Source organism: Chiloscyllium punctatum, chromosome 36 (assembly GCF_047496795.1).
Source record: "Chiloscyllium punctatum isolate Juve2018m chromosome 36, sChiPun1.3, whole genome shotgun sequence".
Classification (NCBI taxonomy): domain Eukaryota; kingdom Metazoa; phylum Chordata; class Chondrichthyes; order Orectolobiformes; family Hemiscylliidae; genus Chiloscyllium; species Chiloscyllium punctatum.
The window spans coordinates 39,900,618-40,039,607 of NC_092774.1; the positions used below are offsets into that span (position 1 = coordinate 39,900,618).

At 45.9% G+C, this 138,990-nt stretch overlaps 2 long non-coding RNA genes and 13 other non-coding genes across 15 annotated transcripts; 4 read left to right on the plus strand and 11 right to left on the minus strand.

Annotated features, from left to right (window-relative positions):
- Window positions 1–14,742: 14,742 nt before the first annotated feature.
- Window positions 14,743–31,525, minus strand: LOC140460446 (uncharacterized). The gene is made up of 2 exons (XR_011954099.1): window positions 31,428–31,525; window positions 14,743–18,591 (listed from the first exon to the last, which is right to left on the minus strand). It is a non-coding gene; the product is annotated as an uncharacterized lncRNA (long non-coding RNA).
- On the plus strand, window positions 15,108–33,096 carry LOC140460444 (uncharacterized). The gene is made up of 3 exons (XR_011954097.1): window positions 15,108–15,147; window positions 31,272–31,642; window positions 32,383–33,096. It is a non-coding gene; the product is annotated as an uncharacterized lncRNA (long non-coding RNA).
- Window positions 33,097–42,737: 9,641 nt separating this feature from the next.
- On the minus strand, window positions 42,738–42,811 carry trnan-guu (transfer RNA asparagine (anticodon GUU)). Its single transcript has one exon. It is a non-coding gene; the product is annotated as a tRNA-Asn (tRNA).
- A 3,264-nt stretch (window positions 42,812–46,075) lies between these two features.
- trnan-guu (transfer RNA asparagine (anticodon GUU)) lies at window positions 46,076–46,149 on the minus strand. Its single transcript has one exon. It is a non-coding gene; the product is annotated as a tRNA-Asn (tRNA).
- Window positions 46,150–49,413: 3,264 nt separating this feature from the next.
- On the minus strand, window positions 49,414–49,487 carry trnan-guu (transfer RNA asparagine (anticodon GUU)). The gene has a single exon. It is a non-coding gene; the product is annotated as a tRNA-Asn (tRNA).
- A 1,718-nt stretch (window positions 49,488–51,205) lies between these two features.
- On the minus strand, window positions 51,206–51,279 carry trnan-guu (transfer RNA asparagine (anticodon GUU)). Its single transcript has one exon. It is a non-coding gene; the product is annotated as a tRNA-Asn (tRNA).
- Window positions 51,280–54,543: 3,264 nt separating this feature from the next.
- On the minus strand, window positions 54,544–54,617 carry trnan-guu (transfer RNA asparagine (anticodon GUU)). The gene has a single exon. It is a non-coding gene; the product is annotated as a tRNA-Asn (tRNA).
- Window positions 54,618–57,881: 3,264 nt separating this feature from the next.
- On the minus strand, window positions 57,882–57,955 carry trnan-guu (transfer RNA asparagine (anticodon GUU)). Its single transcript has one exon. It is a non-coding gene; the product is annotated as a tRNA-Asn (tRNA).
- A 3,264-nt stretch (window positions 57,956–61,219) lies between these two features.
- trnan-guu (transfer RNA asparagine (anticodon GUU)) lies at window positions 61,220–61,293 on the minus strand. The gene has a single exon. It is a non-coding gene; the product is annotated as a tRNA-Asn (tRNA).
- A 16,483-nt stretch (window positions 61,294–77,776) lies between these two features.
- trnae-cuc (transfer RNA glutamic acid (anticodon CUC)) lies at window positions 77,777–77,848 on the plus strand. Its single transcript has one exon. It is a non-coding gene; the product is annotated as a tRNA-Glu (tRNA).
- Window positions 77,849–93,894: 16,046 nt separating this feature from the next.
- trnan-guu (transfer RNA asparagine (anticodon GUU)) lies at window positions 93,895–93,968 on the plus strand. Its single transcript has one exon. It is a non-coding gene; the product is annotated as a tRNA-Asn (tRNA).
- Window positions 93,969–96,455: 2,487 nt separating this feature from the next.
- trnae-uuc (transfer RNA glutamic acid (anticodon UUC)) lies at window positions 96,456–96,527 on the plus strand. Its single transcript has one exon. It is a non-coding gene; the product is annotated as a tRNA-Glu (tRNA).
- An 11,711-nt stretch (window positions 96,528–108,238) lies between these two features.
- trnae-uuc (transfer RNA glutamic acid (anticodon UUC)) lies at window positions 108,239–108,310 on the minus strand. Its single transcript has one exon. It is a non-coding gene; the product is annotated as a tRNA-Glu (tRNA).
- A 2,501-nt stretch (window positions 108,311–110,811) lies between these two features.
- On the minus strand, window positions 110,812–110,885 carry trnan-guu (transfer RNA asparagine (anticodon GUU)). The gene has a single exon. It is a non-coding gene; the product is annotated as a tRNA-Asn (tRNA).
- An 8,883-nt stretch (window positions 110,886–119,768) lies between these two features.
- On the minus strand, window positions 119,769–119,840 carry trnaw-cca (transfer RNA tryptophan (anticodon CCA)). The gene has a single exon. It is a non-coding gene; the product is annotated as a tRNA-Trp (tRNA).
- Window positions 119,841–138,990: the final 19,150 nt, after the last annotated feature.

The window sequence follows — 138,990 nt, forward strand, 5'->3', positions numbered from 1 at the left end:
TTTAAAGTTTCACAACATCTTTCTAACATAGGAGACCAGAACTGAATGCAGTGATCCAAAAGTGGCCTAACTAATATCATGTACAACCATAACATGACTCCCAACTCTTGTACACAATGCTCTGCTCAATAAAGGCAAGCGCCACCAAACGCTTTCTTCACTACCGTGTCTACCTGTGACTCCACTTTCACAGAACTACAAATCTGTACTCCATGGTCTCTTGATGCAGGAACACTCTCCACGGCCTTACCATTAAGTGTGTAACTCCTGCCCTGATGTGCCTTTCCAAAATGCAACATCTCACATTTATCTAAATGAAACTTTATCTGCCACTCCTCGGCCCATCAGCCCATCCATTCAATTCTAATTTAGATTGAACTTTCTTTCCTCTCTTATTTCCTAAATGCTGAAAATCTCCATCCCCACATTCTCCCTCCATTCTCACTTTGCTGAACCTAATCCGTGCTGTACCTCATTCTGAAGGGTCTGGTTTACGCTGATTTACAGCCCACGCTTGGGGGATCTAATTGAAACTTACAGAATACTGATTGGTCTGGACAGGGTGGATGTTGGGGAGATGTTTCCATTGGTCGGAGAGATTAGGTCTCAAGGGCACAGCCTTAGAGTAAAGGGAAGACCTTTTAGAATGCAGATAAAGGGGAAACCTTTGTAGCCAGAGAGTGCGAAACCTATGGAATTCATTGCCACAGAGACTGTGTTGGGCAAGTCACTGAGTATATTCAAGACAGAGATAAATAGGTTCTTGTGTATCAAGGATATTGAGTGTTATGGGGAGAAAGCAAGAGAATGGGGTTGAGAAACTTGTCAGCCATGATTGAATGGTGGAGCAGACCTGATTGGCTGAATGGCCTAATTTCTGCTCCTAGGTCTTATGGTCTCTTGTTGTCCTGGAAATAGTGAGAGAGAACTGGGAGCAGGAGTAGGCCATTTGGTCTTTCAAGCCTGCACCAACATTGACCTGGATATGAATATACCTACATGTTGGTGGATAGGCTGGGACCTTTTTCACTGGAGCATAGGAGGTTGAGAGGTGATCTTATCAAGCTTTATAAAGTCATGAGGGGTATAGATGAGGTGAATGATGGGTTTCTTTTCCTTAGAGTGGGGATTTCAAGGTTAGGGAGCAAATTTTGAAGGTGAGTGGAGAAAGATTTTAAAAAGACAGGAGGAACACCTTTGTTTTCCCATAGAGAATGGTTCGTATGTGGAATGAATGTCCAGAGGAAGCGGGGATGCAGGTACAGTTACAACGTTTAAAAGACATTTGGATAAGGACATGAATGGGAAAGGTTTGGACGTGTTAAGGACGAGGCCAGACCACTCAAAACATTCTTAAGCAGGCAGCGCAGACCGTAACTTTGCTATTTGTTTCAGTAAGTGCACAGTGAAAATTACCCAAAGTTAGCTAGGTTGACTACCAGGATTTAAAACAGATAAATGTATTCACAAGAATACAGAATGAAACACAAAGAACAGAATATAGAGTACCTACAGAACTCAAATGTACACAACAGTCCCAATAAACAAACCCCTTAAACATACAGTAAAACTGAAACAGAGGCTGACAGGTCGAAGTTAGAAGGGCAGAAGGAGAGAGAGTTTAACAACTATTCTCCACACAGTCCACTGCTGAACTCACTCAAACAAGGCCTCAGTTTTCATAACAGATCACTTGTCTTTCATTATGCAGGTCACTTCGAAAACATAAAAGCTTGGGCCTAAAGTCTCATCTGTTGACGTGTAAACAAAAAAGCCAACTAATACCCTCTTCATTTCTGTACGAAACCACCCGTTTTGGAGTCCGTGGCCACTTTCCCGCCACTCTGAAAAAAAACCAAGGACACGGTATCCTTGAGAAGAAGGACCAGCTTTTAGAAAAAGGACCAGCTTTGCGACAGAGGGATATGGGCCAAACACTGGCAGATGGGATTAGTTTAGTATGCAAACAAAGCATGGATTAGTTGGACTGAATGGTCTATTTCTGTGCTATATGATTCTGTAATGGTCTCAAAACCATTTTCTTGCCTTCCCCTATAACCATCCACTTCTTTGTTGTTCAAAAGTCAGATGACCTCAGCCTTGAATATATTCAATGACCACCTCCTCCCCCCCACGCCCCCCTCCCCATTGCAGGAAGTCAACCCCATTTTTGAACTCAATTCCTATTGCCTTGCTGACTGTTTGCTGCACCTGTCTGACAACTGGTGCAGAAGGACGCTGAGGACCCTTTGTACATCCACACATCATTCCTGATGAAGGGCTCGTGCCCAAAGCATCGACTCTCCTGCTCCTCGGATGCTGCCTGACCTGCACTTGACTCTGATCTCCAGCATCTGCAGTCCTCACTTTCTCCACATACCAGTATATTATCATTTAAACCATGCACCTCCTTTCTGCCTTTTTTAAAAGCAAGAAGCTTGAACTTTACATTGCGGTTCTGCATTTGTTGTGCGTTTGCCAATTGAGACACAGACGTGGACCAACTTTTCCAAAGTCTGTCCCCTCCCTGGATTCACTCCCTTTCCCTTCAGTTCGTGGAAATCAGCAACTGAATCCCAGAACGAAAAAGAAATGAAAAAGTGGGTGAGAAAAGAGAGTGCCGTACCCACAGATGTTGGACAGAGTTGCAGTCTGGGGTGAAGCTCAATCTTCATTCAAAGAGAGAGAGAGGAACAACCGCCTCTTGAAAAACTCACAACCCAACTTCCGCATTCAGACAGAGGCGGCTCTGAATGGCAGGAGGACGAGGCTCCTTCCGGTCCTCCGGGTCTCACCATTGGTCCTTCAGAAGGAAGCCAAGCGCCGCTTCCGCGGACAGCGACGAGCATGCTCAGTGCTTTTGCTGACACCGCAGAACATGCGCAGTTGTTGGTGACACCGCAGTACATGCGCAGTTGTCACTAACACCGAGAAGCATGCGCAGTACGATCTGTGGGGGTGCTGGCGATACTGACAGATTTTAAGCGTCCAAATGTCAATAGGAGAAAAAAAGCTGCAGCCACAATTTTATTTTTCCCTGTGGATCGACATTTTATTCCTTTTGAATTTCGTCCGGATTTGTATGTCTTTTCCCCAGGGTATACGAAGTCCAAAACTAGACGGCATAGGTTAAGGGTGAGAGGGGAAAGATTTAAAACTGTCCTAAGGGGTAACTTTCATGTAGAGTGTGGTGTGTGTATGGAATGAGCTGCCCAGAGGAAGTGGTGGAGGCTGCTACAATTAGGGGAGGGGGGGGGAGGGGGGAGGGGAGGGGGGGGGGGGGGGGAGGGGGGAGAGGGGAGGGGGGGGGGGGAAGGGGGGGGGAGAGGGGAGGAGGGGGGGGGGGGGGAGAGGGGAGGGGGGGGGGGGGGGGGGGAGGTTCAGCCATGCTAAATTACTGATAATGCCCAAGGATGTTCTTGTTAGTGTATGTTGACCATGCTAATTTACCCCCAGTGTCCAGAGATGTGCAGGTTAGAGTGGATTGGCCGAGGTAAGTGTATCCATAGTGTTCGGGGTTCTGCAGGTTAGGGTGAAGGTCTGGACCCCCTCAATCGGCTCTCGATCCGAGATCGGTCAAAAGAATCACTCGGAGTTCGGTCTATTTAAAGCAAGGTGATCAGCTTAATGACATAAGGCAGCCTAGCACAGATTTGTCCAGCAACACAGGTTAAAAGCTTCTGTTTTCCGTGGCAAAATTACACAATTACATTTGAAAATTACGCATTATTTATTTTTGTGACAGCACAGCCTGAATTACAAGACCAATAAAATGTAACAAGGTGACATGATTGACAGCAGGTTAGTCCAATGATATTTCCTGGGAAACAGATTGTTTTACGCGCAAAATCATCCCATGCTTGTTAGTTCAAGATTAGTTCGAATACCAAATTACTTATGATTCATATTATGCAAACTCCATTGTTCTCTTTTATTTCTAAATCCAACCAACTCAGCAAAGCAGCAATTCAAGTTCAATGTCAAATCATAACCTGAAGCCATTTTGTTATATTTATTTAAAAATATTATTTAAAATTGAATTTTGTGGTTAATGAAAACCTCCATACACCTGTTGCTCCTAACAGCCTAAATTCAAATTTTAAATCCTCATCTCAATAAAGCAGCAGTTGTCTCATTACCCAAAAGGTTGAGACCACAAACGATATAAGTACGGTTTTGATGACTAATAACTCCTGAAAATGCTTCTACAGAAAAAAGTCACTGAGAGCTGCATATCCCAAAGAGTGATATTACTGTTTTGTATTTGGATTCTTCCAATCTATGCAAAACTCAGGGGAGACTATGCTCCTACAGTTACAGCACGAGGAGTACTTACCTTATTCAAAATAATAACCAGGTTTAGTGTAGGTAAGGGAGGGACCTTGCCAATAAGAGGCATGCCTGTCTTTGTGACTTCCTTGAGGCTGTTCAATAGATAGGTCTTTCGGTAAGAGATGCGGTTATTGTCCCAGAACAGTTCCACCCATCCCATAACTGGGAAGACATTGGTGTCAGTCGGGTTCAGAGTCTTTTGCTGAAGTCAGCACATAACAGACCACTTCATCCCTGCCAAATATTCTATTGTGACTTTGAAGAAACAAATTGTAATCGAAAGATAACATTTCCCTACCTTCTCTTTTGCGGTGTGACCTATTTGGATGGGGCAAGGCTTACCAGGGTAGCTCATAGCACAACTGGTATAAAACTGGCACACAACACCTTGACAGGGTAAAGACCATTTAGACTTGTTCTGTAAATGAACTGTTCAATCTCTGACCACTGCAGTAGTCATTCTTGGTAATGCTCAGTCCCTCAGCAGACGAGGACATCTTCCTGGCATAGTTGGCACACAGTCTCTGGTTGCTCAGGATCGCACAGGTAAACTGTCCCTTGTGCACCAATGCTGGCAATGGCAAGTCCACACAGCAGGGCAAGTTCGATCTTTATCATCTTCCCCCTTGCAAGGGGCTTGTCTGATGAGCTTGCAATGATGGAGATGAACACAGGGGAAGATGAGAATTTAAAATTTGAATTTAGGCTGTTGTTAGGAGCAACAGGTGTATGTAGATTTTTATTAACCACAAAATGGCTTTTCAATTTAAAATTGTTTCAGGTTATGATTTGATACTGTGAACTTGAATTGCTGCTTTGCTGAGTTGGTTAGCTTTGGGGAAAAGAAAACAATGGAGTTTAATAATATGAATCATATGAATTTGGTATTCAAACTAACCTTGAACTCGCAAGCACGGGATGATTTTGAGAGTAAAACAATCTTTCCTAGAAAATATTGGACGACCCTGCTGTCAATCATGTCACCTTATTACATTTGATTGGTCTTTTAAGGCTGTGCTTTCTCTTAAATTACACATCATTTACATGTTTTTTTCGAAAGTAATTCTGCAATTTCGCCACGGAGCTCAGAAGCTTTAACTTCTGTGTTGCTGGACAGAATTGCGTCAGACTGCCTTGCTTTATTAAACTAATAACTTTGGTTTTTACAGTCCGCATCCCGTTTGTTCTTTGACAGATCTCGAGACGGAGGGGTCCTGCCTGGGATCCAGATCTTCAAGGGTGGATTGGCCATGCTAAATTCCGTCCATAGTGTCCAGGGATGTGTAAGTTCGGTGTATGACTCTGGGATAAATGTCGGGCAATAAGGGGAGTGATATGGGTGAATTACCATTCAGAACGTTGGTTTGGACTTGTTGGGCCGAGTGGCCTGCTTCCACACTGTGAGGATTCTTTGAAGGGAAGGGATTTTTGCAAACTGCTCTCCTTCCATCTGCTGCAGAATTCTCCTGTCGGCATGTCCCCGCTCCCTGCCCCATTTTTGACATCACAACACGGAAGTGGCCGTATCAGTTTCAATGTGAAACACCCTCCTCTGGGCAACTCCTCATCCTGGGAGGGAGAGAGGGAGGGGGTAATCTGTTCACTTGTAGCAACTGGAGTGAATTCAAGGAGGGAATCTACTCTGCCAACTCAGGTATGTGTCTTAATTATCTGGGTGAGGAGGGACGGATGATAGCAATTGGGGAGGGGGAGATACTTTATTTTTATTTTTAAAATGCATCTGATTCCCCCAAATAAATGCATCAGGTTCAAGTACAGCACGTGCAATGATCCACATTGCAGCTTCAAGCTGGCTGCAACAGTTTTCCATCCTCTGTTCTTGCTCCGTGTTGGCTGCGGCACATTTGGTTTCGTTCCCTCATCTTTCTGCACCCCACCCCCCGAAGTGTTGATGCTTCCAAACTGACCCTCAAAAGTTCAGGTTATACTTCCATTCTTTCCCAGTTTTCAAAACCCACAAAATACAACTTTCCCAATCCTCTGAGTATCGGAGTTGGGAGGTTATGTTGTGGCTGTACAGGACATTGGTTAGGCCACTTTTGCTCTCGCTTCTATCAAAAGGACATTGTGAGACTTGAAAGGGTTCAGAAAAGATTGACAAGGATGCTGCCAGTATTGGAGGGTTTGAGCTGAATTGTTTTGGGCTGTTTTCCCGAGTGTGGCAAAGGCGTTTGTATACATTTATAAAATCATGAAAGGCATGGATTGGGTAAATAGACAAGATATTGTCCCCTGGGTTTGGGGGTGTCCAGAACTAAAGTGTAATAGCTTTAGGGTGAGGAGGATGAGCAAAGATTTAAAAGAAACCTAAGGGCAACTTTTTAACTCAGAGGGTAGTGAGTGTAAAGAATGAGCTGCCAGAGGAAATGGTGGAGGCTGGTACAATTACAATATGTGAATGGCATCTGGATGGTTTCTGAATAGGAAGGGTTCAGAGGGGTATGGGCCATGTGGTGGCATATGGGACTAGATTAATTTAGAATATCTAGCCAACATCAATGAATTAAGACCATAAGACATAGAAGTGGAAGTAAGGCCATTCAGCCCATTGAGTCCATTCTGTCATTTAATCATGGCTGATGGACATTTCAGCTCCACTTAGCCACACTCTCCCCGTAGCCCTTAATTCCTTAATCAAGAATTTATCAATCTCTGCCTTGAAGACATTTAACGTCCTGGCCTCCACTGCGCTCCCTGGCAATGAATTCCACAGGCACACATTCTCTGGCTGAAGAAATGTCTCCTCATTTCTGTTCTAAATTGACCCCCTCTAATTATCAGGCTGTGTCCCTGCATCCTAGTCTCCTCCGCCTAATGGAAACAACTTCCCAGTATCCACCCTTTCTAAGCCAAGCATAATCTTGTAAGTTTCTATTAGATCTCTCCTCAACCTTCCGAACGCGAATGAATACAATCCCAGGATCATCAGCCATTCATCGTGTGTTAGGCGTACCATTCCAGGGATCAATCGTGTGAATCTCTGCTGGACATACTTTAGTGCCAGTATATTCTGCTGTTACTGCCACTGAGTCGCAACTTGAACCGTGTTTATTGGGTGAAGTGGGAGGGGCAAGAGGATCCTTTCTGTCGGACTTGCTGCTCTCGCACCCACTTTACTTCCAGTGCTGTCTGACAGCACCTTCCCTACGGAATTGATCTGCAGGAGCAGATGGAGGACATTTTATCCCTGGATGGAGCGTAATGTTTGTCCTACCCCTGCAGGTAGGTCTGAAATAGATACATGTGTCTCTGTCCCATTGAGTCTCCAGCACAGGGCTAGGCTGGTCGGCTTAATTGGCCTCTGTCAGTGTTTTCGCTCTGCCTGAGCCTCCACCCACCCCTCTTCTTTGCCCCTTCCCATCCCTCATCAGCAAACTGGTATCCCCCACTTATCGCACGTTTGCTTTATGCCACTTTGCTTTTACAAAAGACCCACATTAGTACCTGTTTTCGCTAATCAAAAGAAATCCAAAGAGGATTTTTGCTTTCATGAGAGGCAACGTCCCAGTGAACCTTCCCTGCACCCCCTCCCAGAGCATCCACGTCCTTCCGGTAGCATGCTGGCCAGAACTGCACGCAATGTTATAAATGTGGCCGGAATAAATAGCTGTAACATAACTCGCTAACTCTTACACTCTAGGCAAGCGTGCTGTATGCCTTCTTGACCATGTGCCTGCCTGCTTTGCCACTTTCAGGGATCTATATGCCCAGATCCCTCTGTATGCCAGATCTCCTATGCGTTCTGTAATTTAATGTACACTACTTGTATTTCCTTCTCTTCCTTTCTCCCTCATCTGTATCCAGCTTCCCCTTAATTGTATTCCTCTCTTCATCTCTTTCCCCGCGTTCCTCACCCCTCCACACATCAGTGTATCATAAGACCATAGGAGCTGAAATTAGGCCAGTCAGCCCATTGTGACTGCTCTGCGATTCAGTCATGGCTGATAAGTTTCTTAACCCCATTCTTCCAGTAACCCTTGATCCCTTTCGTACTCAAGAAACTATCATTCACAGCTTAAATGTACTCAATGACCTGGCCTCCACAGTCTTCGGTGGCAGTGAATTCCATATATTCACCACTCTAGCTGAAGAAGTTTCTCTTTACCTCCATTCTAAAGGGTCTTCCCTTTGGTCTAAGGCTGTGCCCTTGGCTCCTAGCCTTTCCTACCAAAGGAAAAATCTTCCCAACATCCAGTCTGTTCAGAATTCTGTCGGTTTCAATTAGATCCCCCGTCATCGTTCTAAATTCCATTAACTCTAGACCCAGAGTCCTCAAACATTCCTTATTTGTTCTGATGTTCATTCCTGGGACCATTCTTGTGAACCTCCTCTGAACACACGCCTAGGCCAGTACATCCTTCCTGAAATTTGGGCCCAAAACTCCGCACAATAATCCAAATATGGCCTGACCAGAGTGTTACAAAGCCTCAACTACATCCCTACTTTTACATTCAAGTCCTGTCAAATTAAATGTCATAATTGCATTTGCCTTCCGAACTACTGTCTCAACCTGTAAGTTTACCTTGAGAGAATCCTGGACTAGAACACCCAAGTCTCTTTGCACCTTAGATTTCTGTATTTTCTTTAGTTCCAAGGGTGACTGTTGGTGTCGGGGCAGCACCAGAGATTTCCTGACATGCGGATTGTATTCCGTGTACCAAGTAATCTGAGGAACTGGCAGTATTTCGGGAGAAATAGTTATTCCTGGAGGAGGTAGAGAGGAATGTGGTGTGATTCTGTAAACTCGAGGTGTCCAGAAGTGTGCAGAGGTGGTATTAGAATTTAACACCATAAATTTGAAAGCGAGGAAATTCCACCAGAATTCAATTATCAGACATGACAGGCCAATGGTGTCTATCTGTGATGTTAGAATTCTATGATGCTTGGAACTGAAACATAACTTTCAACCCCATGTATTTCATCTCCTTTGTAATAGAGGCCTCTATTTGTATTTTTCAATTGGTTTTTTTACCTGTCTGCTACTTTTGATGATTTGTGTACTTGGTCTGCAAAGTCTTTTTTTCCCTTTTATAGTGCTTAGTTTCTAATAATTTAGCAGTTCTCCAATCAGTCTTTCTTGGGTGAAAAGTAAATGGTTCTGATTTTGTCGTATTGGGTGACATTAAACATTTTTTCCACTCATTCATTTAACCCATGAATGCTGTTTAGCTTCTTCCTGCTCCTTTCTGCACAAGTTGATGCCCCTCTGCCCCTGGATAGTTGATAGTTGACCAAGAACTGGATAGGTGTCCCCTTGATCCAACCCCTTGAGCAATAAGCTATCAGTAACCAAGGACAAAGGTCTTGGACTCCAATTGTTAGTCGTAAACCTCCACTCAGGACAGATTCTTTGGACATGATCTTTGCTTTTGGCACAGAGGCAGGAAACATCTCACCTGTTTCAGATAAATCAAATTACTGACTGTCAACTCCTTTGATACTGACACTGTCATGACACTGTCAACTCCTTTGATGCTGAGCAGCGTGAATTGAGTATTTACTGGCCCAACAAGAATGGATTTCCCAAACTGCCACAGTGTTGGTGACAGTCATACACCCAAACCAGCTGCTAGTAGGGATCAGCCTTCTCTCTGAATCAGGAGGTCACAGGTTTAAATCACAGGATGTTGCTGGTAAGAGGTTCAGTGATAGAAATGTCATTCAGTGGAAAATACTAATAGCTCCCGGAAATTATGGCGAATGTTGGGGCTAGTATAAATGAAGAACTGAAGGATATTAATATGTATGAAACAAAAATGCATCAGAGAATTGAATAGGATTTAAAGTAGCTAAATTCCCTGGGCTTGGTGGTTAAGGCTAGTTCACTGGAAAGTGGTAATTGGAAAGTGGCACATGTCAACCCACTGTTTTAGAAAGCAGGGAGAGCACAGGGAATCTATAATGAAAGGTACAACAACAGGACAGTTAAAAATTAATGATAGGACTGAGCAGAATCAGCATGGGCTTATTGGAAATACATGCTAGTCAAACTCAGGTCATTATAGCTAGCAGAATATATGAATGTCCAAATTAGGAGCTGAAGTAAGCCATTCGGCTTATGATGGCTGATTACTTTGTGTTATACATTGCACATTTGCATCCGTACCCATAACATTAGACTCTTCTTAGGCAAAGGAATTAATCGACTTCTGCCTTAGAAATAGTCAATGGTCTTGGCTTCACTATCTTCTGTTACAAAGTATTTCAAAGCTGCACAACCTTCCAAAAAATTTCCCTCCTTGTTTGTCACAAATGATTGCATTTTTTGAAGAAGTAACAAAGAGGATTGATGAGGGCAGAGCAGTAGATGTGATCTATATGAACTTCAGTAAGGTGTTCGACAAGGTTCCCCATGGGAGATTGATGAGCAAGGTTTGATCTCGCGGAATTCAGGGAGAATTAGCCACTTGGATACAGAACTGGCTCAAAGGTAGAAGACAGAGGGTGGTGGTGGAGGATTGTGTTTCAGACTGGAGCCTGGGACCAGTGGAGTGCCACAAGGATCGGTGCTGGGCCCTCTACTTTTTGTCATCTACGAAAATGATTTTGATGCGAACATAAGAGGTGCAGTTAGTACATTTGCAGATTAAACCAAAATTGGAGGTGTAGTGGACAGTGAAGAGAGTTCCCTCAGATTACAACGGGATCTTGACCAGATGGGCCAATGGGCTGAGAAGTGGCAGATGGAGTTTAATTCAGATAAATGTGAGGTGCTGCATCTTGGGAAAGCCAATCTTAGCAGGACTTATGCCCTTATTGGTAATGTCCTCGGGAGTGTTGCTGAACAAAGAGACCTTGGAGTGCAGGTTCATAGCTCCTTGAAAGTGGAGTTGCAGGTAGATGGGATAGTGAAGAAGGCATTTGGTATGCTTTCCTTTATTGGTCAGAGTATTGAGTACATGAGTTGAGAGGACATGTTGCGGCTGTATTGGACATTGGTTAGCCCACTGTTGGAATATTGCGTGCAATTCTGGTCTCCTTCCTGTTAGAAAGATGTTGTGAAACTTGAAAGGGTTCAGAAACTATTTACAAGAATGTTGCCAGGGTTGGAGGATTTGAGCTGCTGGAGCATCGGAGGCTGAGGGGTGACCTTAGAGGTTTACAAAATTATGAGGGCATGGATAGGATAAATAGGCAAAGTCTTTCCCCTGGGGTCGGAGAGTCCAGAACTAGAGGGCATAGGTTTAGGGTGAGAGGGGAAAGATACAAAAGAGACCTAAAGGGCAACTTTTTCACGCAGAGGTTGGTATGTGTATGGAATGAGCTGCCAGAGGAAGTGGTGGAGGCTGGTACAATTGCAACATTGAAGAGGCATTTGGATGGGTATATGAATAGGAAGGTACTGGCAGGTGGGAATAGATTGCGTTGGCATATCTGGTCAGCATGGACGGGTTGGACCGAAGGGTCTGTTTCTATGTTGTACATCTCTATGACTCTATAAATGGGTGATCTAATTGTTCGTTCACAACAATAAGTAAACATCCTTCAACATCCATCTTTTGAAGACCATTCAGGCTCATAGAAACTTCAATCAAATCACCCCTTGCTATTTCAAACTCTGGTTGAAAGTCAGACCTGCCTGTCTAATGATTCTCCATGAGACAGTCTGTTCATTGTGGGTGTCAATCCAATTTACCTTCTGTGAATTGCCTTTATAATGCATTTTCATTCTTCCTTGGATAAGGATATAAAAGTTGAGCACGGTGTTCAAGATGTAGTCCCACCATTGCTCTGTAACTGAGGCATAATCGCCTTACATTTATGTCATTGGCCTTTCTAATCACTTGCTGTGCTTGCATTCTAACTTGTGACTTATTTGCAAGGCCCCCGGATCCCTCTGCATCTCAGAATTATGCAGTTGTTCTCCAAATAGGTAACAAATTGCATTTTACCATATTGTACACCACTTGCAAGAGTTTTGCTTATTTATTTAACCAATCTATCAATCTGCATAATTGATATGTCATCCCCACAATGTACATCTCCATCTATCTTTGTGTTGCCTGCAAATGTAACCACATACCTTTGATCCCCTCCTGTAAGTCATCTATATAATTGTAGAAAGTTGAGGAGCCAGCAGAGATGCCTGTTGGAACCCCACCATACATTGTCATATACAACCAATTTGACAAAAGAACCATTTTTGCATATTCTGTTTTCTGCCAGTCAGTTGATGTTCTATGACTATACTTTACACCATGAGCTCCTCTGTGCAATATGCTTTTTGTGAAAACATGTCAAACAGCTTTAGGATATTCAAGTTCAGTATATCCACAGGCTTCAATTTACATACTCTTTTAAATAATTCCTTTAGGACAGCATGGTGGCACGGTGGCTCCCTCTCATGGCCAGAGACACCTACTTGATTTCAGCCTTGAGTCGACGATCTGTTTGGAGTTTGCATGTTCTGTCTATGTCTTTGTGAGTTCCACTGGGGGCTCCACAGTCCAAAGATGTGTAGGTTGGGTGGATTAGCCATGCTGGATTGTGTAATGTCCTTGGATGTACAAGCTAGGTGAGTTAGCCATGCTAAATGCAGGGTTACGGGAGTAGGGTGGCGGTCTGGATCTGGGTGGGATGCACTTGAGGGTTGGTGCAGGACTTGATCGGCCAAATAGTCTCTTTCCACGCTCTCGGAATTCTCTGAATAAATTGGTGAAACAACATTTCGTTTTCATATTAGCATGCTGATTCTTTTCAATTACCATGAGATTTTTGGCATGGTGGTTATAATCTCCTTAATTGATTCAAAAACAAATGTTTAATTGCCATAGCCCCAAGGGACCACATCTTTCCCTTCGAGAACAGAAATATTAAATATGTTACTCTCCAGTCTGAGGAAAACTTGCCTGAATCTAATAAATCTTGGAAAATTAACATTAATGCAAATATGAACTCATTAGCCACCTTTTAAAATTCTATGATGAAATCCACCTGTACCCAGAGATTTGCCAGCCCATAGCACCATCAGTTCGCTCAATAGCATTTATCTAATGATTCTCATTTCACCAAACTCCTCTGTTTGTTCAACCTATGGGGTTAAAGGCAGGATTCTTGACCCTGTGGTGGAACAGAGGGATCTTGGAGTCCAAGTCCAAAGATCGCTCAAAGTTGCCACCCAGGTTGATAAGCTTGTTACGAAGGTGTACAGTGTGTTGGCTTTCATTAGCAGGGAGCTTGAGCTTAAGAGCTGCAAGGTTATGCTGCAGCTGTATGGAGTACTGGTTAGATCACACTTGGAATATTGTGTTCACTTTTAGTCACCTAATTTTAGGAAAGATGTGTTGGGAAAATGCCAGAGGAAACATCACAGAAGCGCTTCACAGGAGGCTGTCAAGCACTGAGGATGTCACCTAGACAGGGGACGAAATGTCTGCAACACAAATTCCCAGCTCGCCGAACAGAACCACAACAGGAAGCTGTGTAAGCTGAGAGAGGGTACAGAGGAGATTTACCTCGATGCTGCCTGGAATGGAGGGCATGTCTTAGGTTGGGGGAGCTAGGGCCTTTCTCATTGGAGCGAAGAAGGATGAGAGGTGACTTTATAGAGGTGTACTATATGTTGAGAGGCATAGATAGAATGAATAGCTAGAGACTTTTTCCCCAGGTCAGAAATGATAGGACATAATTTTAAGGTAATTGGAAGAAGGTTTAGGGGAGATGTCAGAGGTAGGTTTTTTACTCTGAATGGTGAGTGCATGGAATGCACTTTCAGGGTTGGAATGAGAGTCAGATACATTTAAGGACATTTAAGCGACTGCTGAACAAGCACATGGATGGCAGTAAATTGAGGGGTGTGCAGGCTAGTCTCATCTTCAAGTTGGATAAAAGGCTAATACAACATTGAGGGCTGAAGGGTCTGAACTGTGCTGTATTGTTCTACGTTCTCACTCCAGAACGATGCAGCAGCAGTATTGGAAGAACAATATTGCGTCAAACCCCTTGACCCTTCCGGGGATGGGCACTGTCGATGGAAACTCTGTTAAATTCTGCCAGCAATCAGGTGATAGCCGGGTGGGGGGAGGGTGGCAGCCGTGAGACTGAACTTGCTTACTTGAGGGTTTTTAGTTTTGGTTGCTACGTGCAATGAAGTGTGAATCATTGTTTCAGCAGTTGGTTCTGTGTGTTGTTTCTGAGTCAGTGGCCAAATTAAGGTGATTCACCCACAACCAGAGCAAGAGGCTGGGATTAATATTGACTCCACTGCATTCAGTATGACATCACGTCAATACTGTTAGAAAGGGAAAGCTGACACCAACTCCCACCCCACCAGAGATCTCAAACCGAAACACCCAAAGAGAAGCGCATCGCCCTATAATCTGTAAAATTAATGTGAAAAGTGGTGTAACCTGCTCTAATGTTTAAAAATAAATCCCTGACACTTTAAAATCAACAAAAATCCATTTATTTATCTAACAGTAACGGTGAACAGATGAACTAAACTATTAACAAACCAAATAAATCTCTTCTAACTACTGACTGTTCCAGAATAAAACAAGGTTCTCGTGATATGCTGATCCAATAAATATGATTCCCTCTTGTAACAAGAAATAGAATTTAGTCTCTCAGATTACAGCCAGGTTACGTGTCTCTTGGAATACTCTGTGCCACCTTCTGTTGAATCTTCTGTTAGGAATGCCCTTCTCAGATTTTTTTAAATGATGCATTCTCTAATACAGAGATGACTGACATCCAATTTCCCCCTCTCAATAGAATTGAGGACTCTTGGCTCTCGCGAGGGGGAGTTAGAGATCTGGGCGTTCAGTCGATTGTACCCTGAAGGTGGCAACACAGGTCAATGGAGTGGTCACAAAGGTTCCATTCGGCGGTGTGTAAATAAATTGTTTTCCTGGAAGCCAAGTGATTTGACCAGCTACATTACTCCTGAGATACCTCTGCCTAAAACAACTAAAAAAAAGTTAGGGTCTGGGCTACCTTCCCAGAATGTTTTGAGGGGATCTGGCCTGGTCCATAACACTGAACACCTGCAAATTATGTCTCCACGAAGGATGTAGTGAAACTTGAAAGGGTTCAGAAAAGATTTAAATGGATGGTTCGGAGGTTGGAGGGTTTGAGTTACAGGGAGAGATTGAATAAGTTGCAGGTATTTTTCCCTGGAACATCAGAGGCTGAGGATTGACCTGGTAGATATTAATAAAATTATGAGGGGTACAGATAGGGTAAATAGTCAAAATCCTTTCCAAAACTAGAGGTTTAGGATGAGGGGGAAAAGATTTAAAAGGGACCTGAGGGGAGACCTTTTCACGGAGAGAGTGGTGTATGTATGGAATGAGCTGCCAGAGGAAGTGGTGGAGGCTGGTACAATTTCAACATTTAAAAGGCATCTGGATTTGGAACATGAATAGGAAGAGTTTAGAGTGATACGGACTCGTGCTGGCAAATGGGATGAGATTAATTTAGGATATGCAGTTCAGCATGGACGAGTTGGACTGAAGGGTCTGTTTCCCTGCTGTGCATCTCTTTTGACTCGAAGTCTCTAAAATATACCACATTGCTTCAACCGAACTCTGAAACCCAACGTTACTGACAGATTCTGTGTGTGTGAACCCGAGAGGCCGAGTCGTAGAGATGTACAGCACTGAAACAGACCCTTCGGTACAACTCGTCCATAATGACCAGACATCCAACATTTATTCTACTCCCATTTGTCAGCATTTAGCTCATATACCCATCCAGATGCTTTTTAAATGTTGTCATTGTACCAGCCTCCACCACTTCCCCTGGCAGCTCATTCTGTACATGCACCACCCTCTGTGTGAAAACTTGTCCCTTGAGGTCCATGCTAAGTTGCCTGTAGTGTTAGTGTGGGTTACTCTTCGGAGGGTCAGTGAGGACTTGTTGGGCCGAAGGGCCTGTTTCCACGCTGTAGGGAATGTAATCAAAAGGCACCTGGATGGGTGTATGAACAGGAAGAGTTGAGAGGGGTGCTGGCAAATGGGACTAGATTAATTTAGGATATCTGGTCAGCATGAATGGGTTGGACCAAAGGGTCGGTTTCCAGCAGTTGGCCTCTCAACCATTCCTATTCATGTCCCCATCCAGATGCTATTTAAAGGCTGTCATTGTACCAGCCTCCACCACATCTTCTGGCAGCTCATTCCATCCATTAATCACCCTCTGTATGAAAAGGTTGCCCTTTAGGTCCCATTTAAATCTTTCCCCTCTCACCATAAACCCTCTGGTTCTGGACTGCCCAACCTCCAGGGAAATGACCTTGTTATTTACCCTATCCATACTCCTCATGATTTTATAAACCCATATAAGGTCACCCCTCAACCTCTGACACTCCAGGGAAAACAGCCCCAGTCTATTCAACCTCTCCCTGTAGCCCAAACTCTCGGCAACATCCTGGTAAATCATTTCTTGTCGAGAAGTCATTGATTTGGGTTAATAACTGAAACACTGACTTCACTGCTGGTGCTGCCTGGCTTGCTGTGTTCTCCCAGCCTCCTGCTTGCCTATTTTGGATTCCTGCATCTGCAATTTTTTTTTGTCTCTAACGAATGGCAGAGCAGACTCGATGGGCTGAATGGCCTAACTTCTGCTTTGATGGTCTCACAGGCTAAGGTTTGTGCAGATTGTTTCAGTGGGAATGTGCAGTCCTGTGCTCAACGAGCAGTAGCGCCCAATGGATCAAAGTTCATAGAATCACAGAATCCCTACAGTGTGGACACAGGTCCTTCAGCCCAACAAGTTCAAACTGACCCTCTGAAGAGTAACCCACACAGACCCATTTCCCTCCCCTATGACTCGACATTTCCCCCGACTAATGCACCACACCTACACATCCCTGTACACTGGGACAATTTAACTTCACCAATCCACCCTACCTGCACACCTTTGGACTGTGGGAGGAAACCGGAACACCCAGTGAAAACCCACGCAGGCACAGGAGGAGAATGTGCAAACTCCACACAGATAGTTGCCCCAATAGTGGAATCAAAGCCGGATCCCTGGCACTGTGAGACAATGCTCCTCACCACTGAGCCACCGTGGGAGTGGGTGCAGTCCAGCAGAAAACAAAACAAGCCCACCAACTCTCCCACTGTCAGACTGGACAGGAGGTTCAGTCCTGGGGGTGACCCACAGCAGCCTCACCGGCAGAATCCGATTGTTGGGAGCACTGGTGCCCCCGCTGGTGCCTCTGCAAGTTGCAGGCCTGGGTGAAGACCTTCCTGCACTCAGGGCAGCTGAAGGGCCTCTCCCCAGTGTGGATTCACTGGTGCTTCAGTAAGTCAGAGGAATTGCTGAAGGCCTTTCTGCACTCAGGACAAGCGAATGGCCTCTCCCCGGTGTGGACCCACCCGTGGATCAGCATGTGGGAGAAATTGCTGAATGCCTTCCCACACTCGGGGCAACTGAATGGCCTGTCCCTGGTATGGACCCACCGGTGGGTCAGCAGGTTGGAGGCCTGGGTGAAGGCCTTCCCACACTCAGGGCAGCTGAAAGGCCTCTCCCCTGTGTGGACCTGCGGTGGGTCAGCAAGGCGGAGGAACTGCTGAACCCCTTCCCACACTCGGGGCAAGTGAATGGCCTCTCCCCGGTGTGGACCCGTTGGTGCTTCAGTAGGTCAGAGGAATTGCTGAAGGCCTTCCTGCACTCAGGGCAGCTGAAGGGCCTCTCCCCCGTGTGGACCCGTCGGTGCCTCAGCAGGGTGGAGGAACTGCTGAATCCCTTCCTGCACTCTGGGCAGGAGAATGGCCTGACTCCAGTGTGACTGCGCTGATGAGCCTCCAGGGCAGACGGGACATGGAAGCCTTTCCCACAGTCGCCACACTTCCAAGGTTTCTCCACGGGGCGGGATTCCTCTGGTTTCTCCATGGTTGAAGCTTCAGCGGCACACAAACACGTGTACAGTCCCTCCCTGCCGTGAATTCCTCTTTTCAGGCTGGATAACTGTTTTAGGTTCCACACTCAGTACGCTGTAACAGTAGGGTCTCTCATTCAGTCCCACTGATGCTGAAAACGTACTGAAACAGGGACCAAAAAACTTTGCTCCTTCTCACAGAATCTTAGTCCAAACTCGTTCCAGTCCCAATGGACTGAATGACTGTCAGACATTGACTTGAAATTGAGGACAGCAGACGCTGGAGAGTCAGAGTCAAAAAGTGCGGAAAAGCACACCAGGTCAGGCAGCATCTGAGGAGGAGAGTCGGCGTTTTGGGCATAAGCCCTTCATCTGTTGATTTTTAAACTTCAGTTTTCAGATCAAATACTCTGTAAAAAGAGATTACAAAAGTCATCATTGCCACTGAGAAGGTCTATAGCCTTAAAACTTGTCTATAAACACTGAGACTAAATGTAAGGCTGAATTATAGAACACATTTATTGCACTAGAAAATAGACAGACAGCAAGGTTCAGAAAAGGGGGGCATCTTAAAGAATGTAAAAGATCGGGACACCTGGGCTTACCAAGTGATAACAGGATGCTGTAAGACAATTAAGAACGTTTGCCTTAGCATCGGTGAATCTGAATGAACAGGACACCAAGTGATAACATTCACAGCCGTTCCCTTGTGAAATTAATGACAGTATCGAGTTTCGTTTCAGGGTCAGAATCAAATACTATCAAAAACTTTGTAATTAACAGTCAGTTGCTGTCAATTATAATGGATTTGTATACCCCTTGCAAGCAGGGCAGTCACAGAGAAAATAAATCTTTGCTGTTACAAAACCCTGACTTGAGAGTTCAAAAGGACACTAGAGAGAGACACCATTTCAGTGCTGAGGCTGTTGAATCCAGTAGAAAATTACCTCTTAGTGCTTAGCTCGTATGGATCGAATTTAATTGCATTTTGAGAAGCCAATTCTGGTTATGAAATGCAAATTCTATAAAAGGAAATACTGATAAAGCTTTAAATTACTTGCTGTTTTTACGGACTGCCCCACTGTCAATTCTAACTAATTAGATCTTATGTCTTATTTGAATTTGAATCACAAACTTGAAAAGTAGGCATGTTTCATTCGAAGACGAATGAATCAGTTTGAATGCAATCTTGCGGTAACATCTCTGCCTCAGGTACAGAATGGTACAGAAGAGCAACAGGATTGCAGAGTGCTGGGCTAATGGTAAGACTCTTAAAAAGCAGGAGTCTGCTCCTGGCTTAGAAATTATTCAAGGTCGAATATTGAAGAGATTCTTGCACAATGTGTCGGGAAGCCATTTTATGATTGAACGTTTGCCCTCCTTACTAAGAAGCCGTTTTATAAAAGAACTGTATCTGACATGTGAGCTGTGCAAGGTTATCTTGTGAACTCTCCAATTAGCTGAGACTGGTACCTCTTTATGAGAGGAGTTTATCTCACTAGCAGGCCCCTAACTCAGCTGGTTTTCCCACCTGACGAATGGCTTAGGGCCTGTAGGTGTGATGAGTCAAGCTTCACAGATCTGGCAGTTAGCTTTTCTTCCTTATGAATTATTGTCTTTCACTATTATCTGTCTAATTCAGAACATGCAACTTCTTTTTCAAAATTTTGTACAAAGGAAGCCACTTTGTATCAATACATTGGAGTAGCCTGCTGGGCATTTGAACAGCTGGGAACCTACTCTCCTCGATTATTAGAACCAAGTTAGTTTAGCTTATAGGTATCAATGTTATGTTGTCACAGTGATGCTATTAGTGAATAAAGGGGATCACTAAAATTATACTAAACTGTCCATAACAGGTTTTTATTCCAGACTTCCAAACAGTACGATTTCCGGGACGAACCAAGAGGGAGGCTTTACAGGTCTGAGTCCACAAGAGATTCCCTGGGAGGTCTCAAATCTCCACTTTAACATCAGTCCAGGGTAGAAATTCAGAACAAGCAATTCTTTTTCTGCAGAACAATCTTTTATTTTGTTATTCCACAAAATTGAAAGCACCATCCCAATCTCTCTTCCCCCTATTCATTCTCACTCCACTCTAATTTTCCTGAAGGATGCTAATTCAGGATCTTACAGGGCCAAAAAAGTAAAAACATCTCTTTTGAAAAACTCTACCTGAAAGTTAACATTTTTCACGACATTGGGATACTGTTCAGTGGGAGCAGATCTGATTTTGGGAAGCAAAGAAAAACTGTATAAATTCAGGATAAACCTACAATACAGCGTCTTTAGAAACAACCAGACACGGGGTCAAGGCATTGACACCAACACCAGTGAGAAACTAATCATACAGACGTGGCAAACCATCAATCTTTAATCTTTTAGAATGGGTTGTAGGTATCATATTAATATGTAAATCTCAGAACTTCTTACAAATCATCTTAGAGATAACTTAAGGTATCTAACAAAAGGTGACATCTCAGCTCAGACAATGCATTAAAAGGTATGAGGTCACAGTCAGTCTGTATCCCAATTTTGAATCTGACAAGTTCTGTTTCCAAAGTGACATTTATAAAATAGTATATGCATGCACTGCCTGCATTGACTGCCAGCAGATTGTGCATTTTTTGAACAAAATCAAATTTTTGGATCAGAAATTGGCTAGCTGAAAGAAGACAGAGGGTGGTGGTTGATGGGAAATATTCATCCTGGAGTTCAGTTACTAGTGAGGGACCACAAGGATCTGTTTTGGGTCCACTGCTCTTCGTCATTTTATTAATGACCTGGATGAGGGCATAGAAGGTGGGCTTGTAAATTCGCGGATGACACTAAAGTCGGTAGAGTTGTGGATACTGAGTAAGGATGTTGTCAGTTACAGAGGGACATAGATAAGCTGCAGGGCTGGGCTGAGAGGTGGAAAATGGAGTTTAACGGGGAAAAGTGTGAGGTGATTCACTTTGGAAAGAGCAACAGGATTGCAGAGTGCTGGGCTAATGGTAAGACTCTTGGTAGTATAGATGAGCAGAGAGATCTTGGTGTCCAAGTACGTAGATCCTTGAAAGTTACCCAGGTTGATAGGGCTGTTAAGAAGGCATACGGTGTGTTAGCTTTTGGTGGCAGAGGGATTGAGTTTCAGAACCATGAGATCATGCTGCAGCTGTACAAAACTCTGGTGCGGCCAGATTTGGAGCATTGCGTACAGTTCTGGTCACCGCATTATAGAAAGGATGTGGAAGCTTTGGGATAGGTTCAGAGGAGATTCACTAGGATGTTACCTGGTATGGAGGGAAGGTCTGAGGAGGAAAGGCTGAGGGGCTTGTGGCTGTTTTCGTAAGGGAGAAGAAGGTTGAAAGATGAATTAACTGAGACATAAGATAATCAGAGAGTTAGATTGGTTGGACAGTGAATGCCTTTTTCCTTGGATGGCAATGGCTAGCACGAGGGGATGTAACTTTATATTGAGGGGTGATCGATATAGGACAGATGGTCAGAGGTAGTTTCTTTAGTCAGAGCAGTAGAGGTGTGGAACGTACTGCCTGCAATAGTAGTAGACTCGCCAACTTTAAGGGCATTTAAATGGTCATTGGATAGGCATATGGACGAGAATGGAATAGTGTCGGTCAGATGAGCTTCAGATTGGTTCCACAGGTCGGTGCAACATTGAAGGCCGAAGGGTCTGCACTGCGCTGTAATGTTCTATGTATTTATAAATGTAATTCTGCAAATACAAATTCACCCTATACACTTATATGCATGTGTGCGTGCATGAGAGAAAGCAAATGTCTATGACTGTACTGTTTATCTCTGTCTGTTTGATAACAAATGCTTTATTTCTGTAAGTGTTGTTATAAATCAGAGTTGGGGACTAATAGTTAGATGTAAGGGAAAGAGAATTCCTCAAGTTGGGTACCATAAGAATCCTGGGAGACCTTTATTTCTGGCTTACTTCCCAATGAACAAACATTAAAACACACTCACCTATTTATTTCTAATTTTGTTTCATTTTTCTTGTTTATTCCCCACTACGATGAGTCTCTCTGTCTGGGTGGTTGACAGGCTGGGACAATGTGGGTTGGGCCTTGAGTGGCTGAATGTTTTATTGTTCTGGAAGGTGGAAAAGGGGGTCAAAGCTTCAGCAAAAACCCAGCAGCGCTGAGGAGATACGACACCTTACTCTGTGGGAACAGGGAGATCAACAGAGGACAGAGAAATCAGGACCTGAAATCCGAGCTGACACCAGACTACCCTGTGATCAGTGCTTTGATTAGCAGTGCCAACCATCTACCTTTACCGAGCTTCCCATTAAACTTCTCTGTAAGGAGTCTCAGATCATAATTATTCTCTTCAATGTATGCAGCCAATTCATTTACTTTTGTTACAATGCAGCACACATTCAGCTTTTACTTTTATTTTTTGTGATATTTTGAATCCAGCTTTGATTGCTGGTACGTTTATCCTCCTTGTCCCTTTATATCGTTCTCTAACGTTCATTTTCCACATCACCACACTGCTCACCGGCCTTGATTTGGATTGGCCATGCTAAATTGCCCATTGTGTCCAGGGATGTGCAGGTTAGGTGGGTTAGCCAAGGGAAATGCACAGTTATAGTTTCACAGTAATAGAAGCAGGAGTAGGCCATTTGGCCCATCCAGCCTGCTCTGCCATTCATTAAGGTCATCATCTCAGCTCCTCCTATCTGCATTGTCCTAACTACCCTTTAATTCCCTATAATGCAATAACCCAGCCAACTGTATCCTGAATATACTTAATAAAACTGCTGCTACTGCTTCCTTGGGCAGAGAATTCCATAGATTCACCACATTCCAGGGAAAGCAGTTCTTCCTCATCTCTGTCCTAAATCTACTCTCCCTCATCCTGAGGCCATGTCCCTCGTCCTAGTCTAATTCACCAGCAGAAACGACAGGACAGGATAGGTGGGGTGGGTGTGGGTCTGGGTGGCATGGTCTTCAGAGTGATCAGCGTTGCCTTTATGGGCTGAATGGCCTGATTCCACACTGTAGGGCTTCCATGATTTACCAAGGTTGTGTGTGCTCCGGATGACTGCTCCCAGAGCCTCCCACTTTCTGCAAATCGAAAGACAAGTCCCACCCTGCCCTCTCGTATGGGTGTTCTGTAACTGCTTAATCATTTCTAGTGAATACAGCCCACACCTCCCACTGCTGCCAGTAACCTTTACAATGTTGATGAAGCAATGCAATACCTGCAGTACTGAAAATCGTAAGGCTTCTAACGATACCAGTTACTGATTCACCGCTCCTTCTGATGGACAGCGTTGGAAGTACAATGTTGAAGGCTGAATGAAATGAGCAGTTTAAAACAAAAACCCACCTAACCCTTCACTAGGTTCTCCACTCAGCACACTGTACTTACTGCCAGTAAACCTGAAAGCAGTTCATCCCCACAGTGCAATGAATTCCCGCTTTCCACCAGAATTCCAGATGTGCTCCCTCACTCAGTTGCTGTCTCACAAATGAAAGATTTCATAGTAACTTCTGCTTCCAGTCAGGGCAAAACATCTTTGAAAACTACTCTGCAAGTCTAGTCTTCACAACCACACTTCTACTTTCACTGAAGACGATTTGTGTCATACAGCACAGAAACAGACCCTTCGGCCCAATCAATGGTGCCGACCAGATATCCTAAATTAACCCAGTCCCATTTGCCAGCATTTGGCCCATATCCCTCAAAACCCTTCCTATTCAAGTACCCATCCAGACGACTTTTAATATGTTGTAATTGTACCAGCCTCCATCACTTCCTTTGGCAGCTCATTCCACAGAGACATCACCATCTTTGTAAGGAAGTTTCCCCTCAGGTTATTTTTAAATCTTCCCCCTCTCATCTCAAACCTATGCCCTATACTTTTGGACTCACATATCCTTGGGAAAAGATCTTGGCTATGCATCCTATCCATGCCACTTATGAACTTCTATAACGTCACCTCTCAGCCTCCAACACTCCAGGGAAATAGACCCAGTCTCTTCAGCCTTTCCCTGGAGCTCAAACCTTCCAACTCTGGCAACAGCCTTGTAAATTCTTTCTGAACTCTTTCAAGTATCACAACATCTTTCCTGCAGCAGGGAGATCAGAACTATGTGTGGTATTCCAAAATATGGTTTAACTCAGTGTACTGACTAATGGAGGAAAGCATACCAAACAGCTCCTTCATTATCTGATCCACTTGCGACTCCACTTTCAAGGAACTATGAACCAGCTCTCCAAGGTCTTTTTATTCTGCTTCACTTCCCAGGACCTTAGAATTTGGTGGAAAGTCCTGTCCTGATTTGCCTTACCAAAACGCAAAATCTCATACTCATCTAAATTAAACTCCATCTGCCACTCCTTGGCCCATCAGCCTATCTAATCAATTCTAATTTATATCAAACTTGCTTTCATCTTTCATTCCCAGAAAGCTGAAAATCTCCATCCCTCAGACTCTCCCCCATTCTCACTTTGCTGAACCTAATTCCTCTGTACCTCATCCTGAAGGGTCTGGTCCATGCTGATTAACAGGCCCACACTCGGGGGGGATCTAATTGAAACAGACAGAATACTGAACAGCCAGGACAGAGTGGACATGGACAAGATGTCTCCATTGGTAGGAGAAACTAGAACTTGAGGGCACAGCCTTCGAGTAAGGCGAAGACTTTTCAGAGTGGAGATAAAGAAATGTCTTCAGCCAGAGAGTGCTGAATCTATAAAATTCATTGCCACAGGAGGCTAGGTCACCGAGTATATTTAAGACTGAGATAGATATCTTCTTGAGTATCAAGGGAATCGAAGGTAATGGGGAGAAAGCAGGGGAATGAGGTTGAGAAATTTATCAGCCATGATTGAATGGTGGAGCAGACTTGATGCGTCAAACGGCCTAATTTCTGTTCTCATGTCTTATGGTCTCACACAGTGTAACAGAATTGGGAGCAGGGGTAGACCATTTGGTTTTTCGAGCCTGCACCAGCACTGAACAGATCATAACTGGATAGGAATACACTTACATCTGGGTGGATAGGTTGAGATGTTTTTCACGGGAGTGTAGGAGGTCGAGAGGAGACTTTATAGAGGATTATAAGATCATGAGGGGTATAGATGAGGTGACCAGCAGGTGTCCTTTCCCGAGGGTGGGGGTTTCAAGATGAGGGAGCAAATTTTGAAGGGGAGAGGAGAAAGATTTTTAAAAGATATGAGGAGAACCTTTTTTTAAAGAAAGTGGTTTGTGTGTGGAATCAATGTCCAGAGGAAGTGGTGGATGCAGGTACAGTAACAATGTTGAAAAGACGTTTTGATAAGTACATGAATAGGAAAGGTTCGGAGGGATATGGGCCAATCACTGGCAAATGGACCAGTTTAATTTGAGAACATAGCATGGACTCGTTGGACTGAAGGGTCTGTTTCTGTGCTGTCTGATCCTGCAGCTGTTCTCTACTGGGGTCTGAAAACCAATTTCTTGGAGATCCAAGATGGCGGTGGTCTGAGTGGTCTGCTGTGTTGGACTCTGTGCCATATCCTCCGGCAATGTGGACCTTTACCCACTCTTCCCCCCCCCCCCCCCCTCGTTAACCATCCTTAGGAGAAAAAAATACTAATATAAACTTAGTGAACATCTGGACCTGCTAAAATTGTGGTTTGACAGCTTTAAGACCAGGATGAAAGCAAATGAAGGAAAGGGGCCAAAAGGAGTGCAGCAGGCAGGGCACTCCCCTACTGCATCGGGGGGTGCCTGGAGTCATTACGCAAACTCCCAGGGCAGGCCCTTTGTATTTAATGGGGCAGCAGCAGTTAGGAGTTGGAGTCAGGCCTATTGAGTTTGGAGCGGGCCCACCGGATTGCAATGTGCAGGTCAGGACCGGACCCACGCCCCCGCACGGTCCTTGTGTGACTCCTGCATTATAAAGAAAAACAGTTAGTGATTGAAACAGCAAGAAGATTGGGAAGAGATCCACAGGCTTTGTGCATTAAAGGCACAAGAATAATATCTTTTCAGGAGCCAGACTTAAGAAGAGAAATGGATTTTGATGAAGTTCAGAGAAAATTAAGGGATCTGAACATTCAATGTTCCTTAAGGTGCCTGGCCGTGTTGGATTTTGCTCATGGGGGGACGGTATATCATTTTGATTCAGCAGAAAAGGCGAAGGACTTTGTGAAATCTCTGAATTCAAGGACTCGGGTCGGGATGGGGCCATTCATACGGACAATGATAAAGTTCTTTCTGTCCCTTCTTTTCTTTTCTCTCTCTACATTTTTTTTGTGGTTATCGGCTTCTCCGTACTGCCTTGATGTAAAACTGGAATTATTTAGTATATCGGTCAGTTGTGCATTATGTGAGGACTTTTGTTTTAACTGCTGTCCTTTTGGTTTTGGTTTGGGGGTGGCTATACCTGTGGTTAAGATGTATGGAGAAGGGGTGTGTGTGTGGTGGGGTGGGGTGGGGGGGGGGGGATGGGCATCAATTTTTAACTCTCAGAATGTAAATAACGTGTTTTTTGTTCATCTGTGACTTGCCTGGGGCTAGGGAACAGCCTCAGTTGGAAGGATCCAAAATGTTAGCTGTGGGCAAGGTGGGGTGGGGTGGTGGGGGAGTTATGATAGGGTATTCTTCTCCTTTAGTTCTAAGAGTAGAGGACTGGCTATACTGGTAAGAAGGAACCTCCCTTTCCAGGTATTTGAGAAAATTAAGGACGGACTTGGACAGTTCATCATTCTTAAAGCTCAACGACATGGAGAAGAGTATGGCGTCCTAAATGTGTATCTCTCCACCCCCCCCCCCCCCCCCCCCCCCACGTGTACCCTCTTACATTTGTAACTGATGGAGTTGCTAAACTAATGAGTCTTCGGGTGCACAGCACGATCATAGGAGGGATTTTAATCTCCTCACAGATCCTGAGGTAGACAGGGTGACAAGGGGCCTGGCATGTATGACTGTACAATCTAAGCAGTTGGTGGACATGATTAGTTTGATTAGTTTCCCTACAGTGTGGAAACGGGCCCTTTGGCCCAACAAGTCCACACTGACCCTCTGAAGAGTAATCCACCCAGACCTATTTCCCTCTGACTAATGCACCTAACACCATGGGCAATTTAGCATGGCCAATTCACCTTACCTGTACATCATTGGACTGTGTGAGGAAACCAGAGCACCCGGAGGAAACCCACGCAGACACGGGGAGAATGTGCAAACTCCACACACAGTCATCCAAGGCCGGAATCGGACCTTGGTCCCTGGTGCTGTGAGGCAGCAATGCTCACCACTGAGCCACCCTGCTGCCCCACTGTGAGGAGTTGGGGTTAGTGGATGTGTGGAGGCACCTCCACCTGAATGGAAGAGACTTTACTTTTTATTCCAAGCCACACAAGTGCCACGCACGAGTTGACTGTTTTTTATGTCATCCGATATTTTGGATAAAACACTGGCTTGTAAAATTGGGAATATAGCTGTCTCAGACCACGTGCCAGTGTATTTAGATGGTAAAATCAAGGGTGGTGGAATGGATGCACGGCACTGGCGCACGGACCCATTCCTGTTAAGGAATGGCAAATTCGTTGAGTACATCAGAAGAAAGTTCAGGGTCTTCTGGGAGATCAACTCAAGTAAGGCCAGTAATCCGACAATACTGTGGGAGGCCACTAAGGCATATTTATGGTGCCCAGTTATTTCGTATTAAACAACTAGAAGGAAGCAGAGGGAGGAGCAACAATAGATGCTGAGGAAGTAGATTATATTAGGCCTTCACTGGTCAAGCTGCAGCTCTCAGGGTTGCTGTTGACTCATTGCACACACAGGTGGCAACAAAGGGTCTCCTTTGCCAAACAAACATTGTTTGAATTTGGAGAACTTGTCCCTCCCCAGTATAAAGGCGGAACAGGTTTCCCTGTTGAATGCACCTATGACGATACAGGAGTTGCAGGAAACAATAAAGCATCTCCAGAGTAGCAACGCACCGGGGTCAGATGGGTTCCCAAGTGAATTCCAGAAGGAATTCATAAATGCCACCTCTGAGGATGTATAGCTATTCAGATACACAGGTTTGTCTTCCGCCCTCTCTTAGGGAGGCTAATATCTCCTTCATTTTAAAGAAGGAGAAAGAGCCTGAAGAATGTGCTTCATACAGACCCATTTCACTGTTGAATGTAGATTTTAAAATTCTACCCAAGATGCTGGCCCTGAGGTTGGAAAAGGTGTTGTCCTGTATTATGAAAGATGATCAGATATGTTTTAAGGGCTGTAGCTCCTCCAACAATATCAGGAGGGTACTGAACATAGTGCAGGTATGCCACAAAGATTGATCCTGGGTTCGGTGGTCTCCCTCGACGCAGAAAAGGCATTTGACCGGATAGAATGGCTGTACTTGTTTGGGGTCCCCGAGTATTTGGTCTGGGAGGATCCTTTACTAGACGGGTAGTAGTGTTGTACAATGATCCCAAGGCAGCAGTCTTCACAAACGGCACTAAGTTAGATAACTTTCATATTGGGAGAGGTAGTTGACAGGGGTGTCCTTTCACCGCTGCTATTTACCTTGGCAATTGAGCCATTAGCTGAGGCTATCAGGAGGGATCCTGAAATAGTGGGGCCAGAGGTGGGAATGGGGGAGCATAAGATCACCCTATGTGCTGATGACATCCTTTTGTTCTTGGCCAATCTGGAGGAGTCAGTTTCTCAATTTATTCAAACAATGAATTTATTTGGCTGTTTTTCGGGCTACAGGATCAACTTTACAAAATCGGAAGCCATGCCGGTGGGGGGATGAGTGGAGGTGCCTGATCTGAAGGATGGAATGTAGTTCCTGTTTAGATGGTCGTCAAAAGGAGTTTTGTATTTGAGAATTTTTATTATTCCTGCCTTCCACCAGCTTTATAAAGCTAACTATGTACAATTACTCGAGAGGATAAAGCAGGATTTGCAGCAGTGGAAGGGATTACTGTTATCATGGTTAGGCCGAATAGCCCTGATTAAAATGAATGTTCTTCATCGCCTGTTGTACCCCTTGAGAATGCTCCCGTTGTTGCTACCCAGATGAGTATTATGGAGGTTGTCTAGGTTCTTTTATTTGGTGTCGAAGGCGCACCCTAATTAAGTTTACCAAATTGCAGCTCTCACAGGGTGAGGGAGTGGGGTGAACCTTCTGGACTTGGAGACATCAAATATGCACTTTGTTCCCATATCTGGGTGGTGGGGCATGAGGGTGATTCAGGGTCAATTTGGCTTGATGTTGAAGCCTCACAGTTGCGTTGTTCCCTAATTATTTATGGATAAGATGAAATCCATGACTGAGCAGTGTAAGAGTCCAATCATTTTAAATACTGTGAAAGCCTGGAGGATAGTGAGGCAAGATGAGGGCAATTGGCTTAAGACCTCACAGTTTACCCCATTGGTGGGAGCCCAAGGATTTAAACCTGGGGCAATGGACTCTGGCTTTAGGTCATGGGAGAATAAGGGAATCTCCTATCTGGGAAATTTATTCAAGGGGGAGGTCTTGATGTCATTTAGCCAGCTAAGTCAGAAATATGGATTGTACCTATTCCAGTACTTTCACATAAGAGATTATATTCAATGGTCCCAGCTCTGCTTTCCAGGTCAGAAGTGGAGAAAAGAGTACCCGAGTGTGCTGGTGTTCTTTCAGTCAGTATTTTGTATTATTTACAAAAGGGACGTGCCTTAGGGGACGCGGAGGGAAACTGTAGGATGTGGAATAAGGAACTCTGACATGATACTTCATTGGAAGTATGGAAAAAAATATGGGAAAATGTAAGGAAAATTTCAATACGTAACAAAGCACAGGCCATGAAATTGAAGATTTTACACAGTGCTCATATGGCGCCAGAGAGTCTAGCGAAGTTCAAGAGAGGAGTATCACCAGGTTGTCCCAAATGTAAAATTATTATAGGCATTCTCACACACTGCTATTGGTCATGTTTTAATGGTCCAGACTTACTGGAGTGCTATGGTAAGGGAGCCGAAGGACATTCTCTGGATTGAAGTTAAAGTGGATCTGGCATTTCTTTTTCTGGGGTTAGCAAATTTGCCCTCTCCTGGGGAAACATGGGAAGAGACTGTAACATTCTTACCCACTATGCAAGGAAGAACATTTTAATGAAATAGACATTGGAAAAAACCCCAGGTCTTACGGGGTGGCGTTGGCTAGTGATGGAGCATCTCCCCCAAGACTACCACATGAATATGGTGCACCACAGAACAGGGCGGTTTTACAAGGCGTGGCAACCCTTTCTAAATTATATGGATGCAGACTTATCAGCAATATTGATTAGGGCCATGATATGCCATGAAAATCAGTTTGGTGCACCAGTGGGGCCCTGGGAAGGGAGGCTGGGGGAAAAGAATATGGGGCCAATAACTGGAGCTCCCAGGGATGGGAGCCTCAGTGGAGGTGTAGTGAGTGAAATAGAAAAAAATAATGTGATGTAATTTAATTTGAATTCAGTTTAATTTTTTTTTTATTTGATTGTAGTTTAGTTTAAGCTAAGTAGGTACAGTTGTTCTGGTAGAATAGTAGTTAGTTCATTATTAATAGTATCGTGATATGACATTGTTGTACTGCCTCTATCTTTCTGTATTTTGGTATTGTTCTTTTTTGTCTACAGATGTTTTGTAAAAGATTTGAAAGACTTTCTAATAAAATATTTTTTTTAAAATTTCCTTGCTTTCCCCCATAACTACTTTTAACATTCAAGAGTCAGATAAACTCAGCTTTGAATATATTCAATGACCCCCTAATTGCAGGAAGACATCTCCACTTCTGAACTCAATTCCTCTTGCTAATACACCACTTGCCTTGCTCATTGCTTGCTGCACCTGTCTGACAACTGGCATTGACTGGGATAGAAAACCTGAGTAGAAGGTAGCTGAGGCACCTTTGTACGTCCACACATCATTCCTGATGAATGTTTTTGCCCAAAACATTGACTGCCCTGCACCACGGATGCTGCCTGATCTGTTGTGCATTTCCAGCGCCACATATTTCGACTCTGATCTCTAGCATCTGCAGTTCTCACTTGTTCCACATCTCAATATATCACCATTTAAACAATGCATCTCCTTTCTGTTTTTATTTCACAGGAAAGACTATAACTTCACACTGTGTAACTGCATTTGCCATGTGTTTGCCAATTAAGACACAGACCTGAATCAACTTTGCTGCAAGTCAAGAACTGAACTCCAGAATGAAAAAATAAAATAGAAAAGGGGGGTGAGAAAAGAGTGTGTTGTACTCACAGATGTTGGACAGAGGAAAGTTGCAGTCTGAGGTGAAGCTCAATCTTCATTCAGAGAGAGAAGAACAGCAACTACAGCTTCACAAATTCATGGTCCAATATCCGCATTCAGAGAATAGGGGGGATCTCAATGGCAGGAAGACCACACTCCTTCCGGTTTTCTGGAGCTTTCTATTGGTCCATCAAAAGAATGTCGCGTGATGAGTCCGCTGTCAGGTAGGAGCATGCGCAGTATTTAGCTGACACTGGCGTACATGCGCAGTGCTTGCTGACACCGAGAAGCATGCATCGTTTGTCCTGTGGAAGTGGTGTAACCGACAGATTTTCAGTCGAAATGCTAATAGGAGAAAAAAAAGACTGGTGCCACAAATTTGTTTTCCTGGGACTCAACATTTTATTGTTTTGAATTTTGTCAGGCTGCTCAATTTTGTATGTCTTTTCCCCAGGTTAGAGGAAGTACAAAACTAGAGGGGCATCGGCTTAGGGTGAGAGGGGAAAGGTTTAAAAGGGACAAAAGGGATAAATTTTCACGCAGAGCGTGGTACGTGTATGGAATGAGCTGCCAGAGGCCGTATGTCAAGGCTGGTACATTTACAACATGTAAAAGCCTTCTGGATGGGTTCTGGAAAGGCCTCTATATGAATAGGAAGGGTTGAGAGAGATATGAGCCAAATACTGGCAAACAGACCACTAGATTAATTTAGGATATGTGGTCGGCATGGACCAAAAGGTTTGTTTCTCTGCTCTGCAATTCTATGACTCTATTTCTACATATTCTGAACCAATTTCACAAGACTAGGAATAGGTCATTCCTCCCTCACAGCCTGTTCTCAACTGTGGCTTAACTGCAAGTTTCAGAAAGATGTCTGCAGTTTTTTTTAAAGCAATTGAATATGCTTTCAGACTTTAATGATGTTTCTAAATACATCATTTTAGCTATTCTCAATGTTTTACAGATCAGCCGTTTCGCTGGTGCAGTGGTTAGCGCTGCTGCCTCACACTGCAAGTAACCGGATTCGATCCCACCGTCTGGCGACTGTCTGTGTGGGATTTGCACATTCCTTTGCCCTCCTTTCAGTGCTCCAGTTTCCGCCCATGGTCGCAAAGATGGGCAGGTTAGGGTGGATTGGCCGTGCTAAATTGCCCCACAGTGTGCAGAGATGTGTTATGGGGTGGGATGCTTTTCGGAGGGTCAGTGTGGACTCGATGGGCCGAATGGCCTGCTCCCACACTGTAGGGGTTCTTTAATTATCAGAGTTGTCAAACCAGCAATTTTAATTGGTGAAGTATAAGACTAGGAGCCAATCTTTAAACAGTTTTCCATTCATTCACAGAGTGAAATTTTAGAATTGTATCACTCTGACCTCTACTCCCACCTCAATGTCAATAAATGTCTTTTTATCTGTCCTCAAACAATCAATCTGTCCCTCCTTCACCTTGATTTTTTTAAAGTTAGCATATTTCTTCCTTTCGATAAACCTTATCAATCAAAACACAAAACAATGTTTCAAACCTAATTAAAGATTTTTTAAGTTCTATATGAATCTTCTGGGATCCCCAGTAATCACCCCCATATCAACTGTTACCTTCATCAAATAATCTGACAATTATTGACTGCTATCAACCTTTTCCGTCCCAGGAAATTTCCTTTCTCTGCAAAGTTTGGTTCATGTTGGCAAGTTCAATTCTCCTCCATTTCCCAGGAACACACTTTTTGACGTTTTACATTCTCAGTATCTGTTTAACGTTCAGTGGGAAAACTGTTTTCAGTCTCACAGTTATACAGTATTCCTCCAAAATGTTTCTGAGGAATGCACTCCTCCCACAAGAGCTGGTGGTTCCACAGTTAAAATGCTATTAACAGCTTGCTTGGTTGTCTTTGCTGTTTCCCCTCTAACTGTTCAAAATGTCTGGTTTTATACCCCAAAACATCAGATCATTTCATTGGTTTGGTGTCATTCCAAACTGTAAAATTCAAGTTCGATAGGAGTTTGGTATCAGGGGCATACTTTAAACTGATTGGACGAATTGGAATTTGGTTTTGTTCCATGGCAACACAACTCCAGCTATTTGTTTCAACCAAACGTTACATTTTTAACTTGTTCAGCACGCTTTGTGCTTTCAGTCAGTCCTTGCTCGTTTCCTCCCTGTCAAAAGGTACACTACACACCTACACCTTCATTACACCTTCCAAATGTTTTTTAAATGTTGTAACTATACTTGCGTCTATCACTTCTGGAAGTTCATTCACTCACAAACTAACGTCTGTGTAAAAACGTTATCCCTCAGGTTCCTTTTAAAATCTCTCTCCTCTCACCTTAAAAAAAGTCCCCTAGTTTTTAATTCTCCTTCACTAAGGAACAGACATTTGCGAATCACTTTACCTACAACCTTCATGATTTTGTAAATTTCTACAAGGTTACCCTCAACCTCCTCCGCTCCAGTGAAAAAGGTCCAAGCCTCTCCTTATAACCTGAACCCTCCAGTCCTGGCAACATCCTGGGAAAGCTTTTCCAAACCCTCTCCAATAGTATTCTTCCTATAACAGGGCGACCAGGACTGTACTCAGTACACTAAAGGTGGCCTCATCAACATCCTGTACAACCTCAACATGACGTCCCAACTCCAACACTCAATGGTGTGAAAAATGAAAGCATGTGTGCTAAACAACACCTTAACCACCCTGTCTACCGGTGATGAAACTTTCAAAGAACTATGTACCTGAAACTTCCCCTCCACCCCCACCCCCAAAACAGGTCTCTCTGTTCTACAACAAGACCCAGGGCCCTACCATTTACTGTACAAGTCTTGCCCTTGTTTGTTTTACCAAAATGCAACCTCTCACTTTTATCCACATGGTCTCTCTCAGGTACACACACAAATACAGCCTTTCACAAATTCACTCCATCACACTTAAACTTTACCAAGTTAAAAATCACACAACACCAGGTTATAGTCCAACAGGTTTAATTGGAAGCATTAGCGTTCGGAGCACCGCTCCTTCATCAGGTGGTTGTGGAGGACACAGTTATAAGACACAGAATTTATAACAAAAGTTTACAGTGTGATGAAGCTGAAATTATACATTGAAAAATACCTTGATTGTTTGTTGAGTCTTTCATCTGTTCGAATACCATGATAGTTTCACATTTTTCAGATGTAAATTTTAAGAAGTTTTGTGATTTACATAAGTTACTTTTCAGGTTAACTGTAACATTTGATGTTAGCTAACACCAATTGTTACAGTTAACCTGAGAACATTTAAGAGGCATTTGGATGGGTATATGAACAGGAAGGGTTTGGAAGGATATGGGCCGGGTGCTGGCAGGTGGGAGTAGATTGGGTTGGGATATCTGGTCAGCATGGACAGGTTGGACCGAAGGGTCTGTTTCCATGCTGTACATCTCTATGACACTATTTACATATGAAAGAAGTGAAAATATCATGGTTTATGAACAGATGAAAGACTCAACAAACAATCAAGGTATTTTTCTATGTACAATTTCAGTTACATCACACTTTAAATTTTTGCTATAAATTCTGTGCCTTACAATTGTGTCCTCCACAACCACCTGATGATGGAACAGCGCTCCAAAAGCTAGTGCTTCCAATTAAACCCATTGGACTATAACCTGGTGTTGTGTGATTTTTAACCTTGTACACCCCAGTCCAACACCGACATCTCCAAATTATGACACTTTACCAAGCATACAAACACGCACTCTCTTATGTACACACAAGTCTATGGGGTGAATTTGGATTTTCAGAATTATATTTGCAGATACATTCAGTTTTCCTCAAAAAGTGTGCAATCTGCAGGCAGTGAAGCCATGTCATATTTTATAAATCCCTACTTTGAAAATACAACCAGTCTATTTCAAGATTGGGATACAGACAGTCTCAAACCTCACACCTTTAATACATTGACTGAGCTGAGATGTCACCTCTTTTTGTAAAACCTGAAATTATCTGGAGAATGTACCTTAAAAGTAGTTCTGGGATTTACATATTAATGAACAGAAACTAAAAGTGGCCTCATCAACATCCTGTACAACCTCAACATGACGTCCCAACTCCAACACTCAATGGTGTGAAAAATGAAAGCAAGTGTGCTAAACACCGTCCCTGAACCAGCCAGACTGACGTAGATTCTAGGAGAAGGGCTTGTCTCTCATGGATGAGAAGGAGTGTATGAAACCACAGAGAAAGCTGGGACCCACTGGAATTGTATCCCTTCCTCAGTCTCTCTGTGTTTTTCCTTAACTTCTGTTTTTCTGACTTTTCTCCCTTTTCTCGCTCACTCTGTGTCTCTCGTTCTTCTTGTCTTCCACTCCCATCCGTCTGTCCTATGGGTTCAGGACCATAATTGTTTGAAGTTTGCGTCACCTACTGACCCTGATCACTCCCTGGACGAAAACGTTCTTCCTAATGTCACTTTTACTTCTTTTCCTCGTGATTTTAAAACTCTGCTGAATCGTTGTCGATCCTTTCAGGCGTGGGAGCATTTGCACTCCATTATTCCTGTGTCTAGACCCTCATGACTTGAAAAACGTCAATCAGGCCAGCTTTCAACCTACTGTTCTCCAAGGAGAACTGTCCCATCTTTCCAATGTACCTGCATTGCTGACAATCCTCATACACGGCACCATTAACGTCAACCTGTTCAGCGCTGTCTGCCAGCACTTCACTTCCCCGCTTCCTGAAATTTCACGCTCACAATTGAGCAATAATGCAGCTGGAGGATTCATTCAGAGTCGGACTGCGCGGGCGAACTACGTGCAATGCTTGTTTTCACTTTGAGCAAGTGTTTCGAACCCGGGATCTTTCGCAAATCCACCTAACTGAAGGCCCGAAGCGAGAATCATACCACAAGACCAACGAGCCACAGGCCCGGCCAGGCGCGCGCTGCCCTGACCCCGGACGCTCCAAAGTGCCCTCCCCTGAAGCAGCTCAGACTTGCTCAATGTGAAATACGTTTGAGTTGCTCCAAGAATCGCAAGCAGCAAAGAGATTCCACAACATTTGCTTCTCATTCCGTCTCCCTGCGCCCAGGACACTGCTGTTTGTCCCGTTCCCAGTAACTGGACTCTCTCCACTGGCGGATACTTAAACCATTTTGTTTCTACTTGCAAACTGTTCTGGGGAGGGCAGAGCCCATTCGCTTTTCTGCTCTCTCGCAATCATTTGGGATGGGAGACGTCAGTTACACTAATGCGTAGGAAATTGGCAAGTTTTAACGACATTACAAAGGTCTGTAATCAACGAGACAGAAAGATGCTGTGTTGGTGGGACACAGAGAAATGGACACCGGAAACTGTTCCCTCAGGTATAGTCATATGAGTACATTTGTGTTCAGCCGGCTCGGTGCTCAGAATTCGTCTTCACACAACAATCCTGCAGAAAGACTTTTCTAACACTGGCGTCTGTTTCTTTGCTGCGAACGGGCAGCAGTGAACATCTGAGCCCCAACTGTCCCAGATGAAGTTGAAAATGAGCCATTGTTTCTCCCTCAGCCGCTCTGTCCCAGAGACAGGGAGAGGGACGGCATCAACGCGTGACATCATTCCGCCGCAGCCTGAAGCCGTTCAGTCCATCATTTCCATGTGACTCTCTGTCACTTGTATCTCTCCGAGATGATTCCCAATCGGTGATATGTGTCCTCATCATGGGAACTGTGTCTGTGTGGTGATGCTGCTTTCGAAATGCTGATCGTCCTGTCATTCCCGTCTGAACCGGAATGGGGAATTATTGCAGGGAATGAATCTGACCGCAAATAATGTGGCTTTGTGGCTCAGTGGTTAACACTGCTGTCTCATAACGGGACCTGAATTCGATCCTACCCTTGTGTGGTTTGTTTGTGTGGAGTTTGTTCAATCTCCCCGTGTCTGCGTGGGTTTCCTGCGGTGCTCCGGTTTCCTTCCACAGTCGAAAGATGTGCAGGTTAGGTGGACTGACCATGCTAAACTGCCCCATAGTGCCCAGAGGTCGGTAGGTTAGGCGCATCAGTCAGAAGTAAATGTCGGGTCTGGGTGGGTGACTCTTCGGAGGGTTGATAAGGACTTGTTGAGCAGGAGGGCCTGTTTCCACACTGTAGGGATTCGAATTCGAATTGTTTCAACTTCACCAGCTCATTCCCATTTCAGAGAAGAAGCGTTAGGATTCAGTTCAGAGCAGACCGGCGGGAAACAACTCAAATCTCCACAAGCACTTCCCCTCAGTTGTGTAAATTGGGCCAGTGTTTCGTGACATATTCAGCTCACACTGAATCACAACATGTGTCACAGCGTAGACGGAGGCCATGCGGCCCACCTTCGCTCTGCTGGTTCTACCCCATAAGTAAACGTGTGACTCAATTCGTATAATTCTCTTGCCTTTTCCGTGTAAATCTGTACATCTGAACGTGACCACCGAATTCCCTTTCGGGTCCATTGAATCTTCCTCTTTGTCAATGTCAGACAGGGACTTACTGACCCTAACCACTCCCTGTACGAAAACGTTCTTCCTAATGTCACTTTTACTTCTTTCCCACCTGACATTTAAACTCTGCCGAATCGTTGTGGATCCTTTGTAGCGTGGGAGCATTTTCACAACATTATTTCCTTTGTCTCGGCCTCTCATGATTTGCAAGGCCTCTGTTCTCCGTGGAGGGCAGTCCCAATTTTCCAATCTCGCTTCATTGCTGACATTCCTCATGCACCGGATCTCTGGCAAGTCGGAAAAGTAGAAGAGTCAAAGCGAGATTCATACCCCTAGACCAACGAGCTAGAAACCAGGCGCACCCCATCGCCCGTACGCACCCCACCTCTTGAACTAGCTGAGACTTGCTCAGTGTGAAATACATTTGACATTGCTCTAAGAATTGCAAGCGGCAAAGAGTTTCCATAACAGCTGCTTCTCATTGTCCAAGTGTTTTGGGAAGCAGATGAGAAGGCGAAGTGCAGAACAGAGCGCCGCTATACGGGAAAGCTGCGAAAGAGGATATTGAGTGTTTAGGAGAGATGGTTTCCCTTCTGGTTTATGCTCCGATCACGCACCCGCAGACATATCGCCGATGCGCAAACATAAACTCTGTCTAAATTCCCACATTCTGTTTTTTCGAACTGTGATTTCGCTCAAAAGCACTAAAACACTCTCAAAAATCAAACTTTAACAAAGTGCTCATAGATATACTTTGCGAACACCTGGAAAAATTCTTCTGAACGTACCTAGGGAATTTCGGTTTGAGGGCTCTTGAACTTTAAGTAGAAGGAAGGGAAGTTTGCCTCGAGGCTGCATAATGTGGAGATGTGTTCCCCATGTTAACTGGTAGTGATTGACCATCTCAGTGCTTCCCGATGCAGGGTTGCCCTGACCCACAGGGAGGTTTCTTTGATAAACTGACCCGGGGGCTTCTAGTCGAGCCCCCGGTGATGGCCTGCAGCTGCTGTGACACAATAATGATGCTGGCCCAGGAACATGAATATGAATTAGTTCGTGAGTCACGTGGGACTGAATTATTCTTTGGAAAGTTCTTTCAACTTCACGAATGTATATATGAGAGGAGGGTAATGGGCAGGGCTTACACATTGGGTCCACTCTTTCTTCACTCTCAACACCCCACACCCACCTCCCATTGTCCCAAGGCACTTTCCCCTGTAACCGCCGAATGTGTAACACCTGCCCATTTACCTGCTCCCTCCTGAATATCCAAGGGCTCGAACATACCTTCCAGGTGAAGCAGCACTTTACCTGCACATTTGCCACAACCTAGTCGACTGCATTCGTTGCTCACAGTGTGGTTTCCCCAAAGTAGCATGAAGCATAAACTGGGTGACTGCTTCGCAGAATATCTCGGTTCTGTCCGCAAAAAAAGGCTCTGAGCTTCTGGTTGCCCGCCACTTTAACACACCACTCTGTTCCCTGGCCAACATCTCTGTATCAGGCATGCAGCAGTGTTCCAGCAAAGCTCAGCTCCAGATGGAAGAACAAAGCCTCATTTTCCACTTGAAGACCCTACAGCACCCCCGGTCTTCAATATCGAGTTCCATGTCTTTAGGACCTGAAATCCGCCATGTCCTATTCTCTCCTATTCACGTAATGTCGTCTTTTGCAGCTTTCCAGTCTAAGGGCGCACTGTTCTGTACCTCGCCTTCTCATTTCCTTCCCAAAAAACTAACATGAATATTTCACATTGATATACTGGCCCAATGTGCACAGTTGAGATGACACACTCGTGGAGGTCTGCGGGGTCTTCTCCTGTTCTCTGTTGAGGAGGGAAATGCTTGTCACTGGTCACTCAGGTGTCAGAGAAAAGTTTCGAAACAAAAAGGTTAAATTTTCTGCCATTGGAGAGGGCCCGGTTCCTGGACACGGGACAAACGACAGCAGCGAAACAGAATGAGAAGCACCTATTCTGGAAATTGTTTGCCTGACCCCATGAAAAGCAGACAACTTCGCAGTTGGAGGGAGAGCAGCAAATACACCACCCCTGTGCGGGGTTGAATCACCAACCTCCCGGTAAACTGCTGAACGCACAGCCCAACGGTGCGATAGAGAAATGTGACTTCGCCGGCTGCACCATCGCGAAGGGTAGGATATTAGTGAATTCATAAATCAGCCGCACCGCCTAGAATTACATTTGTCGTCTATAAGTCTTACTTTTCCATAATAAAGCCTGGGACAATCATTGTGGAGAGATGAGATCGAATTGAACTACACACATTGATGAGAGATACAGCGGGTGGGAAGGATCCATTCCCATGCGTAGAGAGATTAATAATCAGGGCCGAAAATAAGGAGCGACTTCAAGAAATTGGGGGTTCATTCAGCAAAGCTAATGTAGAACTGTTCACAGAAAATTGTGATGAAAGTCTCTCGAGTTATTTTGATGAGAAGTGTTGATGATGCGAATACAATCGATAGGATGAACGTAGATTGGTCAATGTATTTGGTGACAGTTCTGTTCTAGCCCTGTGAGCGAAACCTGGATCTGAAGGAGTATAAGGGACATTAACAACATCGATCTGAAATTGGACACGTGACAAGAAACAGAGCCACCATTGACAGTTGGCTTTTGAACTGGACAAGGTTTCTCGTGAAATTAACTATGCAAGGTCAAAATAATTTAGGTAAAACACGGAAACGCTATCCTCATTAGCAGACAGTGAAAGGATGACAAGACACAAATTAAACATTTTCGACAAGTGATACAGGGGACTGGGAAGATAAGTATTAGAAACTGTGAACAGCAAAGTTCTGGAGAACAACACTTACATTCAAAGACCGAAAACATCCAGGTCCTGATTAATCAGATTGCATTGTGGCGCTTTTCTGGAAAACATCCACTTGCAATGTCCTACAAAAGAGTGACAAAACCCATCCCTGTCAGCCCAGGATAGAAAATCCGAAGGGATGAACGTTTGCTGATTTTCTGAAGATTCACAGAGCTCAGACTGGGTTTTGGTGATTGTTTGTTTTCCACTCCCAGGAGCCGCAGTGGTTGAGGCGTTGAGTTGGGGAGAATAAAATGTGCCCGCGAGCAGCGTGTGGGGCTATTTCAGCTTCCCCTCATCTGACTGCGCTGTGAGTTGACTCAGATGCTGTCAGTGATATTTACTGACTCGAGACAGTGAAAGGATTCCATTCCCGCAGGTCGGGAATTCAAACCGTATGCCGGCTTCAGGACAATGAGAAAGATTAATTGGGGTGTGTGAACAAGCTGTGAGCTGCAGTTCAAACAGGAAGGTGGGCTCAGATGCATCATCCATTGTGCCCCGGCCCTGTGCGTAACCAACGCCATCATGCTGCAGAATTCTGACATTAACACGGACATGCGCAGCAATGGGAACATTCACAAGGTGAACAACCAAAGATAATCACCGTCACTGATTCCCTTCCACAGGCCCAACTTTGTGAAGCAGTATCTTTCACTGGTAAAGGAAACACCCTTGTCCACAGGTGCCTGCTTCATTTCGATCACGATTTCAAGCCGCTCACTCTTCTAGTCTCATTTCCAAACACTTTGCTCATAGCCTCAAAAGAAGCTCTGCGGGTATCTGCTTGTTCCACCCGAACAGGCAGTGGGTTGCAGATTCCCACCAGTCCCAATATGAGTGAAATATTTTCCCCCTCAACTGATTTGAATCTTAAAGAAGAAGCGGGGGAGCAAACTCCCTTTCTTTACGACGACATTTCTCATTTTGTACTCGGCAGGGTTCACACCTGCGTGGGGAAACCGCAATGGATTTCAAGTCCATCGCATTAACCACTCGGCCCACGAATACAGAACCACACTGACAGCTTGACTTCCCAGGTCTGTCTGCCTGTGGAGCTGAGAAAGAGTGAATCATCGCAGAGTTTGTTTGAATCCAATCACTTCGCAGTGATTCGAAAGGGTTAAATATCTGCACAAGGTGTTTGCAGATATTTCGGTGTTTCTCCCGAAAAGATGAAATGTGAGTCTGTTACGTTGTTTGTTCAGAACCCGAGTTTCCTGCATGGCAATCAATTCCCAGACATGAGAAAACGGGTCTTTATTGAGACGGGTTTTGTGAAGTTTGAGCGATAATGCAACCAACAGGAAGTTATTTAAAATCGCCAGCGAAGAAAGCATAGCCAGCAGGTTACCACCCCGGGGGAGCCCCAAATGATCTCTACGCCAACACCTTAAGTGTTCGGCCACAACTACACGCCCAAAGTTGAGGTCTAAACTTTCTCATGGAATAGTTCTAACAGGAAAGGTGAGTATTGGGCTTGTCCTGTCCGCGCCATCGTCCCAACGTTTCCTGTTCCCCTGGATTTGATCAGGACTGAGGAGGCTGATGGGAGATCGAATTGAACTACACACATTGATGAGAGATAGAGCGGGGGGGAAGGATCCATTCCCATGCGTAGAGAGATTAATAATCAGGACCGAAAATAAGGAGCCACTTCAAGAAATTTGGGGTTCATTCAGCAAAGCTAATGTAGAACTGTTCACAGAAAATTGTGATGAAAGTCTCTCGAGTTATTTTGGGTGTTTCTCCCGAAAAGATGAAATGAACTTTCAGTGAGAAGTTGCAGGAGGAACTCAGCAGGTACTCAGCAGGTCAGGCAACATCTGTGGAAAGAGAATCAGAGGCAACATTTCAGAATTTTGTTTGCTCCGACAGGTACTGTCAAACCTGTTGATTTTCTGTTTGGGTCTCGTCTTCTCAGCATCCGCAGTCCCGAAGGGAAGACATGAAGTCAACTCGCAACCCCGCTGTGTGGAGAAGATTTCCGTTTGGGGAACATTCTCCTGACCCCATTAAAAGCGCACAGCTTCGAAGCCAAAGGAGAGCGGCGAACACGCCGCCCCTGGGTGGGCTCGAACCACCAACCTTTCGGTTAACAGCCGAACGCGCTGACCAATTGCGCCACAGAGACAGGCACTGTCGTGGGCTGCACCATCGCTTAGTGATTTTATAATTCAGCCTCCCCGCCAAGAATTACAATTGTCGTCTCTCAGTTTAACTTTTCCTTAATCAAGCCTGGGAGATGCATTCTGGAGATACCGGGGACAGTCTGCAGACACATCCATGTCACGAGGAACTAGCTTTCTTACTCCGGGGCCGTCGCCCTCCGAGCCTTTCAGTGTTTTGCCTGTTCCCGAGTTCTCTCATTGGCTCGGAGGCGAGAAGGGGTTTGAATTCCTGATGTGCAGGAACGACAATTCTTTCAATGTCTCAGATCAGTTCGTGTGCTGAGAACATCAGAATCAACCTCCCGGCCTCTTCAACAAGGGGACGGTGTCTGGACTGTCGGACAGGTCATCTTTCATTCTCCTCCAAATCCGCTTCCCAAAGTGTTTCTAAAGGTTCACAAAGCTGGAGACTGGGATTTCTGTTTTGCTTCATGAACATTTGAACATTTTTCCATTTCCTAACTGACAATATTTTGCCAAAATCTCTTCCCAATTGTACGCCTTGTCTCACGTCCAGGGATGAGGAATTTCCATTTTGGGGAGACATTCCCAAGGTTGAGAATGTTCGCTTTGGAGCAAACAAGGATAATTGGAGATTTCCTGGGGCTGTTGGTCATGATGGGAGAAGAAGCGGTGGGAATGGGCAGATTAATGATCAGAAGAACCAATTGCCACTGACCAGAGTCAGTTACCAGAGGACAGGGATTGAAGTTCTTGAATGAAAAGCAGCACTTGTGCCTAATAAACACAGAGAATACTGCAGAAAGCCAACAGGTCGAGCAGCATCTGTGGAAAGGTAAACAGAGCTGACGTTGTGAGTCTGATACGTTGTTTGTTCAGAACCCGAGTTTCCTGCATGGCAATCAATTCCCAGACATGAGAAAACGGGTCTTTATTGAGACGGGTTTTGTGAAGTTTGAGCGATAATGCAACCAACAGGAAGTTATTTAAAATCGCCAGCGAAGAAAGCATAGCCAGCAGGTTACCACCCTGGGCGGGGAGCCCCAAAAGATCTCTACGCCAACACCTTAAGTGTTCGGTCACAACTACACGCCCAAAGTAGAGGTCTAAACTTTCTCATGGAATAGTTCTAACAGGAAAGGTGAGTATTGGGCTTGTCCTGTCCGCGCCATAGCCCCAACGTTTCCTGTTCCCCTGGATTTGATCAGGACAGAGGAAGCTGATGGGAGATCGAATTGAACTACACACATTGATGAGAGATAGAGCGGCTGGGAAGGATCCATTCCCATGCGGAGAGAGATTAATAATCAGGACCGAAAATAAGGAGCCACTTCAAGAAATTTGGGGTTCATTCAGCAAAGCTAATGTAGAACTGTTCACAGAAAATTGTGATGAAAGTCTCTCGAGTTATTTTGATGAGAAGTGTTGATGATGCTAATACAATCGATAGGATGAACGTAGATTGGTAAATGTATTTGGTGACAGTTCTGTTCTAGCCCTGTGAGCGAAACCTGGATCTGAAGGAGTATAAGGGACATTAACAACATCGATCTGAAATTGGACACGTGACAAGAAACAGAGCCTTCATTAACAGTTGGCTTTTGAACTGGAGAGGGTTTCTCGTGAAATTAGCTTGAGGCTTGAGGTATGCAAGGTCAAGATAATTTAGGTAAAACATGGAAACACTATCCTCATTAGCAGACAGTGAAAGGATTACAAGACACAAATTAAACATTTTCGACAAGTGATACAGGGAACTGGGAAGATAAGTATTAGAAACTGGCAACAACAAAGTTCTGCAGCACAACACTGACATTCAAAGACCGAAAACATCCAGGTCCTGATTAATCAGATGGCATTGTGGTGCTATTCTGCAAAACATCTACTTGCAATGTCCTACAAAAGAGTGACAAAACCCATCGCTGTCAGCCTAGGATAGAAAATCCGAAGGGATGAACGTTTGCTGATTTTCTGAAGATTCACAGAGCTTAGAAGGGGTTTTGGTGATTGTTTCTTTTCCACTTCCAGGAGCCGCAGTGGTTGAGGCGTTGAGTTGGGGAGAATAAGATGTGCCCGTAAACAGCGTGTGGGGCTATTTCAGCTTCCCCTCATCTGACTGCGCTGTGAGTTGACTCAGATGTTCTCAGGGACATTTACTGACGCGAGACAGTGTAAGGATTCTCATTCCCGCAGATCGGGAATTCAAACCGTATGCCGGCTTCAGGACAATGAGAAAGATTAATTGGGGTGTGGGAAGAAGCTGTGAGCTGCATTTCAAACAGGTAGGTGGAGTTTGGTGCGCCAGTCCCTGTGCGCATCCAACGCCACCATGCTGCAGAGTTCTGACGCCAACACGGACATGCGCAGCAATGGGAACATTCACAAGGTGAACAACCAAATATAATCACCGTCACTGATTCCCTTCCACAGGCCCAACTTTGTGAAGCAGTATCTTTCACTGGCAAAGGAAACGCCTTTGTCCACAGGTACCTGCTTCATTTCGATCACGATTTCAAGCCCCTCACTCTTCTAGTCTCATTTCCAAACACTTTGCTCATAGCCTCCAAAGAAGCTCTGAGGGTATCTGCTTGTTCCACCCGAACAGGCAGTGGGTTGCAGATTCCCACCAGTCCCAATTTGAGTGAAATATTTTCCCCCCTCCACTGATTTGAATCTTAAAGAAGAAGCGGGGGAGCAAACTCCCTTTCTTTTCGACGACACTTCTCATTTTGTACTCGGCAGGGTTCACACCTGCGTGGGGAAGCCGCAATGGATTTCAAGTCCATCGCATCAACCACTCGGCCCACGATTCAGTACCACACTGACAGTTTGACTTCCCAGGTCTGTCTGCCTGTGGAGCTGAGAAAGAGTGAATCATCGCAGAGTTTGTTTGACTCCAATCACTTCGCAGTGATTCGAAAGGGTTAAATATCTGCACATGGTGTTTGCAGATATTTCGGTGTTTCTCCCGAAAAGATGAAATGAACTTTCAGTGAGAAATTGCAGGAGGAACTCAGCAGGGCAGGCAACATCTGTGGAAAGAGAATCAGAGGCAACATTTCAGAATTTTGTTTGCTCCGACGGGTACTGTCAAACCTGTTGATTTTCTGTTTGGGTCTCGTCTTCTCAGCAGATGCAGTCCCTTAGGTAAGACATGAAGTCAACTCGCAACCCCCCTGTGTGGAGAAGATTTCCGTTTGGGGAACATTCTCCTGACCCCATTAAAAGCGCACAGCTTCGAAGCCAAAGGAGAGCAGCGAACACACCGCCCCTGGGTGGGCTCGAACCACCAACCTTTCGGTTAACAGCCGAACGCGCTGACCAATTGCGCCACAGAGACAGGTGCAGATGGGGGCGGCACCATCGCTTAGTGATTTTATAATTCAGCCTCCCCGCCAAGAATTACAATTGTCGTCTATCAGTTTAACTTTTCCATAATCAAGCCTGGGAGATGCATTCTGGAGATACCGGGGGCTGTCTGCAGACACATCCATGTCACGAGGAACTAGCTTTCTTACTCCGGGGCCGTCGCCCTTCGAGCCTTTCAGTGTTTTGCCTGTTCCCGAGTTCTCTCATTGGCTCGGAGGCGAGAAGGGGTTTGAATTCCTGATGTACACGAACGACAATTCTTTCAATGTCTCAGATCAGTTCGTGTGCCGAGAACATCAGAATCAACCTCCCGGCCTCTTCAACAAGGGGACGGTGTCTGGACTGTCGGACAGGTCATCTTTCATTCTCCTCCAAATCCGCTTCCCAAAGTGTTTCTAAAGGTTCACAAAGCTGGAGACTGGGATTTCTGTTTTGCTTCATGAACATTTGAACATTTTTCCATTTCCTAACTGACAATATTTTGCCAAAATCTCTTCCCAATTGTACGCCTTGTCTCATGTCCAGGGATGAGGAATTTCCATTTTGGGGAGACATTCCCAATGTTGAGAATGTTCGCTTTGGAGCAAACAAGGATAACTGGAGATTTCCTGGGGCTGTTGGTAATGATGGGAGAAGAAGCGTTGGGAATGGGCAGATTAATGATCAGAAGAACCAATTGCCACTGACCAGAGTCAGTTACCAGAGGACAGGGATTGAAGTTCTTGAATGAAAAGCAGCACTTGTGCCTAATAAACACAGAGAATACTGCAGAAAGCCAACAGGTCGAGCAGCATCTGTGGAAAGGTAAACAGAGCTGACGTTGTGAGTCTGATACGTTGTTTGTTCAGAACCCGAGTTTCCTGCATGGCAATCAATTCCCAGACATGAGAAAACGGGTCTTTATTGAGACGGGTTTTGTGAAGATTGAGCGATAATGCAACCAACAGGAAGTTATTTAAAATCGCCAGCGAAGAAAGCATAGCCAGCAGGTTAACACCCTGGGCGGGGAGCCCCAAAGGATCTCTACGCCAACACCTTAAGTGTTCGGCCACAACTACACGCCCAAAGTTGAGGTCTAAACTTTCTCATGGAATAGTTCTAACAGGAAAGGTGAGTATTGGGCTTGTCCTGTCCGCGCCATAGCCCCAACGTTTCCTGTTCCCCTGGATTTGATCAGGACAGAGGAGGCTGATGGGAGATCGAATTGAACTACACACATTGATGAGAGATAGAGCGGCTGGGAAGGATCCATTCCCATGCGGAGAGAGATTAATAATCAGGGCCGAAAATAAGGAGCCACTTCAAGAAATTTGGGGTTCATTCAGCAAAGCTAATGTAGAACTGTTCACAGAAAATTGTGATGAAAGTCTCTCGAGTTATTTTGATGAGAAGTGTTGATGATGCTAATACAATCGATAGGATGAACGTAGATTGGTCAATGTATTTGGTGACAGTTCTGTTCTAGCCCTGTGAGCGAAACCTGGATCTGAAGGAGTATAAGGGACATTAACAACATCGATCTGAAATTGGACACGTGACAAGGAACAGAGCCATCATTAACAGTTGGCTTTTGAACTGGAGAGGGTTTCTCGTGAAATTAGCTTGAGGCTTGAGGTATGCAAGGTCAAGATAATTTAGGTAAAACATGGAAACACTATCCTCATTAGCAGACAGTGAAAGGATTACAAGACACAAATTAAACATTTTCGACAAGTGATACAGGGGACTGGGAAGATAAGTATTAGAAACTGGCAACAACAAAGTTCTGCAGCACAACACTGACATTCAAAGACCGAAAACATCCAGGTCCTGATTAATCAGATGGCATTGTGGTGCTATTCTGCAAAACATCTACTTGCAATGTCCTACAAAAGAGTAACAAAACCCATCGCTGTCAGCCTAGGATAGAAAATCCGAAGGGATGAACGTTTGCTGATTTTCTGAAGATTCACAGAGCTTAGAAGGGGTTTTGGTGATTGTTTCTTTTCCACTCCCAGGAGCCGCAGTGGTTGAGGCGTTGAGTTGGGGAGAATAAGATGTGCCCGTAAACAGCGTGTGGGGCTATTTCAGCTTCCCCTCATCTGACTGCGCTGTGAGTTGACTCAGATGTTCTCAGGGACATTTACTGACGCGAGACAGTGTAAGGATTCTCATTCCCGCAGATCGGGAATTCAAACCGTATGCCGGCTTCAGGACAATGAGAAAGATTAATTGGGGTGTGGGAAGAAGCTGTGAGCTGCATTTCAAACAGGTAGGTGGAGTTTGGTGCGCCAGTCCCTGTGCGCATCCAACGCCACCATGCTGCAGAGTTCTGACGCCAACACGGACATGCGCAGCAATGGGAACATTCACAAGGTGAACAACCAAATATAATCACCGTCACTGATTCCCTTCCACAGGCCCAACTTTGTGAAGCAGTATCTTTCACTGGCAAAGGAAACGCCTTTGTCCACAGGTACCTGCTTCATTTCGATCACGATTTCAAGCCCCTCACTCTTCTAGTCTCATTTCCAAACACTTTGCTCATAGCCTCCAAAGAAGCTCTGAGGGTATCTGCTTGTTCCACCCGAACAGGCAGTGGGTTGCAGATTCCCACCAGTCCCAATTTGAGTGAAATGTTTTTCCCCCTCCACTGATTTGAATCTTAAAGAAGAAGCGGGGGAGCAAACTCCCTTTCTTTTCGACGACACTTCTCATTTTGTACTCGGCAGGGTTCACACCTGCGTGGGGAAGCCGCAATGGATTTCAAGTCCATCGCATCAACCACTCGGCCCACGATTCAGTACCACACTGACAGTTTGACTTCCCAGGTCTGTCTGCCTGTGGAGCTGAGAAAGAGTGAATCATCGCAGAGTTTGTTTGACTCCAATCACTTCGCAGTGATTCGAAAGGGTTAAATATCTGCACATGGTGTTTGCAGATATTTCGGTGTTTCTCCCGAAAAGATGAAATGAACTTTCAGTGAGAAATTGCAGGAGGAACTCAGCAGGGCAGGCAACATCTGTGGAAAGAGAATCAGAGGCAACATTTCAGAATTTTGTTTGCTCCGACAGGTACTGTCAAACCTGTTGATTTTCTGTTTGGGTCTCGTCTTCTCAGCAGATGCAGTCCCTTAGGTAAGACATGAAGTCAACTCGCAACCCCCCTGTGTGGAGAAGATTTCCGTTTGGGGAACATTCTCCTGACCCCATTAAAAGCGCACAGCTTCGAAGCCAAAGGAGAGCAGCGAACACACCGCCCCTGGGTGGGCTCGAACCACCAACCTTTCGGTGAACAGCCGAACGCGCTGACCAATTGCGCCACAGAGACAGGTGCAGATGGGGGCGGCACCATCGCTTAGTGATTTTATAATTCAGCCTCCCCGCCAAGAATTACAATTGTCGTCTATCAGTTTATCTTTTCCATAATCAAGCCTGAGAGATGCATTCTGGAGATACCGGGGGCTGTCTGCAGACACATCCATGTCACGAGGAACTAGCTTTCTTACTCCGGGGCCGTCGCCCTTCGAGCCTTTCAGTGTTTTGCCTGTTCCCGAGTTCTCTCATTGGCTCGGAGGCGAGAAGGGGTTTGAATTCCTGATGTACACGAACGACAATTCTTTCAATGTCTCAGATCAGTTCGTGTGCCGAGAACATCAGAATCAACCTCCCGGCCTCTTCAACAAGGGGACGGTGTCTGGACTGTCGGACAGGTCATCTTTCATTCTCCTCCAAATCCGCTTCCCAAAGTGTTTCTAAAGGTTCACAAAGCTGGAGACTGGGATTTCTGTTTTGCTTCATGAACATTTGAACATTTTTCCATTTCCTAACTGACAATATTTTGCCAAAATCTCTTCCCAATTGTACGCCTTGTCTCATGTCCAGGGATGAGGAATTTCCATTTTGGGGAGACATTCCCAATGTTGAGAATGTTCGCTTTGGAGCAAACAAGGATAATTGGAGATTTCCTGGGGCTGTTGGTAATGATGGGAGAAGAAGCGTTGGGAATGGGCAGATTAATGATCAGAAGAACCAATTGCCACTGACCAGAGTCAGTTACCAGAGGACAGGGATTGAAGTTCTTGAATGAAAAGCAGCACTTGTGCCTAATAAACACAGAGAATACTGCAGAAAGCCAACAGGTCGAGCAGCATCTGTGGAAAGGTAAACAGAGCTGACGTTGTGAGTCTGATACGTTGTTTGTTCAGAACCCGAGTTTCCTGCATGGCAATCAATTCCCAGACATGAGAAAACGGGTCTTTATTGAGACGGGTTTTGTGAAGATTGAGCGATAATGCAACCAACAGGACGTTATTTAAAATCGCCAGCGAAGAAAGCATAGCCAGCAGGTTACCACCCCGGGGGAGCCCCAAATGATCTCTACGCCAACACCTTAAGTGTTCGGCCACAACTACACGCCCAAAGTTGAGGTCTAAACTTTCTCATGGAATAGTTCTAACAGGAAAGGTGAGTATTGGGCTTGTCCTGTCCGCGCCATCGTCCCAACGTTTCCTGTTCCCCTGGATTTGATCAGGACTGAGGAGGCTGATGGGAGATCGAATTGAACTACACACATTGATGAGAGATAGAGCGGGGGGGAAGGATCCATTCCCATGCGTAGAGAGATTAATAATCAGGACCGAAAATAAGGAGCCACTTCAAGAAATTTGGGGTTCATTCAGCAAAGCTAATGTAGAACTGTTCACAGAAAATTGTGATGAAAGTCTCTCGAGTTATTTTGGGTGTTTCTCCCGAAAAGATGAAATGAACTTTCAGTGAGAAGTTGCAGGAGGAACTCAGCAGGTCAGGCAACATCTGTGGAAAGAGAATCAGAGGCAACATTTCAGAATTTTGTTTGCTCCGACAGGTACTGTCAAACCTGTTGATTTTCTGTTTGGGTCTCGTCTTCTCAGCATCCGCAGTCCCGAAGGGAAGACATGAAGTCAACTCGCAACCCCGCTGTGTGGAGAAGATTTCCGTTTGGGGAACATTCTCCTGACCCCATTAAAAGCGCACAGCTTCGAAGCCAAAGGAGAGCGGCGAACACGCCGCCCCTGGGTGGGCTCGAACCACCAACCTTTCGGTTAACAGCCGAACGCGCTGACCAATTGCGCCACAGAGACAGGCACTGTCGTGGGCTGCACCATCGCTTAGTGATTTTATAATTCAGCCTCCCCGCCAAGAATTACAATTGTCGTCTCTCAGTTTAACTTTTCCTTAATCAAGCCTGGGAGATGCATTCTGGAGATACCGGGGACAGTCTGCAGACACATCCATGTCACGAGGAACTAGCTTTCTTACTCCGGGGCCGTCGCCCTCCGAGCCTTTCAGTGTTTTGCCTGTTCCCGAGTTCTCTCATTGGCTCGGAGGCGAGAAGGGGTTTGAATTCCTGATGTGCAGGAACGACAATTCTTTCAATGTCTCAGATCAGTTCGTGTGCTGAGAACATCAGAATCAACCTCCCGGCCTCTTCAACAAGGGGACGGTGTCTGGACTGTCGGACAGGTCATCTTTCATTCTCCTCCAAATCCGCTTCCCAAAGTGTTTCTAAAGGTTCACAAAGCTGGAGACTGGGATTTCTGTTTTGCTTCATGAACATTTGAACATTTTTCCATTTCCTAACTGACAATATTTTGCCAAAATCTCTTCCCAATTGTACGCCTTGTCTCACGTCCAGGGATGAGGAATTTCCATTTTGGGGAGACATTCCCAAGGTTGAGAATGTTCGCTTTGGAGCAAACAAGGATAATTGGAGATTTCCTGGGGCTGTTGGTCATGATGGGAGAAGAAGCGGTGGGAATGGGCAGATTAATGATCAGAAGAACCAATTGCCACTGACCAGAGTCAGTTACCAGAGGACAGGGATTGAAGTTCTTGAATGAAAAGCAGCACTTGTGCCTAATAAACACAGAGAATACTGCAGAAAGCCAACAGGTCGAGCAGCATCTGTGGAAAGGTAAACAGAGCTGACGTTGTGAGTCTGATACGTTGTTTGTTCAGAACCCGAGTTTCCTGCATGGCAATCAATTCCCAGACATGAGAAAACGGGTCTTTATTGAGACGGGTTTTGTGAAGTTTGAGCGATAATGCAACCAACAGGAAGTTATTTAAAATCGCCAGCGAAGAAAGCATAGCCAGCAGGTTACCACCCTGGGCGGGGAGCCCCAAAAGATCTCTACGCCAACACCTTAAGTGTTCGGTCACAACTACACGCCCAAAGTAGAGGTCTAAACTTTCTCATGGAATAGTTCTAACAGGAAAGGTGAGTATTGGGCTTGTCCTGTCCGCGCCATAGCCCCAACGTTTCCTGTTCCCCTGGATTTGATCAGGACAGAGGAAGCTGATGGGAGATCGAATTGAACTACACACATTGATGAGAGATCGAGCGGCTGGGAAGGATCCATTCCCATGCGGAGAGAGATTAATAATCAGGACCGAAAATAAGGAGCCACTTCAAGAAATTTGGGGTTCATTCAGCAAAGCTAATGTAGAACTGTTCACAGAAAATTGTGATGAAAGTCTCTCGAGTTATTTTGATGAGAAGTGTTGATGATGCTAATACAATCGATAGGATGAACGTAGATTGGTAAATGTATTTGGTGACAGTTCTGTTCTAGCCCTGTGAGCGAAACCTGGATCTGAAGGAGTATAAGGGACATTAACAACATCGATCTGAAATTGGACACGTGACAAGAAACAGAGCCTTCATTAACAGTTGGCTTTTGAACTGGAGAGGGTTTCTCGTGAAATTAGCTTGAGGCTTGAGGTATGCAAGGTCAAGATAATTTAGGTAAAACATGGAAACACTATCCTCATTAGCAGACAGTGAAAGGATTACAAGACACAAATTAAACATTTTCGACAAGTGATACAGGGAACTGGGAAGATAAGTATTAGAAACTGGCAACAACAAAGTTCTGCAGCACAACACTGACATTCAAAGACCGAAAACATCCAGGTCCTGATTAATCAGATGGCATTGTGGTGCTATTCTGCAAAACATCTACTTGCAATGTCCTACAAAAGAGTGACAAAACCCATCGCTGTCAGCCTAGGATAGAAAATCCGAAGGGATGAACGTTTGCTGATTTTCTGAAGATTCACAGAGCTTAGAAGGGGTTTTGGTGATTGTTTCTTTTCCACTTCCAGGAGCCGCAGTGGTTGAGGCGTTGAGTTGGGGAGAATAAGATGTGCCCGTAAACAGCGTGTGGGGCTATTTCAGCTTCCCCTCATCTGACTGCGCTGTGAGTTGACTCAGATGTTCTCAGGGACATTTACTGACGCGAGACAGTGTAAGGATTCTCATTCCCGCAGATCGGGAATTCAAACCGTATGCCGGCTTCAGGACAATGAGAAAGATTAATTGGGGTGTGGGAAGAAGCTGTGAGCTGCATTTCAAACAGGTAGGTGGAGTTTGGTGCGCCAGTCCCTGTGCGCATCCAACGCCACCATGCTGCAGAGTTCTGACGCCAACACGGACATGCGCAGCAATGGGAACATTCACAAGGTGAACAACCAAATATAATCACCGTCACTGATTCCCTTCCACAGGCCCAACTTTGTGAAGCAGTATCTTTCACTGGCAAAGGAAACGCCTTTGTCCACAGGTACCTGCTTCATTTCGATCACGATTTCAAGCCCCTCACTCTTCTAGTCTCATTTCCAAACACTTTGCTCATAGCCTCCAAAGAAGCTCTGAGGGTATCTGCTTGTTCCACCCGAACAGGCAGTGGGTTGCAGATTCCCACCAGTCCCAATTTGAGTGAAATATTTTCCCCCCTCCACTGATTTGAATCTTAAAGAAGAAGCGGGGGAGCAAACTCCCTTTCTTTTCGACGACACTTCTCATTTTGTACTCGGCAGGGTTCACACCTGCGTGGGGAAGCCGCAATGGATTTCAAGTCCATCGCATCAACCACTCGGCCCACGATTCAGTACCACACTGACAGTTTGACTTCCCAGGTCTGTCTGCCTGTGGAGCTGAGAAAGAGTGAATCATCGCAGAGTTTGTTTGACTCCAATCACTTCGCAGTGATTCGAAAGGGTTAAATATCTGCACATGGTGTTTGCAGATATTTCGGTGTTTCTCCCGAAAAGATGAAATGAACTTTCAGTGAGAAATTGCAGGAGGAACTCAGCAGGGCAGGCAACATCTGTGGAAAGAGAATCAGAGGCAACATTTCAGAATTTTGTTTGCTCCGACGGGTACTGTCAAACCTGTTGATTTTCTGTTTGGGTCTCGTCTTCTCAGCAGATGCAGTCCCTTAGGTAAGACATGAAGTCAACTCGCAACCCCCCTGTGTGGAGAAGATTTCCGTTTGGGGAACATTCTCCTGACCCCATTAAAAGCGCACAGCTTCGAAGCCAAAGGAGAGCAGCGAACACACCGCCCCTGGGTGGGCTCGAACCACCAACCTTTCGGTTAACAGCCGAACGCGCTGACCAATTGCGCCACAGAGACAGGTGCAGATGGGGGCGGCACCATCGCTTAGTGATTTTATAATTCAGCCTCCCCGCCAAGAATTACAATTGTCGTCTATCAGTTTAACTTTTCCATAATCAAGCCTGGGAGATGCATTCTGGAGATACCGGGGGCTGTCTGCAGACACATCCATGTCACGAGGAACTAGCTTTCTTACTCCGGGGCCGTCGCCCTTCGAGCCTTTCAGTGTTTTGCCTGTTCCCGAGTTCTCTCATTGGCTCGGAGGCGAGAAGGGGTTTGAATTCCTGATGTACACGAACGACAATTCTTTCAATGTCTCAGATCAGTTCGTGTGCCGAGAACATCAGAATCAACCTCCCGGCCTCTTCAACAAGGGGACGGTGTCTGGACTGTCGGACAGGTCATCTTTCATTCTCCTCCAAATCCGCTTCCCAAAGTGTTTCTAAAGGTTCACAAAGCTGGAGACTGGGATTTCTGTTTTGCTTCATGAACATTTGAACATTTTTCCATTTCCTAACTGACAATATTTTGCCAAAATCTCTTCCCAATTGTACGCCTTGTCTCATGTCCAGGGATGAGGAATTTCCATTTTGGGGAGACATTCCCAATGTTGAGAATGTTCGCTTTGGAGCAAACAAGGATAACTGGAGATTTCCTGGGGCTGTTGGTAATGATGGGAGAAGAAGCGTTGGGAATGGGCAGATTAATGATCAGAAGAACCAATTGCCACTGACCAGAGTCAGTTACCAGAGGACAGGGATTGAAGTTCTTGAATGAAAAGCAGCACTTGTGCCTAATAAACACAGAGAATACTGCAGAAAGCCAACAGGTCGAGCAGCATCTGTGGAAAGGTAAACAGAGCTGACGTTGTGAGTCTGATACGTTGTTTGTTCAGAACCCGAGTTTCCTGCATGGCAATCAATTCCCAGACATGAGAAAACGGGTCTTTATTGAGACGGGTTTTGTGAAGATTGAGCGATAATGCAACCAACAGGAAGTTATTTAAAATCGCCAGCGAAGAAAGCATAGCCAGCAGGTTAACACCCTGGGCGGGGAGCCCCAAAGGATCTCTACGCCAACACCTTAAGTGTTCGGCCACAACTACACGCCCAAAGTTGAGGTCTAAACTTTCTCATGGAATAGTTCTAACAGGAAAGGTGAGTATTGGGCTTGTCCTGTCCGCGCCATAGCCCCAACGTTTCCTGTTCCCCTGGATTTGATCAGGACAGAGGAGGCTGATGGGAGATCGAATTGAACTACACACATTGATGAGAGATAGAGCGGCTGGGAAGGATCCATTCCCATGCGGAGAGAGATTAATAATCAGGGCCGAAAATAAGGAGCCACTTCAAGAAATTTGGGGTTCATTCAGCAAAGCTAATGTAGAACTGTTCACAGAAAATTGTGATGAAAGTCTCTCGAGTTATTTTGATGAGAAGTGTTGATGATGCTAATACAATCGATAGGATGAACGTAGATTGGTCAATGTATTTGGTGACAGTTCTGTTCTAGCCCTGTGAGCGAAACCTGGATCTGAAGGAGTAGAAGGGACATTAACAACATCGATCTGAAATTGGACACGTGACAAGGAACAGAGCCATCATTAACAGTTGGCTTTTGAACTGGAGAGGGTTTCTCGTGAAATTAGCTTGAGGCTTGAGGTATGCAAGGTCAAGATAATTTAGGTAAAACATGGAAACACTATCCTCATTAGCAGACAGTGAAAGGATTACAAGACACAAATTAAACATTTTCGACAAGTGATACAGGGGACTGGGAAGATAAGTATTAGAAACTGGCAACAACAAAGTTCTGCAGCACAACACTGACATTCAAAGACCGAAAACATCCAGGTCCTGATTAATCAGATGGCATTGTGGTGCTATTCTGCAAAACATCTACTTGCAATGTCCTACAAAAGAGTAACAAAACCCATCGCTGTCAGCCTAGGATAGAAAATCCGAAGGGATGAACGTTTGCTGATTTTCTGAAGATTCACAGAGCTTAGAAGGGGTTTTGGTGATTGTTTCTTTTCCACTCCCAGGAGCCGCAGTGGTTGAGGCGTTGAGTTGGGGAGAATAAGATGTGCCCGTAAACAGCGTGTGGGGCTATTTCAGCTTCCCCTCATCTGACTGCGCTGTGAGTTGACTCAGATGTTCTCAGGGACATTTACTGACGCGAGACAGTGTAAGGATTCTCATTCCCGCAGATCGGGAATTCAAACCGTATGCCGGCTTCAGGACAATGAGAAAGATTAATTGGGGTGTGGGAAGAAGCTGTGAGCTGCATTTCAAACAGGTAGGTGGAGTTTGGTGCGCCAGTCCCTGTGCGCATCCAACGCCACCATGCTGCAGAGTTCTGACGCCAACACGGACATGCGCAGCAATGGGAACATTCACAAGGTGAACAACCAAATATAATCACCGTCACTGATTCCCTTCCACAGGCCCAACTTTGTGAAGCAGTATCTTTCACTGGCAAAGGAAACGCCTTTGTCCACAGGTACCTGCTTCATTTCGATCACGATTTCAAGCCCCTCACTCTTCTAGTCTCATTTCCAAACACTTTGCTCATAGCCTCCAAAGAAGCTCTGAGGGTATCTGCTTGTTCCACCCGAACAGGCAGTGGGTTGCAGATTCCCACCAGTCCCAATTTGAGTGAAATGTTTTTCCCCCTCCACTGATTTGAATCTTAAAGAAGAAGCGGGGGAGCAAACTCCCTTTCTTTTCGACGACACTTCTCATTTTGTACTCGGCAGGGTTCACACCTGCGTGGGGAAGCCGCAATGGATTTCAAGTCCATCGCATCAACCACTCGGCCCACGATTCAGTACCACACTGACAGTTTGACTTCCCAGGTCTGTCTGCCTGTGGAGCTGAGAAAGAGTGAATCATCGCAGAGTTTGTTTGACTCCAATCACTTCGCAGTGATTCGAAAGGGTTAAATATCTGCACATGGTGTTTGCAGATATTTCGGTGTTTCTCCCGAAAAGATGAAATGAACTTTCAGTGAGAAATTGCAGGAGGAACTCAGCAGGGCAGGCAACATCTGTGGAAAGAGAATCAGAGGCAACATTTCAGAATTTTGTTTGCTCCGACGGGTACTGTCAAACCTGTTGATTTTCTGTTTGGGTCTCGTCTTCTCAGCAGATGCAGTCCCTTAGGTAAGACATGAAGTCAACTCGCAACCCCCCTGTGTGGAGAAGATTTCCGTTTGGGGAACATTCTCCTGACCCCATTAAAAGCGCACAGCTTCGAAGCCAAAGGAGAGCAGCGAACACACCGCCCCTGGGTGGGCTCGAACCACCAACCTTTCGGTTAACAACCGAACGCGCTGACCAATTGCGCCACAGAGACAGGTGCAGATGGGGGCGGCACCATCGCTTAGTGATTTTATAATTCAGCCTCCCCGCCAAGAATTACAATTGTCGTCTATCAGTTTATGTTTTCCATAATCAAGCCTGGGAGATGCATTCTGGAGATACCGGGGGCTGTCTGCAGACACATCCATGTCACGAGGAACTAGCTTTCTTACTCCGGGGCCGTCGCCCTTCGAGCCTTTCAGTGTTTTGCCTGTTCCCGAGTTCTCTCATTGGCTCGGAGGCGAGAAGGGGTTTGAATTCCTGATGTACACGAACGACAATTCTTTCAATGTCTCAGATCAGTTCGTGTGCCGAGAACATCAGAATCAACCTCCCGGCCTCTTCAACAAGGGGACGGTGTCTGGACTGTCGGACAGGTCATCTTTCATTCTCCTCCAAATCCGCTTCCCAAAGTGTTTCTAAAGGTTCACAAAGCTGGAGACTGGGATTTCTGTTTTGCTTCATGAACATTTGAACATTTTTCCATTTCCTAACTGACAATATTTTGCCAAAATCTCTTCCCAATTGTACGCCTTGTCTCATGTCCAGGGATGAGGAATTTCCATTTTGGGGAGACATTCCCAATGTTGAGAATGTTCGCTTTGGAGCAAACAAGGATAACTGGAGATTTCCTGGGGCTGTTGGTAATGATGGGAGAAGAAGCGTTGGGAATGGGCAGATTAATGATCAGAAGAACCAATTGCCACTGACCAGAGTCAGTTACCAGAGGACAGGGATTGAAGTTCTTGAATGAAAAGCAGCACTTGTGCCTAATAAACACAGAGAATACTGCAGAAAGCCAACAGGTCGAGCAGCATCTGTGGAAAGGTAAACAGAGCTGACGTTGTGAGTCTGATACGTTGTTTGTTCAGAACCCGAGTTTCCTGCATGGCAATCAATTCCCAGACATGAGAAAACGGGTCTTTATTGAGACGGGTTTTCTGAAGATTGAGCGATAATGCAACCAACAGGAAGTTATTTAAAATCGCCAGCGAAGAAAGCATAGCCAGCAGGTTAACACCCTGGGCGGGGAGCCCCAAATGATCTCTACGCCAACACCTTAAGTGTTCGGCCACAACTACACGCCCAAAGTTGAGGTCTAAACTTTCTCATGGAATAGTTCTAACAGGAAAGGTGAGTATTGGGATTGTCCTGTCCGCGCCATAGTCCCAACGTTTCCTGTTCCCCTGGATTTGATCAGGACAGAGGAGGTTGATGGGAGATCGAATTGAACTACACACATTGATGAGAGATAGAGCGGCTGGGAAGGATCCATTCCCATGCGTAGAGAGATTAATAATCAGGGCCGAAAATAAGGAGCCACTTCAAGAAATTTGGGGTTCATTCAGCAAAGCTAATGTAGAACTGTTCACAGAAAATTGTGATGAAAGTCTCTCGAGTTATTTTGATGAGAAGTGTTGATGATGCTAATACAATCGATAGGATGAACGAAGATTGGTCAATGTATTTGGTGACAGTTCTGTTCTAGCCCTGTGAGCGAAACCTGGATCTGAAGGAGTATAAGGGACATTAACAACATCGATCTGAAATTGGACACGTGACAAGGAACAGAGCCATCATTAACAGTTGGCTTTTGAACTGGAGAGGGTTTCTCGTGAAATTAGCTTGAGGCTTGAGGTATGCAAGGTCAAGATAATTTAGGTAAAACATGGAAACACTATCCTCATTAGCAGACAGTGAAAGGATTACAAGACACAAATTAAACATTTTCGACAAGTGATACAGGGGACTGGGAAGATAAGTATTAGAAACTGGCAACAACAAAGTTCTGCAGCACAACACTGACATTCAAAGACCGAAAACATCCAGGTCCTGATTAATCAGATGGCATTGTGGTGCTATTCTGCAAAACATCTACTTGCAATGTCCTACAAAAGAGTAACAAAACCCATCGCTGTCAGCCTAGGATAGAAAATCCGAAGGGATGAACGTTTTCTGATTTTCTGAAGATTCACAGAGCTTAGAAGGGGTTTTGGTGATTGTTACTTTTCCACTCCCAGGAGCCGCAGTGGTTGAGGCGTTGAATTGGGGAGAATAAGATGTGCCCGTAAACAGCGTGTGGGGCTATTTCAGCTTCCCCTCATCTGACTGCGCTGTGAGTTGACTCAGATGTTCTCAGGGACATTTACTGACGCGAGACAGTGTAAGGATTCTCATTCCCGCAGATCGGGAATTCAAACCGTATGCCGGCTTCAGGACAATGAGAAAGATTAATTGGGGTGTGGGAAGAAGCTGTGAGCTGCATTTCAAACAGGTAGGTGGAGTTTGGTGCGCCAGTCCCTGTGCGCATCCAACGCCACCATGCTGCAGAGTTCTGACGCCAACACGGACATGCGCAGCAATGGGAACATTCACAAGGTGAACAACCAAATATAATCACCGTCACTGATTCCCTTCCACAGGCCCAACTTTGTGAAGCAGTATCTTTCACTGGCAAAGGAAACGCCTTTGTCCACAGGTACCTGCTTCATTTCGATCACGATTTCAAGCCCCTCACTCTTCTAGTCTCATTTCCAAACACTTTGCTCATAGCCTCCAAAGAAGCTCTGAGGGTATCTGCTTGTTCCACCCGAACAGGCAGTGGGTTGCAGATTCCCACCAGTCCCAATTTGAGTGAAATGTTTTTCCCCCTCCACTGATTTGAATCTTAAAGAAGAAGCGGGGGAGCAAACTCCCTTTCTTTTCGACGACACTTCTCATTTTGTACTCGGCAGGGTTCACACCTGCGTGGGGAAGCCGCAATGGATTTCAAGTCCATCGCATCAACCACTCGGCCCACGATTCAGTACCACACTGACAGTTTGACTTCCCAGGTCTGTCTGCCTGTGGAGCTGAGAAAGAGTGAATCATCGCAGAGTTTGTTTGACTCCAATCACTTCGCAGTGATTCGAAAGGGTTAAATATCTGCACATGGTGTTTGCAGATATTTCGGTGTTTCTCCCGAAAAGATGAAATGAACTTTCAGTGAGAAATTGCAGGAGGAACTCAGCAGGGCAGGCAACATCTGTGGAAAGAGAATCAGAGGCAACATTTCAGAATTTTGTTTGCTCCGACAGGTACTGTCAAACCTGTTGATTTTCTGTTTGGGTCTCGTCTTCTCAGCAGATGCAGTCCCTTAGGTAAGACATGAAGTCAACTCGCAACCCCCCTGTGTGGAGAAGATTTCCGTTTGGGGAACATTCTCCTGACCCCATTAAAAGCGCACAGCTTCGAAGCCAAAGGAGAGCAGCGAACACACCGCCCCTGGGTGGGCTCGAACCACCAACCTTTCGGTGAACAGCCGAACGCGCTGACCAATTGTGCCACAGAGACAGGTGCAGATGGGGGCGGCACCATCGCTTAGTGATTTTATAATTCAGCCTCCCCGCCAAGAATTACAATTGTCGTCTATCAGTTTATCTTTTCCATAATCAAGCCTGAGAGATGCATTCTGGAGATACCGGGGGCTGTCTGCAGACACATCCATGTCACGAGGAACTAGCTTTCTTACTCCGGGGCCGTCGCCCTTCGAGCCTTTCAGTGTTTTGCCTGTTCCCGAGTTCTCTCATTGGCTCGGAGGCGAGAAGGGGTTTGGATTCCTGATGTACACGAACGACAATTCTTTCAATGTCTCAGATCAGTTCGTGTGCCGAGAACATCAGAATCAACCTCCCGGCCTCTTCAACAAGGGGACGGTGTCTGGACTGTCGGACAGGTCATCTTTCATTCTCCTCCAAATCCGCTTCCCAAAGTGTTTCTAAAGGTTCACAAAGCTGGAGACTGGGATTTCTGTTTTGCTTCATGAACATTTGAACATTTTTCCATTTCCTAACTGACAATATTTTGCCAAAATCTCTTCCCAATTGTACGCCTTGTCTCATGTCCAGGGATGAGGAATTTCCATTTTGGGGAGACATTCCCAATGTTGAGAATGTTCGCTTTGGAGCAAACAAGGATAACTGGAGATTTCCTGGGGCTGTTGGTAATGATGGGAGAAGAAGCGTTGGGAATGGGCAGATTAATGATCAGAAGAACCAATTGCCACTGACCAGAGTCAGTTACCAGAGGACAGGGATTGAAGTTCTTGAATGAAAAGCAGCACTTGTGCCTAATAAACACAGAGAATACTGCAGAAAGCCAACAGGTCGAGCAGCATCTGTGGAAAGGTAAACAGAGCTGACGTTGTGAGTCTGATACGTTGTTTGTTCAGAACCCGAGTTTCCTGCATGGCAATCAATTCCCAGACATGAGAAAACGGGTCTTTATTGAGACGGGTTTTGTGAAGATTGAGCGATAATGCAACCAACAGGACGTTATTTAAAATCGCCAGCGAAGAAAGCATAGCCAGCAGGTTAACACCCTGGGCGGGGAGCCCCAAATGATCTCTACGCCAACACCTTAAGTGTTCGGCCACAACTACACGCCCAAAGTTGAGGTCTAAACTTTCTCATGGAATAGTTCTAACAGGAAAGGTGAGTATTGGGCTTGTCCTGTCCGCGCCATAGTCCCAACGTTTCCTGTTCCCCTGGATTTGATCAGGACAGAGGAGGCTGATGGGAGATCGAATTGAAGTACACACATTGATGAAGGATAGAGCGGCTGGGAAGGATCCATTCCCATGCGGAGAGAGATTAATAATCAGGGCCGAAAATAAGGAGCCACTTCAAGAAATTTGGGGTTCATTCAGCAAAGCTAATGTAGAACTGTTCACAGAAAATTGTGATGAAAGTCTCTCGAGTTATTTTGATGAGAAGTGTTGATGATGCTAATACAATCGATAGGATAAACGTAGATTGGTCAATGTATTTGGTGACAGTTCTGTTCTAGCCCTGTGAGCGAAACCTGGATCTGAAGGAGTAGAAGGGACATTAACAACATCGATCTGAAATTGGACACGTGACAAGGAACAGAGCCATCATTAACAGTTGGCTTTTGAACTGGAGAGGGTTTCTCGTGAAATTAGCTTGAGGCTTGAGGTATGCAAGGTCAAGATAATTTAGGTAAAACATGGAAACACTATCCTCATTAGCAGACAGTGAAAGGATTACAAGACACAAATTAAACATTTTCGACAAGTAATACAGGGAACTGGGAAGATAAGTATTAGAAACTGGCAACAACAAAGTTCTGCAGCACAACACTGACATTCAAAGACCGAAAACATCCAGGTCCTGATTAATCAGATGGCATTGTGGTGCTTTTCTGCAAAACATCTACTTGCAATGTCCTACAAAGAGTGACAAAACCCATCGCTGTCAGCCTAGGATAGAAAATCCGAAGGGATGAACGTTTGCTGATTTTCTGAAGATTCACAGAGCTTAGACGGGGTTTTGGTGATTGTTTCTTTTCCACTGCCAGGAGCCGCAGTGGTTGAGGCGTTGAGTTGGGGAGAATAAAATGTGCCCGTGAACAGCGTGTGGGGCTATTTCAGCTTCCCCTCATCTGACTGCGCTGTGAGTTGACTCAGATGTTCTCAGGGACATTTACTGACGCGAGACAGTGTAAGGATTCTCATTCCCGCAGGTCGGGAATTCAAACCGTACGCCGGCTTCAGAACAATGAGAAAGATTAATTGAGGTGTGTGAACAAGCTGTGAGCTGCATTTCAAACAGGTAGGTGGAGTTTGGTGCGCCAGGCCCTGTGCGCATCTAACGCCAACATGCTGCAGAATTCTGACGCCAACACGGACATGCGCAGCAATGGGAACATTCACAAGGTGAACAACCAAAGATAATCACCGTCACTGATTCCCTTCCACAGGCTCAACTTTGTGAAGCAGTATCTTTCACTGGCAAAGGAAACGCCTTTGTCCACAGGTGCCTGCTTCATTTCGATCACGATGACAAGCTCGTCTGTCTTCTAGTCTCATTTCCAAACACTTTGCTCATAGCCTCCAAAGAAGCTCTGAGGGTATCTGCTTGTTCCACCCGAACAGGCAGTGGGTTGCACATTCCCACCAGTCCCAATTTGAGTGAAATATTTTCCCCCCTCCACTGATTTGAATCTTAAAGAAGAAGCGGGGGAGCAAACTCCCTTTCGTTTCGACGACACTTCTCATTTTGTACTCGGCAGGGTTCACACCTGCGTTGGGAAGCCGCAATGGATTTCAAGTCCATCGCATTAACCACTCAGCCCACGAATGCAGAACCACACTTACAGTTTCCTTCCCCTTGTCTGTCTGCCTGTGGAGCTGAGAAAGAGTGAATCATCGCAGAGTTTGTTTGACTCCAATCACTTCGCAGTGATTCGAAAGGGTTATATATCTGCATACGGCGACTCCAGTTGTTTCATCCCAAAAGATGAAATGAACTTTCAGTAAAAAACAAAACTAGAAATTGCAGGAGAAACTGAGAAGGTCAGGCAACGTCTGTGGAAAGAGAATCAGCGACAACATTTCAGAATTTTGTTTTCTCTGACAGGTACTGTCAAACCTACCGAGTTTCTCTTTTGGTCTCGGCTTCTCAGCAGACGCAGTCCCTTACGTGAGACATTCATTCAATTCAGAAACCCCTTTGTGGAGAAGATTTCCGTTTGGGGAACATTTTCCTGACCCCATTAAAAGCGCACAGCTTCAGAGTCAGGGCATGTGTGAGCTTGTGGCGCAACGGTAGCGCGTCTGACTCCAGATCCGAAAGTTGCATGTTTGAATCTCAAATGGCTACGTAACGTCGACTCCTTACGTTTCAAATCACGAAAGGAGTCCGTTGACTCCGTGTATTGTTTGGCCAAGTCTTGCCGTTTGCGTAGAATGAATCTGCCTCTTTGTCAGTTTGGGATTTACTGACCCCAACCAGTCCCTTTTCAAAAGCGTTCTTCCTAATGTCACTTTTGTTTCTTTTCCTCATGACTTTTAAACTCTGCCGAATCGTTGTCGATCCTTTCAGACGTGGGAACATTTTGACGGCATTACTTTATCTGTCTCGACTTTGCATGACTTGAAAAGCTTCAATCGGGCCAGATTTCAAACTTCTGTACTCCGAAGAGAGTTCTCCCAAATTTCCAATCGACCCTCATCGCTGACATCCCTCAAACACTGCACCACTCACGTCAACCTCTTCAACGCTATCTCCAATCATTTCACTTCGCTGCTTTCTGTCCCATTGGTTCTCCAGGGAGCCCAACCTCGTTTTACGAAGGTGCTTTTTGAGGAAATTAAACAGCACTTTCGCACAAGTCATGAAACGCGGTCTCCTCCGGGATTTGAACCCGGGATCTCTCGAACGCCTGCGTCAATGAATACCCAAAGCAAAAATCACACCCCGCCACCAACGAGCCACACGGCTAGCGCGCTGGCGCCCCTGCCCCCACCCTACCTCTTGAACCAGTTGAGTCTTGCTCAGAGGAAAGTCCAGTTGACATTGAACAGGCTGGGGCTGTTTTCTCTGGAACGTCGGAGGTTGAAGGGTGACTTTATGGAGGTTTATAAAATTATGAGGGGCATGGATAGGATAAATAGGCAAAGCCTTTTCCCTGGGGTCGGGGAGTCAAGAACTAGAGGGCATAGGTTTAGGGTGAGAGGAGAAAGATATAAAAGATATCTAAGGGGCAACCTTTTCACGCAGAGGGTGGTGCGTGTATGGAATGAGCTGCCAGAGAAAGTGGCGGAGACTGGTACAATTGCAACATTTCAGAAGCGTTTGGATGGATATATGAATAGGAAGGGTTTGGAGGTAGATGGGCCAGGTGCTGGCAGGTGGGACTAGATTGGGGTGGGATATCTGGTCGGCATGGACGGGTTGGACCGAAGGGTCTGTTTCCATGCTGTACATCTCTATGACTGTATGAACAGCTGCTTCTCATTCCGTCTCTCTGCTGCCGTTTGCCCGTCCCCAGGAACCGGGCCCTCTCTACTGCCAGAAGATTAACCCGTTTTCTGTCTAAACTTTTCTCTGACACCGGAGTGACCAGTGACAAGTATTGCCCTCCTCAACATCGGGAACAGAGAACAGGAGAAGACCCCGCAGACCTCCACGGGTGTGGCATCTCAACTCTGCATACTGGGCCTGTGTATCAATATTTACGTCGAAGTTTTTTGGGAAGCAGATGAGAAGGCGAGGTGCACAACAGTGCGCCGTTATACGGGAAAGCTGCTAAACTCGACATTGAGTGAATAGGGAAGATGGTTTCCCTTCTGGGTTATGCTCCCATCGCGCACCGGCAGACATATCGGCGACGAACAAATATTAACTCTGTCTAAATTGCCACATTCTGTTTTTACGAACCGTGATTTCACTCAGAAGCACAATTTACCTGCTCCCTCCTGGATATCCTTCCAGGTGAAGCAGCACTTTACCTGCACATTTGCTGCTACCTCGTCTACTGCATTCGCTCGTCCTCGTGACTTTAAATCTCTGCCGAATCACTATAGATCATTTCAGGCATGGGAGCATTGTCACAGCATTATTTCCTGTTTCTTGGCCTCTACTGACTTGGAAAACTTCGGTTCTCCGAGGAGAGCTGGCCCAATATTTCAATTTACCTTTTTTGCTGACATTCCGCAAACACCGCACCACTCACGTCAACCTGTTCAACGCGATCTCCAACCATTTCACTTCCCTGTTTTCTGCCTCATTCGTATTCGTGGCAGCCCAACCTCGTTTCACGAAGGTGCTTTTTGAGAAAACTAATGGGGCATTTTTGCCCAAATCAAGTTAAGCGACGCAGCCTCGTCTGGGATGTGAATCCAGGACCGCACACAAGTCTGCACTGTTAAAGACTCTACCTGGGAACATGCCCCTAGACCAACAAGCCAAAGAGTGGTTCATTCCTCATCCACCACACTCCTCTTGAGCTCGCTGAGACTTGCTTAGTGTCAAATACATTTGACATTGTTCGAAGAATTGCAAGTGAAAAAGAGTTTCCAGAACAGCTGCTTCTCATTCTGTCTCCCTGCTGCTGTTTGTCCCGTCCCCAGGAACCGGGCTCCCTCCACTGTTTCGAAACTTTTCTCTGACACCAGAATAGCCAGTGACAAGCATTGCCCTCCTCAACATAGGATACAGAGAACAGGAGACCACTCAGAGGTTGTCACCTTAACTGTACACATTGGGCCAGTATATCATTGTGAAATATTTATGTCGAAGCTTTTTTGGGAAGCGGAGGCAAGGTGCAGAACAGAGCGCCATTATACGGGAAAGCTGCTAAAGACGACGTTGAATGAATAGGAGAGAATGGTCTCTCCTTTGGGTTCTGGTTCCAACACGCACGCGTTGTGCCATTCTCTTGCATTGCTCGGCAGTTTTTCCACAGAAGTATTCAGCTTTTCATCTGGCGTGTGGCAGGCACGTTTGAGAATGAGGTCAGAAGATCTTCACTGCTGTCGTGTCATATGCTGTTGTGCAGACATATCGTCGATGTGCAAAAATAAACTCTGTCTAAATTCCCACATTCTGTTTTTCGAACTGTGATTTCGCTCAGAATCACTAATTTTCAAAACTCGCTATATTCAAACTTTAACAAAGTGCTCATAGAAATGATTAGTGAACACCTGGAAGAAATTCTTCCAAACATACCTGGGGAATTTCGCTTTGAGGGGTCTTGAACTTTGTGGAAGGAAGGGAAATTTGCCTCGAGACTGTTTAATGTGGAGATGTGTTCTCCATGTAAACTGGTCGTAGTTGACCATCCCAGTGCTTCCCGATGCAGGGCTGCCTGACCCCCAGGGAGGTTTACCTGAAGCAACTGGAGAGAATCCAGAGAGGGAGCAGATTCTGCAAAGGTGCTCAAATACTTTCTATCTCTCTTTTAGGTCTTTTCCTTGTGTATTCCTTCAGTTTAGCACGTATGCAGTTTGCACCCTGGAAAATGATTGCTTTTTTCCTCATGTTCACAATTAAATGTGTAGTTTCGCTTGGAACTGATCCGCATTGACAGGATTGGCATATTGATATATATATATGTACACGTATTTAGTTTAAGATTAGATTATATTTGAATGAAGTTTTCCTCTAAACACACCTAAGCCTATCTGGCTGCATGAGGGATTTCAGGTTTCTGTGTGCTGGGTATTATGTGATAAGCAGGCATCTGGCAAACTACAGGAACTGTCACCTATGTTATGTTCGTTTAAGTGTACTGACAATGACCACTTATTTTGTGACTTTTTTTTGCAGGAAGACGTGCCGAAAGAAATCTGAAAACAAATGATACATCAACTTCTGACAGAGCCGCTTGATTCATTGGGACTTCAATATCAGCAGCCATTCCAATCAAGAAGACATGGTTGCTTTTGTTTGCTTGAGAGATTTTGGACACTGGTGCGGCAGGAAGAATACTGAGACACCGAGTGAGGGAGATTCAGTGCGCTGACTGTGAAAAGTGCTTTACACCATTTACTCAGCTTGGGGGTATCAAAGTCTCATCCCTGACAGTGGGGATAGACTATGTCCCCGTTCTGATTGTAATTTCAAACCCAGACCAACACAAGGAAAGCTCCCCCAATGGGAAACTGTGGAAATGTGGGGACTGAGGGAAAGGATTCCCTTCCCCATCCGTGTTGGAAACCCACAGACGTAATCACAGCGGGGAGAGGCCATTCACCTGCTCGGTGTGTAGGAAGGGCTTCATTCGGATCAGCCAAATGGAGACGCACGAGTGGGTCCACAAGTGAGAGAAGCCATTCACGTGCCCCATGTACGGAAGGGGGTTCACTCAGTCATCTGCACTGCTGACCCACCAGTGGGTCCACACCCACTAATACATTGAAGAAACCTGTTAAGTCTTTCATCTTTTAAAATAGGTTCCAGATTTCGGTTCATTAATCTGTAAATCCCAGAACTTCTTTTTAGTAATATTCTCCAGGTAACTTAATGTTTTATAAGGGGAGGTGACACCTGAGTTCAGATAACGCATGAAAGCTGTGAGTTTAGAGTCGTTCTGTATCACAGTCTTGAGTCAGACTTTTTCTATTTCCAAACATACAATCCTGCAAATGCAATTCACCCCAAAGACTTCTATGTGTGAGTGCATTCATGAGACAGAGCGTCTGAGTGTGTCTGTGTGTGTGTGCATGCTGGGTAAAGTGTGCGTGTAATGGTGTATAATTGTGTGAGAAGGTGTGTGCATGGATGAGAGTGTGAGGGGTGTATCCATGTGTGTCTGAGAGAGACCCCTGTCTATCAGAGAGGGTCTGCACGACCGTGTGAGGCCTTGTGTGTGTGTGTGTGTGTGTGTATGAGAGAGAATAGAGAGAGAGAGAGACAGATTCAGAGAGAGAGATAGGGTTTGTGTGTATTGTGGAGCTGGTTCTCCTGTAGTGAGACATGAATCCAAGGTTTCAGCTGAATTCATTCTCGTGTGTTCCAAACTTGTTATTAGCCTCTGCTCGGCCACTAGAAATTATTAAGCAGTTAAGCAGTTTCACAACACACACTAGAGAGGGCAAGGTGAAGGGCTGATGTCTGAAACGTTGACTCCCCTGCTCCTTGGATGCTGCCTGACCTGCTGTGCTTTTTCAACACAACACTCTCGACTCTGATCTCCGGCATCTGCATTTCTCACTTTCTCCTCATGGGCGAGGTGGGACTTGTCTTTTATTCACTCATTCACTCTTACAGCCTGTCCTTGGTTGTGGCCCAACTGTGCATCCTGAAGAAGGGCTTATGCCCGAAACGTCGATTCTCCTGTTCCTTGGATGCTTCCTGACCTGCTGCGCCTTTCCAGCAACACAATTTCAGCTCTGATCTCCAGTATTTGCAGTCCTCACTTTCTACTCAGAGAATAGGGCCCGTCAAAGATCAGAAAGGCGGTCTTTGTGTGGAGCCACAGAAAATGGGGGACATACTAAATGAATACTTTGCATCAGTATTTACTGTGGACAAGGATATGGAAGATATAGACTGAAGGGAAATAGATGGTGACACCTTGCAAAAATTTCAGATTACAGAGGAAGAAGTGCTGGATGTCTTGAAACTGTTATAGATGGATAAATCCCCAGGACCTGATCAGGTGTAACCAAGAACTCTGTGGGAAGCTAGAGAAGTGATTGCTGGGCCTCTTGCTGAGTTATTTGTATCATCAATAGTCACAGGTGAGGTGCCGGAAGACTGGAGGTTGGCAAATGTGGTGCCACTGTTTAAGAAGGGCGGTAAAGACAGTACAGGGAACCATAGACCGGTGAGCCTGACCACGGTGGTGGCCAAGTTGTTGGAGGGAATCCTGAGGGGCAGGATGTACATGTATTTGGAAAGGCTAGGACTGATTCGGGATAGTCAACATAGCTTTGTGCATTAGAATTCATGTCTCAGAAACTTGATTGAGTTTTTTGAAGAAGTAACAAAGAAGATTGATGAGGGCAGAGCAGTAGATGTGATCTATATGGACTTCAGTAAGGCGTTCGACAAGGTTCCCCATGGGAGATTGATTAGCAAGGTTAGATCTCAGGGAGAACTAGCCATTTGGATACAGAACTGGCTCAAAGGTAGAAGGCAGAGGGTGGTGGTGGAGGGCAGTTTTTCCGGCTGGAGGCCTGTGACCAGTGGAGTGCCACAAGGATCAGTGCTAGGCCCTCTACTTTTTGTCATTTACGTAAATGATTTGGATGCGACCATAAAAGGGACTGTTAGTAAGTTTTCAGATGACACCAAAATTGGAGCTGTTGTGGACAGCAAAGAGGGTTACCTCAGATTGCAACAGGATCTGGACCAGATGGGCCAAGGAGCTGAGAAGTGGCAGATGGAGTTTAATTCAGATAAATGTGAGGTGCTGCATTTTGGGAAAGCAAATCTTAGCAGGACTTCTACAATTAATCATAAGCTCCTAGGGAGTGTTGCTGAACAAAGAGACCTTGGAGTGCAGGTTCATAGCTCCTGAACATTGGAGTCGCAGGTAGATAGGATAGTGAAGAAGGCGTTTGGTATGCTTTCCTTTATTGGTCAGTGTATTGAGTACAGCATTTGGGCGGTCATGTTGCGGCTGTACAGGACATTGGTTCGGCCGCTGTTGGAATATTGCGTGCAATTCTGGTCTCCTTCCAATTGGAAAGATGTCGTGAAACTTGAAAGGGTTCAGAAAAGATTTACAAGGATGTTGAGGGTTGGAGGATCTGAGCGAGAGGGAGAGGCTGAACAGGCTGGGGCTGTTTTCCCTGGCGCATCAGAGACTGAGGGGTGACCTTATAGAGGTTTACAAAATTATGAGGGGCATGGATAGAATAAATAGGCAAAGGTTTTTCTCTGGGTTCGGGGAGTCCAGAACGAGAGGGCATAGGTTTAGGGTGAGAGGGGAAAGATAGAAATGAGACTGAAGGAGCAACTGAATCACGCAGAGGGTGGTACGTGTATGGAATGAGCTGTCAGAGGAAACGGTGGAGGCTGGTACAATTGCCACATTTAAGAGGCTTTTGGATGGCTCTATGAATAGGAAGGGTTTGGAAGGATATATTTGGGTGCTGGTAGGTGGGACTAGATTGGGTTGTGATATCTGGTCGGCATGGATGAGTTAGACTAAAGGGTCTGTTTCCATGCTGGACATCTCTGTGACTCTATGATTTTGTCTGGCAGCTCAACGTTTGTATATCTATTCCCCAGAGTAGAGGGTGTCCAAAACTAGAGGTGTTTAGGCTGAGAGGGAAAAGGTTTAAAAGGGACTGAACGGGGGAACTTTTTCACACAGAGCGTGGCATGCGTTTGGAATAAGCTGCCAGAGGCAGTGGTCGAGGCTGGTAGAATTACAACATTTAAAAGGCATCTGGATGGAGGTATGAATAGGAAGGGCTGAGAGAGATATGGGCCAAATGCTGGCAAATGGATCACGAGGGTAATGTAGGAAATGTTGTCGGCGTGGACCGAAAGGTTTGTTTCTGATCTCTGCAAGTCTATGACTGTATTTCTACATATTCTGAACCAATTCACAAGACTAGGAATAGGCCATTCCAAGCTTACCGGCTGTCCTCAATTGTGGCCTAACTGCGCAGATTTCAATGCAAGTTTCAGAAAGATGTCTGCAGCTTTTTTTTAAACATTTGAATGTGCTTTCAGACATTACTGATGTTTCTGAATACATCATTTTAGCTATTCTCAATGTTAAAGGTCAGCCATTTCTCACGCTTCCCTTCCCCACCCCCACCCCAGGTCGCCATCACCATCCATTCTCTCTCTATCATTAGAAGGGTTTGATACAGAGATCAAAGAGGGCTCGAGGCACGAGAAAGGACAGGGGAGGGTACTCAGAGTGAGATTGAACGGGGGGGGGGGGGGCGCAGAGACTGGGGAAGAGAAAGAGAGAAAATAGGTAGAAGAGCAGAGAATTTGGTGGTAGAGAATGCATGGGGGTACACAGGGTGGGAGCAGAGAGAGAGAATTTGGTGAAGAGGATTGGGGAGGAGAGAGAGAATGCAGAGTTGCAAAGTGTGAAGTGAAAGAAATTGGTTCCAGAGTGTGGGGAGAGAGAATGGACGGGGCAGTGGGTGGGGAGAGAATGGACGGGGGTCTGTGGTGGGGAGATAATGGACGGGGCAGTGGGTGGGGAGAGAATGGACGGGGGCAATGGGTGGGGAGAGAATTCATGGGGCAGTGGATGGGGAGAGATTGGACGGGGAGCAGTGGATCAGGACAGAATGGACACGGGGCAGTGGGCAGGGAGAGAATGGATGGGGCAGTAGGTGGGGAGAGAATGAATGGGGTCAATGGGTGGGGAGAGAATGGACGGGGAGCAGTGGGTGGGGAGAGAATGGACGGGCGGCAGTGGGTGGGGACAGAATGGACGGGGCAAAGGTTGGGGTGAGAATGGAAGGGGTAGAGGGTGGAGAAAGAGAGCAACAATGAATGGCAGGAGAAGGTGGGGGAGAGAAGGAATGGATGAGGGGAGCGTGTGGGAGGTGAGAGAAAATGAGTGTAAGGGAAGGGACTGGATTGGGGAAGGCAGAGGGTGGAGCGATAAAGGGAATGGATGGGTACAGAGGGTGGATGAGGGACTGGACAGAGGGCAGAGGGTGCAGAGATAGAATGGACGGGGTGGGGAGAGTGGCATGTGGGGAGAGAGAGAGAAGGGACTGGTAGGTTAGGGTAGAGAGAGAGAATGGACAGGGGATGCTATGGGTGGCGGTGAGGGAATGGACAGGGGACGCTATGGGGATGATTGGATGGGGAGGTGAGAATGCATCCCACCCACTCCCAGCATCCCCTTCTCTGCACATGTGCAGTGCAGACTTTTCTGAATGACACGAGAGACGAGTCTGGAACACTGTGAATGCAATCACCATCACATCCAGGCATCAGCAAACCACTGCCTTTCTGTCTTAAAAACTAAATAAAGGTGTGGGCTATATACTAAGGATGGCGAAATGTGGCTGAGAAACTGAACAGAGGGTCAGCACTTTCAGGAGAGGGGAGCTGGGCAAAGGCAGGAGGATGGAAGGATGAATTTGGGTTGGAATACATTGAAAGGCTTAGGAATTGAGAGACAGTGATTTCGGGTAGAAGATAGAGAAGGCTGTTCTGTGCAAACCAAAATTCTCTCATCCTATTTTCTGCCCTGCACTGACAGCAGTGATCTGTTTTCTCAAGTTATTAGCAGAGGAGGATTTGCTTTTCAGGCATGGAATAGAAATTTAGTCAGGGCCTGAATATCAGCAGTGTTTGAATCCAGGAGGTGAAATGTTTGTCTGCAGGAAATGATTTCCAATATCAACATGCATTGAGAATCCCCGTGAATACACGCAGCTTGCGTGGGAGTACTCAAGGGTTCTAATTGCGGAGAGAACTTTAATTTTTCAACGAAATGTGGACCAGTGTTCTCGCTATAGACGAGCCCTTCATTGGATCGTTCAATCTGCCGAGTAACAACGACCCCTTCCCCGTGGAAACTCTGTGAAAGCAAATTGAATTCCTCAAACTGATTGGAGTGTCACCAAGATTGGGGAGAAGCCAATCGAATGCATAGAGCTGGAGAGGGGATTCCTCGCAGCGCCAGGGACCTGGGTTCGATCCGACCCGCACAGTGACTGTGTGGAGTTTGCACTTTCCTACCCCTCCCCCACCCCCTGTTCACGTCGGTTTCCTCTGGGTGCTCGCGTTTTCTCCCATGTTCCAAAGATGTGCAGGCTAGAGTGGATTGGGCGTTCGAAATTCAGGGATTAGCTGTGGGGTTAACTGGTGGGTCGGGGAGTGGGGGTATGTTCTTCGGAGGGTCAGTGTGGACTTGGTGGATCAAACGGCCTGTTTCCACAGTGAATCCCCCAACGTGTCTGCAGACTGGTTTCCAGCTCCATCTTCTCTGTGCCGAAGGTCCTCCAGTATGTGTATTCCTTCGTTTTCAGCACCCAGAACGTCTCACCTTCTGCAAATCGAAAGACAAGTCCCACTCGGCCCTCTCTAATGTGTATTGTGTAACTGCTTAATCATTTTTAGTGGCCCAGCAAACGCTGATAACCAAGTTCAGAAACCAGGAGGATGGCCTCAATCGCGAACTTGGGTTCATGTCACATGACAGGTAACCCCACTTCACTGTTACGCTCTCTCTCTCTCACTCTCTCACTCTCACACTCACTCTTCCATACTCACACGCTCATGCAGAGCCTTTCCGATAGACATGCTCTCTCTCAGACACACACTAATACGCCCCCCCACTCACACCCACGCATACATCTTCGCACATGATGACACTCCATCACACACACACTTTACCCAGCATGCACAAGCACATACACACTCTCTCTCTCATGCATTCACTTACACATTTGGGATGAATTTGCTTTTGCAGGATTATATATTTGGAAATAGAAACAGTCTGACTCAAGATTGGGATACAGACAGACTCACCTCACAGCTTTCATGCGTTGTTTGATGTGAGGTGTTACCTCCTTGTATAAAACATCAAGTTTCCTGGAGAACGTGACTTAACAGTTCTGGAATGTACATATTAATGAACCGAAATCTGCAACCCATTTTAAAAGATGAAAGATTTAACAGCAATCTAGGTTCCTTCAATACGTCACTTATGTTGAATGACACTATAATGTTTTTGTGATATATTCTGTGTCTTGTGATTCTACACCACAGCTACCTGAAGAAGGAGCAGCACTTCGAAACCTAGTGCTTCCAAATAAACCTGTTAGAATATACCCTGGTGTTTGTGAGATTTTAAAACTTTGTTTCCAGTGAATACAGCCCACACCTCCCACTGTTGCCAGTAAACTTTGCAATTCCAATGAAACAATGAACCTGAAGTCCTGAAAAAATATACAATTTGTAACAATATTAGCGACTCATTCACTGGTCCTTCTGAGACATGACATTAGTGCTGGAGGCTGAAAGAAATGAGCAGCTTTAAAACAAAAACCTGTTGGACGTCACAGAGTCTAAGCCGGGTGGTAAGTTCAGGTAACCTTTACTACGACCCTCTTTTGTTACAGCTTCAGATTTCCCCAGGAAAAGGGCATACAAAAAGTAGTTTTTAAAGAAAACACCTCCAGCTCAAAATGCACCCACTCTCTCCCCCCCCCCCCCCCCCCCCCACTTTCTTTGTTGGTCAGCTGAGTTGACCCTTTGTAACTGGATCCCTGGTACAGCCGGGTAAAACATGCAGCTGGGATGATTGAGTGAACCCTTTCCCGCAACGGCAGTTTCCTTCACTAAAAAGGTCATGAGTGAATCAGATGGTGTTTTTTCCCCCTAAAAGTGGTTTCATCCTTAGATTCTGAAGTCCAGATTACTGAACGAGCTCCAATTCTGCCATCCACCGCAGTGGGATTCGAACCTGGGACGCCCCAGTGCTGGGTTGATCGGAGCACTTGGCCATCGCTCCTTCAATCCCCTTGCACTGGCACGTGAACTCGATGGTGCCTCCTCAGGTGGGAGGAGCAGGTGAAGCCCTTTTGGAACTTACAGCAGGTGAATGGCCTCTCTCCAGTGTGGACCCACTGGTGGGTCAGCAGTGCAGCTGACTGAGTGAGCTCTCCCCTGCACATGGGGCACGTGAATGGCTTCTCTCTGACTGAACCCCTTCCTGCACACTGAGCACGTGAACGGCCTCACCCCGTTGTGAATGCGTCTGTGGGTTTCCAGCACTGATGGGGAAGGGAATCCTTTCCCACAGTCCCCACATTTCCACGGTTTCCCCATTGGGTGGAGCTTTCCTTGTGTTGCTCTGGGTTTGAAATTACAAACAGAGCGGGGACATCGTCTTTCCCACCGCGAGGGGTGTGATTTTAATTCCCCAATCTGAGTAAATGGTTTAAAGCACTTTTCACAGTCAGCGCACTGAATCTCCCTCACTCGGTATCTCAGTATTCTCCCTGCCACACCAGTGCCCAAAGTCTCTCAAGCAGACAAAAGCAAACATTTCTTCAGGACCATGGGGACAATGGATGACGTATCTGACTCCACCTACTTGTTTCAACTGCAGCTCACAGCTTCTTCACACATCCCAATTAATCTTTCTCATTGTCATGAAACCGGCGTATGGGTACAATTCCTAATCTGCAGGAATGAGAATCGTTTCACTGTCTCGCGTCAGTAAATGTCCCTGAGAACATCAAAGTCAAGTCACAGCGCTGTCAGAGGAGGGGAAGCTGAAAGAGACCCACATGCTGCTCATGGGCACATTTCACTTTCCCCAACTCACCGCCCCAACCACTGCGGCTCTTGGGAGTGGAAAGGGAACAAACACCAAAACCCGGTCTCAGCTTTGTAAATCTTCACGAAATAAGAAAACTGTACATCCCTTCGGGTCTTCCATCCTGGGCTGACAGCGTTGATTTTAAATGGCTGTCCAGTCAGTGTCGATTCGTTTTGGCTGAAAAAATCTTCCTTATCTCATCCCAGCATTTCTTGCCACAGAGAACTGTGCGGCAGAGTTCATGTATATATTTCCTTGTATGGTATTTTGTAAATTACATTCGTTTTCTGGTTGTTTGTATCGGGTATTTCAGGTTCATTAGCCGCTGTTTAAGTTGTGTTGGTAGGTTTGTGGGCTACCATGATGCTGAGAGGATTGAGTTTTCCGGACATCATTTCCCAGATGTCTTTAATGTAAAGCAGTGTGGCTAGGGTTTCTCCAGACGTTGTGTCTACTTGTGTCAGTTTGTTGGTGTGAAATTGGCACACTGAGCTTATTGGGTCGGCAAAAATGAGGACTGCAGATGCTGGAAACCAGAGCTTAGATCAGAGTGGTGCTAGAAAAGCACAGCAGGTCAGACAGCTTCCGAGGAGCAGGAAAATCGACGTTTCGGGCAAAAGCCCTTCATCAGGAATAGAGGCAGGACCCCTCCAGGGTGGAGAGATAAATTGGGGCTGAGGTGTGCTGGGCCGAAGGGAGCAAAAAGTACAATAGGTGAATGGGGGTGGGGATGGAGGTGACAGATCAGAGAGGAGGGTGGAGCGGATAGGTGGGGAGGGAGATTGGCAGGTAGGACAGGTCCTGAGGACAGCGCTGAGCTGGAAGGCTAGAATTGAGGTAAGGTGGGGGAGGGGAAATGAGGAAACTGATGAAGTCCACATTGATGGCCTGGGGTTGAATTGACCCCAAGCGGAAGATGAGACGTTCATCCTCCAGGCATCGGGTGGGGAGGGAGCGGCGATGGAGGAGGCCCAGGACCTGCATGTCCTCGGCAGAGTGGGAGGGGGTTTGAAATGTTGGGCTATAGGGCAATGGGGTTGATTGGTGCGGGTGTCCTGAAGATGTTCCCTCAAGCGCTGTGTCTTGACTCTTCGAGGAGTCTCTAGTCTCCCCAATGTGGAGGAGACTGCATCAGGAGCAATGGATACAAGAAATGACATTGTTGGATGCACAGGTGAAAGCCTTCGACCGACCATGGCCCGGATTCGATTTCCGGGCAGGAAAGTAATGTTCGGTAGAGCTGTCAGGCTGTGCTTGCATCTCCCTGGTGGTCTAGTAGTTAGGATTCGGCGCTCTCACCGCCGCGACCCGGGTTCGATTCCCGGTCAGGGAAACTGTTTTCAGGGGGTTTAGGGGCTCCCCGTTCTTCTTAAATGCTCTGTACAGTTATTTATTGATCTTCGTCGTTCCTGGGTGCAGCAGTGTGTCGTGGCTCGCTGAAATAGTGTCCTGATTCAGATGTGTTTGATTGTGTAGGGGTGATTGCTTCTGTAGTTAAGTTCTTGGTTCGCGTGCATTGTTTTCCTGTAGACGCTGTTTTGAATTTACCATTGACTGTTCGCTCCACTGTGACATCAAGAAATGGCACTTTGTTGTTGTTCTCCTCTTTTGTGAATCTTATGCCAGTAAGGAGATTGTTGATGGTGTTGTAGGTTTCCTCCAATTTGTTTCATTTTTTGATGAGAAAAGTGTCATCGCTGTAGCGGACCCAAAGTTTGGGTTGGATCGTTGGAAGGGCTGTCTGTTCGAGTCTCTGCATTATTGCTTCTGCTAGGAATCCTGATGCTGGAGGTTTCGTGCGTATTTCGTTGATTTGTTTGTAGGGCTTGTTATTGAATATGAAGTGGATGGTAAGGCACAGTTCCACGAGCTTGACAGTGCTATCTTTGCTGATGAAGTTGATGCTGTGTTTGTGTCTTTGGTTCTTCGAGTCGTGTCTTCAGTTTTCTTTGGCCACGTTGATGTTAATGGATGTGAACAGGGCTGTTATGTCAAAGGACAACATTAATCCATCCTCTTCTATCTCAGTGTCTTTGGTGTTCAGGAATTCTTGGATGGAGTAAATGGAGTGGAGTGAATCTTCGACTTGGGGTTTTAGTCCTCAGTGGAGGTGTTTTAGCCTTCAGTGGAGGCCTTTGACTAGTCTGTATATTAGTGTTCCAAGTAGTGAGACTATGGTCTAAGGGGGGCTCCTGGTTTGACGGGGAGGAGAACAACAAAGTGCCATTCCTTGATGTCACAGTGGAGCGAACAGTCAATGCGGAACTTCAAACTGGCATCTAGAGAAAAACAACAGACCCAAACCAAGTACTTAACTGCAGAAGCAATCATCCCAACACCCACAAACGAAGCTGCATCAGGAGATTATTTCAACGAGCCACTACACACTGCAGCACAGAGAAACTACGAAGAGCACAAGAGAAATACGTATATAGTGTATTAAAGGAGAACGGGTCCCCAATAAACCCCCTCCGCCGATTTCTCATTGATACTTTCAAGGTGACTCTCAAAAATTCGGTTTGACCCTCCATTCTTTCCTGCTTGTTTTTTGTGGGTTTTGAAAGATTTCCCAACCTCTGACTGAGTATTGGAGTTGGAAGGTTGTGTTGTGGTTGTACAGGACACTTTTTAGGCCACTTTTGGAATATTGTGTACAATTCTAGTCTCCCTCGTATCAGACGGATATTGTGAAATTTGAAAGGGTTCTGAAGCACCAATGGTTCCACAGAGATGAAGAGGCCCTTCTGCTGCCCTGAGTGTGGGAAGGCCTTCAGTGATTCCGCTGCCCTGCTGACGCACCAGTTGGTCCACACCGGGGAAGGCTGTTCTCCAGCCCCAAGTGCGAGATGGCCTTCAGCAGTTCTTCCCACCTGCTGAGACACCAGTGGGTCCACACTGAGGAGAGGCCGTTCTTCTGCCCCGATTGCAGGAAGGGCTTTGCACTTTCCTCCGACCTGCTGGCCCATTGGTGGGTCCACATGGGGGAGAGGCCGTTCAGTTGCCTAAGTGAAGGAAAGACTTCATCAATTCCTCTGTCTTACTGAGGCACCAGTCCGTCCACACCGGGGAGATGCCATTCTCCTGCCGGAGTGTGAGAAGGGCTTTACCCGCTCCTCCACACTGCTGAAGCACCAGCTGATCCACATGGGGGGGTGGAGAGGGGAGGCCTTTTTGCTGCCCTGAGTGCGGGAGGTCCTTCAGCAATTCCTCCACCCTGCTGAAGCACCAGTGTGTCCACACCGGGAGAGGCCCTTCAGCTGGCCCGAGGGTGGGAAGAGGTTCATGTTTTCCTGCAACTTGCGGAAGCACCAGCGGGGGCACCAGTGCTCCCAGCAATCAGATCCCACCGGTAACGCTGCCTTTAGTCACCCCCCAGTACTGAACCTCCTGCCAGTTCTGACAGTGGGTGCAGTGGGAGAGTAGGTGGGCTGTTTTTGTTTTCTGCTGGACTGCAATTGCCTGCCCCACCCCCCACAACTACAACCCCATGGTGGCTCAAGGTTAGCACTGCTGCCTCATGTCACCAGGAACCCAGGAATACTTCCACCCTTGGGGCTCTGTGTGCAATTTATGGAGGGTAGGAAAATGGATCTGAGTTGGTTACTCTTCGGAGAATCTGTGCAGATGTGTTGGGCTGAAGGACCTGTTTCCACACTGTAGGAGTTCAACCATCATATGAGCTTTGCTTTCATTGGAAACTGCTGCTCATTGAGCCAGGGACTGCACATTGCCAAATGAAATGATCCAGAGAAACGTAAGACCGCAAGACCATCGGAGCAGAAGTTAGGCCATTCGGCCCATCGAGTCTACTCAGCAATACGTTAGTGACAAAAGTAGTGCAGATGAGATTAGCTACAGTGTGGAAACAGGCCATTTGTCCCAACAACTCCACAGCGACCCTCCGAAGAGTCACCCATCCAGACCCATATCTCTCTGACTAATATACCTAACTCTGTGGGCAGTTAAGCATGGCCAATCCACATGACCTGAACATCTTTGGACGATGGAAGAAAACAGGACCACCCAGAGAAAACCCACGCAGACACCGGGAGAATATGAAAACTCCTCACAGACAGCCACCCAAGGCTGGAATCAAACCTGGGTCCCTAGCACGGTAAGCCTGCAGTGGTAAACACTGAGCCACTACATATTGCAACCCGAAGTAGGCAAGCAGGAGGTTGGGAGAATGCAGCAAGCCAGGCAGCACCAGGATGTGGAGTAGTCAGCGGTTTGGGTATTAACCCTTCTTCAGGACTGAAACGTTGACTTCTCTGTGAGAAATGATTTACGGGAATGTTGCTGGGGGTTGGAGGATTTGAGCTACAGGGAGAGGCTGAATAGGCTGGGACTGTTTTCACTGGACCATCAGAGGCAGAGGAGTGACCTAATAGAGGTTACAAAATCATGAGTGGCATGGACAGGTTAATAGACAAGGTATTTTCCCTGGGATGGGGGAGTCCAGAACTAGAGGGCATAGGTTTAGGGTGAGAGGCGAAATATATTAAAGGGACAACTTCTTCATGCAGAGGGTGGTACTTATATGAAATGAGCTGCCACAGGATTTGGGTCAGGTGTTGTCAAATGGGACTAGATTAGTTTAGGATATCAGGTCAGCATGGACAAGTTGGACGAAAGGGTCTGTTTCCATGTTGTATGTGTCTCTGATTACTGGTCCTGATGTAAGTTTAAAATCGAGTCCAAGTCACTTTGAATAGTTCAATCTTGTTGAGCTCACCTCCTGAAAAGTTTCAGATGAATCCCTCTGAGCGATACTGTTTAAACATGCTGAGTTGGACAAAGTATCCCATCAAGTTCAACACAAACCCAGAGTTGAAGAAGTCAGAAGTCAGAACACCAAGGGGACCAAAACTGATCACAATATTCCAGGTACGGCCTCATCAACGTCCTGTAGAACGACAACATAACTATATCTATACTCAGTTCCCGAACTGATGAAGGTTAGTGTGCCTAAACCTTTCTTCACTGCCTTATGTATCGATGTAACCAGAGTTTTAGGACCTACTTTAAACTGAGCCACAATCCTGCTTCTGGGAGCACAGTGACTAATAGGGACGGCAAAAGGGAGATTGACCTTTAAATGGAGTATAAAAGTAGGGAAGTTATAGTGGAGGTTTTGATTGAAAGGGCAGTGAAGATTCAACCAGCTGACAGTGGATCTCAATCACATGTAGATCAGACCAGGTTCGGACAGCAGGAAACCAGATAGGTTTTTACAACAAACCACAACGAGGTCATCATTAGACTCTTAATTCCGGATTTATATTGAATTCAGATTCCACCATCTGCCGTGGCAGGTTTTGAACACAAGTCCCTAGAACATTACTTGGGTGAATAGTCTGGTGACAATAAAGTCGGCCATCGCCTCCCCTGAACACATTGGCTGATTGTGTTCAGAGGTAACAAAGGAGCAAGAGGTTTTAGCAGCTGCTAAGTTGTTGATATTACACAAGGGAACATCAGTACTCTCAGTAATGGCACATACTGAAGTCAGTGTCCTGTATCAGAGGGAAGGGCTCGGGAACCATAAGAAATAGGAACAGGAATATGCCATTCAGCCCCTTGAGCCTGCTTCTCCATTCAGTAGGATTCTGGGTGATCTGGCATTCTCCACATTCACTTTCCTGCCCTTTTCCTGTAACTGTTCATCCCCCGACTCTTCACGAATCTATCGATCCTAGTTTTAAAGTGACATGAAGGCTGTCAACAGAGTTACTGGGGTGGGGGTGGGGGGTGGGGACGGGGGCTCAGGTCGAACTTGGGGACTAAAACAATGGCTTCACACTTCACAATATTTAACTAAGGGAATGTTTATGGTTATCCAATGCTGGAAATTGGGCAGGCATTCAGATAAAATTATTGGTAAATTATGAATGATAGAGGAGTCGGGAGAGAAGTGGTGTTCAGGCACAGTTGGATATCATTAGTATAGATGCTAACACCAGCAGCTACGGTAAAACAAATAAGAACGGAAGACACTAAAAGCAGACCCTCCCAGAGGATAGAGTGATGCTGGAGAGGGTCAGTTCTGTCATTAACCCTGATCAAGGCTGTCCGCAGGTCGACGAAGGAATGTTCATCCCTGTCACCGTTACAAAGGATGTCAAATATGACCTTGATAAGAACTGTTTCAGGGGTAGAAACCAGACTTGAAGGCTTTAAACACAGAATTCTGGAAGAGATGGGAATGGCTAATTCAACAATGTTACATCCAAACCAACACTTCTATTCGTGCGATAATAATAGAAGTGTTTTGGTTTTTATTTCGAAGATTCTCAGCAACACTGAGTAAGAAGCAACAAAATTAACACAAGAAGTACTGCAATTGCTACAATGTGCCTGCTCCCAATAGGGGGCCATCGGTGTGAAATTAACTGTCTACAAGGGACAATATTGTAAAGGAATTACCCAGTTCATAGCTATAAGAGGGGAGACACAGACTGCTTGATAAAAACATATAATGGGCGGGAGTTGGCCACCGGGCACTTCGAGCCTGCTGCAACATTCAATAAGATCATGGCTGAACTGAATTCAACCTCAACTCTCCATTCCAACACATCCCCGACAATCTTTCATCCACTTGGTTATCAAGAACCTATCTACCTCTGCCTTAAAGATTTTGAATCCACTGCCTTTTGAAGAAGACACACAACCCTCAGAAAGAAAATAAATCATGCTCATTTTTGTCTTCTACATTTAAAATATGACCCTGTACTTTCAGATATTAAGATAGGGACACATGCTGCATTCAAATAATACCTGTGGTACAGTTAACTATGTCAAAGTGCTTCACATGAACATTGTGAGAATTCCTTTAAAAATCACAAGACCGGAGCACAGATGAGACAGGTGACCAAATTCTTGGTCAAAGGGACAAGTCTAGGGCAATCTTTTGAACAGGTTCAATTTCCCAAACATCAGAGGACAAAGACGTGCACAGCAAACACAAAATAGCAAAGAATGGGGAACAACAGTGTCGTCATAACGTCACAGGATGAGTAATCCAGGGAACATGAGTTCAAATCCCACCACAGCAAGAGGTAAGATGTGAATAATTCAAATCATAAATGGGGAACACAAAGTAAGTCTCAGTATGGTATCGATGGCACTGACGTCAATTGTCCTAAAAACCCATGTTCACCAATGTCCTTTCATGAGGGAAACTGCCATCCTTGCATGGTCTGACTTACATGTGACTCCAGACCCACAGCAATGTGGTTGACTCTTAAACTGCCCTCTGAATTAGCACAAGCAAGACACCTTGCACTTAGGGATGGATAACAAACATCAACCTTGTGAAAGTGTCATAACAGAAATTGCTGGAGAATCTCAGCCAGTCTGGCAACACTGGTGGAGAGAGAGAGAAAGAAACAAAGACAATATCCTGGCTTGAGTCCAGAACAGTTGTGAAGAAGGGTCACAGCACTTGAAATGCTAACTCTGCTTCTCTCTCCACATGTGCTGCCAGTCCTATTGGATTTCTCCAGTATTTGACGCATTTTTGTGTTTCAGATCTCCATCATCTGCAGTTCTTCATTACACTGACTTAGGGAAGCTCAAATCCCATAAAAGGGTAGAGCAGAAGCGCTGGAATTACTCAGCAAGTCTGGCACCAGTGATGGAGATTAAAAACAGTTCGTACTTCGGGTCATTGAATGATCTTACATCAGGGACAAACTTTTGGGGAAGCTGCAAGAGTAAAAGGCACCAGTGTAACTTCAACATCTGGGAGAACTCTCTCAGCCTTAGGGGTCAGGCTGACTCAGCATTCTGGTCCTGCTCATTACCTGTTAAATTCTCCGTTTGTTGTTCTTGTTATATTTCTACATGGTTGACACATTCCTATGTTTTAAAATGAAATTCCAGCAGGCAGGAATTTTCCATGTATGTAATCATACATTAGAGGGTTTGGAACGTGAATGTAACTTTTAAACAGAAAGTATTTATTCATGCATGGGGTGTGGGCATCGCTGGCAATGCCAGCATTTATACCCATCCTTAACCACCCTGTGGTTGTTTGGAAAAGTGCATGAAGGTGTCTGAGATTGTCTTGATCAGCACAGCAATCTCAAAGATGGGTGTGCTCAGGTACAAGTACCCTCCACTCCCACAGCCAAGTCTGCATTCACTTCAATTATAGATGCCATCTAAACCTCCCAGGACAAGGACAGCATGGGATGACAATCAGAATAAAGCTTCCTCTACTCTTCAATTGCAAGTGAAGCTACCTCAACACTGTCCCCAACAAACACTGCCAAGACAGAGACTGCATTGGGTTAGATACAGAGTAAAACTTCCTCTACACTTCCCCATTCATACAGTCCCAGGGGAAGGACAGCAAAGGGTTAAATAAACAGTAGAGCTTCTTCCATTCTGACTGACACTTAGTCCGTACTATACCAATCCTCAAGGAAAATTCAGAACTGAGACTATTATCTGGTACTGAATTCACACATCCTAATGGGAATGACAGCAACAGAAAATCATGTCGTGACACACAGATAAAACACACACAATGTACAACAAAACTAGACTGTTATTGGGATCAAAGACATTGAAATGACAGGAGACATAGTCCCTGCAGTGATCCAAATGTGAGCTGAACAAATTTCACACTTGAACAATATTCCCTGAGAATGCAATGTCCACCTCACTGCTGTCTATTCAGTTCCTCTGCTCTCGTTCAGGGCCTAGGTGCGGCTGACCACATTGTGGCGTGGGGGTTAAGAGGTTGGACAGTTAAGGTCAACTTGGATTGAGGGCATCCTTTGTCATGCCAGTGAGGTCAAGGGTCGCTCATTTACTCAACTTATAATCGGGGACAAGGGGATGTCAGGCTGGGCTTGTATCAGTTTGAGTTTACAAGAAACAGATGATCCAATGGAGCTGTATAACATCTGGAGAGGACTTATTGTAAATGTAATGTCAACTCAATTCTAGCCAGAGACTAGTCTCTCATTTAAGATAGGAGAGTTTTTTATTTCTCTCAAGTGTTCTCGAGTCTTTGAAATTCACTTCTTTAGAGACCAGCATGTGGTGGTGGGTAACGAACTGGTTCTGGGTTGGACGGTCAGTCAATGTTGACTCGATGGGCTGAATGGCTTACTTGCACGCAATTGGCCTATATCAATCAATAATATGCACTTGCTTTATGGTTACCGACATCAAATTACATGAGTGGTTTTGGTTATTTCATCTCTTATTATTGTATTCAACCAACTACAGCATCTAGAAACTTGCTTAATTACGATATCCAATATCTGCAGAGTACTTTTTCTTTTTGTCAAGACCATTATCTTGAACTCCGACGTGTGACCTCCTCATTGCTGTCAAAGTTCTTTATTTGTCTCTACATTGTCATGTTTTTACTTTGTCGAATGTCCTCCTGGCATTTACAGTTAAGACCCTATATTCTGCCCTCGTCAACATTTCCCCTTACAATTCTCTACTAAGGATTTCATGACAAACCTCAGAGTGTGGTGAGACTGCGGAACTCACTACCACAGTGAATAGTTGGAGTGGAATACACTACAACTGAGGGTAAGCAACCCAATACAACTGAATGTCACTGTCACCAGATCCGCAACACAGTGAAATTTAAACATGCAATGTCCCTCAATTTCTCAACTGTCCCGAACCAGACTTGATGAAGAACAGATCTTGCACATCAACATTATAATTTAAACAACAACCAAATTATAAATATGGCAAATTTTCTCGGACAAAGTTAAAGATGATAATCTCATTAATAGCAATTATTTAAACCCTTTGATCAAATCCCCCACCATCTCAGAGACAGAGACTTTAGCGGCAAATTAAGAAAGATTTTTTTTTAAACTTACCATTTCAAGCAAACAGTTTCCAACAATGGATTGCCAAGCCTTTGTGCAATCTTTGGACTATGACTGTTTCACAGACACGTAACTGTAAATCTAATTTAAAAGTCACTGCTGAATGTGAATAGACACCCCAGTATTCAGCCATTTCTTACAGGCTGGGACTCATTCCCAGAAAGAGCCAACAATTCTTTAACTGGACAGTAGAATCTAGAGAGAACAGCTCCTGGTCTCAAAGAGCAGCAGTGCCCAATGGAAGCAAAGTTGCAGGGGTGGGGGAGCACGACCGCATAAAACAAAAAAAAAGACCGACTCTCCCATTATCAGTACTGTCAGAATGTGCAGGAGTTCAGTCCTCGCAGTGGCCCACAGCAGCTTCACCAGCAGAATCAGATTGTTGGGAGCACTGGTGTGCCTGCTGGTGCTTCTGCAAGGTGCAGAATGATGAGAACCTCCGCTTCCACTCGGGGCAGGTGAACAGCCTCTCCCCGGTATGGCCCCATCTGTGCCTCAGCAGTTGGGAGGAATTGCTGAAGGCCTTCCATCACTCTGGGCAGGGGAAGGGCCTCTCCCCCGTATGGACCCGAAGGTGGGATGCCTGGGTAAAGTCCTTCCCGCACTTGAGGCAGGAGAATGGGCTCTCCCCGGTGTGGACCCAATGTTGCCTCAGCAGGGCAGAGGTATCATTGAAGGCCTTCCCGTACTTGGAGCAGCTGAAGGGCTTCTCTAATATGTGAACCCGGCGGTGGGTCAGTAGGACAGAGGAATAGCTGAAGGTCTTCCCGCATTTGGGGCAGGAGAATGGCCTCTCGCCTGTGTGGACCCCCTGGTGGCTCTGCAGAGAGTAGGAATGCTGAAGGTCTTTCCGCACTCAGGGCAGGAGAACAGTCTCACCCCGGTGTGACTGAGCCCATGAGTCTCCAGGTCAGATGGGAAACGGAAGCCTTTCCTACATTTGCCACATTTTCATGGTTTCTCCACGGGATGGGATTCCTTGGGTTTCTCAATGACAGAAGCTTCAGCTGCACACAAACGCGTGGACAGCACCTCCCTGCCGTGAATTCCACTTCCCAGTCTGTATAACATTTACTGGCTCCACAATCAGAGTGCTGCAACAGTCGGGTCTCTCTTTCAGTCTCACTGATGCTGAAAACGTACTGAAAGAGGAATCAAAAAGCTTGGTTCCTTTTCACAGAATCATAGTCGAAACTTGTTATAGTCCCGATGGATTCAGTGACTGCCAGACATTGACGTGAAATTGAGGACTGCAAATGCTGGAGATTCAGACTCAAAGCACAGCAGATCAGGCAGCATCTGAGGAGCAGCAGAGTCAATGTTTCAGGCAAAGCTCTTCATCTATTGATATTGAAACGTCCATCTTCAGATCTTCAAATAATCTGTAAAAAGAGATGACAAAAGTCATTACAGTCAGTCCAGGTTATAAATTCCCAACAAGCAATTCTACTTTCTGCAGAACATTCTTTTCTTTTTCCACAAAATTGAAAGCACCATCCCACCCCCTCTCACCCCTCTATTCTCACTCCGCTCAAACTAATCCTCCCGACGGTACTGATTCAGGATCTTACAGAGACCGAAAAGTGAAAACATCAAGACAGACACCTTAGAATTTTAGATACCTCCACCTGAAAGTTAGTATCTTTCATGACATCTAGGAGTGAGTAAGTCTGATTTTGGGAAGCAAAAAAAAGTGTTAATTCAGGATGGACCTTCAATGCAGCTTCTTGAGAAACAACCAGACACGAAATGGTTAACATCTGGGGAGGTGGAAGTGGGGAGATGGAGGAAATGAGATATCAAGGCATTGACACCGACACCAGACAGAAACTGAACACACAGGCAGGGCAAACATTACGGGCAAGCCAGAGTCACAGAGATACACTGCACAGAGACAGGTCCTTCAGTCCAACTCATCCGTGCCGACCAGATAGCCTAAATTAATCTCGTCTCATTTACCAGCACTTGGCCCATATTCCTCTGAACTCTTCCTATTCATATACCCATCCAGATGCCTTTTAAATGTTATAATTGGACCTACATCCATCACTTCCTCCGGCAGATCATTCCTTACACTTGCCTCCCTCACCTCAAACATATTATCCTCCTGTTCTGGAGTTCTCCCATCCCAGGGAAATGACCTTGTCTATTTACCCTATCCATGCCTCTCATGATTCTATAAATGTCTGTAAGATCACCCCTCAGCCTCTGGTATACCGGGGAAAACAGCTCAAGCAATGCACTGCGTTTCCTTTTAGCTTCACACTCACAGAACCTTACTCCCGTGTAAAACATTGTTTCCCTCCCCCACACGGTCCATGGGAAAAGCCAAGACTGCTGAGACTCTGGAGTTGGGGGAATGCCACGTAGAATTCCTGCAATGTGGAAACACGCCATTCAGCCCAACAAGTCCTCATCGACCATCCAAAGCGTAACTCATGTGGACACATTCCCCCTATCCCATTCCACTACACTTACTGCACACTATGGGCCCATTTAGTATGGCCACTTTTCCCGAAACTGAACACCTTTAGATGTTGGGAGGAAACTAGAGCACCCGGAGGAAACCCAGCAGACCCGGCAGAGAGAATGGGCAAACTCCACACAGAGAGTCGCCCCAAGGCTGGAATGGAAAGTAGATCCCTGGCGCTGTAAGGCAGCAGTGCGAACCACTCATGCATCGTGCTGCCCATGTGTGCAGAAAGAGGTGGGGGCTGGGAACTTTGTTAATTGTACTACGCAGTGGATTGTTGTGTAAGGTTAAATCTCACGGCATCCAGGGAGAGCTAACCAACTGGGCACAAAATTTAGAAGCGCGTTGTTGGAGATGCTGGAATCCTTCCTGAAAACAACAAATGCTGGAGATCACAGTGGGTCAGGCAGCGCTGTGCTACTCTATGACTGGACAGTGTGGACGTGGAGATGATGTTTCCACTAGGAGAAGGGTTGAGGATGCCAAGTCATTGAGGGCATTTAAAACAGAGATAGGTTCTTGATTAATAAGGGGTCAAGGGTTATGAGGAGAGGGCAGCAGAATGGGATAGAGAAACATATCAGCCATGATCGACTGGTGGAGCAGACTCGATGGGCCAAATGGCCTCATCCTGCTCCTGAGTATTGTGGTCTTAAAGCTGGGCAGGTGACTTAAGGGGTTCTCACAAACTATTTCAGAATCCTGAAGAGGGGTTGTTGGAATCGAAACTTTAACTCTGCTTTCTCTCCACAGATGCTTCCAGTCCTGCTGAGTTTTTCCCGTGTTCTCAGTTTTTGTTTCAAATTTCCAGCATCCACAGTTCTTTGTCTTATTTATCACAGTCATTTCTTGCCCTTCCCAAGTGTCGGAACCTCATCTCCCTGATCTACAAACTGTTCACTTACCCTAGAAATGACCACTACCTCCTTATCAAAGTAGATCACTTTGTTGCAAAATGATTGTTCAATTCTGTGACCAAAATTATTGCATTCGTAATTACTTACACCAGGGACTCTCAATATCTCAGGCCAGAACACAGCTAGATTGTTTCAGACAGTACATTTATGTGATTTGATACAATTCCCTATTCCCGACATTACCAGCGTGTTGCAGGGAATGGAGGGTTTGAGTTAAGAAGAAGCTGGGACATTTTTCCAATGGAGCCGAGGAAGTTGACAGTTAACCTTATAGAGTTTTTTAAAATCAGAAAGGGTATAGATAAGGTCTCATTCCCAGGAGGCTCAGAATATTTTATTGCTCCAGATGGTGCAAAAGGGGGTCAAAGCTTCAACAGAAATCGAGCAGAGCTGAGAACAGACAACATTTAACTCTGTGGGAACAGGGAGATCAGAGGACACAGAAATCAGGACCTGAAATCCGAGCTGACACCAGACTACCATGTTATCAGTGCTTTGATTAGCAGTGCCCACCCTCCACCTTTACTGAGCCTCTCAGTCGACTTGAATGCCACGTATCCCCTCGATATTCCGGATCCAATCCTTGTCATTCTGAAGCCATATCTCTGTAAGGAGTCTCTGATCATAATTATTCTCTACAATGTGTGCAGTCAATTAATTCGCTTTTGTTACAATGCAGCACACATTCACAGACTGAGCTTTTAGTCTTATTTTTTGTGAAGGTTAGAATCCAGTTTTGATTGCTAGTACATTAATTCTTCTTGTCCCTTTCTCTCATTCTCTGGTGTTTGGTTTCCACATCACTCCATTGCTCACTGGCCTTGATTTGGACTGGCTGTGGTAAATTGCCCAGTGTTTAGGGATGTGCAGGTTAGGTGGGTTGGCCATGGGAAACGCAGGGTTATCGTTTCAAAGTAATTGAAGGAGTAGGCTATTTGGCCCATCGACCCTGCTCCGTCATTCATTAAAATCATGGCGGATCGATCAATCGTCTCAGCACCTCCTAATTGCATTATCCCAACTTCCCTTAATTCCCTTTCCACGCAAAAAACCCATCCAACAGTGTCTTAATGAAGCTGCCTCTACTGCTTCCTTGAGCACAGAATTCCATTAATTTACCATAAACCACATAGGTCCTGCCCTGAGTTGCCTCATCAAAATGCAACAGCTCATATTTGTCTAAATTAAACTCCATCCACTACTCCTTGGCCCATCGGCTCATCTGATCAATTATAATTTATATTAAACTTTCTTTCCTACGTTCTTCCCTAAAAGCTGAAAATCTCCACCCCACACTCTCACCCTCCATTCTCACTTTGTTGAATCTAATCACGGATGTCCTCATCCTGAAGGGTTTGGTTCATGCTGATGAACAGGCCCACATTCAAGGGGGATCTAACTGAAACGTGCAGAATATTGAACGCCCTGGACAGATTGGATATTGGGAAGATGTTTTCATTGGGAGGAGAGACTAATACCCATGGGCATAGCCTTAGCATAAAGGGAGAATGGAGATTAGGAGAAATTTCTTTAGCCAGAGAGTGGTGAATCTATGGAATTCATTGTCACAGAAAACTGTGGAGGCCAGGTCACTGAGTATGTTGAACATTGAGATAGAGATGTACAGCACAGAAACAGACTGTTTGGTCCAACTTGTCCATGCCGACTAACTATCCCAACCCAATCTAGTCCCACCTGACAGCACACGGCCCCATATCCCTCCAAACCATTCCTATTCATACACCTACCCAAATGCATTTTAAATGTTGCAATCGTACTAGCCTTCACCACTTCCTCTGGCAGATCATTCAATAAACGCACCATCCTCTGCGTGAAAAAGTTGCCTCTTAGGTCTCTTTTGTATCTTTCCCCTCTAACACGAAACCCATTCCCTCTCGGTCTGGACTCACCCACCCCAGGAAAAGACTTTGTCTATTAATCCTATCCATGCCCCTCATGTTTTTATACATGTACAGTTACAACGTTTAAAAGACATTTGGATAAGTACATGAATACGAAAGTTTCGAAGGTTTATGGGCCAAACACTGGTCGGTGGGCCGAGTTTAGTTTGAGAACATACTCAGCACGGACTAGTTGGATGAAGGGTCTGTTCAGTGCTGTCAGACTCTGTGAATGACCTGTACTGGTCTTAAAACCATTTTCTTACCTCCCCCGATAAGCATCCACTTCTTTGTTGTTCAAAACTCAGATGAACTTAGCCTTAAATATGTTCAATGACTCCACTTCTGAACTCAATTCCTCTTCGTAATATACCACTTGCCTGCTGCATCTGCCCGACAACTGGCATTGACTGGTTTGGAAGGAATCTGAGACCCCTTAGTACATCCATACATCATTCCTGATGAAGGGCTTGTTCCCGAAACGTTCCCTGTCCTTCTCCTCAGATGCTACCTGTTGTGCTTTTCCAGTGCCACATTTTTCGACTTTCACCTCCAGTCCTCACTTCCTCCACATTCCAATATGTCACCATTTCAACAATGCACTGCTTTTCTTTTAAACAGCAAAGGCTATAACTTCACATTGCCGCCCTGCACTTGCCATGTGTTTGTCAATTGAGACACAGACCTGGACCAACTTTGGGAAGAGGCAAAACACTGAGTTCTGAACAAAAACCGTAGCACACTCAAAACGTCGGCTCTGTTTACCTTTCCATTGATGCTACTCGACCCGTTGGCTTTCTGCAGTATTCGCTGTGTTTGTTCGACACAAATGCTGCTTTCCATTAAAGAACTTCAATCCCTGTCCTCTGGTAACTGACCCGAGTCAGTGGCAATAGGTTCTTCTGATCATTAAGGTAAAAACAATGACTGCAGATGCTGAAAACCAAATACTGGATTAGTGGTGCTGGAAGAGCACAGCAGTTCAGGCAGCATCCAACGAGCATCGAAATCGACGTTTCGGGCAAAAGCCCTTCATCAGGAATAAAGGCAGCGAGCCTGAAGCATGGAGAGATAAGCTAGAGGAGAGTGGGGGTGAGGAGAGAGTAGCATAGAGTACAATGGGTGAGTGGGGGAGGAGATGAAGGTGACAGGTCAAGGAGGAGAGGGTGGAGTGGATAGGTGGAAAAGAAGATAGGCAGGTCGGACAAGTCAAGGAGACAGTAACTGAGCTGGAAGTTTGAAACTAGGCAAATGTGGCTGTGGTACCGAGTTTGTTTCACAACATGGTTGAAGACCTTCAGAGCAGAGGAAATGACCTGGGAGTTGCAGTGGGAGAGGGACCCCCAGAGATTCTTGTCGAGAGAGGAGGAAAAATTCTTCAAGGCAGGCATCCTTGCAAGAGGATTCGCAGTCGGGTTTAAATCAACGAGGTAAAAACAATGACTGCAGATGCTGAAAACCAAATACTGGATTAGTGGTGCTGGAAGAGCACAGCAGTTCAGGCAGCATCCAACGAGCAGCGAAAACACCACGTCTTCTCCCATCATTGACAACAGCCCCTGGAAATCTCCAGTTAACCATCTTTGCTCCAAAGAGAACATTCCCAAACTTGGGAATGTCTCCACAAAATGGAAATTGCTCATCCCTGAACATGATGCATGTGTTACAATGGGGAAGAGGTTTTGGCAAAATATTGTCAGTTAGCAGGTGGAAAAATGTTCAGGAAGTAAAACACAAATCCCAGTCTCCAGCTTTGTGAATCTTTAGAAACTCTTTGGGAAGTGGAATTCGAGGAGAATGAAGGATGAACTGTCCGACTGAGCAGAGACAGTCCAGACACCGTCCCCTTGTTTAAGAGGCCGATTGACTCTGATATTCTCCGGAGATGAACTGACCCGAGACATTGAAAGAATTCTCTGCACATCAGGAATTCAAACCCATTCTCGGCTCGGGGCCAATGAGAAAATTCGGGAAGAGGCAAAACACTGAAAGGCTTGGAGGGCGATGGCCCCGGTGTAGGAGAGCTCGTTCCTAGTGTCATGGATGTGCCTGCAGATGGTGGGATCAGGCTGTCCCCATGTCTCCATAATGAATGTCCAAGGCTTTATTATGGAAAATTAAAACTGAGAGAAGATAATGGTAATTTTGGGCGGGGCGGGTTGAATTATGAATTGAATAGTAGGTTCCTCAAAGACACTTTGCCAGCTGCGCTGGGACCTGTCTCTGTGGCGCAATTGGTCAGCGCGTTCGGCTGTTAACCGAAAGGTTGGTGGTTCGAGACCACCCAGGGACGGAGTGCTACTTGTTCTCGCTCCTACCGCTTTCTTGGCTGCGAATGTGCACGTTTTTCATGGTTTCAGGGAAATGTTTCCCAAACGGAAATCTTTTCCACTGAGGCAGCACAAACGGGTTTCTGAATTGATTGAATTTCGAACGTAAAGGACTGCGGATGCTGAGAATCCGAGACAGAAAGCGAAACTGCTGGAAAAACTCAGCAGGTTTGGCTGTACTTGGATGAGGTAAAAAACGAGTTCTGAAATGTTGTCTCTGATTCTCTTTCCACAGATGCTGCCTGACCTGCTGAGTTGCTCCTGCAATTTCTGTTTTTGACTGAACGTCCATTTCATCTTTCGGGATGAAACACCCAGACTCGCCATTTGCAGATATTTAACCCTTTCGAAAACTGTGAAGTGATTGGATTCAAACAAACTCAGCAATGATTTACTCTTTCGCAGCTCCACAGGCAGATAGACCTGGGAAATGAAGCTGTCAGTGTGGTTCTGTATTGGTGGGCCGAGTGGTGAATGCGATGGACATGAAATCCATTGCGGTTCCCACACGCAGGTGTGATCCCTGCCGACTTCAGTTGAGAAACGACATCAAAAGAAAAGGGAGATTGCTCCACGGTTTTTTTTTTAAATGCAATCAGTGGACGGGTTGAAATATTTCAATCACATTGGCACTGGTCGGGAATCTGCCTGACAGGGTGGAACAAGCAGATACCCACAGAGCTGCTATTGAGGCGATGAGCCAAGAGTTTGGAAATGAAACTAGAACAGTGAGGGGCGTGAAGTCGTGATCGAAGTTAAGCAGGCACCTGAGGATAAAGGTGTTTTATTTCCCGGTGAAAGATACTGCTTCACAAAGTTGGGACTATGGAAGGGAAGCAGTGACGGTGATTATCTTTGGCTGTTCCTCTTGTGAATGTTCCCATTGCTGCGCATGTCCGTGTTAACGTCAGAACTCTGCAGCATGGTGGCGTTAGATACGCACAGTGCCAGGGGCGCAATGGATGACGCATCTGACTCCACATACCTGTTTGAAATGCAGCTCACAGCTTCTTCACATACCCCAATTAATCTTTCTCATTGTCCTGAAGCCGGCACACGGTTTGAATTCCTGATCTGCAGGAACGAGACTCTTTTCAATGTCTCGCGTCAGGAAATGTCCCTGAGAACATCAGAGTCAAGTCATAGCGCTGTCGGAGGAGGGGAAGCTGAAATAGCCCCACACGCTGCTCACGGGCACATTTCACTTTCCGCAACACACTGCCCCAACCACTGCGCCTCCTGGGAGTGGAAAGGAAACAAACACCAAAACCCAGTCTCAGCTTTGTAAATCTTCAGGAAATAAGAAAACTGTTCATCCCTTCGGATCTTCCATCCTGGGCTGACAGCCTTGATTTTAAATGGATGTCCAGTCAGTGCCGACTCGTTTTGGCTGAAAAAAATCTTCCTTATCTCATCCCAGCATTTCTTGCCAGAGAGACCTGTGTGGCAGAGTTCATGTATATATTTCCTTGTATGGTATTTTGTAAATAACATTCGTTTGCTGGTTGTTTGTATCGGGTATTTCAGGTTCATTAGCCGCTGTTTAAGTGTGTTGGGAGGTTTGTGGGCTACCATGATGCTGAGAGGTTTGATTTGTCTGGACATCATTTCCCAGATGTCTTTAATGTTAAGTAATGTGCTAGGGTTTCTGTAGACGTTGTGTCTACTTGTGTCTGTTTGTTGATGTGAAATCGGCACACTGGGTTTATTGGGTAGGCAAAAGTGAGGACTGTAGATGCTGGAAACCAGAGTTTAGATCAGAGTGGTGCTGGAAAAGCACAGCAGGTCTGACAACTTCCGAGAAGCAGGAAAATCGACTTTTCAGGCAAAAGCCCTTCATCAGGAATAGAAGCAGGACGCTTCCAGGGGTGGCGAGATAAATTGGGGGGGTGCTGGGCCAAAGGTAGCAAAGAGTACAATAGGTGAATGGGGTTGGGGACGTAGGTGACAGGTCAGAGAGGAGGGTGGAGCGGATAGGTGGGAAGGGAGATTGACAGGTCCTGAGGACAGCGCTCAGATGGAAGGTTGGAACTCAGCTAAGGTGGGGGGAGTGGAAATGAGGAAACTGGTGCAGTCCACATCGATGTCCTGGGGTTGAATGTATCCGAGGCAGAAGTTGGGGCGTTCTTCCCCCAGACATCGGGTGGGGAGGGAGGGGCGATGGAGGAGGCCCAGGTCCTGCATGTCCCTGGCAGAGTGGGAGGGGAGGTTGAAATGTTGGGCCACAGGGCGATGGGGTTGATTATTGCGGGTGTCCTGGAGATGTTCCCTCAAACGCTGTGACTTGATTCTGCGACGGGGCTCCAGTCTCCCCAATGTAGGGGAGACCGCATCGGGAGCAATGGATACAAGAAACAACTTTGGTGGAAGCCTTCGAACTCCCGTGACACGGGTTCGATTTCCGGGCAGGGAAGCAATTTTCAGTAGAGAAGTCAAACTTCGCTGCCATCTCCCTGGTGGTCTAGTGGTTCGGATTCGGCGCTTTCACCGCTGCGGCCCGGGTTCGATTCCCGGTCAGGGAAGCAATGTGCAGTGTATTTTTTGGGCTGCCCATTCTCCTTAAATGCGCTGTAGAGTTACTAATTGGTCTTCGGAGTCACTGGGTGCTGCACTGTTTTGTGGTTCGTTGGAATAGTACCCTCGTTCAAATTTGTTTGTAGGTGTAGGGATGATTACTTCTGTAGCTAAGTACTTGGTTCGTGTGTGTTGCTTTCCTGCAGAGGCTGTTTTGAATTTATCATTGACTGGTCGGTCTACTGTGACATCCAGAAATGGCACTTTGTTGTTGTTCTCCTCTTTTGTGAATTTTATGCCAGGAAGGAGATTGTTGATGGTGTTGTAGGTTTCCTCTAATTTGTTTCATTTTTTGATGACAGAAGTGTTTCATGGGCGTTTCGTTGATTTGTTTGTAGGGCTTGTTACTGAATATGAAGTGGGAGGTAAGGCACAGTTCCACGAGGTTGACAGTGTTTTCTTTGCAGGCTGAAGTTGGTTCTGTGTTTTTGTATTTAGTTCTTCGAGTAGTGTCTTCAGTTTTCTTTGGCGACGTTGATGTTAATGGATGTGAACAGGGCTGTTATGTCAAAGGACAACATTATTCCATCCTCTTCTGTCTTCGTGTCTTTGGTGTTCGGGAATTCTTGGATGGAGTAAATGGAGTGGAGTGAATCTTCGACTTGGTGTTTTAGTCCTCAGTGGAGGCCTTTGACTAGTCTGTATATTGGTGTTCCAAGTAGTGAGACGATGGCCTGAGGGGGGCTCCTAGTTTGAAAAAGAGGAGAACAACAATAAACTGCATTCTTAGATGTCACAGTAGAGCGAACAGTCAATGGGGAACTTCAAACTAGCATCTACAGAAAACCAACACTCAAAAACCAAATACTTAACCACAGAAGCAATCATCCCAACACCCACAAACGAAGCTGCATCAGGACATTATTTCAACGAGCCACTGACTAGTCGGTATATTGGTGTACCAAGTGGTGAGACTTTGGGTCTGAGGGGGGCTCCTGGTTTGAATTGGAGGAGAAAATTAACACAGTGCCATTTCTAGATGTCACAGTAGAGCGAACAGTCAATGGGGAACTTCAAACTAGCGTCGACAGAAAAACAACACACACAAATACTTAACCACGGAAGCAATCATCCCAACACCCACAAACGAAGATTCAACAGGACATTATTTCAACGAGCCGCGACACACTGCAGCACAGAGAAATTACGAATTACAAGAGAGAAATAGGTATATAATATATTTAAGGAGAACGCGTCCCAAAAAAACCCATTCCGCCGATTTCTCAGTGATGCTTCCAAGCTCACTCTCAAAAATTCGGTTTGTCCCTCCATTCTTTCCTGTTTGTTTTTTGTGGGTTTTGAAAGCGTTCCCAAAGCGTTCCCAATCCTCTGACTGAGTATTGGAGTTGGGAAGGTAAAAACAATGACTGCAGATGCTGGAAACCAGATTCTGGATTAGTGGTGCTGGAAGAGCACAGCAGTTCAGGCAGCATCCAAGTAGCTTCGAAATCGACGTTTCGGGCAAAAGCCCTTCGTCAGGAATAAAGGCAGTGAGCCTGAAGCATGGAGAGATAAGCTTATCTCTCCATGCTTCAGGCTCACTGCCTTTGTTCCTGACGAAGAACTTTTGCCCGAAACGTCGATTTCGAAGCTGCTTGGATGCTGCCTTAATTGGAGTTGCGAAGTTATGTTGTGGCTGTACAGGACATTGGTGAGACCACTTTTAGAATATTGTGTGCAATTCTGGTGTCCCTCCAATCAGAAGGATATTGTGAAATTTGAAAGGGTTCTGAAGCACCAATGGGTCCACAGAGGGGAAGAGGCCCTTCTGCTGCCCTGAGTGTGGGAAGGCCTTCAGTGATTCCTCTGCCCTGCTGACGCACAAGTTGGTCCACACCGTGGAAGGCTGTTCTCCGGCCCCAAGTGCGAGATGGCCTTCAGCAGTTCTTCCCACCTGCTGAGACACCAGTGGGTCCACACTGAGAGGCCGTTCTTCTGCCCCACCTGCAGGAGGGGCATTGCTCTTTCCTCTGACGTACTGGCCCATTGGTGTGTCCAAATGGTAGAGAGGTCGTTCAGTTGCCCTATGTGCAGGAAGGCCTTCAGCAATTCCTCGGCCCTGCTGAGGCACCAGTCTATCCACACCGGGGAGAAGCCGTTCTCCTGCCCCGAATGTGGGAAGGTCTTTACCTGCTCCTCCACACTGCTGAATCACCAGCTGGACCACACGGGGGTTTGGGGGGTGGGGGGGGGGGGGAGAGTGGCGGAGGAGGGGAGGCCATTCTGCTGCCCTAAGTGTGGGAAAGCCTTCAGCAATTCCTCCGCCCTGCTGAAGCACCAGTGTGTCCACCCTGGGGAGAGACCCTTCAGATGGCCCGAGTGTGGGAAGAGGTTCATGTTTTCCTGCAACTTGCGGAAGTACTAGCGGGGGCAACAGCGCTCCCAGCAATCAGATCCCACCAGTGACGCTGCCTTTGGTCACCCCCCAGGACTGAATCTGCAGCCATTTCTGACAGTGGGTGCAGTGGGAGAGTAGGTGAGCTGTTATTTTTTTCTGCTGGAATGCAATTGCCTCCCCTACACCACACAAACCCAACCCCAAGGTAGCTCAGGGTTAGCACTGCTGCATCATGGGACCAGGAACTCAAGAATAATTCCACCCTTGGGGTTCTGTGTGCAATTTATGGAGGGTTGGAAAATGGATCTGAGTGGGTTAGTCTTCGGAAGATCAGTGCAGATGTGTTCGGCTGAAGGACCTGTTTTTCCACATTGTGGGGGTGCTATGATTCTATGAGCTTTGCCTTCAGTGGACACTGTTGCTCATTGAGCCCGGGACTGCACATTGCCAATGAATTGATCCAGAGAAACCTAAGACCGCAAGACCATCGGAGAAGAAGTTTGGCCTTCTCTGCCATTCGTTAGTAACAAAAGTATTGGATGAGATTAGCTACAGTGTGGAAACAGGCCATTTGTCCCAACAAGTCCACACCGACCCTCCGAAGTGTAACCCATCCAGACCCATTTCCCTCTGACTAATGTACCTAACTCTATGGGCAATTAAGCATGGCCAATCCACAAGACCTGCACATCTTTGGTTTATGGAAGAAAACAGGACCACCCAGAGAAAACCCACGCAGACATTGGGAGAATGTGCACACTCCTCACAGACTGCCACCCAAGGCTGGAATAAAACCTGGGTCCCTGGCACTGTGAGGCTGCAGGTGTAACCACTGAGCCACTACATATTGCAACCCGAGTTTGGCAAGCCGGGGGTTGGGAGAATACAGCAAGCCAGGCAGCACCAGGATGTGGAGTAGTCAGCGTTTTGGGTATTAACCCTTCTTCATGACTGAAAGAGTGACTTATCGATGAGAAAAGATTTACATGAATGTTGCTGGGGGTTGGAGGGTTTTAGCTGCAGGGAGCGGCTGAATAACGTGGGGTTGTTTTCACTGGAGCATCGGAGGCAGAGAAGTGACCTAATAGCGGTTACAAAATCATGAGGGGCATGGACAGGGTAATAGACAAGGTCTTTTCCCTGGGCTGGGGGAGTCCTGAACTAGAGGGCATAGGTTTAGGGTGAGAGGCGAAATATATAAAAAGGGACGACTTCTTCATGCAGAGGGTGGTACTTATATGAAATGAGCTGCCAGAGTATGTGGGTCAGGTGTTGTCAAATGGGAGTAGATTAATTTCGGATATCAGGTCAGCATGGACAAGTTGGACCAAAGGGTCTGTTTCCATGCTGTACGTGTCTCTGACTACTGGTCCTGATGTAAGTTTAAAATAGAGTCCAAGTAACTTTGAATAGCTCAATCTTGTTGAGCTCACCTCCTGAAAAGTTTCAGATGAATCCCTCAGAGAGATACTGTTTAAACATGCTGAGTTGGACAAAGTATCCCATCAAGTTCAACACAAACCCAGAGATGAAGAGGTCAGAAGTCAGAACACCAAGGGGACCAAAACTGATCACAATATTCCAGGTGCATCCTCATCAACGTCCTGTATAACTACAACATAACTTGCCAACATCTATACTCAATTCCCTAACTGATGAAGGCCAGTGTGCTGAAACCTTTCTTCACTACCTTGTGTACCGATGTTGTCAGAGATATAGGACCTACTTTAAACTGATGCAGAATCCAGCTGCTGAGAGCCCAGAAGCAGAGTAGAGCTGCGTGAGTGTGCTGGGCTTTAGATTTGGATACCACCTCTCCACACCTCTAGAGACCTCAGGTCTGTAGCTTGCCTTCTAATCTTTGAGGGTTTTCCACCTGTTTGAAACAGCCTGTCCTGCAATTAACCCCTTTACGCCAAGGCATTCCTTCTACAGGCAGAATTAATTGTCCTTCTGTCACACAGGTATTAAACACCATTATCTCATCTGTCCAAAGGAACTGCTCATTGTTTTGCCTCCTCCTTCCCAGCGATAGTTAATGTATGTTATTTGTTAACTCCCTTGTAGCAGTTTCTCATTGGCCCTTTCGTTTCTTGGTCCAGAAAGAGTTATTGCTGACTCATGAAGTTTTCAAAGTTGTGGAGTTTACAGGACCACACCATATTCCTCTCTGCCTCCCCCAGGAATAACGATTGCTCCTGAGGTACTCACAGTTCCTGACGTTCCTTGATATCCCCAAATACAATCCATACGTCAGGAAATCACTGGTGCTGCCCTGACATAGATAGTCAATGTTTGAACAGAAGATTATGGGGAGAAAATGCAGAAATCCGAAATGCAAAGAGACTTGGGAGTTCAAGTCCAGGATTTTCTCAAAGTAAACTTGCAGGTTGAGTTGCACTTTCCCCTGCAAGTGCCGAATGTGTGACACCAGCTCATTTACCTATTCCCTCCTCGCTATCCAAGGGGCAAACTTACATTCCAGGTGAAGTGGCCCTTTACCTGCACTTCCCACAACCCAGTCTACTGCATTTGCTGCTCACAATGTTGCCTCATCTACATTGGGGAAAACGAAGCCTAAACTGGGTGACTGCTGCACAGAACATCTACGTTCTGCCTGCAAAAAAGACCCTGAGCTTCCAGTTGCCTGCCAATTCCACACCCCACCCTGTTCCCTGGCCAACATCTCTGTCTCAGGTTTGCTGTTGTGTTCCAGCGAAGCTCAGCACCAGCAGAACGAAGAGCACCGAATATTGCACTTGGGGACCACACATCCCTCTGGTCCCAATATCCAATTCAATAATTCTAGGACATGAACTCCATAGTATCCTCGTCCCTTCCACACACACCAAACCTTGTTATCACATAGTCTGTCATTCCACACTACTTCGCCACGAACAGTCTCCATTAACAGTTATTCACCCTCTCACGCAGATCGTTATCAACTCCTTTTTCTGTCCAACAGTTCTTCCCTCGCTTTGGGCTCTGTCCTGATCTCCGCCTTCCTCCCACAATATCTCCTGCATATAAACCGACATGTTCCCAATCACCATCAGTTCTGTGGAAGGGTCACCGGCAACTCCTGTTTTTTGTTCCTGATATACAGCATCCGCAATTCTTTCAGATTTTTATTGAGAGAGAGTTGGAAATTGTTTCGAGAGACAGAAGGAGAAGGGGGAGAAACAGAACAGACATGAACGTAAAATCATTGTAGTGCGATCACTTCCCTTCAGCATGAATAGAGCGCATGGGTCATCTGTGAGCTTGTGGCGCAACGGTAACGCGTCTGACTCCACCTCAGAAGGTTGTGTGTTCAAATCACGTCAGGATCACTACAATCAACGTCTAACATTTCCAATGAAGAAAAGAGTACGTTCACTCCGTATATCTGTTGTGTCAAAAGTTGTGGACACTTTCGAAACACAGATCATTGTTTCCAGTTTTGGTGGAACAAAATACATCGTATTGGTGGATAATTACAGTTTGTGCAAACACAGCTAGCCATCGATAAATATTAATCCTGTTCACTTCAATGGCAAAATTTCAATTCAGAAACCAAGTGCACTTGGCTGTTTGTAACAGAGACAACATGACAAAATGGCTCTTAGGAGGAGAAATGGGACATTGAGGAGAAGTGAAATGTTTGCTTTTGGTCACCTCCACAATTGTTAGAAAACCAGGTTGAAAGGATTCTTAAAAGGTGGCTGAAGGAGTGGTGAGGGATAACACATCAGACAGCGCAAAGTGGAAGACCACTTTCTAGTGGAAGAAAAAGACATTCCTTATTTCTGAAAGAACTGGGAAACAGAAGAGGGGATGAAATCTGACTTGGGAGCTATTTCCTATTTTTTGAGGATGTTGCTTCATCACAGTCTTGGTTTAGAGCATAAGCTCTTCATCAGGAATAAAGGGTGGCCCAAGGGGGCTGAGAGATAAATGGGAAGGAAGTGGGGCTGGAGGGAAGGCAGCTGGGAGTGCAATAGGTAAATGGAGGTAGGGATTGATGGTGATAGGTCAGAGATGAGGGTGGAGCAAATAGGTGAGAAGCAAGGTGGACAGGTATGACAGGTCAAGAGGTTGGTGTCGAATTGGAAGGTTGGATCTGGGACAAGGTGGGGGAGAGGAAATAAGGAAACTGATGAAATATGCATTGATACCATGTAGTTGGAGGGTCCTAAAGCAGAAGTTGAGGTGTTTTTCCTACAAGTGTCGGGTCGGAAGAGGTTGGCAGTGGAGGAGGCCCAGGACTTGCATGTCCTTGGTGGAATGGAAGGGGGAGTTAAAGTGGTAAAAACAATGACTGCAGATGCTGAAAACCAAATACTGGAATAGTGGTGCTGGAAGAGCACAGCAGTTCAGACAGCATCCAACGAGCAGCGAAATCGACGTTTCGGGCAAAAGCCCTTCATCAGGAATAAGGCAGTGAGTCTGAAACGTGGAGAGATAAGCAAGAGGAGGGTGGGATAAAGTGTTCAGCCACAGGGCGGTGTGTCGGTTAGAATTAGAGTCCAAGAGTTGTTCCCTGAAATATTCGGTTAGTTGGCATCCAGTTTCCCCAATGTGGTTGAGACCATATTGCGAGCAATGGACATGATCTTATAAATAGATTGCATAAGTCTTAGCCTGCCAGAATTATTTTCTTTTATTAAATTAAAGAAAATTTTTATTCAATTGGATGACTGCATGAAACGGTTTGTTGGTCAGATTTGAATCATCACTCCCAAATGAGACGATGCCATGAATATCAGTGAACTGCTCTTTTTGTTAAAAACCACAAGTTCTTGATTTATTTTCACAACTTACTGGTATTTACACCTGCACATTCAATGTCAAACTCTGACATCAGAAATTAAATTACAGCATTAATTTTGACTTGAAATATTCGAACAAACAAATTAATGGCACACAGTGAATCGCAAGTCTGATTAATCTGAAATTAAATTTGACCAAAAAAATATAAAATCAAGATGGGAGATAAGAAATGGGGGAATGGCAGAAGGCGAGAAATGCAGCATCATAGAAAGTGCTCCCTCAGAGTGTGCATTTTACCAACTACCACTGCTAAATATAAACACTCTGATATGATCCTTCGGTTTTAATGAACACCATAGCCCCATACAGTAGGTACCATTTAAATGAGTTAAAAATACAAGCATTGAGCAAATCCAGCTTCCAGCCTTACCCCCGCCTCCCCACCCCCCCCGCCCCCTCTCGCTCCTTGGAGCTTGGACCTTCCTCCAGCGCCGGGGGGTTGTTGAATTCCTGGGCTCCAGCGGCCACGCCTCCACTGAAGAAGCTTTGGGAAGCAGATGCAAAGGCAAGATGCAGAACAGAGAACCTTTGTATATGAAAGCAGCTTACAGAGACATTGAGCAACAGAATCACATGGTTTTTACCCATCGTCCTCTGGGTTATCGACCCAGCACACTCACGCAGCACTACTCTACTTCTGTGCTCCCAGCAGCTGGATCGTGGATCAGTTTAAAGTAGGTCCTATATCTCTGATTACATCAGTACACAAGGCAGTGAAGAAAGGTTTCAGCACACTGGCCTTCATCAGTTAGGGAATTGAGTATAGATGTTGGCAAGTTATGTTGTAGTTATACAGGACGTTGATGAGGCTGCACCTGGAATATTGTGATCAGTTTTGGTCCCCTTGGTGTTCTGACTTCTAACTTCTTCAACTCTGGGTTTGTGTTGAACTTGATGGGATACTTTGTCCAACTCAGCATGTTTAAACAGTATCTCTCAGAGGGATTCATCTGAAACTTTTCAGGAGGTGAGCTCAACAAGATTGAACTATTCAAAGTTACTGGGACTCTATTTTAAACTTACATCAGGACTAGTAGTCAGAGACACGTACAGCATGGAAACAGACCCTTCGGTCCAACTTGTCCATGCTGACCTGTTATCCTATATTAATCTAGTCCCATTTGACAGCACCTGACCCATATACTCTGGCAGCTCATTTCATATATATACCACCCTCTGCATGAAGAAGTTGTCCTTTTAATTTGTTTCGCCTCTTACCCTAAACTTATGCCCTCTAGTTCTGGACTCCCCTACCAAGGAAAGGACATTGTCTATTACACTGTCCATGCCCCTCATGATTTTATAACCGCTATTAGGTCACTTCTCTGCCTCCGATGCTCCAGTGAAAACAACCCCATGCTATTCAGCCGCTCCCTGCAGCTCAAGCCCTCCAACCCCCAGCAACATTCATGTAAATCTTTTCTCATAGATAAGTCACTCTTTCAGTCATGAAGAAGGGTTTATACCCAAAACGCTGATTACTCCACATCCTGGTGCTGCCTGGCTTGCTGTATTCTCCCAACCCCCGGCTTGCCAACTTCGGGTTGCAATATGTAGTGGCTCAGTGATTACCACTGCAGCCTCACAGTGCTGGGGACCCAGATTTGATTCCAGCCTTGGGTGGCTGTTTGTGAGGACTTTGCACTTTCCCCCAATGTCTGAGTGAGTTTTCTCTGGGTGGTCCTGTTTTCTTCCATAAACCAAAGATGTGCAGGTCATGTGGATGGGCCATGCTTAATTGCCCATAGAGTTAGGTACATTAGTCAGAGGGAAATGTGTCTGGATGGTTTACACTTCGGAGGGTCGATGTGGACTTGTTGGAATGAATGGCCTGTTTCCACACTGTAGCTAATCTCATCCAATACTTTTGTTACTAACGAATGGCAGAGTCGGCCAAACTTCTTCTCCGATGGTCTTGCGGTCTTAGGTTTCTCTGGTTCATTTCATTAGCAATGTGCAGTCCCGGGCTCAATGAGCAACAGTGTCCACTGAAGGCAAAGCTGACAGAATCATAGAACCCCCACAATGTGGAAACAGGTCCTTCAGCCGAACACATCTGCACTGATCTTCCGAAAACTAACCCACTCAGATCCATTTTCCTACCCTCCTTAACTTGCACACAGACTCCCAAGGGCGGAATTATTCCTGGGTTCCTGGTGCCATGAGGCAGCAGTGCTAACCCTGAGCCATCATGGAGTTGTGATTGTGGGGTGTCGGGAAGGCAAAGGCAGTCCAGCAGAAGACTAAAACAGCCCACCTACTCTCCCACTGCACCCACTGTCAGAACTGGCAGGAGGTTCAGACCTGGGAGGTGACTGAAGGCATCATCACTGGTAGGATCTGATTGCTGGGAGCGCTGGTGCCCCCGCTGGTGCTTCCGCAGGTTGTAGGAAAACATGAACCTCTTCCCACACTCGGTCCAGCTGGAGGGCATCTCCCAGGTGTGGGCACATTGGTGCTTCAGTAGGGCAAAGGAATTGCTGAAGGCTTTCCCACACTTAGGGCAGCAGAATGGCCTCCCCTCCTCCGCCACTCTCCCCCCCCCCACCCCACCCCCAAACCCCCGTGTGGTCCAGCTGGAGATTCAGCAGTGTGGAGGAGCAGGTAAAGACCTTCCCACATTCGGGGCAGGAGAACGGCTTCTCCCCGGTGTGGATAGACTGGTGCCTCAGCAGGGCCGAGGAATTGCTGAAGGCCTTCCTGCACATAGGCAACTGAACGACCTCTCTACCATTTGGACACACCAATGGGCCAGTACGTCGGAGGAAAGAGCAATGCCCCTCCTGCAGTTGGGGCAGAAGAACGGCCTCTCAGTGTGGACCCACTGGTGTCTCAACAGGTGGGAATAACTGCTGAAGGCCATCTCGCACTTGGGGCCGGAGAACAGCCTTCCACGGTGTGGACCAACTTGTGCGTCAGCAGGGCAGAGGAATCACTGAAGGCCTTCCCACACTCAGGGCAGCAGAAGGGCCTCTTCCCCTCTGTGGACCCATTGGTGCTTCAGAACCCTTTCAAATTTCACAATATCCTTCTGATTGGAGGAACACCAGAATTGCACACAATATTCTAAAAGTGGTCTCACCAATGTCCTGTACAGCCACAACATAACTTCCCAACTCCAATTCAGGCAGCATTCAAGCAGCTTCGAAATCGACGTTTCAGGCAAAAGCCCTTCGTCAGGAATAAAGGCAGTGAGCCTGAAGCATGGAGAGATAAGCTTATCTCTCCATGCTTCAGGCTCACTGCCTTTATTCCTGACGAAGGGCTTTTGCCTGAAACGTCGATTTCGAAGCTCCTTGGATGCTGCCTGAACTGCTGTGCTCTTCCAGCACCACTAATCCAGCATCTGGTTTCCAGCATCTGCAGTCATTGTTTTTACCTTCCCAACTCCAATACTCAGTCAGAGGATTGGGAACGCTTTCAAAACCCACAAAAAACAAACAGGAAAGAATGGAGGGACAAACCGAATTTTTGAGAGTGAGCTTGGAAGCATCAGTGAGAAATCGGCGGAATGGGTTTATTGCGGACGCGTTCTCCTTAAATAGACTATATACGTATTTCTCTTGTGGTCTTCGTAGTTTCTCTGTGCTGCAGTGTGTCGTGGCTCGTTGAAATAATGTCCTGATGCAGCTTCGTTTGTGGATGTTGGGATGATTGCTTCTGTGGTTAAGTATTTGGTTTGTGTGTGTTGTTTTTATGTAGATGCTAGTTTGAAGTTCCCCATTGACTGTTCGCTCTACTGTGACATCTAAGAATGGCAGTTTATTGTTGTTCTCCTCCTTTTCAAACCAGGAGCCCCCCTCAGGCCATAGTCTCACTACTTGGAGCACCAGTATACAGACTAGTCAAAGGCCTCCACTAAGGACTAAAACACCAAGTCGAAGATTCATGCCACTCCATTTACTCCATCTAAGAATTCCTGAACACCAAAGACACGAAGATAGAAGAGGATGGAATAATGTTGTCCTTTGACATAACAGCCCTGTTCACATCCATTAACATCAACGTGGCCAAATAAAACTGAAGACACTACTCGAAGAACTAAAGACGAAAACACAGAACCAACTTCAGCAGCAAAGATAACACTGTCAACCTCGTGGAAGTGTGCCTTACCACCCACTTCATATTCAGTAACAAGCCCTACAAACAAATCAACGAAACGCCCATGAAACACTTCTGTCATCAAAAAATGAAACAAATTAGAGGAAACCTACAACACCATCAACAATCTCCTTACTGGCATAAAATTCACAAAAGAGGAGAACAACAACAAAGTGCCATTTCTGGATGTCACAGTAGACCGAACAATCAATGATAAATTCAAAACAGCATCTACAGGAAAACAGCGCACGCGAACCAAGTACTTAGCTACAGAAGTAATCATCCCTACACATACAAACAAATCTGAACGAGGGCACTATTTCAACGAAACACGACGCAGTGCAGCACCCAGTAACTGCACAGCGCTTTTAAGGAGAATGGATAGCCAAGCAACACACTGAAAATTGCTTCCCTGACCGGGAATTGAACCCGGGCCGCGGCGGTGAAAGCGCCGAATCCTAACCACTAGACCACCAGGGAGACATAGGCAAAGTTTGACAGCTCTCCTGAAAATTGCTTCCCTGCCCGGAAGGCGAACCCGGGTCACGAAGTTGGAAGGCTAACACCAATGTCATTTCGTGTATCCATTGCTCCCGATGCGGTCTCTTCTACATTGGGGAGACTGGAGCCCCGCCGCAGAGTCAAGTCACAGCGTTTGAGGGAACATCTCCAGGACATCCGCAACAATCAACCCCAGCGCCCTGTGGCCCAACATTTCAACCTCCCCTTCCCACTCTGCCAGGGACATGCATGTCCTGGGCATCCTCCATCGCCGCTCCCTCCCCACCCGATGCCTTGAGGAAGAACGCCCCAACTTCTGCCTCGGATACATTCATCCCCAGAGCATCAATGTGGTCTGCACCAGTTTCCTCATTTCCCCTCCCCCCACCTTACCTCAGTTCCAACCTTCCAGCTAAGCGCTGTCCTCATGACCTGTCCTCCCTGCCAATCTCCCTCCCCAGCTATCCGCTCCACCCTCCTCTCTGATCTGTCACCTCCAACCCCACCCCCATTCACCTATTGTACTTTTTGCTACCTTCGGCCCAGCACACCCCACCCCCAATTTATCTCTCCACCCTGGAGGTGTCCTGCCTCTATTCCTGATGAAGGGCTTTTGCCCGAAACATCGACTTTCCTGCTCCTCGGAAGCTGTCTGACCTGCTGTGCTTTTCCAGCACCACTCTGATCTAAACTCTGGTTTCCAGCATCTGCAGTCCTCACTTTTGCCTACCCAATAAACCCAGTGTGCCGATTTCACATCAACAAAATGACACAAGCAGACACAACGTCTGCAGAAACCCTAGCCACATTACTTTACATTAAAGACATCTGGGAAATGATGTCCAGACAACTCAACCCTCTCAGCATCATGGTAGCCCACAAACCGCCCAACACACTTAAACAGCCTCTAATGAACCTGAAATACCCGATACAAACAAGCAGCAAACGAATGTTATTTACAAAATACCATACAAGGAAATATATACATGAACTCTGCCGCACAGTTCTCTGTAGCAAGTAATGCTATGATGAGAAAAGGAAGATTTTTTTTAGCCAAAACGAATCGGCACTGACTGGACAGCCATTTAAAATCAACGCTGTCAGCCCAGGATGGAAGACCCGAAGGGATGTACAGTTTTCTTATTTCCTGAAGATTTATAAAGCTGAGACTGGGTTTTGGAGTTTGTTCCCTTTCCACTCCCAAGAGTCGCAGTGTTGGGGCGGTGAGTTGGGGGAAAGTGAAATGTGCCCATGAGCAGCGTGTGGGACTTTTTCAGCTTCCCCTCCTCTGACAGCGCGGTGACTTGACTCTGATGTTCTCAGGGACACTTACTGACGCGACACAGTGAAAAGAGTCTCATTCCCGCAGATCAGGAATTCAAACCGTGTGCCAGCTTCAGGACAATGAGAAAGATTAATTGGGGTGTGTGAACAAGCTGTGAGCCGCATTTCAAACAGCTAGGTGGAGTCAGATGCGTCATCCATTGCGCCCCCGGCCCTGTGCGGACCTGACGCCGCCATGCTGCAGAGTTCTGACGTTAACACGAACATGCGCAGCAATGGGAACATTCACAAGAGGAACAGCCAAAGATAATCACCGTTACTGCTTCCCTTCCATAGTCCCAACTTTGTGAAGCAGTATCTTTCACTGGCAAATAAAACACCTTTGTCCTCAGGTGCCTGCTTAATTTCGATTACGACTTCACGCCCCTCACTGTTCGATCTCATTTCCAAACTCTTGGCTCATCGCCTCAATAGCAGCTCTGTGGGTCTCTGCTTGTTCCACCCTGACAGGCAGTGGGCTACAGATTCCCGAGCAGTCCCAGTGTAACTGAAATACTTCAACCCCTCCAATGATTTGCATCTTTAAAAAACCGTGGAGCAATCTCCCTTTCTTTTTGACGTCGTTTCTCAACTGTAGTCGGCAGGGTTCACACCTGCGTGGGGAAACCGCAATGGATTTCATGTCCATCGCATTCACCACTCGGCCCACCAATACAGAACCACACTGACAGCTTCATTTCCCAGGACTCTCTGCCTGTGGAGCTGAGAAAAAGTGAATCCTTGCAGAGTTTGTTTGAATTCAATCACTTCTCAGGTTTCGAAAGGGTTAAATATCTGCAAATGGCGAGTCTGCGTGTTTCATCCCGGTAGATGAAATGGACGTTCAGTTAAAAACAAAAACAGAAATTGCAGGTCAGGCAGCATCTGTGGAAAGAGAATCAGAGACAACATTTCAGAACTCGTTTTTTTCCTCATCCAGGTCCAGCCAAACCTGCTGAGTTTCTCCAGCAGTTTCGCTTTCTGTCTCGGATTCTCAGCATCCGCAGTCATTTATGTTAGAAATTCAATCAATTCAGAAACCCCTTTGTGCTGCCTCAGTGGAATAGATTTCCGTTTGGGAAACATTTTCCTGACACCATTAAAAACGTGCACTTTCGCAGGCAAGAAAGCGGTAGGAGCGAGAACAAGGAACACGCCGTCCCTGGGTGGTCTCGAACCACCAACCTTTCGGTTAACAGCCGAACGCGCTGACCAATTGCGCCACAGAGACAGGGGCAAGAACTGCTTGCACAGTGTCTTTGAGGAACCTACTAATCAATTCATAATTCAACCCACCCCGCCCAAAATTACCATTGTCTTCTATCAGTTTTACTTTCCATAATAAAGCCTTGGACATTCATTCTGGAGACATGGGGACAGCCTGATCCCACCATCTGCAGGTACATCATGTCACGAGGAACGAGCTCTCCACCACCGGGGCCATCGCCCTCCGAGCCTTTCAGTGTTTTGCCTCTTCCTGAATTTTCTCATTGGCGCCGAGCCGAGAAGGGGTTTGAATTCCTGATGTGCAGAGAATTCTTTCAATGTCTCGGGTCAGTTCAGGTCCCGAGAATATCAGAGTCAATCAGCCTCTTAAACAAAGGGACGGTGTCTGGACTGTCTCTGCTCAGTCCGTCAGTTCATCCTTCATTCTCCTCTAATTCCACTTCCCAAAGAGTTTCTAAAGATTCACAAAGCTGGAGACTGGGATTTGTGTTTTACTTCCTGAACATTTTTCCACCTGCTAACTGACGATATTTTGACAAAACCTCTTCCCCATTGTAACATTTGCATCATGTCCAGGGATGAGCAATTTCCAATCCCAAGTTTGGGAATGTTCTCTTTGGAGCAAAGAAGGTGAACTAGAGATTTCCAGGGGCTGTTGGCAATGATGGGAGAAGACGTGGTGTGAATGGGCAGGTTAATGATCAGAAGAACCTATTGCCACTGACGAGGGTCAGTTACCAGAGGACAGGGATTGAAGTTCTTTCATGGAAAGCAGCATTTGTGTCGAACAAACATAGCGAATACTGCAGAAAGCCAACGGGTCGAGCAGCATCCGTGGAAAGGGAAACAGAGCCGACGTTTTGAGTGTGCTACGGTTTTTGTTCAGAACTCAGTCTTTTGCCTCTTCCCGAAGTTGGTCCAGGTCTGTGTCTCAATTGGCAAACACATGGCAAGTGCAGTTCCACAATGTGAATTTATAGCCTTTGCTGTTTTAAAAAAAGCAGTGCATTGTTAAAATGATTATATATTGGAATGTGGAGAAAGTGAGGACTAGAGGTGAAAGTCGAAAAATGTGGCACTGGAAAAGCACAACACGTCAGGCAGCATCTGAGGAACAGGACAGGGAACGTTTCGGGCACAAGTCCTTCATCAGGAATGATGTATGGATGTACTAAGGGGTCTCAGAGTCCCTCCACACCAGTCAATGCCAGCTGTCGGGCAGATGCAGCAGGCAATGAGCAAGGCAAGTGGTATATTACCAAGAGGAATTGAGTTCAGAAGTGGGGTCATTGAACATATTCAAGGCGAAGTTCATCTGAGTTTTGAACACCAAAGAAGTGGATGCTTATCGGGGGAGGTAAGAAAATGCTTTTAAGACCAGTACAGATCAGTCACAGAGTCAGACAGTACTGAACAGACCCTTCATCCAACGAGTCCATGCTGAGTATGTTCTCAAACTAAACTCGTCCCACCTACCAGTGTTTGGCCCATAACCCTTCCAACCTTTCGTATTCATGTACTTATCCAAATGTCTTTTGAACGTCGTAACTGTACGTGTATAAAATCATGAGGGGCATGGATAGGATTAATAAACAAAGTCGTTTCCTGGGGTGAGGGTGTCCAGAAGGAGAGGGCATGGTTTCGCCTTAGAGGGGAAAGATACAAAAGAGATCTAAGGGGCAACTTTTTGACGCAGAGAATGGTACGTTTATTGAATGATCTGCCAGAGGAAGTGTTGAAGGCTAGTACGATTGCAACATTTAAAAGGCATTTGGGTAGGTGCATGAATAGGAAGGGTTTGGAGGGATATGGGGCCGTGTGCTGTCAGGTGGGACTAGATTGGGTTGGGATAGTTGGTCAGCATGGACAACTTGGACCAAACAGTCTGTTTCTATGCTGTACATCTCTACCTCAATGTTCAACGTACGCAGTGACCTGGCCTCCACAGTTTTCTGTGACAATGAATTCCATAGATTCACCACTCTCTGGCTAAAGAAGTTTCTCCTAATCTCCATTCTCCCTTTATGCTAAGGCTATGCCCATGGGTATTAGTCTCTCCTCCCAATGAAAGCATCTTCCCAATGTCCACTCTATCCAGGCCGTTCAATGTTCTGTACGTTTCAGTTAGATCTCCCTTGAATGTGGGCCTGTTAATCAGCATGAATCAAACCCTTCAGGATGAGGACATCCGTGATTAGACTCAACAAAGTGAGAATGGAGGGTGAGAGTGTGGGATGGAGATTTTCAGCTTTTAGGGAATAAGGTAGGAAAGAAAGTTTAATATAAATTATAATTGATCAGATGAGCCAATGGGCCAAGGAGTAGTGGATGGAGTTTAATTTAGACAAATATGAGCTGTTGCATTTTGATGAGGCAACTCAGGGCAGGACCTATGCGGTTAATGGTAAATTAATGGAATTCTGTGCTCAAAGAAGCAGTCGAGGCAGCTTCATTAAGACACTGTTGGATGGGTTTTTTTTTTTTGCGTGGTAAGGGAATTAAGGGAAGTTGGGATAATGCAATTAGGAGGAGCTGAGACTACTGATCGATCCGCCATGATTGTAATGAATGGCGGAGCAGGGTCGATGGGCCAAATGGCCTACTCCTTCTATTACTTTGAAACGATAACCCTGCGTTTCCCATGGTCAACCCACCTAACCTGCACATCCCTGGACACTAGGCAATTTAGCATAGCCAATCGAAATCAAGAGCAGTGAGCAATGTAGTGATGTGGAAACCAAACACCAGAGAATGAGAGAAAGGGACAAGGAGAATAAATGTACTAGCAATCAAAACTGGATTCTCACCATCACAAAAAATAAAACTAAAAGCTGCATTGTAAAAAAAGCGAATTAATTGACTGCACACATTGAAGAGAATAATTATGATCTGAGACTCCTTACAGAGATATGGCTTCAGAATGACAAGGATTGGATCCAGAATATCGAGGGGAGATGTGGCATTCAAGTCGAGTGAGAGGCTCAGTAAAGGTAGAGGGTGGGCACTGCTAATCAAAGCACTGATAACATGGTAGTCTGGTGTCAGCTCGGATTTCAGGTACTGATTTCTCTGTCCTCTGATCTCCCTGTTCCCACAGAGTTAAATGTTGTCTGTTCTCAGCTCTGCTCGATTTCTGTTGAAGCTTTGACCCCCTTTTACACCTTCTGGAGCAACAAAATATTCTGAGCCTCCTGGAAATGACACCTTATCTATACCTCTCCTGTTTTTAAAAATCTCGATAAAGTTATCTGTCAACTTGCTCGGCTGCGTTGGAAAAATGTCCCAGCTTCTTCTTAATTCAAACCCTCCATTCCCAGCAACACGCTGGCAAAGTAAGGAATAGGGAATTGCATCAAATCACATAAATGTACTGTCTGAAATAATCGAGCTGTGCTCTGGCCTGAGATATTGAGAGTCCCTGGTGTAAGTAATTACGAATGCAATAATTTTGGTCACAGAATTGAACAATCATTTTGCAACAAAGGGGTCTACTTTGATAAGGAGGTAGCGGTCATTTCTAGGGTAAGTGAACAGTTTGTAGATCAGGGAGATGAAGTTCCAGACACTTGTGAAGGGCTAGAATTGAATTTGATAAATAAGACAAAGAACTGTGGATGCTGGAAATCTGAAACAAAAACTGAGAACACTGGAAAAACTCAGCAGGACTGGAAGCATCTGTGGAGAGAAAGCAGAGTTAAAATTTCGAGTCCAACAACTCCTCTTCAGGATTCTGAAATAGTTAAAGCCTGGCAGTAAGTTCAGGTAACCTTTACTGCGACCCAACTTTGTTCCAGCTTCAGATCTCCACATCACAAGGCGTACAAAAAGTAGCTTTTTTTAAAAAAAAGCACCTCAAGCTCAAAGTGCGCACACTCACCCCCCACTGCCCCCACCACACTTTCTTTATTATTGGTTCGTTGAGTTGTCCCTTTATTACTGGATCCTTCGTACAGCCGGGTAAAGCATGCAGCTGGGACGACTGAGTGAATCCTTTCGCGCAACGGCAGTTTCCATCACTGAAAAGGACATGACTGAATCAGATGGGTTTTTGCCCTCTAAAAACGGTTTCATCCTTAGATTCTGAAGTCCAGATTGCTGACCGAATCCCAATTCTGCCATCTGCCGTGACGGGATTCGAACCTGGGAGTGCCCAGAGCTGGGTTATTAGCGGCGCTCGGCCATCGCTCCTTCCATCCCCCTGCGATGGCACGTGAACGCGCTGGTGCTTCCACAGGTGGGAGGAGCAGGTGAAGTCCTTCCGGCACTGACAACAGGTGAACGGCCTCTCTCCGGTGTGGACCCACTGGTGGGTCAGCAGTGCAGCTGACTGAGTGAACCCCCTCCCGCACATGGGGCACGTGAATGGCTTCTCTCACTTGTGGACCCACTGGTGCGTCTCCAGATGGCTGATCCGACTGAAGCCCTTCCTGCACACCGAGCAGGTGAATGGCCTCTCCCCGCTGTGAATACGTCTGTGGGTTTCCAACACGGATGGGGAAGGGAATCCTTTCCCTCAGTCCCCACATTTCCACAGATTCCCCATTGGGGGATCTTTCCTTGTGTTGGTCTGGGTTTGAAATTACAATCAGACCGGGGACATAGTCATTCCCATTGTGAGGGATGAGACTTTGATTCCCCAAAGCTGAGTAAATGGTGTGAAGCACTTTTCACAGTCAACGCACTGAATCTCCCTCACTCGGTGTCTCAGTATTCTTCCTGCCACACCAGTGTCCAAAATCTCTCAAGCAAACAAAAGCAACAATGTCTTCTTGATTGGAATGGCTGCTGATATTCAAGTCCCAATGAATCAAGTGGCTCTGTCAGAAGTTGATGTATCATTTGTTTTCAGATTTCTTTCGGCATGTCTTCCTGGAAAAAAAAATCACAAAATAAGTGGTCATTGTCAGTACACTTAAACGAGCATAACATAGGTGGCAGTTCGTGTAGTTTGCCAGATGCCTGGTGATCACATAATACCCAGCACACAGAAACCTGAAATCCCTCATGCAGCCAGATAGGCTCAGGTGTGTTTAGAGGAAAACTTCATTCAAATCTAATCTAATCTTAAACTAAATACGTGTACATATATATATCAATATGCCAATCCTTTCAATGCGGCTCAGTTCCATGAGAAACTACACTTTTAATTGTGAACATGAGGAAAAAAGCAATCATTTTCCAGGGTGCAAACTGCATATGTGACAAACTGAGGGAATACACAAGGAAAATACCTAAAAGGGAGATAGAAAGTATTTGAGCACCTTTGCAGAATCTGCTCCCTCTCTGGATTCACTCCAGTTGCTACAAGTAAACCTCCCTGGAGGGTCAGGCAGCCCTGCATCGGGAAGCACTGGGATGGTCAACTACGACCAGTTTACATGGAGAACACATCTCCACATTAAACAGCCTCGAGGCAAACTTCCCTTCCTTCCACTTAAAGCTCAAGACCCCTCAAAGCGAAATTCCCCAGGTAAGTTTGGAAGAATTTCTTCCAGGTGCTCACTAATCATTTCTATGAGCACTTTGTTCAAGTTTGAATATTGCGAGTTTTGAAAATTAGTGATTCTGAGCGAAATCACAGTTCGAAAAACAGAATGTGGGAATTTAGGCAGAGTTTACTTTTGCACATCGACGATATGTCTGCACAACAGCATATGACACGACAGGAGTGAAGATCTCCTGACGTCATTCTCAAACGTGCCTGCCACACGCCAGATGAAAAGCTGAATACTTCTCTGGAAAAACGGCCGAACAATGCAGGAGAATGGCACAACGGGTGTGTGTTGGGACCGTAACCCAAAAGAGAGACCATTCTCTCCTATTCATTCAACGTCGTCTTTAGCAGCTTTCCCGTATAACGGCGCTCTGTTCTGCACCTTGCCTTCTCATCTGCTTCCCAAAAAAGCTTCGACATAAATATTTCACAATGATATACTGGCCCAATGTGTACAGTTGAGTTGACAACCTCTGAGTGGTCTCCTGTTCTCTGTCTCCTATGTTGAGGAGGGCAATGCTTGTCACTGGTCACTCGGGTGTCAGAGAAAAGTTTCGAAACAGTGGAGGGAGCCCGATTCCTGGGGACGGGACAAACAGCAGCAGGGCGACAGAATGAGAAGCAGCTGTTCTGGAAACTCTTCGTCACTTGCAATTCTTAGAGCAATGTCAAATGTATTTCACACTGAGGAAGTCTCAGCTGGCTCAAGAGGTGTGTGGTGGATGCGGAAAGAGCCGCTGCTTGGCTTGTTGGTCTTGGGGCATGATTCCCAGGTAGAGTCTTTAATTGTGCAGACTTGGGTGCGGTCCGGGTTTCAAATCCTAGACGGGACTGCGTCTCTTGACTTGATTTGTGCAAAAATGCCCCATTAATTTTCTCAAAAAGCACCTTCGTTAAACGAGGTTGGGCTCCCTGGAGGACCAATGGGACAGAAAGCAGCGAAGTGAAATGATTGGAGATAGCGTTGAATAAGTTGACGTGAGTGGTGCAGTGTTTGAGGGATGTCAGCGATGAGGGTCGATTGGAAATTTGCGACAGCTCTCTTCGGGGTACAGAAGTTTGAATACTGGCCCGATTGAAGCTTTTCAAGTCATGCGAAGTCTAGACAGAGAAAGTAATGTCATCAACATGTTCCCACGCCTGAAAGGATCGGCAACGATTCGCCAGAGATTTAAAGTCATGAGGAAAAAACCAAAAGTGACATCAGGAAGAATGCTTTCGTACAGGGAATGGTTGAGGTCAGCAAATCCCTAACTGACACTGACAAAGAGGCAGATTCATTAGACGCAAACGGGAATTCGGTGGTCATGTTTAAAGTAACAATGTGCAGAATTACATGGAGAAGGCAAGAGAATGATACGAATAGAGACCCACGTTTACTTACTGTGTCGACCCAGCAGAGCAAAGGTGGGCCGCATGGCGTCTATTCAGAGTGAAATCACAAGAGAATGTGGGAAGTTAGAAAAAGTTTACATTTACACAGCCTCCATACGTCTGCGCAACAGCTTATAAGACGACAGCAGTGGAGATCTTTGACATCAGTCTGGAACGTGCATGCCTCGCGCCAGACGAAAGGCTGAAGAGACCTGTGGAGCGGCATGCCGAGCGTAGGTGCAGAGTGGCGCAGCGGGAGAGTGCTGGGCCCATAACCTAGAGGTCGTTGGGTCGAAACCGTCTTCTGCTGTTGTTCAGTGCCTCCTTGAGCGACCTTCCTCGGTGATGGTACTCTGTTCGGCATATTGCCTTTCAAACGACCTCCTGAGCGTCGAAATGCCCCGTATCGTCCCGAAAATGTTGCGACTCTCACACCGCTCAAGTAACGTTTTTTTGGAGGTCTGAGTGGTCTTCTGTTCTCAGCTGCTTCGGGAGGTGGCTGTACCCATGGCTGGTGGCGCGTTAGTCTGGGATATGATTCTAGCTTTGGGTCTTCGAGCATATGCAGCCGTGTGACAGTTCCCGGGTTCCAATCCCAGGCGAACCATCATTCCTTAAATTGACCTGAGCAAAAATGCCCGATGAATTTTCTCAAAAGCCGCTTCGTTAAATAAGATCGGACTGCCTGAATTAGAGACGGCGTGGAGCTGCCATTGCAGTGAACACGGCGAAGGGAAACACGTGCTGAAAGTGAGAACAAGTATTGCAGATTTTTCGCCCACGCAATCCGTGTCTGAATGAAACCTCCACCTGTATTACGCTCAATTCTGAGGGTGATACTTTAGGAAGCGGAGAAGTGAAGTAATTGTTGAACCAGCAGATCTGAGGTGGGCTGCGTAACCTCAGTCTGCGCATTTTGTCATTCTGAGTGAAATCGGAGTTGGACCAATAGAACGTAGGAAATATGACAACGGATATATTCTGCCCAACAGGATACTCCATCACATCAATGAAGGTGTTTTGACATCATTCTCGAAGGTACATGACACAATGCAGATTCAAAACGGAGTATTCCTTTGAATCACTGAGTAATTTGTTTACAGTTATTCAGTTGAGGTGAGCGGAGTTGCGCGTTTGGAGCCACTCCAGTTGATAGTTCGAAGCCGTTTTCTCCTGTGTGATAGCCCCATCAGCACTCCAATTTGCTGTGCTTCTAGTCAGTAGATGCAGATTACTATCCCATACTGATACACAGGCCACGATGACCCAGCTGTGGTGTCAAGCTTGTGAAGGGCTGAGTGCTCTTCTCCTGTTTTCTCTCTGGCTGCTATGATCCGAATCATCAAACCTCTCTTCTCCGAGATAGGAATAAACTGGTGAAGGTGAAACACATCAGTTGTGGTATGATCCATGCGCAGGAGGCCCTGCAGTAATTCCCCCCGCTGTTTCACACAGCAGCATCCTCTCGGTGAATTACACTTGGGAAAAAAATCGATTGAACCAAATCAGTGTCCGCCATTGGATTTTCCTGACACCGTTTATAAAATTCAGGCTCACCGTTAATGTGGAGAGGGGCCGTCAGACTGTCGTTTCCGCTCCTTCTGTTGAATAAAGATAATTTTAACTGTGTCCAGTGAGAGGAAAGGATTTGCTTTTGGTGGGAAACATTTCTATCTGAACTCGCTGTCTCTCCCCTGATAGATTGAAACATAAAGCTGGGAGTCTCTGGATTATGTTGTGAAAATATCGGTATTGTGTTATTCACACCGCGCTGTCACCAACTGAACGAAGCGGCTGCCCAGAGGGAGACGGCTGTGTTTAAATCCCGTGATGAACTGGGGGAGCTGAGCATTTAGCCAAACAATGAGCACACCACCTCCCTGACACAGTGTTCACAAATCAAACTGACAGCAAAGCTTCACGTGTGATCGAAAGTTTCCGTCAAGAAGATTTGACTCAACAGGTATCCAGATTGAACGTGCTCCTTTCTTGATTTGAAACGTAAGAAGTTGACGTCAGTGAGCCTGACGTGATTCGAACACGCAACCTTCTGATCTGGAGTCAGACGCGCTACCGTTGCGCCACAAGCTCACGGATGACCTACTAGCTCTATTCATGCTTAAGGGAGGTGATCGCACTGCAATGATTTTACGTTGTGAGGAACAACGGAGATCAACAGTTCATGTCTGTTCTGTCTCTCCCCCTTCTCCTTCTGTCTCTCGAAACAATTTCCAACTCTACCTCACTAAAAAGCTGAAAGAACTGCGGATGCTGTATATCAGAAACAAAAAACAGGAGTTGCCAGTGACCCTTCCACAGAACAGATGGTGATTGGGAAAACGTTGGTTTATATGCAGGAGATATTGTGGGAGGAAGGCGGATGCAGTAAATGATAGATCAGGACAGAGCCCAAAGCGAGGGAAGAACTGTTGGACAGGAAAGGGAGTTGATAACGATCTGCGTGGGAGGGTGAATGGAGACTGTTCGTGGCCAAGAATAGGTAGTGTGTAATGACAGACTGTGTGATAACAAGGCTTGGTGTGTGTGGAAGGGACGAGGATACTATGGATTTCAGGCCCTAGAATTATTGAATTCGATATTGGGACCGGAGGATGTATGGTCCCCAAGTGAAATATTCGGTGCTCTTCGTTCTGCTGGTGCTGAACTTCGCTGGAACACCATAGCAAACCTGAGACATAGATATTGGCCAGGGAACAGGGGAGGGTGTGGAACTGGCAGGCAACTGGAAGCTCAGGTTCTTTTTGCGGGCAGAACGTAGATGTTCTGTGCAGCAGTCACCCAGTTTTAGGCTTCGTTTTCCCCATTGTAGATGAGACCACACTGTGAGCAGCAAATGCAGTAGATTGGGTTGTAGGAAGAGCAGGCAAAGTGCTGCTTCACCGGGAAGGTAGGTTTGGGCCCTTGGATAGTGAGGAGGGAGCAGGTAAATGGGCTGGTGTCACACATTCGGCAGTTGCAAGGTAAAGTGCCGTTGGACTATTGGGTTAGGGTTGATAGGAATGAAGGGAGAGTTGACCCAAGGTATAACTCCTGCCCATTGACTTATCCGCCAAATAGAGAAATTTGTTAAGTGTGTACTAGGAAATTTTCTAATTCACAATGAGGATCTACATACTGGCGAGGGTGCAAAACCGAAGGGTCAGCGACCATAATTGTATTAACATTACAATAGTGATTGAAAATAATATATCAGATCTAAAGGTTGAAGTTCTAAGTTGGAGGAGGACTCAAGTATGAGGCAAGATCTTTCAAAAGCTGATTGGGGGCAGTTGTTCGCAGGTTAAAGGACTGCTGGAAAATGGGAAGCCTTCAAATATGAGATATCAAGAATCCACACACAGTATATTCCTGTTCGGGTGAAAGGAAAGGCTGGTCGGTGTAGGGCATGCTGGATGACCAGAGAAAGTGAGATTTTGGTTAAGATAAAGAAGGATGCATACGTCAGGTATCGACAGAGAGATCGAGTGAATCCTAAGAGAATAAAGGCAGAACGAGCATACTAAAGAGGGAAATCATGAGGGCAAAAAGGGGACATGAGATAGCTTTGGCAAATAGAGTTAAGGATAACCCAAAGGGTTTTTTTTATAAATACGTTAAGGACAAAAGGATAACAAGGGAGAGAATAGGTCCCCTCAAAGATCAGCAAGGCGACCTTTGTGTGGAGCTGCAGTAGATCGTGGTGGGGTGGGGGGCGGGAATACTGAACGGATATTATGCATCAGTGTTTACTGTGGAGAAGGGCATGGAAGATATAGAATGTGAGAAAGTAGATGGTGACATGTTGAAAAAATGTCCATCTGGCAGATGAGAAATTGCTAGATATCTTGAAATGCATAAAAGTGGATAAATCCCAAGTACCTGATCAGGAGAACCCTTTCACTCTATGGGAAACTGGGGAAGTGATTGCTGGGCCTCTCAATGAGATATTTGTATCATCAATAGTCACAGGTGAGGTGCCGGAAGGCTAGAGGGTGACTAACATGGTGCTACTATTTAAGAAAGGCGGTAAGGAAAAGCCAGGGAACTATAGACCGGTGAGCCAGACATCCGTGACGGGCAAGTTTTTGGAGAGAATCCTGAGAGATAGAGTTTACATGCACTTGGAAAGGGAAGAATTGATTAGGGATAGTCAGCATGGCTTTATGCTTGGGAAATCATGTCTTACGAACATGATTGAGTTTCTTGAAGAAGTACAAAGTGGATTGATGAGGGCAGAGCAATGGATGTGATCTATATGGACTTCAGGAAGGCGTTCATCAAGGTTCCTCATGGGAGACTGGTGCGCAAGGTTTAATCGCATGGCATGCAGGGACAATGAGCCATTTGGATACAGAACTGGCTAGAAGAAAGAAGACAGAGGGTGGTGATGGAAGGTTGCTTTTCAGACTGAAGGCATGTGACCAATGGTGTATCACAAGGATCGATGCTGGGTCCGCTAGTTTTTGTCAGTTATATAAATGATTTGTATGTGAACGGAGGAGGTATCGTTAGTAAGTTTGTAGATCACACCAAAATTGGAGGTGTAGTGGACAGCAAAGAAGGTTACCTCAGATTACAACGGGACGTTGATCAGATGGGCCAATGGGCTGAGAAGTGGCAGATGGAAGTTAATGTAGATAAATATGAGGTGCTGCATTTTGGAAAACCAAATCAGAGCAGGACTTTTACACTTAATGGTAAGTTCCTTGGAAGTGTTGCTGAGCAAAGAGACCTTGGAGTTCAGGTTGATAGTTCCTTAAAAGTAGAGACGCAGGCAGATTGGGTAGTAAAGAAAGCGTTTGGTGTGCGTTCCTTTGTTGGTCAGAGCATCGAGGATAGATGTTGGGAGCTCATGTTGCCACTGTACAGAACTTTGGTCAGGCCACGTTTGGAATATTGCATATAATTTTGGTCTGGTTCCTATTGGAAAGATGTTGTGAGACTAGAAAAGGTGCAGAAAAGATTTACAAGGATGTTGCCAGGATTGGAGGGTTGGACTATAGGGCGAGGCTGAATAGTCTGTTTTCTCTGGAGCGTCGGATGCTAAGGGGTGACCTTATAGAGGTTTATATAATCATGAGGGATATGGAGAGGGCAAATAGAGAAGTTCTTTTCCCTGGGATGGGGGAGTCCAGAACGACAGGGCATAGTTTTAGGGATGGGAGGGGAAAGATATAGAAGGGACTTAAGTGGCATCCTTTTCACGCAGAGGGTGATGCATGGATGGCATGAGCTGCTGGAGTAAGTGATGGAGGCTGTATCATTACAGCATTTAAAATGCATCTGGATGTGTATATGAATAGGAAGGTTTTATGGGGATTTGTGCCAAGTGCTGGCATATGGGACTAGATTAGGTTAGGATATCTGGGCTGCATGGACGAGTTGGACCGAAGGGTCTGTCTCCGTGCTGTACATCTGTGTCACTCTGTGAGACTCCATGGGATTCTCTCGGAGAAAGTCAGGACTGAAGATGCTGGAGATCAGAGCAGAAAACGTGTTCTGGAAAAGCGCCGCAGGTCATGCAGCATCCCATGAGCAGGGGAACCCACGTTTCGGGCATGAGCCCTTCTTCAGGAATTTTTAGCTATAAACTATAAACATTCCCTTAGTTAAATATTGTGAAGTGTGAAGCCATTGTTTTAGTCCCCAAGTTCGACCTGAGCTCCCCCCTCCCCCGTCCCAATAACTCTGTTGACAGCCTTCATGTCACACTTAAAACTAGGATCGCTGTGCTCTTCCAGCACCACTAATCCAGTATTTGGTTTTCAGCATCTGCAGTCATTGTTTTTACCAGATTCGTGATCAGTCGGGGGATAAACAGTTACAGGAAAAGGGCAGGAAACTGCATGTGGAGAATGTCAGATCAGCCACAATCCTATTGAATGGAGAAGCAGGCTCAAGGGGTTGAATGGAATTTTGCTGTTCCTATTTCGTATGGTTCCCGAGCCCTTACCTCTGAAACAGGGTCCTGGCTTCAGTATGTGCCATTAATGAGAATGCTGATGTTCCCTTGTGTCATATCAACAACTTAGCAGCTGCTGAAACCTCTTGCTCCTTTGTTACCTCTAAGCACAATATGCCAATGTGTCCAGGGGAGGTGATGGCTGACTTTCTTGTCACCAGACTATTCACCCAGGTAATGTTCTGGGGACCTGGGTTCAAAATCTACCACGGCAGATGGTGGAATCTGGATTCAATATAAATCTGGAATTAAGAGTCTAATGATGAAACTGTTGTGGTTTGTTGTAAAAACTTATCTGGTTTCCTGCTGTCCGAACCTGATCTACATGTGATTTCAAGATCCACTGTCAGCTGGTTGAATCTTCACTGCCCTTTCAGTCAATTCTTAAAGCTCACCTTTTTTTTTAACTACGATGTTGCCAGAATGATTTATAGACGGCATAGGCTGGGACTTTTTTCACTGGAGTGTAGAAGGTTGAGGATGGAGGTTATGGAGGTTTATGAAGTCATCAGGGACAACGCTAAGGTGAATAACCACTGTCTTTTCCTGAAGGATAGGGGAGTTCAAAGTTTGGGAGTATATTTTTAAGATGAGAGATTTAAAAAGGACGGGGGTGGGGGCAACGTTTTTTACATTGAAGGTGGTTCGTGTGAAGAATGAACTGTCAGAGGAAGTGGTGTATGCAGGTAATGTTACAATGTTTAAAATTATTTGGATAAGTACAAAAGAGCCAAACACAGGCAGGTGGGTCTAATCTTCCCCCAGATATTCAAAGGGACAGCCAGTCAGAGGGGGGGCAGGGCCACGCCTATCGTTGTTGTGTGGCATGTGTGACAGCTGCAACAAGACGTCCCAACTCATGTGCTCAATGCTCTGACCAATGAAAGCAAGCATGCCAAAAGCCTTCTTTACCACCCTGTCTGCCCACGACCCCATTTTCTAGGAGCTAATAACCAGCAACCCTAGATCTCTCTCAGTTCTGGTTCCCTTGTAGATCTGACTTCTGACTTCTTTGTTTATGTTGAACTTGATGGGATACTTTGTCCAACTCAGCATGTTTAAACAGTATCTCTCAGAGGGATTCATTTGAAACTTTTGAGGAGGTGAGCTCAACAAGATTGAACTATTCAAAGTTACTTGGACTCTATTTTAAAGTTACATCAGGACCAGTAGTCAGAGACACGTACAGCATGGAAACAGACCCTTCGGTCCAACTTGTCCATGCTGACCTGATATCCTATATTAATCTACTCCCATTTGACAGCACCTGACCCATATACTCTGGCAGCTCATTTCATATATATCCCACCCTCTGCATGAAGAAGTTGTCCATGTAATATATTTTGCCTCTTACCCTAAACCTCTGCCCTCTAGTTCTGGACTCCCCCATCCCAGGGAAAAGACCTTGTCTATTACCCTGTCCATGCCCCTCATGATTTTGTAACCTCGACGAGGTCACTCCTCTGCCTCTGATGGTCCAGTGAAAACAGTCCCAGCCTATTCAGCCTCTCCCTGTAGTTCAAATCCTCCAACCCCCAGCAACATTCTCGTAAATCGTTTCTCATAGAGAAGTCAACGTTTCAGTCCTGAAGAAGGGTTAATACCCAAAACGCTGACTACTCCACATCCTGGTGCTGCCTGGCTTGCTGTATTCTCCCAACCTCTTGCTTTCCTTCTTTTGCACGCAGTATGTAGTGGCTCAGTGGTTACCACTGCAGCCTCATAGTGCCAGGGGCCCAGGTTTGATTGCAGCCTTGGGTGGCTGTATGTGAGGAGTTTGCACTTTCTCCCAGCGTCTGTGTGGGCTTTCTCTGGGTGATCCTGTTTTCTTCCATAAACCAAAGATGTGCAGGTCTTGTGGATTGGCCATGCTTAATTGCCCATAGAGTTAGGTACATTAGTCAGAGGGAAATGGGTCTCAATGGGTTACCCTTCGGAGGGTCGGTGTGGACTTGTTGAGACAAATGGCCTGTTTTCACACTGACGCTAATCTCATCTGCGCTACTTTTGTCACTAACGAATGACAGAGTTGACTCGACAGGCCGAATGGCCTAACTTCTGCTCTGATGGTCTTGCGGTCTTAGGTTCCTCTGGATCATTTCATTTGGCAATGTGCAGTCCCTGGCTCAATGAGCAGCATTGTCCACTGACAGCAAAGCTCATAGGATCGTAGAACTCCTACAATGTGGAAACAGGTCCTTCAGCCCAACACATCTGCACTGATCTTCCGAAGAGTAACCCAGTCAGATCCATTTTCCTACCCTCCCTAAATTGCACACTGATCCCGAACGGTGGAATTATTCTTGGGTTCTTGGTGCCATGAGGCAGCAGTGCAATTCGTGAGCCACCATGGGGTCGTGGTTGTGGGGTGTAGGGGAGGAAATTGCAGTCCAACAGAAAACAAAAACAGCCCACCTACTCTCCCACTGCACCCTCTGGCAGGATGATCAATCCTGGGGGGTGACCCAAGGCAGCGTAACCGGTGGGATCTGATTGCTGGGAGCGTTGGTGCCCCTGCTGGTGCTTCCACAAGTTGCAGGAAAATATGAACCTCTTCCCACACTTGGGCGAGCTGAAGGGCCTCTCCCCAGGGTGGACACACTGGTGCTTCAGCAGGGCGGAGGAATTGTTGAAGGCCTTCCCACACTCAGGGCAGCAGAAGGGCCTCTTCCCCTCTGTGGACCCATTGGTGCTTCAGAACCCTTTCAAATTTCACAATATCCTTCTGATAGGAGGGAGACCAGAATTACACACAATATTCCAAAAGTGGTCTAACCAATGTCCTGTACAGCCACAACATAACTTCACAACTCAGTCAGAGGAAGCTTTAAAAAAAACCCACAAAAAATAAACAGGAAAGAATGGTGGGAAAAACCGAATTTTTGAGAGTCAGCTTGGAAGCATCAATGAGAAATGGGGGGACTGGTTTTATTGGGGACGCGTTCTCCTTAAATACACTATATACGTATTTCTCTTTTGTTCTTCGTAGTTTCTCTGTGCTGCAGAGTGTAGTGGCTTGTTGAAATAATGTCCTGATGCAGCCTCGTTTGTGGGTGTTGGGATGATTGCTTCTGTGGTTAAGTATTTGGTTTGTGTGTGTTGTTTTTCTGTAGATGCTAGTTTGAAGTTCCCCATTGACTGTTCGATCTACTGTGACATCTAGGAATGGCACTTTGTTGTTGTTCTCCTCCTTTACAAACCAGGAGCCCCCCCGCCCCCCCCGCCCCCCAAACCCCCTCAGGCCCATAGTCTCACTACTTGGAACACCAATTTCCAGACTAGTCAAAGGCCTCTACTGAAGACTAAAACAACCAAGTCGAAGATTCACACCACACCATTTACTGCATCCAAGAATTCCTGAACGCCAAAGACACAAAGATAGAAGGGGATGGAATAATGATGTCCTTTGACATAACAGCCCTATTCAATCCATTAACATCAACGTGGCCAAAGAAAACTGAAGACACTACTCGAAGAACCAAAGATACAAACACAGCACCAACTTCATCAGCAAAGATAGCACTGTCAATCTCGTTCAACTGTGCCTTACCATCCACTTCATATCCAGTAACAAGCCCGACAAACAAATCAACGAAACAGCCATGAAACCAACAGTATCAGGATTCCTAGCAGAAGCAATAATGCAGAGACTTGAACAAACAGCCCTTTCGACGATCCAACCCACACTTTGGGACTGGTACAGCAATGACACTTTTGTCATCAGAAAATGAAACAAATTAGAGGAAACCTACAACACCATCAACAATCTCCTTACTGGCATAAAATTCACAAAAGAGGAGAACAACAACAAAGTGCCATTTCTAGATGTCACAGTAGAGCGAACAGTCAATGGTAAATTCAAAACAGCGTCTACCGGAAAACAACGCACGCGAACCAAGAACTTAACGACAGAAGCAATCATCCCGACACATACAAACAAACCTGAATTAGGACAGTATCTCAACGAGCCACGACACACTGCAGCACCCAGGAACTACGAAGATCAATAAATAACTGTGCAGCGCATTTGAGAAGAACGGGCAACCTATAAACCCCCCGAAAATTGCTTCCCAGACAGCGGCGGTAAGAGCGCCGAAGCCAAACCACGAGACCACCTCAGAGACATTCAATCCCAGGCCATCAATGCGGACTTCAGCAGTTTCCTCATTTACCCTCCCCCACCTTACCTAAGTTCCAACCTTCCAGCTCAGCGTTATCCTCATGGCCTGTCCTACCTGCCAGTCTCCCTTCCCACCTATCCGCTCCACCCTCCTCTGACGTGTCACCTCCATCCCCACCCCCATTTCACCTATTGTACTTTTTGCTCCCTTCGGCCCAGCAACCCCCAATTTATCTCTCTACCCTGGAGGGGTCCTGCCTTTATTCCTGATGAAGGGCTTTTGCCCGAAACGTCGATTTTCCTGCTCCTCGGAAACTGTCTGACCTGCTGTGCTTTTCCAGCACCACTCTGATCTAAACTCTGGTTTCCAGCATCTGCAGTCCTCACTTTTGCCTACCCAATAAACCCAGTGTGATGATTTCACATCAACAAACTGACACAAGCAGACACAACGTCTGCAGAAAATCTAGCCACATTACTTTACGTTAAAGACATCTGGGAAATGATGTCCAGACAACTCAACCCTCTCAGCATCACGGTGGCCCACAAACCTACCAACACACTTGATCAGCGGCTAATGAACCTGAAATACACGATACAAACAACCAGCAAACGAATGTTATTTACAAAATACCATACAAGGAAATATATACATGAACTCTGCTGCACAGTTCTCTGTGGCAAGAAATGCTGGGATGAGATAAGGAAGATTATTTTCAGCCAAAACGCAGACAGGCCGCCTACTTGCAGAACGTTTCAGAGAACACCTCTGGGACACCCGGACCAACCAACCCAACCACCCCGTAGCCCAACACTTCAACTCCCACTCCCACTCCACCAAGGACATGCAGGTCCTTGGACTCCTTCATCGCCAGACCATGGCAACACGACGGTTGGACGAAGAGCGCCTCATCTTCCGCCTGGGAACCCTCCAACCACAAGGGATGAACTCAGATTTCTCCAGTTTCCTCATTTCCCCTCGCCCCACCTTGCCTCAGTCAAATCCCTCAAACTCAGCACCGCCTTCCTAACCTGCAATCTTCTTCCTGACCTCTCCGCCCCCACCCCACTCCGGCCTATCACCTTCACCTTGACCTCCCTCCACCTATCACATTCCCAACGCCCCACCCCCAAGTCCCTCCTCCCTACCTTTTATTTTAGCCTGCTGGACACACTTTCCTCATTCCTGAAGAAGGGCTGATGCCTGAAACGTCGATTCTCCTATTCCTTGGATGCTGCCTGACCTGCTGCGCTTTTCCAGCAACACATTTTCAGCTCTGATCTCCAGCATCTGCAGTCCTCACTTTATCCTGAAAAAACTCCCAGCCTATCCACCTGGATGCAGGTATACTCATGTCCAGTTGTGAACTGTTGAATGCTGGTGCCGACTGGAACGGCCAAATGACCTATTCCTGCTCCCAATTCTCTCCCTCTGTGTCCAGGACAACTAGAGAACATACAACATAGGTGCTGAAATTAGGACATTCAGCCCATCAGATCTACTCCACCATTCAATCACGTCAATTAAGATTTTCAGCCCCATTTTGAAATTTGGATTTTGGAAAGACAGATCAGGGCAGGATCTGCAAAGTTAATGGGGCGTGTTGTTGAATAAAGATAAGTTGGAGTGCTGCTTCATATTTTCTTGAAAGTGGAGTCGCAGGTAGACAGGCTAGCGAAGAATGTAGTATGTTATGCTTGCTTTTATAAGTCAGTGCATTTCCGTGCAGATGTTGGGAGGTCATGTTGCCCCTGTACTGGACATTGATTAGGCCACTTTTGGAATACTGTGTTCAGTTCTGGTTACCCTGCTACAGGAAAAGTGTTGTGAACCTTTGAAAGGGTTTGACAAAGATTTACAAGGCTACTGCCAGAGTTGGAGGGTTTGAGCTATATGGAGAGGCTAAATAGGTCGGGGCTGTTTTCCCTGGAGCATTGGAGGCCGAGGGGTGACTTTATAGAAGTTCATAAGGAGCATGGATAGGGTGAATAGCCAAGAGCTTTTCTACATAGTAGGGGAGTCCAAAACTAGAGGGCATAGGTTTGAGGTGAGAGGGGAAATATTTAAAAGGAACCTTATGGACAACTATCTCACACCGAGGGTGAATCGAGCATGGAATGAGCTGCCAGAAAAAGTGGTGGAGGCTGGTATAATTACAATATTTTAAAAGGCATCTGGTAGTAGGGTGAATTGAGAGGGATACAGGCTAAGTGCTGACAAATGGAACTGTGTTAATTCGGAATATCTGGTCAGCACAGACAATTTCAACTGAAGGAAAGCAGAAATGTCGTTGTGAAGACTGGACTTTCAGAGCAACTTTCAAAGATGTTTTGCCCTTACTGGGAGCAGAAGCTACAATGAAATCTTTCATTTGTGAGACAGCAGTTGAGTGAGTGAGTGCATCTAGGATTTTGGTGGAAAATGGGAAGTTGTTGAAATGTGAGGAAGAAGTGTTTTAAGTAAAGCGTCCTGAGCCGAGTGAAGGGTTAGGTGGGTTTTTGTTTTAAACTGCTCATTGCATTCAGCCTCTACCATTATATTTCCAATGCTGTACATCAGAAGGAACAGTGAATCAGTAACTGGTATCATTAGAAGCCTTACGATTTTCAGTACTGCAGGTATTGCATTGTTTCATTAGCATTGTAAAGGTTACTGGCAGCAGCAGGAGGTGTGAGCTGTATTCACGAGAAATTATTAAGCAGTTAGATAACACACACACAAGAGGGCAGGGTGGGACTTGTCTTTCCATTTGTAGAAGGTGGGAGATTCTGGGTTTGTGATCTGGGGCACACACAACTGCGGTTAATCATAGAAGCCCTCCTGTGTGGAAACCGGCCATTAATCCCATCAAATCCACACTGACCCATCCAAAGAGCATGCCACCCAGCCCCAGTTTATCTAGTCATTTCTGCTGGTAGGTGAGACTAGGTCACAAGATTAGAGGGAGTGGAGTAGATAGAGGTGGAGAAATTCCTTTCCCAGAGAGTGGTGAAGCCATGGAATTCCTTGTCCAAGGAAGCAAGAGTAGTAACCATATTCAAGACACAGTTCGACGGGATTTTGCAAGGGAGGAATTTAGGGTAGTCGGGATAGTGCAGATAAGTGGAGCTGAGACGATGGATTGGTCATCCATGATCTTTATGAATAGTGGAGTAGGCTCAATGGGCCAAATGGCCTACTCCTGTTTCTATTCCAGTGAATGTATAAACCTGCATTTCTCACGGTCAATTCAAATCAAGACAGGTGAGCAATGTAATGATGTGGAAAATGAACATTAGAGAATGATAGAAAGGGACAAGGAGAGTAAATGTCCCAACAATCAAAACTGGATTGAAAAGATCACAACAATCGAAACTGAAGACTGTATGTCTGAATGTGTGCTGCATTGTAACAAAAGTGGATGAATTGACTGTACACATTGAAGAGAATATGATCTAAGACTCCTGACAGAGGCATGGCTTCACGATGCCAAGGATTGGATCCTGAATATTGACTGGGTACATGGTATTCAAATTGAATGGGAAGGTCTGTAAAGGTAGAGGGTTGGCCCTGCTAATCGAAGCACAGATCACAGAGTAGTATGGTGTCAGCTCAGATTTCAGATCCTGATTTCACTGTTCTCCTGTTGTTCTCCCTGTTCCCACAGAGTGAAATGTCATCTGTTCTCAGCTCTGCTGGACTTCTGCTGAAGCCTTTGACCCCCTTTTACAGCTTCCAGAATAATAAAACATTCAGTCAATCAAGGCCCAACCCACATCTCTTAGCCTGTCAACCATCCAGGCTGTTTGGGTCATCGTAGCAGGGAATAAAACAAGGACAATGAAACAAAATTAGACATAAACGAACATTTGGTGCTCATGCTTAAAGTTTGTTTATTAGATTGTAAACCAGAATTAGGGATCTCCCAGGATTCTTCTTGTGCCCCACTTGAGAAATTCCCTCTCCCTTGCATCTAAGTATTAGTACCCAGCTATGATTTATAACGATATTTACATCAACAGAAATAAAGCATCTGTTAACAAATATACATAGAGGTATACAAACAGACTTTTTAATCCAACACATCTATGCTTTCCTATATAAATCTAGTGACCTATTTGCCAGCATTTCACCCATATCCCTCCAAACCCTTCTTATTCACACACTCATCCAGATGCCTTTTAAATGTTTTAATTGTACCAGACTCCACCACTTCCTTTGGACCATTTACTCTATCCATGCCCCTTATGACTTTACGAACCTCTTTAAGGTCACCCTGAGCCTCCGACACTCCAGAGAAACAGCCCCATCCTATTCAGCCTCTCTTTATACCATAAACCCTCCAACCCTGGTGACATCCTTATCAATCTTTTCTGTGCCCTTTCAGATTTCACAACAGTTTTCCTATCCTAGAGCAGGGAGACCAGAATCGAATGCAACATTCCTAAAGTGGCTGAACCAATGTCCTGTACAGCTGCAACGTGACCTCCCAACTCCTATACCCAATGCATTCAATGGGCCAAATGGCCTCTTCCTGCACTGCAGGGATTTAATTATTTGATTCTGTATCAGAATCAATTTCAGTCACTATCTCTGGTTTATGATGTGTCAGGTGGGATCACTGGTACCAGAATTGCTTGCAACACTCCAAACCTGGCCTAACCAATGTCTTCTACGGTCGCAACATGACCTCCCAATCCTACATCCAGTGCACTGACGAAAAAAAACGCAAGCATACCAAACACCTTCTGTACTGTCCTGTCTACCTGTGACTCCACTTTCAAGGAACTATGAACTTACCGTCGAGTCATACAGCTTGGAAACGGACCTTTGGTCCAACCAGTCCATGCCAACCATAATCCCAATCTAAACCAATCTCTCCTGCCTGCTCCTGGCCTATATCCCTCCAAACCTTTCCTATTCACGTACTGAAACAAATGTCTTTGAATTGTATCTGGATCCTCCACTTCCTCAGGAAGTTCATCCCACACATTAGGAGTTGAATGGCAAGGATGGGTTTGAGTTGAAATGGTTCATAAAATAAACAGTTTTTACCCAACACCCTGTAGCAGATACGGTAGCAACTTCAATCCTGGAGTCTCACAAATCAGTATTTCCATGGAGTGGAGGGAAAATAAAGTGCTGGATTCACAGAGAAGGTGGCTTTCTGTGAGTGTGAAGCTAAAATTAAATCACCTGCTTTGGTTGAACTCAAACTGCATTGACTTGGAGGAGAGCAAAGGGAGCTTGTAAGTGTCTTCCCCTCCCCACATACCTCAGCCGCAGGGCAGCGCAGGTGCAGTATGGGCCCACTGTCACCCCCAACCTCCCCCACCCCCCAACCCACTTGCCATTGTGGATGTCACAACATGTAAGTAGCCCTGTCAGTTTCATAGTGAAGCCCCCGCCCTCTGGACAACATCTGGGAGCAAAGCAATGTCTCCCCCTTTCCATTCTTTATCTGGGGGCGGGGGAGGTGGAGGGGGGCTAGAGAGAGTGACAGGGGGACACTATTTACTTGTGGTAACTGGAGTGAATCCAGGAAAGGAGCAGACTCTCCAAAGGTGCTCAGATGCTCTCTGTCTCAAAGGTATTTTCATTGTGCATTCCCTCAGTTTGGCACATATAGAGTTTGCACCCTGGAAAAGGATTGCTTCTTTCCTCATGTTCACAATTAAAAGGGTAGTTTCTCATGGAACTGAGCAGTTTTTAAGGGATTGGCACATTGATATAAAATGTAGACGCATGTTGCTTCATATCGTGTGTATCTGATATTGTTGGCTGTTGTAAAAGCTTCGTGGCTATGATTTTTAACATTCTAATGCAGTAATGGATTTATGGCATATATTTATTGCCATCTTTTTTATATACTAGGCCAGCAGGAAGTCATTCAGCAACTTTACCGGCTTTCTTTTCTCAAACAGCTTTGACATTTCATTATCACATCCTTGATTCAGCTCCATTTCCAGCACCTTTGTCGGCAGCTTTGTCCAGGTCATTGTCATCTAAATGACGTTTATCTTCATTCACACCTAAGGCTATCTGGCTGCATGAGGGCTTTCTGTGTCCTGCGTAATATATGATCAGCAGGCATCTAGCAATCTACAGGTATTGCCACCGATGTTATGTTCATTTAATCGTACTGACAGTGATCAATTAATTAGTGTTTTTTTTTGCAGGAAGACATGCAGAAAGAAATCTGGAAACAAATGATACATCAACTTCTGACAGAGCCACTTGATTCATTGGGACTTGAATGTCAGCAGCCATTTAATTCGAGAAGAAATGTTTGTTTTTGTCTGCTTGAGAGATTTTGGACAGTGCTGTGGCCGGAAGAATACTGAGACAGAGCTGAAAATGCGTTGCTGGAAAAGCGCAGCAGGTCAGGCAGCATCCAAGGAGCAGGAGAATCGACGTTTCGGGCACGAGCCCTTCTTCAGCAACACATTGTCAGCTCTGATCTCCCACATCTGCAGTCCTCACTTTCTCCTCGAAGAATACTGAGACACCCGAGTGAGGGAGATTCAGTGCACTGACTGTGAAAAGTGCTTCAAACCATTTACTCAGTTTGGGGAATCAAAATCTCATCCCTCACGTTGGGGAGAGACTGTGTACCCACTCTGTTTTAAATTTCAAACCCAGAGTGAAACAAGGAAAGCTTCCTCCAAAGGGGAAACCGTGGAAATGTGGGGACTGTGGGAAATAATTCCCTTTCCCATCAGCGCTTGACACCCACAGACATGTTCACACTGGGGAGACGCCGTTCTCCTGCTCAGTGTGCGGGAAGAGTTTCAGTTGGCTGTGCAGTTCATACCAGGGAGGGGCCATTCACCTGTCATTGTGGGAAAGGATTCACTCAGTCGTCCCGGCTGCAGACACACCAGCGGGTCCACACGGGGGAGAGGCCGTTCTCCTGCTCTCAGTGTGGGCAGTGATTTATCATGCATCCACCTCCTGAAACACCAGCGAGTTCAGTGGGGGAGAGGCTGTTCACCTGCTCTGAGTGTGGGAAGGGATTTGTCGATTCTTACTCTCTGCTGACCCACCAGCGGGTCCACACTGGGTTCACCTGCCCCAAGTGTGGGAAGAACTTCAGTCATGTGAGCAACGTGCGGAGGCACCAGCGGATCCACACCGGGGAGAGGCCATTCACATGCTCCGTGTGTGGGAAGGGGTTCACTCAGTCATCTACACTGCTGATCCATCAAAGGGTCCACACTGGGGAGAGGCCATCCATCTGCTCTCAGTGTGGAAAGGGCTTCACCCGCTCCTCCCACCTGCGAGTTCACGTGCCATCGCAGGGGGATTGAAGGAATGACGGCTGAGTGTCATTATCGACTGGACTTTCAACCCAGTTCTGGGGACTCCCAGATTCAAATCCTGCTGTGCCAGGTTGCAGAATTGGAATTCGGTCAGAAATCTGGAGTTTAGAATCTCATGATGAAACCATTTTCAGGGGGAAAATCTCTCATCTGATTCACTCATGCCCTTTTTAGGGAAGGAAACTGCCCTTGTGGGAAAGGATTCACTCAGTCATCCCAGCTGCATCCTTTACCCGGTCTGATCTACACGTGACTACAGACCCACAGCTGTGTGGTTGACTCTTAACTGCCCTTCCCCCCCTCCCCCTCCCACCCCACACACACACACACACACACACACACACGGCAATTGAGTGGCAGTAATTTAGTTGGATTGAAATTGCTGAGTGAGGCAATACGTCCTTCGGCTTAAGACTGGATCAAGGATCCAATTATAAAGGGACAACTCGGTGTTGACCAACAGTAAATGAAGTGGAGTTAGGAGGAGTGTGTGAACTTTGAGCTGCTTTTTTTTTCAAAAAAACGCTACTTTTCATAGACTTTTTTGCTGGGCAGATCTGAAGCTGAAACAAAGTTTGGTGACAAAGTTGGGTTAAACAGAACTTAACCCCGGTCTCAGACTCTCATTGAAAGCTGTGAGATCCAACAGGTTTTTGTTTTAAAGCTGCTCATTTCTTTCAAACTCCTGCACTAAGTTTCCAATGTCATGTATCAGAATGAGCAGTGGATGAGTAGCTAGTATTGTTAGATATTGTAAATTTTTCCAGAGTGCAGGTACCGCATCGTTTCATTGACATTGTAAGGTTTACTGGCAGCACTGGGAGGTGTGGGATGTATTCACAAGAAACAAAGTTAAAAATCACACAACACCAGGTTATAGTCCAACATGTTTATTTGGAAGCACTAACTTTCGGAACACTGCTCCATCATCAGGTGGTGTAGAGCAGGATCATAAGAGAATTTATAGCAAAAGGTTGCAGTTTCATGCAACAGAAATGATATATTGAACAAACCTAGATTGTTGTTAAGTCTTTTCTCTTTTAGAATGGGTTGCAGGTTTTGGTTCATTAATATGTAAATCCCAGAACTTCCTTGAAAGCACATTCTCGAGACAACTTAAGGTCTGTATATCAAACTTGAATTAGACTGGTTCTATTTCCAAAGTAGAAATTTATAAAATCTCACCTGGATTGACTGCCTGTAGATTGTGTGCTTTTTGAGCAAAATATAATATATCTGCAAATGTAATTCTGCAAATACAAAGTCACCCCAAAGCCTGATATGTAAGTGTGCGTGCATGAGAGGGTGAGAGTGTGTGCATGCTTGATAAAGTGTGTATGTGTGATAGAGTATCAGCCTGTGAGAGGGTGTGAGTGTGGGGGGTATATGTGTGTGTCTGAGAGAGGGGTCTGTGTGAATGTGAGTGTATGTGCTTTGTGTGTGTGAGAGAGAGTGACAGTGAAGTGGGGTTACCTGTCATGTGACATGAACCCAAGGTCCTGGTTGAGGCCATCCTTATGGGTTCCAAACTTAGCTATCAGCCTCTGCTGGTCCACTAAAATTGGTTAAGCAGTTCCACAACACACACTAGAGAGGGCAGAGTGGGACTTATCTTTCGATTTGCAGGAGGTGGGAGGTTCTGGGTGCTGGAAACTAGGGAAAACACATGCTGGAGGACCTTCGGCTCAGAGAGATGGAGTTGGAAGCCAGGCTGCAGACATGTTGGGGGAATCATAGAGCCCCTACATAGAGCCTGTGGAAACAGGCCCTTGGTGACACTTCAGTCCATTTGAGAGATTGAATTTGCTTCCACAGAGTTTCCACGGTGTAGGGGTCAGTGTGTCTTGGCAGCCTCAACGATCCAATGAAGGGCTCATCTACAGTGAGAATACCCAGTCCACATTTTGCCAAAGAGTTAAAGTTCTCTCCACAGTCAGAACCCTGGGGCACTCCCACGCAGGCTGCGTGTAATCGCGGGGCTTCTCGATGCATGTGAAGTTTGGAATAATTTCCTGCAGACAAACATTTCCCCTCCTGGATTCAAATGCTGCTGATATTCAGGCCCTGAGTAAATTCTTTGTGCATGCCTGAACAGCAAATCTCTTTCTCTGCTAATACCTTGAGAGATCAGATCACTGCTGTCAGTGCAGGGCAGAAAATAAGATGAGAGAATTCTGGTTTGTACGGAACATCCTTCTCTATGTTCTTCCCAAAATCTGTCTCCCAATTCCTCCACCTTTCGATAGATTCCAAACCGAATTCATCCTTCCGTCCTCCTGTTTTTGCCTAGCTCCCCTCTCTTGAAAGCGCTGACTCTCAGTTCAGTTTCTCAGCCACTTCTTCCATCCCCAGTATGTCGCCCATGTCTTTATTTAGTTTTTAAAAGAGAAAGGCAGTGGTTTGCTGATGCCAGGACATGAGGGTGACTGCGCTCACACAGTGTTCCAAACTCTGTGTAGTGTCATTTACAAAAGTCTGCACTGCACATGTACAGAGAAGTGGATCCTGGGAGTGGGGGGGATGGTGGGAGTGGGTGGTATGCATTCACCACCTCCCCATTGAATCAAGACCCAATCATCCCCTCAGCATCCCCTGTCCATTTACCCATCGCCACCAAGAGCCCCCCCGTCCATTCTCTCTCACTATCCCTAGCTTCCCGTCTCTTCTCTCTCTCACACACACATCCCACCCTCTGCACCCTCTTGTTTCTTACCCCACTCTCTGCAACCCCCTCCATTCTATCTCCATACCCTCTGCCCCCGTCCAGTCTCTCATCTACCCTCTCTCCCCCATTCATTCCCCTTCTCTTTCTCCCCACCCTCTGCCTTCCTGTATCCAGTCCCTCTCCCCACACTCATTCTCTCTCTCCCCCCACTCTCTTCCCCCACCCTCTCCTGCCATTCATTTTTGCTCTTTCTCCCCCCACACTCTCCCCACACTCTGCAACCCCCAATTCCTCTCGCTTCACATTCTGCACCCCCCCCCCATTCTCTCTCTCTGCCAAACCCTCTACCCACCAACCTGTGCACATCCAGGCTTTCTCTATCCCCGATGGTCTGTCCCCGTGTCCATTTTCCTTTTGTCTTTCCCTCCAAGCTTCTTCCTCCTGTCCAATCTCTGACCCCACACCCCCAACCCCATCCTTTCTCCTGCCTCGAGACCTCTAAGCATAGAGAGAGAATGGATGGTAATGACTCTACCTGGGAGACAGGAGGGGTTGATTCGAGAAATAGCTGATCTTTGACATTGAGAATAGCTAAAACGAGATACTCTGAAAATCGGTAAAGTCTGAAAGCATATTCAATTGTTGAAAAAAAAAGCTGCAGCCATCTTTCTGAAATTTCCATAAAAATCTGTGTCGTTAGGCCACAGTTGAGGACAGGCTGGAAGGGTGCAAGGGCCGAATCCTAGTCTTATGAAATTGGTTTAAATTGTGTAGAAATAGAGCCATAGAGTTGCACAGCACGGGAACAAACCTTTCGGTCCACGCCGACCATATATCCTAAATTAATCTAGTGATCCATTTGCCACCATTTGGCCCATATACCCCTCAACTCTTCCCATTCATATACCCATCCAAATGCCTTTTAAATGTTGGAATTGTACCAGCCTTGACCACTGCCTCTGGTAGCTCATTCCATACCTATAACACGCTCTTCGGTCCCTTTTGAACCTTTCCCCTCTCACCTTATACCTATGCCCCTCTAGTTTTGGACTTCCTCTACTCTGGGGAAAAGACATACAAATGTTGAGCAGCCAGACAAAATGAAAAAGGAATGAAGTGTTGAGCCCCAGGGAAACAAAACAAATTGTGGCTCTCGCGTTTCTTTTTTTCTGACTGGCATTTGGACACTGAA